This window comes from Meriones unguiculatus, chromosome 5 (assembly GCF_030254825.1).
Source record: "Meriones unguiculatus strain TT.TT164.6M chromosome 5, Bangor_MerUng_6.1, whole genome shotgun sequence".
NCBI classification, from domain to species: Eukaryota; Metazoa; Chordata; class Mammalia; order Rodentia; family Muridae; genus Meriones; species Meriones unguiculatus.
The window spans coordinates 6,197,713-6,341,891 of record NC_083353.1 but is presented as its reverse complement, the minus strand read 5'-3'; positions in this window follow the sequence as shown (position 1 = coordinate 6,341,891).

The window sequence follows — 144,179 nt, the reverse complement described above, 5'->3', positions numbered from 1 at the left end:
AATAAAACAAAATATTATAAAAAGCTGACATGTATGTTTTGCTAATCTGTAACAGTTCTGAATATTAATGTGTTACATATATATTTTACATTTATTTTTTATATTAATTACAGTTTATTCACTTTGTATCTCGGCTGTAGCCCTCTCCTTCATTCCCTCCCAATCCCACCCTCCCTCTCTCATCTCCTCCCTAGACCCTCTAAAAGTCTACTGATAGGGGAGGTCCTCCTCCCCTTCCATCTGACCCTAGCTTATCAGGTCTCTTCAGGACTAGCTGCATTGTCCTACTCTGTGGCCTGGCAACGCTGCTTCTAGCACTTTTCCAGTCTTCCAATAATTCTTAAAAATCTTGAACAGAGACTGGAAACACAGTTCATTTGGTAGAGTGCTAGCCAAGAGTGCACAAAGCTCTGGTTTGAATCCCTAGTACCTCCCAAGCCCAATGCATGTCTGTAGTTGACATTTGAAAAGTAGAGGCAAAGTTTTGACATCATCCTCATTAATATAGCAAAATCCTATCATCAAAACCAAAACCAAGCAAAATATAAAACAAACCTTCAAACAGATCAAGTTACATCAAATTGACTTTTGACATTCTATAGCAAAATTCCTTCTCCACCCATGCCTGCTTATTTTTAAATGTGTAATGCTTAAATATATATTTAATGTTAATAAATAAATAAGCATCCTCTGTATACATACATAAAAGCATATGCTATAGAATAGCTTCCTTACAAGTATTTGTTGAATATTAATTGTTTCCGTGTTTTGATTTGATGTGCTGGATTTATATTCATCACTGATGTAACATGTTACTTATTATATATGTATTTGTAAATACCTATAAGTAAAATGATGGGTTGTAACCTCAGTGGTGAATGGAGCAACTATGTTTTGCTAAATGCTAGTAAGACTAGTCTGCATCTTGTCCTTCACTAAGGACCAAGACTGGCTTTCTTATCTTTGCAAAATCTTACTTTCAAGACAACCCTTCTAAGGCAGGTGACAAATCCTTAAACTTGTCATTTCTCTCACTACCTACACTGAGAAGCCTTCTGCAGCATCCTGAAAACTCACAGAACCAGAAACGCCTTATTGCAGTTTCCTCGAATTATTGTTTCATGTTCTTACCTCTAACCTTGCTCCTTGATTTTAAATTCTGATCAGTTCTGGTTTTAGATGTAGTAACATCCAACCTCCTCCTCACCCAAAGATTGTAGCAGTGATCTCTAGACCTTTTATCATGCCAAGTTAAATTTTAAATAAAGGATTCCCTTTAAAAAAAAAATTTCCTAACATTTCTTCATGGACAGCATTCATCAACTAGCTTGCCATAAGAAAACTAAAAGACCTGGTATTATATCGTTACCAAGTTGAATGTTATACCTATTCCAACAATGACCATTTTAATGGTACCATCTTTAACACTCCAAAAATGTGTTTGAGAAAATATATATATTTACCCTTCAGGTATCTTAGCTGAATTAGAACACACACAACAAAAAATATTGAATAATTTTGGACATATACTAAGAGATTGAACAATGGTTCAGATCGCAGCATATGAGGAGGTAGCATTTGTTCTGAGTGTAACTGATGAGCAGGAAGCATTTGAAAATGAAGAAATTAAAAAAAAATGTTCAATCAGGAAGAACAGAGGTCCTGAGATGGGAACCAGTGACATAAATTCAAATGATAGGAAGGAAACCATAGAGTCTTCTGTATGATAAATGATATGTCAATAAGGAAATACAAGTCTTAAAGGTAAGTTGGGACTTTGCAATTAATGAGTTATAATTTTTTTTCTTGCTATGGTCAAAGACTATTAGAAGATTTACAGCTAGAGACTAATCTAATTTGGGACACATTTAAAAAGCTATGTAGGAAAGGAACAGAAAGGGTAAAAGCAAACTCCTAGAGACCCACACAAACCAAGTCAGCTTAAGCTCTAAATGTGGAATAGAAATAATCACATCTATAGATCACCAGATGCAGTTTTCAACCAATTAAAAGTTTCCTATGGATGTGGGTAGCCTCTGCCAGAGGCCACCAAACAAGCAAAAGGAGATCCAGAAAGAACGTTTTTTTTTTGTTTTGTTTTGTTTTTTGTTTGTTTGTTTTTTTGGTTGGTTGGGTTTTTTGTTTGTTTGTTTGTTTCTTGTTTTTTGCCTCTTTTCCTTCACTTCTTATTTGTGAATTCTTATACAGGGTTGCTGTGATTCAGGTACTGCAGTGATTGATGCTGATATCTTTTGCTGGCATCAGAACCCAGATTCACTAGCTTTCTATTTTGAAAAGCAATTGACTTTCAAAAATTCTTCCAGGCCTTGGCTACCAGATCCAGACTGCTGAAACACCCAACCTTCTGGCATGAGGAATTATCAGGTTCTTATCCCATCCAATACTGGGACAACAATAGAATTTTGGCTTTCGCAGACCAGGTAGGCTCAGACATTTCTTTTTACTAGCATGAGTAATTCTACAAATGAGCAAGAGCCACCTCCCTACTTCCTGTTATTCCTAAAGACTTTGAACTTTTTGGGGGCATTCCAGGATCTGGCCTTAGCTTTGTGGAAGACCAGAGGGAGAGTGTAGTGCATTTCATATGCTTTAATTTTACAAATGTTCCAGGTAACTTAGAATATTTGACTTTTATTTATTGTTCTCAATATGAATATACATAAGAATCGACTTGCAACTCTTTTGAAGTATATTTCTTTACTGGAGTGTCTTTGACCTCATTAAGTCTCAATGATACAGCTGCAATATTTTTCTACTTTTTTTAATCTCCAAATTGTCATTATTTGTCTTTACTTTGTTTGAGATAATAGTGGTTTTTGTGCTTTTTAAATTTTTGCCAAGTTTTATAATTATTATAGAAAATAAGATAAAACTAAGTAAAGAAAATAAAAAAGCATAATAATCCCATAATGTGGCTATCTATCTTTCTATTCATCTATCTATTGTATTCAAAATTTCCACTTTTACACCCTGTATACAAGACAGTTATCAACCTCTATTTCAATATATATTGAGAACTTTTAAAATGTTATGCTTATCGTATATTCTTAAACATATACTTGTTGAGTGAAAGACTTGAGAATATTCAGTCTTTCAATTTTTAGTGTCAAATTCTTTCCAAGAATCTGTGCCAAGTTTTCAAACAATCCATACAGTGTTGAGATCCCAGAACATGTTTTGTTTTTCATATTTATGATAATTTATTCTTATCGATTAAATATTGAATCACAGTGCACCTCACATATAGGTACAGTTTTTGTTACCTTTTTGAAGTTATGAAATTAAGTCTTTATTTTAATATGAGATATCTCTATAAGGAAAATATAAAATACAGAGATCCTTTTTGAGATCCAAAATATATTTCTTCTCTTTATAGTGTGATACTCAGCTCCACCTCATTTGTTTTTTTTTTTTTGTCTCTTTCCTGTATTTATTTATTTTTTACAATTTTTTTCCACTTTGTATCCCAGCTGTAGCCGTCCCTTGTCCCCTCCCACTCCCACCAACCCTTCCTCTTCTCTGCCATGCTCCTTTTTAAGTGTGGTTCCTAGTAAGGGGAGCAAGGGGTGTCTCTGACATGAACCCAGCTGCTGGCTCTTTGATCACCTTCCCCTGAAGGGTGCAGCCTTACCAGGCCACAGAGGAAGATGATGCAGACAGACTTGATGAAACTTGATAGACTAGGGACAGATAGAAGGAAGGCATTCCTCCCTTATCAGTACCAGAATGTGGTTTATTCTTGTTCACTTGGTCCATACTCTCTTTATAATAAATTGTAATGATAGAAGATTTTTATTTCAACTATTTTATCAGTTAAGATATTATAATTTAAGTATTATGTCATTTTTAAATTTAGTGCTTTGCTCTTAAAGTTATAAGTTGCTTTAGTTAAAACTTTTTTCTACTATAAATTCTAGAATTTTGAAAGTTGAATGAGACAATTGACAGAGGAACAACACTAAATAGTAAGATTTAATATCACAGATACATACAGTGAAAAGTCTAAAATTGATAAAGTTGTAATAACACATCATGCATGTCCTCTGCTTTATAAGTTAAAATTAATACATTAGAATATTTATATTAGTGCATTTATATAAGAAAGGACAAATAATAGCATCATGTAATTTGCTTAGTAGTTTTCAAAACATCACAGGTATTTAATCAGACCAAAGTTAAGGTTAATTCTTTATTACTTTTGCTGTCCTAAAATTCATTTATGTAGTTTGAAGAGTGAGGGCACAGAAACCTTGATTGGAGGAATTGTGCATTAGGTAGCTGTAATCAACTTCTATTGGCATTGGTGTTCAGAGACTGAAGCAATCGATAAATGTCTGTTTATTGTTTCTGTAATTACTGGAACTAAACGTCTTTGGTTACAAATGACTTGTCCTGAAAATCATATGTACAAGATTAAATACCAACAAAATCTAAACTTATTAATTTCTCACTGGATCTTATCTTTTTACAGTAAATACTTTATCACACAATTAAATTATTTTTGATGTTTTATCACCTAAAATTTAATTGCGGTAGCTAAAATATTTATATAAGGCACAAACTGTAGCAATCCCACTTAGAAATAATGGAACCAGGTTCTACTGGTTATTTATTTAGCTTTTATAAGATAATTAATAACCTTTCAGTATTTGTCTTCTCAGTTATTAAACATTTCCATTTTTACTTCTTTGTGAAGGCATTTTCTTTCTTTTCTTTAATATTAGATGAACTACTAGGTGGAAAAGAGAAATATAAAATCTTAGGTATAAGTTCGGTTCTAAATGAATGCTTTATGAACTCTCCCATATGCATAGCAATGTCTTACTATCTTCATTGTTTGATAAGACTTAGAAGATGTAAAGGTGTTCTCATTACATAGGAGTCTCAGAAAGTCCCTGACACTCATCAGATGCACATGACCATTCCCTCATGAAGGTTGTATAAGCAGTAACTGCTGTGGATGAGGCAGACAAGTGAAGCTCCCTGGAAAACTCTCTGACTTGCCCAGCTGCATAAATTCATGCAGTGAGCTCCAGAGTGCCAGCCTTTGTGAGATGCCACCTATGATTAGGTGACTTTTTGATGATAGAGTTGTCATTGAATCATTTCTGCATCTGTAATAACCATTATCCATACTCCTGTGATAGTCTCAAACAACCGCATTACTTGGCCAAGTTATACTTTGTTAAGTTACTTTGATTTGTCATAGGTTTCTTATCTGTAGAGAGTAAACCTTTCTCTATACATTCTCAAGAATAATATCATACAAAATATTAGATCTTTATTAAGGCAAAGTATAATACGGTCCATTTTATATTCATGGAGATAACCTAGAACCACTGCACAAATGTAGCCCATGGCAGGTGCCTTCTCTGGCATGAACTCAGGGATAGGCTCTCTGATCACCTCCCCCTGGGGAGAGGGTCAATGCAGCCTTGCCAGGCCACAGAGGAAGACAATACAACCATTCCTGATGAGACTTGATTGGCTAGGGTCAAATAGAAGGGGATGAGTACTAGGGGAGGGGGAGAAGCGGAGAAGGGAGAGGGAGAGTGGGATTCAGATGAGACGAGGGAGGCGGTCAAAGCAGGGATACAGATTGAATAAAATTGTAATAAATTATAATAAAAAAAAATAAACAAAAAAGATAGGAGGTTCTTTATAGAAATGACAATACTATTTATCAAGACACAGAAATCAGCATCTGAATACACAGTGCAAAAGACCATCCACCAACATATCATATGCTTTTGCCTATAAACCTTTTGTTTTCATATTCTGAGCCATCTTGACTATAATAACTGTGCTTTTTGAAACATTATTTTCATGATAGTATGTAAGTTAAGGCCTCTTCTAGTTTCAGAAATACCTCTGTCCAAAGTGAGGTACCTATGATCAAAGTCTTAGATATAGTCTCTGTAGTACTTACAGGTTTTAAATTTTATTTATTTTATTAATTATAATTTATTCAGTTTGGATCCCAGATATAGCCTCCTCCCTCATTCCCTCCCTCCCTTCCAAGTATTGCACTTTGATACTGAGTCTATGGGCTGCACCTGAGCTGGTGTTTTAGGTCCTCTCCATGCATTGTCTTTGGTTGGGTTATCAGTCTCTGCAGTAGAGTCTTTCAGAGGCTCTCTGTCGTAGGCTCCTATCCTGTTCCCTGTCTTTTCCTGCTTCAAAAGTTGATAGCTTTTGTCCTTCTGAATGAGGTTTGGTCATCTTTCCTAGAGTCTTCCTTTTTGTTTAGCTTCTTTAGTAGTATAGATTTTAGTATGTTTATCCTATATTCTATGGCTAATATCCACTTATGAGTGATTATATACTATGTGTGTCTTTCTGCTTCCGGGTTACCTCACTCAGAATGATATTTTCTAGTTCCCACTATTTGCCTGTAAATTTCATGATTTCTTTGTTTTTAATTGCTGAGTAGTATTCCATTGTTTAAATGTACCACAATTTCTGTATCCATTCCTCTGTTGAGGGACATCTAGTTTGTTTTAAGCTTCTGGAGCTATTACTAATAGAGCTGCTATGAACACGGTTGAGCAAATGTCCTTGTTATACAGTTGAGCACATTTTGGATATATGCCTACCAGTGGTATACTGGATCTTGAGATATCACTATTCCTAATTGTCTGAGAAAGCACCAGATTGATTTCCAAAGTAATTGTACAAGTTTACATTCCCACCAGCAATGGAGGATGGTTCCCCATTTTCTACATCCTCTCCACCATGTGTTGTCACTGGTTCTTAATCTTAGCAATTCTGATGGGTGTATGGTAAAATCTCAAGGAAGAGAAGGCGGGGAAGAGCCTTGAACTCATTGGCACCTGAGACAACTTCCTTAACAGAATACCAACAGCACAGTCTCTAAGATCAACAATCAATAAATGGGACCTCATGAAACTGGAAGGTTTCTGTAAAGCAAAGGACACTGTCATCAGAACAAAATGACAGCCTACAGATTTGGAAAGGATATTAACCCTATTTCTGACATAGGGGTAATATCCAGAATATATAAAGATCACAGAAAGTTAGAAAACAACAAATCAAGTAATCCAATTAAAAGAGTGTACAGAGCCAAACAGAGAATTCTCAATAGAGTAATATCAAATGACAGAGAAACACAAAGAAATGCTCAACTTCCTTAGTCATCAGGGAGAATCTCCTATGCTAATGTTCTATAGAAATTATTCCACAATTATCTCTGATAGATTAGTAAAGAAGGTGGACAGCCAATGACTGGGCAGAGGAAACAGGAAGGCTGGACTTCCATTTCCAGTGAGAAAGGAAGAAAAACAGAAGTATAAAGAAGATGAGGAGAAGTTTGCCATGTGGACAGCAGAAGGCTAACAAAAGACTGAAATGTTAAGTAAAATGGTATGTGACTGGGAGGTAGCCACACTACCATAATTGGGCTAAAATAGATGAATATATGCTGAGTTATAGAGCTTAAACCTTTTTGAATAAATAAAATAGATTTCTGTGTCATTTATACATGAGTTAAAGTAGGTGTAGGAAAATTTTAAAAAAAATTTCTACAATAACCTGAGTTTGATGCCTAAACCCTCATGGTGGAAGGAGAGAAACAATTCTGGAAAGTTAGTTTCTGATAACAGGCAGGTACCAGTACCATGGTACACCTGTGCCTGACTGTATGCACAGAAACACATCATACATTATATGGACACTCACAGTGATAAAATTAAAAGAAAATACAGTTAAACCATGTTAAGAAGCTAAAGAGCATTTCACCCTACTAGTTTGATTCTTCCGGACAGTCTCCATCTCATGCAAGATAAAATATAAACCACCTAATCTTTACCAACAAGGCCCTTCTTTGCTTATTCATCTTTACACCCTAATATTGAACACTTCACATTTAACCATTAGAGCAGAATTATGTTCAACTCTCTGACTGTATATGCCAATTCCAAATCTCCTTTGTCACTCATTGCTTGCTGTAAGAATTCATATTTCAGGAGTAGATGGTGACTCAGCAGTTCAATCTCCTTCAGCAGGGGCTGTGAGCTTTTTGTCCATCATCTGTAGTCGAGAGTTCTCAGTTGCCTGTAACCATGTCCAGTGCCTCTCTCCTCTGCAAGCATCTGGACTGCATTCACATTCCTACATCCACACACCCACATAAGCATACATATAATAGAAAGAAAATATTTTTTTAATTTTAATTTTTTTAACTTTTATTAATTTCACTTTCTTCACTTTGTATCCCCCCATAAACCCCTTCCTCCTCCCATCCTAATCCCATCTTCATCCCCCTTCTTCACATATGCCCCTCCCCAAGTCCACTGATAGGGGAGGTCCTCCTCTCCTTCCTTCTGATCTTAGTCTATCAGATCTCATCAGAAGTGGCTGCTTTGTCATCTTCTGTGGCCTGGTAAAGCTGCTCCCCCATCAGGGGGAGGTGATCAAAGAGCAGGCCAAATAGATTATGTCAGAGGCAGTCCCTCTTCCCATTACTATGTAACCCACTTGGACACTGAACTGCCATGGGCTACATCTGTGCAGGGGTTCTAGGTTATTTCCATGCATGGTACTTGGTTGGAGAATGAGTCTCAGGAAAGACTCCTGTGCTCAATTTTTTTGGTTCTGTTGCTCTCCTTGTGGAGTTCCTACCCTCTCCAGTTCTTACTATTTCCCACTTCTTTCATAAGATTCCATGTGCTCTGCCCAACAGTTGGCCATAAGTCTCAGCGTCTGCTTTGATAGTCTGCAGGGCATTCAACTTGTGTTTGCTGAATGAATAAAAGGCATGAATGAGTTAAAAACAAATGAGAAAATAACTTCCCTTAATGACCTTGGGGGAATTAAATGGCTTTTGAAGTAATACAAGTTACTTGAGTAATACACACAATTTGGTTTTGAGTGTTGCTTCACCACAAAATTTGATTTAATGTCAAGTGAGGAGAGAAGCTACAGAGTTTATTTCATTGACTAAGCAGTTTATGGGCCAAAAGAAATCAGATGTGACCATTTAGAAGAGTATTTATCTTGCAAAGGGCATGAGGTGGTGGAGAGACACTGTGAAATCAGTCTTTTCAAAGGATACAGAAAGGGTTTAGTAAGTGGCAATTTTGTAGCTGGCTGTGTTTCCCTAGTTTGTCATTGTCACCAGAGAAGTTGCCAAACCACAGCTCTATCCCAGGATGAAATTAAACAGAATTTGGTTAACTGAAAACACTCAGTATTCTCATTGCTTACAGACAAATCTATCCATAGCTCACATTAAAACAAGTCATTTATGTCCAAACCATAAATGAACAAATACTATTAGTTGTTTCTGTAAAATAAAATATACATTATGCTGCATATTCAGCAGTAAAAAATGCACACAAAACTACTTCATGCAGCCAGTATTATTAGCAAAGATTTAGAAAAAGACTAATACAAATAAACTTTAAAAATAATAGTTGTAGTATCAAATCCAAACATAGATTATATGAAAGAATTGTTAGTAATAGAAAGAGGATGACATTGATGGAAAAGTAGAAGGCTTTTCAGTCTGGTCTTTCTCCTTTTATGGATCCTTTTACATTTTCCTTTTTAAAAAATGACATCAATGTCTTTTATAAAACATTATCAAATCAACCCCATCCTCCTGTTCTGCCACTAAGCCCCTTCCAATTGACTACCCAGCTCTAGGTGCTGCCCTCTTCTCTAATCCAAAGCCTACTCAGTGGTTCCTGTATTGCATGAGTAAAGGACCATCTACATGTCATGGGTTTTCTCCTAGAGACCTCATTACTGAGGAAAACTGAGTCTCCTTTCCACGTCAGCCATCAATCGCCAATAGCTTCTCAAGGGTAGACTTTCATTATCATGGTGGAATTTCCCTATTCATTCCTCTGCTTTGTCTGGCTTGATCTTGTGCAGCCTGTATATTCAGTCACAAGTGATGTGAGTTATTTTTTGCAATAACCCTCTCATGTTCTAAAGTCACACTGTTTCTCTGCACTTATTCACTAGTTCTGGTTCTTACAGTTTTTCTGCTTTTTATTTTTAGACAATTTCTAAGCTTTGGGAAGAAAGGTTATGGTAAAGCTATCACACTGAACACTCCTCAGACTCTTACATTTTGTACGTTGATTAGATGCAGGGCTCTTTCTGATTAACCACCTACTGCAAAGAGGTGAGTTCTTACAATAATTGAGAGACACATTAATCTATGAGTATAAAGATATACACTTGGGGGAAAGTTTAATAGTTTCTTTAGCAAACAGCAATGGTTCTCTCCTAGGGCCTAAGATTTACCTAGCCCAAGTTCTTAGCACAGTTAATGGTACTAAACACGAGGCTGTAATAATCATTCTTTATGAATACTATTCTTTGCTGTTGTTGTTTTGTTTTGAGATACGGGCTCTTTACATAGCTCTGACTATTCTAGAATTTACTATGTAGACCAGGCTATTCTTGAATTCAGAGATTCACCTAACTCTGCCTTCCATGTTCTAGGTTTAAACACATGCATCACCACTTCTGGCTTAAACTAGACTAGTTAACTAGGATAAGTGAGAACTACAATCTACTAAATACTATATTTCTGGGCTTATAATATTTTGTCTGTTTCTCACAATTAAAAGTTTCATAATGGAGGGAAAGTCCCAGGAAGCAATTTCTGCTCCCTTTCTGTGTTTCTTAAAAAGAATGGTGTACTCCAACCAAGTACCATGCATGGAGATAACCTAGAACTCCTGCAAAGATATAGTCCATGGCAGTTCAGTGTCCAAGTGGGTTACATAGTAAGGGGAAGAGGGACTGCCTCTGACATAATCTGATAGGCCTGTTCTTTGATCACCTCCCCTGATGGGGGAGCAGCCTTACCAGGCCACAGAAGATGACAATGCAGCCACTCCTGATGTGATCTGATAGACTAAGATCAGAGGAAGGAGAGGAGAACCTCCCCTATCAGTGGACTTGGGGAGGGGCATGTATGAAAAAGGGGGAGGGAGGGTGGGACCTGGAGGGTAGAAGGGAGGGGCTTATGGGGGATACAAAGTGAATAAACTGTAATTAATAAAAAAATAAAAATAAAAAAATAAATTAAAAAAAAATGGTGTTTTTTGGATGGTGTGTTTCTCAGAAAGGGTGCAGAATGCCTTTTATATGTCCTATAAGTCAAACTACAAAGCGGAAAGATTATTTACAGAAATATTAGTGATTTTTTCCCCTAAGTTTCCCTTTCTGCCGTAGTGTTGGTCTGATGGCCCAAGGCAGCATCATTGCTGGGGAGATTATGTGCAGCACAGAAATGAAGGTGGCTCAGTTTTGTGTTTAAGGAGACCTGATGGGAGGACATTTACCTAGAAGTTCCAAAATAGCTGCATAGTGCACATCGTAGGGATATTGGCGTTTCTGTTCAAGCTCCTCATAGTGGCATGCTTGACAAGAGTGACATGCTTTCTTAAAGGAGGAGTTTGCTTTTCACAGTGTCATTTATAAAATAGATTGCTAGCCACATGTAGAGCTTGGGACATAGTGTTATCTCAAAGAAGAATGAGATGCCTTAAACACAAGTGAGTTTTTAATACCCCATTGTTTCACTTAGATGAAAACTTATGGTTGAATTTGATTTTATTCAAATGTATTAATATATTTTTCTTTGGTACTTCCAAGTTTGTGGAGTGAAATATATCCAGAAGAATGAATTTCTTAAGCCCATTCAAACCTTTGACAAAGAGATATTGGCTCTGTGAAGACGTGTGAGAGATTTTGTAGTAGTATGATACTTCAAAAGTTCAAGGCTGAGAAATTTGTTTCCATGTTTGTGCTAAAGATGGTAGAAAGCCAAGGATGCTTCTGCCTCAGAGCATTGTTCTGCTTCTGCTCCTTATTTATTTTCTTTTCTCCAGATTTCCGTGTTTCTTTTTATCCTCACCAATTCCTGAATTCAAGAACTTTTCCTCCCACTCAGTCAGTGGTAACTCTGGGAACAAATAACTTTGTCAGATTTCAAGGACATTATAAGGAAACTGCCAAAAAAATGCAGTCAGATAAGCACCTAAGAACTCTCTCAAGGAAGTGTTCTACTGTCATATCTAATGCTGGTCTTAGACAGTAGTGAGCAGAACTACTCAGTCTGAGAATTCATGGTAAACACATGAATGGATAAAACCATGCTTAAGTAAGTGGAAAGAGTCGCCAATAAAAGCACCCTATTGTTCATCTGTTATCACATGTCTTAAAACAAATAAATGGATAATAAATTAGTCTAAAAATCTATGAGTAGTTTTGTTATTTTTTATTATATATTTTAAGTGATTCCTGACACACTGAAGTGGTGTAAGGAAACTTAAAATATGCCATGCACTGCCATTTATATCTTTAATCTTAACAGTTGGAAAGCTAAAACAAGGGGTTGTTGGAATTTTGAGACTAGATGGGGTACATAGTGAGTTATATGTCTTCCCTGAGCTACAGAATCAGATGGTCAAAAGAGAAAAAAATGAAATAATAAAAGATGTAAAGAATGAAAGGAAGGAAGAAAGGGCAAAGTAGAACACTGAGTTTCAGTGTGTGTGTGTGTGTGTGTGTGTGTGTGTGTGTGTGTGTATAAAACACAGATTTTTTTGATTCTGTCAAAATATTATCTTATGTTACTTCCTTATTTATGCTTCTTTGGAGTATTAGAACAGCAGAACCAAACTGAAGAGATAGGTTTTGAATATGTTAGCATGGCAATGTTTTCTAAATATCTATTAATGACTTAAGAGAATTAAAATAATTGCATAGTGATGATAGTTCTGTTCATGTTATTTATTCCACTTATATCTCTGTATAAAATACTTTTTTAGGATGGGGGATTTCACAGTTAAAGCTGTAGATTCACAGCAGGGAGTTGGAAATTAACAAGAACTATAAATGTAACTATAATCATAAATTTAATCATAATTATAAATATATGGCAATTATGACTGAGTATAATTATGGCTATAAATATACTTATAATTATAGCATTTACTATTCAAAATTATTTACAACTCCCAATAAAGAATATACAGAAGATTTTGGTTCCTATTATTCTTCACCGGGGATCAGTCATCAGTGTTACTAAGTTAAAAGAGGAAACTCTTTTTAGGAAATAAAACTGTTTGGAGATGGAGTACTTCTCTAAGCAGTAAGAGACACAGGCCTTAGAGACTTGAGGAACATGCTCCTACAACTGTTCGATTTTCACTTCCTTCATCTCTGAGACACACCTACTTACAAGCACATCTTTGCTGGCTTGAATAGGCCCCCACAGACTCAGGTGTTTGAATACTTGGCCTATAGGGAGTGGCAGTGTTAAGAGGTGTGACTTCTTTAGAGGAAGTGTGTTACTGTAGAGTCAGACTATGAGGTCTCCTAGGTTCAAATTCTACCAGTGGGATGTAGGGGTTCCTTAATGCCTGTAGACTAAGATGCAAAACTCTCAGCACTGACTTCAGCATCATGTCTCCCTGCACTCTGCTCTGTTTCCCCCCATTCTGATAATGGACTAAACCCCCGAAACTGTAGGCCAGCTTTAATTACCTGTTTTCTCTTATAAAAGTTGTCATAGTCATGGTGTCTCTTCCCAGCAATAAAGCCCTAACTAAGACAAGGTCAATGCTATGGGAAATTGAAATTCTGAATATTAGTGGTTGATGGCTTCTACTTGAAGACCCCTCACAGTTAGATTAGGATGACACAGCATTTCCAAAAGTTATCTTAAAAAACATAGTACCAGAATGCTATTATCCCAGGAAACAGGAGAAAGTGAAAACAGTAGTCAGCTTGCTCATGGGTATCTACAGTAGACATAGGAGAAAAAGATGAGTACCACAGAGGATGACCAGACAGAGGTATTCATAAGGCATAGGAAGTAGGTGTGAAAGAAGATGCTGGTTGATCAGAAGATTTCCAGGCTTGAGGTTTAGAAGACAATGGTGTGAATTTTACAGATGTTTGGGTTTAATTTTAAGTATTTTAATAGCTTTGATGTGTGTATGACAAGTCCACGTAAAACTATGTTTAAAAATAAAAGACTGCTAGATAGGTGGTTCAGTGGTTTAGAGTCCTCTCCAAATAGGAGAGTTCAATTTCCAGTGTCAGGCAACTTAACAACAATAGTCCTGTTGAGACCTGATAAGCTAGGGTCAGATGGAAGGGGAGGAGGACCTCCCCTATCAGTGGACTTAGAGAGGAGCAGGAAGGAGAGGAGGGAAGGAGGGTGGGATTGGGAGGGAATGAGGGAGGCGGATACAGCTGGGATACAAAGTAAATAAACTGTAATTTATATAAAGAAATAAAAATTAAAAAAAAAAACCAAACCTCTAACTCCAGCTCCAGAGCCAGAGTATCTGGATCCTGCAGGCACCTAAACATAGAAACACATACATACTCATACACACACTTAAAAACAAACCTAAGAAATAAAAATATGGTATGAGACTTCTCAAGATACTGCTGGAGACACAATTCTCAAACATCTCTATTTCAGGAATGACATTGAGTGACCTTAAATGGGTCTTGTAATAAAAGTTCTATGATTTACATTTTCAATATATTTGTATTACCTAATTCATAACTTCACACATACTTTCCTTGCTAAACTGTTCCAATCATATATTTGAGCATAAAAAGAATGAGTTTTAATTTAGTGCTTGGAATGAACAAGGCGCATTGGCCATTGAAGTCTATCTAAAAGGAGCCATAAGGACCGAGAAATTGCATGCTTTGTAGATACTAGAGAAAATTGATTTCTTACTTGTTACCTGAAGTACATAGTTTTTTGTTGAAAACACCCAACACTTAAGCTGCGAAGTGATAGCAAATGCCTTACTTGAGCTGTGCACAGGGTAGCATCCATCAGCCCTAGACAGCAAAGTTTTAGAAATTTCCTAAGTCCTTGCTGATTTAGCTCTTCACTTTGATCGCCTATTTCTTCTTTTCTCCACTTGATAATTCAGGATTCTTGACTTATTAGTGCTTTGTCTTAGACAGATGTGTTTTAAGTGAGAAATTTCACATGGAGGCTAATGATTTGATAGCCTGATTCCCAGTTGGTGGTGCTCTTTGGAAAGATTAGAGTTCCTTTAGAAAGTGAGCCTTGTTGGATAAAGTATTTCACTAGAGACAAGCTTTGCGGTCTATTAGTATAACCCTGTTTCCTGTTCTCTGGCTCTGCTTCCTGTGTATGGATGAAAATTTGATAAGTCAGCTCCCTTACTCTGCTGCCAAAGCAGTCCCTTTCTCATGATTTTCCTGCCATGATGGGGTCTTTCCCTCTGGAATGATAAACTAAAATGAATCATTCTTTAATAAGATTCTTTAATTTGTGGTATGTTACCATAGCAACAGAAAACCAGTAAAAGTGCTGATGGATATTCTTTGCTATCGTTTACCTGTATACTCATACTTCTTTACATTCATCATGGATATCTTATGGTTTTTAGCTAACATTCTTTGTCCACCCGAAGCACAAAATTGGAGCATAGTAAAGTTGTTGTTAATTTACTTATTTTAATTGCCTAAGTATTTACTGATTTTTATGGTAAGCATTTGGCTTATAAAGTCCTTATAGTGATGATTTTTTAATACCACATCATTATAAACTGGGGTTAATAAGTTTAAATAAAACCAGAGATAGCACTCTATTTCTTTTTTGTTTCTTTCAATGCCTCAGCCAGGTAAGCACCTTTGAGAATGGCCTTGAAATATCTACCACCTACCCTGGAGTAATAATCCTTGAATGTTTGTGATGAGGTACATGAGATGTTTAAAGATTCCTAGCTATTGTGGACAGCTCTATATACAGAAGAATCTGTAAAGGCATATACATGGGCAGTTTGTTGCATTGGGTGACATTAGCTTTCCACATACATTCCTAACGTTCTCAATTTTCCATCTCATCTGGATAATCCAAAAACATTAATAGTACTCTAGCCCATGGGCAAAAAAAATTCACAACACTTCTGGTATACACAAAGAAATATCAGATTAATATTGAGAGTGGTTAAGCTGAATGGAAAACACATAAGCTAAACCTAAGTTATTTGAAAAAATAATAATGATAATTATTATTATTATTATATGTCATTTACCATCCATCAATTATGCCACATGGCACTACCTTTAAGTCTTAATCATTGGGAAGTTGAAGCAGATGGAAGCCAGACATATATATATATATATATATATATATATATATATATATATATATCAGCCATTTCATTCCTCTTTGGAAACATAATCTTAATAAATGTAACGGTGGGGATTATTATTAAATCCCACACTATTTACCTAGTGCTTAATAAATATCAAGGATTAAGATAAACAATTTAAAGACATTATTGTCTTTAATTTCACACTGATTTTATGAGATTAAGTCATTTTACACATAAGGTGCCCCAAACTTAATTTTATTTTCAAAGTTATGGGAATAGACACTTCCTCTGATAAAATAAACAGAATAAAATAAAAAATTAATTAACATCCATACTTTGTTCTCTATCTCTGAGCTTATATTTTTGGTATTGTACCTCATAAGCTCCAAGTTTTCAGTGATAAGTGTACAAACTCTAATTCAATACTTCATTACATTCTATCTGCTGGAATGAGGGCTGTAACTCACTCCCCAGACCAACTAATAGACATTATTATCCAAAGCACAATGGCTGCTCACTCTGTCACAGACTTCCATAGCACCGATAACAGAAATAAATAAGATAATCTTGCTTAGATCTGTCTGACTTGTGCTTGAGTTAACAGATGAAGAGTGTAGAATATGTTATGGTTAGTCCTCACTTCACCACATGTGTCCTAATTCTGTCTAGCAAAATGTGCTGAAATACCTTTCCTTTACTTGCTAAAGTAGGGTGTGACTCGTAATTAGGTGAGCCACAAGTATGTGGAAATATTCAAAACAATATGAAGGAGACTTTATTATCTTACTCTATCTACATCTAATTAGGGAGGAAAACACAGAAGTTATCTGGACCCCTACTGCCAACAACAAAAATGTTGCAATAAAATGAAAGTATTGAAGACATTTTATGCTCCAAGTTCTGTTGGGAAAACACTGGGGAGTTATTTGCAACTGACTGATTTGCAAATTTAACACAGTGAATCATAAACTGGTTACCCTATTACAGATTCACCAAATCATGGATGTTTTTAACTTGGTAACACCATTATTTATATCTTGGAGACATTTCACAAAACCAAATTCTTTCAAAGCAGCAATATGTTCTGGCAATGTTAAGTGACTTCCAAGTTTCTGTAGGGCATTGTAAGGAAATTTCAAGGTTAAGGCTTCAGTCAGCCAAGTATTTTTATTTTATTTTTTATAAGAATTCATAGATCAGACCTCTACTCTTGCCTGATGCATCTAAAACAAAAAGGGGGAACTGTAGAGGGCTGCGTAATGCCGTGCCTTAAAGAAGGAGCTGGTTTCCACCTTCCACCTTCCCGATGGTGAGTGCTCTCTGTCACGAACAACTCCACATTTGGCTAAGGCCAAGGATCTGGCTTGCTTCCATGTATGTGTACCTATCTGCATTGCCCATGTGGCACGCTGGGGTTGGCTACCCAGAGGCTATATAAGCTGTGGGCTGGCTTTCCCCAGGGTCAGATGATTGTTCAAGGTTCCTAAATAAACTGCATTGAAAAAAAAAAAAGAATTCATAGCATCTATTGATGGGTTTTTAGCTTATGAAAATATAAGTGCAAGGAGTTAGGCCAGGGAAACATGGACCATTGTTCAATAAAACATGGGTATGATGTAAGATGAGAGCGTATCCATACGCAAAACAGTTAGTTAGCACTACCTTAGGATCCAGCTGTACTATCCAGCATATATCCAAAAGATGCTCCTTCAATCAATAAGGACATTTGGACAACTATGCTCATCGTAGCTCTATTTGTAATATCTAGAATCTGGAAAAAACCTAGATATCCCTCAATGGAGAAATGAATACAAAAATTGAGGTACATCTACATAATGGAATACTATTTAGCTATTAAAAGCAAGGAAATCACGAAGTTCGCAGGCAAATAGATGCAACTAGAAGAGATCATTCTCAGTGAGGTAACCCAGAAACAGAAAGACAGGCATGGTATACACTCACTTAAAAGCTGACATTAGCTGTAAAATATAGGATAGCCATCTACAGTCCTAAAGAAGCTAAACACTAAAGAGGACCGTAGGGAAGATCCTTAAATCTCATTCAGAATGGCAAATGGGATAGACTCCAGAATTGGTGGAAGAGAGGAAAAAGGATGGAAGCCTACTATAAAGGGTCTTCTGAAAGGATTCACCCAACAGGGGATAGAAGCAAATTCTGAGACTCAGGGCCAGTCTTTGGGCAGAGCACAGGGAGTCTTATGGAAGAATAGAGGAGTGGGAATAGAGGGGCAAGGACCTCACAAGGAGACCAACAAAGCTAAAGTAGCTGAACCCAGGGGGTCCTTCAGAGACTGATGCACCAAGGGAGAACCATGCATGGAGAGGACCTAGACCACCTGCTCAGATGTGGCTGATTGACAGTTCAGTCTCCATGTGGATCTCTGAGTGAGGGGAGCAGGGGATGCCTCTATCATGAACTTGGTTGACTACTCTTTGATCACTTGCCCTCCATGCTGCTGCTTAAGAAGCCACAGAGGAAGAGGATCCAGGCAGTCCTGGTGAGACTTAACAAGCTATAGGCGAATGGTTATAGTGGAGAACTCCCCCTTTCAGTGAACTAGGGGAAGGGGGTGGAGAAGAAGAGGGATGGGGGTTGGACTGGAGGAAGTTGAGGGAGGAGGCTTAAATAGGGATATATAATGAATAAATTGTGAAAAAAAATAAATTTAAATAAAAATAAAGATGGGTGGAAGATGACAGCATATCCAAAAGCAAAGCGCTTAGTTACTGCCAATTTTTAATATAAGTACTACTTTCTGCTCTAACAACGGGAAATTAGGAAGTGATCATACATATGCAATGGGCACTATCCTCATCACATTCTAGTTGCCAGGACATGGGGTGGGTAGACATGATGATGTATGTAACTGTGTAAAATTTTGTTTTTATTCTCAATAATATAAGCCTCTCTTTCATCTGTCTTATGTTATAGTCTTTCCTTCTCCTCCTTTTTGGCGGTACTTTTTAAATTATTGTTAGTGTGTCTGATGTGAAACACAGCACATTAGTTTCTCCTGCTACACCTTTCAAAAATGCCAATAATCTCTAAATTTTTTCTTCATATAACATATATTCACAAACACATACATCATCCGAAGCTCAGAATAGGATGGTTGTGGTTATATTTTTTTGACTTTTTAATTTTTTTTATTTTTATTATTAGTTACATTTTATTAACTTTGTATCCCAGCTGTATCCCACTCCTTCATCCCCTCCCAATCCCACCCTCCTTCCCTCATTTCCTCCCTGCCCCTTTCCAAGTCCACTGATAGGGGAGGACCTCCTTCCCTTGTGGTTATATTTTGCTTATTTCAAAATATATCTATGAATTCTTTGATACTCTTTAATTTTTAAGTAGATTTTTGTCTCATTTCAATGTAGGATCTAATTACTGACATCTTTCTCTATGTTTGGGGCAATATTGGGTATGATTTCTTATGTAGCAAAGTTTTTACCTTTGTATAACTGAGGCTGACAGTGTGTTTTTGACGTTCCTGTCATCACATTCCAAGTGCTAAATTAAAGCCATGCACAATCACACCTGATTTTATCTACCCATTCTTAGTGATATATACATATATCACAGAAGAAAGTTCAAGCTGTTCAATGTTAAAACAATAATCACATATATACCTCCTGGGTTTTTCTCACAGATCATCTATAGTAATGACACTCTGAGAATTCTAGAAGAGGCTCACTAAACCTTGTAGCCAGGTACAGAGCAAAGACAGAGCTTGATGTCAAGATCCATGTTGAGTTAGCAGCCTTGGAAACACATAGTGTATAAGCTGCCAATCGTTTTGAAGGCAGTACCTTTCCCAAACTCCAGAAGGAAACTTCACGTTTTTCGTTTTTTAAAATAAACTCCCTAATGAGACTCTCACCTTATGTGATTTTAGATTGTGTCAAGTTAACAGTTCAAACTAACTAGCCGAACAAGGAAGGACTTGAGATCAAGATATACCCTTCAAGGAAAAACTCTCCCTTATCTACTTGCATTAAGCAGTCTCAAGTTCCAAGGTGCTCATCGCCTCCTAATCATTGTTAAATTAGAATTCCATAAATTTGGTGATGAATTGATAGATCAGAACTCTTATGATCAGAGCTTATGAGCATGGCCTTCAAAACAGGATGACTGCACAGACACTAAGGTCCATATCTTACACTCTATCGCAGTACATCTATAACCATGTTTGCAGGTTAAGTGAAGTGACACACGCTTTTGACAGAGTGTAACAGCATAATTCTGACTTCAACTCTAAAACTTTAGTCTTAAATCATTAATGTTTCTGAATAATAATTATGATATCAGTCATGTGTCCTACTAACATGCTGAATCCAAGGTTTTCTATTTACTTTAAAGTACAGGTTTAGCTTCTCATAACTCTCTCTGTTTTGATGAACCTCTTTTGCTTGCTTCCTGTATGCATATCGTCTAGCTTTTCCGTTTTTCATATAATTTATTTTTGTTTTATTTGTATATGTATATGTTTATTGGTGAGTATGGGCATATTCACATAGGTGCTAGTAGAGACCAGAAGAGGACATCAGATACCATGAAGTTAGAGATATACGCAATTGTGGCCTGCCTGACATGGGGACTGAAATTTGATCATTTGCACGCAGCAGACGATGTTAATCACTGTGCCACCTCTCCAGTTCCTGTCTTTTCATTTTTATTGAATTGTGACATAGTTCTCCTCTTTTTCCTTTCTCTTCACTTCTAGTAAGAATCCATTGAATGAAAAAATTAACTGCATTGGACAGATAGGTACTCTCAGTGACCTCATACAAAAACATGAAAAATATATTGACATTAACTACTAATTGGATTTCTGATCTTTAGTTTTCTGTCTCTAGTATAGGGATCTGTTCTCATGCATCAATCAATATCTACAAACTCAAATATGAATGTGAGCTGTGTTTGCTTGTAGCTTTGTACTTGGTTTGCTTTTAAAGAAAACTCTGTGTAGGATGTGCTGTTCATTCCTATGTATAAAATGTGATGCTGCTAATGACTGTCATCTTCATATACTTGCTCTTCAAAACTATTCTCAAATATGCATTTCAGTTTTTAATACATATATGCACATAGATACATTTGTCTATTTCTATATAAATACTCTGACTAAAAGTACTCAAGGGAAAATGGGTTTAGTTGATTTATACTAAGGTCACAATCTATCATTGAGCAGAGTTAGGGCAGGAACTCATGCTCAGCTACTTTCCTTAGATAGCCCATAACCAGCACTGTAGTCTGGTCTCTCCTAAATCAAACAGCAATCAAGGTAATGTCCCACGAACGTGTCCACAGGTCATCTGATTAAGTTAACTTTTCAATTATGTTCCTTACTTCCAAGAGACTTGTGTCAGCTTGATAATAAAAACTAATTTGTACGTATTTTCATAGCTCCTGTTATTAAATAGAATAAGATGCTTTATATCTTTCATCCATTTCACCTGATGCCATATTTTTCTTAATTAATTTTTAGACATTTTACTTCCAAGTCTAAGTCTAGTGACTCTCTTGTCAAGAATGAACAACCAAGTATTGAAATGTGGTGAATTAAAACAACTTGCCAATAAAGAATCTGAATGGCTCCAAAAAAAAAAAAAAAAAACAACTAACAAAACAGAAATAACACAGTTGTATGCTTTTTCTATAAAAAATAGTATCTAGAGAAGCATATGCCATGTCCTTTTAGACATGGTAGTTAAGATGGAAAAAGGGAGACTTCAGTTCAAGTTACTGGATTGTCCTTTCATAGAGGTAAAGATTGCCTGAGTCCTCATGCACATGGGTAGCAACCGGTAGGTTTTAAAAATTTAACGCACAGGGCATGACTAACAGGTGCTATTCTGTTAGATTTTAAGGTAATAAACTCATTCCCCTGACCGAATTGCTTTCCCTCAGGGGGTGGATTAGGATTTCTGTTGTCTTACATTTGTGGTATAAACATTTACAGTAGAGTTAAATTCTAGTACTTTCAGTATCTGTATACTGTCTTCAACTCCCATTAATCATACAACACAAAAGAGTGGTTTTAATGCTCCATCTTTTCTCCAACTGCAAAGAAGCAGGACACTGAAGGAGCTGCTGGAAAGAACAACAACACCCCCCCAAAAATGAAAATAAAAATAAATTAAAAGGTACCAGGAAGCACACGGCTTGGAACTTTTTGTGTTAAAAGTTATAATACATTACTATGTAATTCAGAGCATGCATATTGAATTTTTAATTTTTATTGTGAAAAAAAAAGAAAGCGATCTTATGTATTTCTATCACTGGCAATATTGTCAGCAACTTAAAAATAACAACAATAATACTAAATCCAGGAAAATGCCGCAGTCACCAAGAAGTGTCTGTCTCCCTGAGATTGAATGTGTTCACCACCATACCAATACTTTAAGAAATATTTAAAAAATTTTAGCAGTCTTTCATTTTCTTTTTTTTTTTTTATTTTATATATTACATTCTGACCACAGTTTCTTCTCCTGCCAATCCTCCCAGTCTTCTGTCCTGCTCTTGTGCTTGCATGCAAGTGCGCACGCACACACACACACACGTACACACACCAGAGCCCTTACCTCTCACACAGATCTATGTTTCCTCCATTTTACTTCGGAAAAGAGCAGATTTCCCAAGCAACCACAGCATAACAAGTCACAATAAAACTAGACACACACTCTCTTATTAAGGTTGGACAAAGCAACCCAGTAGGAGAAAGGGCTTGCAAGGGCAGGCAGAAGACTGAGATATATCTCCATTCCCAGTTAGGAGTCCCAATGAACACCAAGCTACACACCCATAACATATGCTGAGGACCTATCTCAGACCCGTACCAGCTCTGAGATTGCCATCTCAGTCTCTGTAAGTCCCTATGAGCCCTGCTTGATTGCTCTGTGGGCCATGTTCTCATGATATCCCTGACTCTTCAGGCTCCTCCACTTCTTCCCTGTCTTCCATTGGGTTCCTAAAATTAACATAAAGAATAAAATGAGGAACAGGAGAGATATTCAGAGGTTTTATATATGTATACACATGTCAGCAGTCATATACACTGTTGTTACTAGACTCTTGTCTTGATCTTTCTGGGGAAGAGCCCCTAATTACGCAGCCAATACCACATGGTCAGAACGGTGAGCCCTGAAAGTATGTAGGTGCAACCAACAATTACTGGACTCATCAATGCACAAATGCAGTATTCTGTGAGTATGTGTGGAGGTGTACAAAACAGGTACAGAATAGGGGGTCCATGATTTAAGATGTAGAAAATGGGGTTGAGGTGGGAGGTGTTGGAGGAAGAGAAGGTAATAGAGGAAATGGGAAATGACATGTTAATTTTTAGAGTATGGCTTAAATTTAAGACCTGCTTCTTATGCAGGCACCCTGCCACTGAGCTGTAGCACAGGTCCTCTTTATAGAGTTTCAAATACTTTAGAGCTAGACGCTCACTCTCTTGCCCAGACGGGCAGTGAATTCACTCTGTAGCTCACACAGGCTCTGATTTCAATGATTCCCTCTCTGAGCAGCTGTAATCTACATCTCATTCACCAGACCTGTCACTATTGTTTTAAAAGACAATTATTTGGGGTACTTTTCTATGCAGCAATAGATGACAAGAACACTGCGCATAAATGAGGAAAATGGACTTGGTTTTTATATTGAAAATCATAGGAACATTTCAGGTACCAGATAGGATACTGTCTGACACAAGAAGAATTTTTCTAACATTTAAAAAATCTACACAGAAAACACATTGCATGAATATCCCATCCTCCCTATGCAATACACAGGAAATCCCTACAGCCCAATTTGATTTGTTTTAATCAATAAAAAAAAAAAAATCTCTCCCCAGTGATGAACTCTGAGAGTAGCAGAGTATCTTGGTATGGCTCCACTTTCTTCTTGTGTGTAGTCCCAGAACAATAGAGAGGTCATTTCTCTAACAAGAGTCTATTTCCTCATTCAGAGAAGTCCCTGGCCTTCCTCTCCTAGCTACAACACATGGCATCTCCTTATTTGCTTGACATCCTGAATGCACTCATGTGAAGTGGTATTCCATGTGACAAGGCTCTGGAATTTAGGTCTCAGAATTGTTCATCAGGTGCTTCCAGAGGCACTGATGTAGGACCACAGCCTCTACTCCCTTCTCTTCCTGGTTCTGGAGACTGAACTCACAAACTTGTTCCTGCAAGGAATATCACTGAGCTACATCTCAGCATTTAATCTCCTATTTAAAGTACTAAATACATCATTCTTTGTTCCTACTTTTGTTTCTGAAGACTCATTTGGAAAGCCAATGGCCAACTTTCCAGTTGCTCATTTGGGCTGCTTCAGTGAGCTACGTCACACTAGAAACAATAGCACAGTGCTATGTCACTTAGTGACATCTTTATAGTTTCATAATTATAATTTATTGTTTAATCATACTAAAATATTTAAGTTTTACATTTCAACGTACATTTTTTATTTTTTTTTTATTTTTTTATTTTTTTTATCAGTTACATTTTATTAACTCTGTATCCCAGCCGTGTCCCGATCCCTCATTCCCTCCCAGTCCCTCCCTCCCTCCCTCATCTCCACCGTGCCCCTTTCCAAGTCCACTGATAGGGGGGACCTCCTCCCCATTCATCTGATCCTGTTTTACCAGGTATCTTCAGGACTGGCTGCAAAGCCCTCCTCTGTGGCCTAACAGGACTGCTCCTCCCTTCGGAGGTGGGGATACCAAAGAGCCAGTCATTGAGTTCCTGTTAGAAATAGTCCCTGTTCCCCTCACTTTGGGAAACCAATTGGTTACTGAGCTACCACAGGCTACATCTGAGTGGAGGTTTTAGGTTTTATCCATACATGGTCCTTGGTTGAATGTCAGTCTCAGAAAAGACCCTGTGCCCAGATATATTTGGTCCTTGTGGAGCTCCTATCCTTTCCCCCTCAGACTAACTCCCCTTCTTTCTTATGATTCCCTGTACTCTGCCAAAGGTTTGGTCATGAGTCTTTGCTTTGAAAACACTGCTAGTTAGAGTCTTTCAGATGCGCTCAGTAGACTCCTGTCATATTTGTTTTAATCAATTATATAATACATTTTGGGGCATATTTTGTTGAAAATTAAATAGAAAAATATGAATATAAATATGAATATAAATATAAAAAGATTTGCTTTTTTGTTAGATAAAATTAATTAATAATATTTATTTTTAATGTTCCACATAAATATATATGTTAGGACCCAAGTATATTAATAAGTATTCATATGATATTTATTTATCTGTTTATATACAAATTTGGCTTCTGGTATGTTAGACTAAATTATGAGTTACCTGAAAATAAAAAAATAATGAATATAAGACAATAATAATAAGAATAAAAACAAGAATAGTATATTTCAATCCATATTTGTTGAGTTTGAGGACCAAATTATTTGCATTCCACTGTTGGACCCTGCAAAAATTTTACTGTTGAACAGCTTTTAACAGCGAATTAACCAATCATCTGTCTGAAGATTTGATAAACTGATTTATTAAGAAATAATACAGTTGATTATTTCCCAAAAGAATTATAAAATTTTAACAGCCAGTTATGATTTGTTGTTCATAAGATGATTTCTTTTATTATCCATGTTAGCCTTGGGGGAAATGTGTAACTGGTTTACTCTTCTCATTTTGGCTGATCTGTGTTTCGATGTAGTTTCATGCATATAGCATAAAATGTAAAAAGAATGATTCTCATCTAAATAGTCCCTTTGGAAACTAAACATTCATAGAAAAATATCTGTTCCGCACTAAATAAAAGATATTTTTTCTTGAAATTCCACATTAAGCATAAAACACTTACTCAAGAGTTACAGAATTTTGGATGAAACTATGAGAAGACTGTGTCCCTTGCTAGTGCTTTACATAGCCATCTCACTGATATGCAGTGTTGATATTCACCATGGCTCTAAAATGATTTATTTCCAATTAAACAAGAGAGAATAGAATATGTCTGAAGCATGCTTCCTTTGTGCTAGCATTTTATGTTTGCCCTGGATCTTCTCACAATTATACCGTCTTTGGATAGATAAACTTATAATCATAGGGAGATGACTCATTCTTTGATTTACTACTTTTTTCAATGATGTCTAGTATGAATTTCCATCTCTTTTTCTGGGTAATGTTTATAGCAGTCAAGCCTATAGATATTGATAGGACTGGCAGTAGCTGTCTCACTGAATCAAAAAGTCAAAGACATGGTGCACCTTAGATTTTACTTCACCTAGTGGAATGAAATATTCCATAATATAGCAAGTAAAATGGCTAAGCTGCTAACTAAGGGAGAGTCACTACTATTTCAATGAGAAAAAAAAAATATTGTCAACATTTAATGAAGAAACAAAACAAACCAAAAATGGGCTATTCTCTTTCTCAGAGGAGGAACCGCAATTACTGGGTTTGTTTCTCCTGAGCATATTTTAACTGTTATTTTCAAGCACATTTCTATTACTCCGCTTACCCTTGCATCATTCCATTTCAGAGTTATTCTGATTTCCTACTAGCGGATGAACTCTGACATGTTTTCATCAAAGGCTTTGGCAGGACCTGTTTTTCCCTGCTGGGAGTTGGTTCACACCGACATTTCAGTCATAGACCGACCCTACCGGTGTGACTATGCCTTTTACCACAAGGATCACTCTGCTGCTCATCTTTTTTTTTTTTTTTTTTTCAATGCAGTTTATTCAGGAACCTTGAACAATCATCTGACCCTGGGGAAAGCCAGCCCACAGCATAAATAGCCTCTGGGTAGCCAACCCAGGCGTGCCACGTGGGCAATGCAGATAGGTCCACATACATGGAAGCAAGCCAGATCCTCGGCCTTAGTCAAATGTGGAATTGTTCGTGACAGAGAGCACTCACCATCGGGAAGGTGGAAGGCAGAAACCAGCTCCATCTTTAAGGCATAGCATTCCGCAGCTCTCTACAGTTCCCCCTTTTTGTTTTAGACGCATCAGGCAAGAGTAGAGGTCTGATCTCTGATATTAGAAATAAATTGGGACTTTGTACCGATGTTCATTTAGGTGTCATCCACCCAAAGAGCATCAGACCCGTCCCTATACCTTTTTCTCAGAGGCGGGACCTGGGGCATCAACCCGCATGTAACCAGACATGCTCATCTCTGGGTCCAAAGCAGCTGACCCTGAGTGCAGTGCTTAGCCTCACATCCTGAGCGTAACATTTTTGCTTTTTATGGTATCCAACCATGCTTGGGGAGAATGTCCTGCTTCAATGGCTGTAAAGGCCTGAATGATCATGGCTGCATTACACTGTTGTGAGACTCTAATCTTGCATATATACCACAGGCAAACCAAGGAGACCAACACCAGAAGGCCTGCTAACTTAACTCGCTGCAATGGTTGGCTGTAATTCACTCCACTGCATTCACCTGAGAAGAGCATTGTCGCAGGCATGTCCATGGTCCTTGTTTTAAGTTAATTGGTGTGGGAAGACTCTCCAGCCTGTAGGACTAGAATTCCCTGGGATCTGTGAAATGTCTAAGCTGGGAAATAGAGCTAATCGCAATAAAGCAAGTAAGCAAGGATGCACGCATTCCTTTCTCTCTGCTCTTACCCTGGGTGTGGTGTCCTCGCTGAAGTTCCTGCCTCCTTGATTTCCTGCTTTAATAAACTGTTACCCAGAATTATTGCCTGTTGTAGGGATATTTATCACAGCAACAGAGATGAAACTAGACTACACGCCAATGCCCAAGCTGCCTCAGAATCACCACATTTTCGTTTTTATGTGGCCGGTATTTTGGAACATTTGGATATTTCTAATCCTACTGGATAGGACTGCATATTCTTCATGTCTATCTTCAGAACGTAAAATATGTGGGCATTGGTTCAGCAGTGAGCTCAGTTCTTGTTTCTAATGAATGGATCACTGAACTTACTCTTCTTGTGTCCAGATGCCTTTCCAAATTCTGTGATCTTTGTGACTGTGAGATATTTTCCCTACTTGGAACACCGAACACATTTTTATTTGTTGAGGACAGAAGTCTTTGCTGTACTTGTTACCCTATGACACCATGTTTAATTTTCCCTGTGGGGACTTCATACTTTATACCAGGTAAAGTCTATTGCTAGCCAGTGTGGTGGAGCATGCCTGTAACTGTAGTACTCACAGAGACCGAGGCAGGCCATCTCTGTGAGTTTGAGGCTAGCCTAGTCTACCAAGAGAGTCCAGGAAAGCCAAGGCTACACAGAGAAACCCTGTCTCAAACAAACAAAGTTTATTGCTACAGCCTGAGATATATTTGTTTGTTTGTTTGTTTTTGAATCTGTCTAAAGGAATAATACAAATGCAAAAGAAGAATGAACAAACCGTATATAATAATCAGAAATCAGGCCCAAAAGACAATGTGCTGTGTCCATGCAACCGTTCAAGAAAGGCAAATGATAACATCACGGCAATTGCTTCAAAGTGATCAGAACTGGGTTAATAACTCCCAGCCTCTTCCATATTGCTTCTTTTCCTAACTTTAGTACAAATATGTGTTTTGCAGTAATCACTGCCACCTAATAACATTCTTGTAATTAGAATCTTGCCTTTACTTCTGAACTTCTCTATCCTTATGATCTCCTTCAGAGAAGGAAGCATATAAATAAAATAGAGATTATTTCAGAGTAAAGGGGGCCAATATTATGAGCTAAGACTAGATAGCACCATTCATTACTGGTGCTTTAAAATTATTAGTGAATCATATGCACTACTTATTTAATCTCTTATAAAATTACTGAAACTTACTAAAAGTAATTTTTTGAGATTTTCAGATTATTTGGATATTTTGATGTTTGATGTTTTGATGTTTCTACATGTATAAGTATATACATACTTACATATAAAACATATGCTCAAATTCTAGGCATTTTCAATGTCAATTAAATATATAAAATATTATATAATAAGAAGAAATAAGTTTTTGCTCTTGAAAACTATAATTTATAAACACTGACTAAGATTTTTGGATGAAAATATTCAAAATAAGCCAGTAGCATTTAATTTTTCTTTTCTTTTTTTTTTTACTAGCAGGGAATGCAAGAATTTCTTTTGTGTGTTGTTAATTCACTAATTAAAAAATTATTAATGATTTTACTTAATAAACATTATTGGAAACATACCTTTCAGGAAGAATGTATTCACAATCTAATAAATTTTATTTCCTTCTGTAGTACAAAAACAATATGATTCAACTTAAAAAAAACCTGAAGACAATGAAGAAAATGAAAGTGGTGTGTGAAATTCTAGTCTCTTGAATATATCCTACAGGTGTAGAGTAATTTGAAATGCCATTTAAGTAGTCACCTAGATAATCTTTCTTTTTTTTTTCTTTAATGTTTTTGAATTTCTTAAATAAATTATAAAGTAGTAAGATACTTCTGAGTTCTACAAATCTTTATGGATATTAGGTTTATCTAATTTAATTAAGATAATCTAAAGTACATTATTTTTTTAATGTCTAAATTTTTATTACATGTATTTATTGTGTGGATATGTGTGCCATACTATAGGTGCCGAGGTCAGAGGATATGTGGCACGAGTTGGTTTTCTCCTTTTGCTTTCTGCGTATTAGAGATGGAATTCAGGTCATCTGACTTGGTAGCAATCACCTTTACCTGCTGAACATTTGCAGAATCAAAGATGCATTATTTTAACAGGAGCTTTAGTCAGTACTTCTGGAGACATTTAAAAGTTCAAAACTAGTACTACATAGAATAGTATAGACTAAAATATTTATTGCATTTTCCAGCTAACAATGTGTCCACAGACTATTACAAAATTCTTGCCAATTTGTGTTTCCTCTTCCCCCTCCAGTAGGCATTGATACTCATGCTTGGCAGAGTCTCTAGGCAGATTCCTTCCTTCCATCTTTGCTTGGCAACCACGTGTTCGTGTTCTTTCCACTTCTTGCCTTACAATGGCCTGGAGACTGTGATTTGAATTCACAGTGATCACTTGCATTCTGCAAAAATGAGAGCAGAGACGTCTCCACTCACTTCTTTAGAGAGAATGTGTTTAAGGACTCTTATTTCTTGGTAGCACACAAGTAGTATACGTTGGTCAGCATTAAAAAAAAAAAATCTGTATTTCTAAACTAACAAAAGACTCTCCACCAGCAAATTTGCTGCTAGAAAAATGCAGCTTCAACTAATAGATTCCAAGTCTTAAAAGTGGCCTAAATGAAAATTTGGTAGTACTTTCCCTTCTATACGGTATGACTACATTCTAAAACAGAAATTGTAAAAAGTAGCAAAGTCTCAAAGTCCTCAATTCAGGAATGCCTCAAGTCAAATGCATGACGAATATCAACACAAGTGGACACATAAATTGTAATTTTAAGGCAAGGTTTATACATTACTTATCATTTAAAAACTGCTACATACTAGTTATCAACAATGCTAAAGCTATAAATATTTGATAATGATCTGGTAAAGTCTCACATCATGGCTAATCTTGGTTGTCAGCTTGACTACATTTGAAATCAACTAAAACTAAACAGCTGGACACACAATTGAAATGTTTCTTGACTAAATTATAGGAGTTCGGAAGACATCTTAAGACTAGACCACACCTCCTAGTGGCAGATTTCATAAAACACAAGGGAAAAAAAAGAGAGTTTTGTCTTTTGCTTTCTTACCTTCACTCTCACTGGCAAGTTCATTTACCCTGCTCCTAAGGCACTCTTACTGGCATTAGAACTTATGGGATTTCAAGATAGATTGACTATCAGCTTAGATATCTAGTCTTATGGATTGAACAACTATCAGAATCAGGAGACAACCATTATTGGACTACCCGGACCACAGCCTGTAAGCAAGCCACTTTAAAGATATATATATTTGCAAATACATGTATTTGTGTATATATTTACACACACACACATATACGTTCTACCAGTTATTTTCTTCAAGAAAACCCTAAAACACATGGTAAAGAGTAAAGTTTTAAATTTAAAATTAGAATACTACAATAACCAATGAAATAATTAAATAATATAATAACCATAACAATCTCAAGGCTTGTGGAGGTAATTGAGTTGATGAAATGTTGGTGAGCTAAGTGTGAAGACTTGAGTTCCAATTCCTATAATACACGTGAAAACCCTGGCATGGATTTGTGTACTTATATACTAGTGCTAAGGAAATAGATGCAGATGGATCCCCATGGTGCACTAGCTGTTAATCAAACTAAATAAAGGAGAAAATGTTCAGTGTAAGACTTCATCACACACAAAAAAATAAGTTTGAGGGTAATTAAAAGTGACAGCCAGTGTTCATTTCTAACCACCACAGGCGAACATTTGCATGTGTTTATGCACTCTTTTACATGCATACATGTAAAATCACACACACAACAGTTAACAATTAATATATAAATATCTTATAGGCTACACTCAAACAAAATGAGAATGGCAAAGGGCTTAATCAACAAACATGAAGACATTAATATCAATTGTGTATATGAACAATAAAGAGGAAGCTGTTTGGAAAATTGTATAGATTCTTGAAGGACTTTGGAGAGATAATAGAGCAAATAAGCTCTATGTCCTCAGACATTCTGAAGAGGAAATGGAGGGATGCTCAGCGGCTGAGAGCACTTCCTGCTCTTCTAGAAGACCAGAGTTTACTTCACAGCTCCCATATCAGGTGGCTTACAACTACCTAAAACTCTAGCTCCACAGAAAAGGACATTCCCTTCACATACAAACGCACATACACATACAAACACAAGTTAAAAAAATAAATCTTTAAAGAGAAATTTTAGAAAGAACAGAAAAACACAGAAAGAATAGAAAACACTGCAAAAGAAATGGATCAAAATCCCAAACATGACCAAAAAAAAGCCACAAACTTATTGATTCAATCCAAATAGACACATTCAGACAAATTCCTGCCCAGGGACAACTGCTGAAAATGAAGAAAAACTGTCATAAAAGCAGCCATCAAGACTTGATTCCATACCTATCACTACATCTGAACAATTCAAGTGACAGCTGTCTTCTCATTAGACACCGTGTGGTCCAGAGGGAAGTGACATACAAATTTTCCAGAGATAAAGGAAAAGAATGTCAACATAGCAAACCCTTTCAGGAAAATGTACTTCAGAAGCCAAGGTGAAATGAAGCCCTGCACACATACAGAAAAAAAAAAAAGAAGAAGAAGAATTCTTCACAAGCAAAATGTCTTCAGAACACAAAGTACATAATCTGAGAAGGAAATGATGAAAGAGTGAAGCCAGATGATAAGGCCTCAAGGCCTCAGTCAAGAGCAATAGATACAGTCAATACAGGCTTTTCTATTCAGAGTAGTTTTAAATCATTTTTGATGCTAGAACACTAAACGTCATAGTTACTCCCTGCTATTGTAATAAAATGCTCTGAAACAAAGCAACTAAAGGGGGAAGGGTGGGTTGGTGTTACAGCTCCGGGAGGCTACAGTTCAGCATAATGAGATAAACAAGGCTGCAGGCAGGGGAGCAAGCTTCAGCGTGGAGGGTTAGCTGCTCATACTGCATCCAAGGCCAGGAAGGAAAAATGAACAGAAATTGCAGATAGCACATTATACTCTTTGCCCGCCACCATGACACACTACCTCTTTTGATGCCCTTACAAGTGCTACTACAATCTTCCTAAATAGCGATACTAGTTGGGGAACAAACATTCAAGCATGAGCCTATTATGGCCATTTCAAATTCAAACTACAGAAAGAGCCAGAAGTATCTGATAAATTCTTGCTGTTGGTAGAGGCAACTTTTAAGCAAAGTATAAGTAAGGATGTAAATGTCCTGAGGGTGATAAAATTCAACATAAAATGGTAAATAATATAATGTGTTGAGTTTATAATTCATTTTTATCAATTCATTTTAAGCATCTAAACACTGCTTTTTCAACCCAAGTTCTTTAACTTTTTGCTGGCTCATTTTTGTCACCTTGACACAAGCATAGGTCTATCTGAGAAAAGGAAACTTTTAAATAAAAAATAAAAAAAGCTGCTATGGACATGGTTGAGCAAATGTCCTTGTTGTATACATGAGCATATTTTCAATATATTCCTAGGAATGGTGTAGCTGTCTTGAGGAAACACTATTCATTATTGTCTGAGAAAGCTCCAGATTGATTTCCAAAGTGTATGTACAAGTTCACATTCCCACCAGCAACGGAGAAGGGTTCCCCTTTCTCCACATCCTTTATAGCATGTTTTGTCATCTGAGTTTTTCATTTTAGCCATTCTGGTGGATGTAAGGTAAAAACTCAGGGTCGTTTTGATTTGCAATTCCCTGGTGAATAAAGATTTTGAACATTTAAATGTTTCTCTGCCATTTGATATTGCCTAACTGAGAAATATGTTTAGCTCTGTACCCAATTTTTTAATTGGATTACTTGATTTGTTGCCTTTTATTTCTTAAGTTCTTCAGCCCTCTGTCAGATATAGGGTTGGTGAAGATCCTTTCCCAGTCTGTAGTCAGTTTTTTTTTTTTCCTGACAGTGTCCTTTGCTTTACAGAAGCTTTTCAGTTTCATGAGGTCCCATTTATTGATTGTTGATTTTAGATCCTATGTTGTAGATATTCTGTTCAGGAAGTTGTCTCCTGTGCCAATGAGCTCAAGGCCCTTCCCCACTTTTTCTTCTAATAGCTTTATTGTGTCTGGTTTTATGTTAAAGTCATTGATCCACTTGGACTTTAGTTTTGTGGAGGGTGATAAGTATAGATATATTTGCATTTTTCTACATGTAGACCTCCAGTTATACCAACACCATTTGTTGTAGATGCAGTCTTTTTTTTTTCTCACTCTGTGGTTTTGGTTTCTTTGGAAAAAATCAAGTATCCATATGTGTATGGGTTTATGAATGCCAGAATCTGGAAATAACCCAGATGTCCCTGAGCTGAGGAATGAATACATAAATTGTTGTACATTTACACAGTGAAATACTACTCAGCAATTAAAAACAAGGAAATTATGAAATTTTCAGGCAAATGGTAGGAACTAGAAAAGATCATCTTGAGTGAGGTATCCCAGAAACAGAAAGACACACACAGTATATACTCATTTATAAGCAGATATTAGCCATATAATATAAGGTGAACATACTAAAATTTGAACACCTAGAGAAGCTAAACAAGAAGGAGGACCCTGGGTAAGATGATCAATCCTCACTCAGAAAGGCAAACGGGAGAGACATAGGAAGTGGGAGAAAACAGGGAACAGGACAGTAGCCTACCACAGAGGGACTCTGAAAGACTCTACCCAGAAGGGTATCAAAGCAGATGCTGAAACTCATAGCCAAATATTGGACAGAGTGCAGGGAATCTTATGAAAGAAGGGGAAGATAGAAAGACCTGGAGAGGACAGGAAAGAGAGCAACAGAACCAAAAAAAATCTTATTTATGAGGTCTTTCTGAGACTGATACTCCAACCAAGGACCATGCATGGAGATGACCTAGAACCCCTGCACAGATGTAACCAATTACAGCTCAGTCTTCAAGTGGGTACCCTAAAAATGGGAACAGGGACTGTCTCTGACATGAACTCAGAGGCTAGCTTTTTGATCACCTCTCCCTGATGGAGCTAGCAGAGGAAGACAATGCAGCCGGTCCTGATTTAGACTGGATAGGCTAGGGTCAATGGGAAGGGAATGAGGACCACCATATCAGTAGACTCAGGGAGAGGCAAGGGAAGAGAAGAAGGCTGAAGGGTGAGATTGGGAAGAGCAGCGAGAGGGAGATACAGCTGGGATAGAAGTAAATAAACTGTAATTAATAAAAATAAATTAATTAAAAATTTTAAAACAAAACTTCCAGAAAAGAGCCAGTACACAAGTCAATAGGACATTTTCTTGATTAATGATTGATTTCGGAAAGCCCCACTAAGTGAAGGCAAAGGCTCAAATGGGCATGTAATTTTCAAAGATATAAGATAACAGGCTGAGTAAGCCCTGACAAAGAATCTTGTAAGCAGTACTTCTCCATGCCCTCCACCTTAATGTTTGCATTTAGAGTTCCGCCTTAAGGTCCTTTCCTATCCTTCCTCAGCGATCTACTACAACAGCAAACTGAAATAAACTCTTTCCTCCCCAAGTGGCTTTTGATCATAGTGTTTTATCACAGCAATAGAAACCCATGCCTGATGTCAAGCTGTACTACAGAGCAATAATAATGAAAACTGCATGGTACTGGCATAGAAACTGAATGGTGGCTCAATGGACTCAAACAGAAGGCCCAGACATAAATCCACACACTTATGGATACTTCATTTTTTTTTTTTTTTTTTTACAAAGAAGCCAAAACCGTTCAATAGAAAAAAAGACAGCATCTTCAACAAATGGTGGTGGTCCAACTGGATGTCTACATGAAGAAAAATAAAAATAGATCCATATTTATCACCCTGCAAAAAACTAAAGTCCTAGTGGATCAAATACCACAACATAAAACCAGACACACTATATCGGTTAGAAGAAAAAGTTGGGATGAGCCTTGAATTCATTGGCACAGGATACAACTTCCTGAACAGAACACCAAACAGCAAAGGCTTTAAGAGCAACAATCAATAAATGGGACCTCATGAAATTGAAAAGCTTCTGTAAAGCAAAAGACACTGTTGTCAGAACAAAACGAAAGCCTACAGACTGGGAAAGAATCTTCACCTATATCTGACAGAGGGTTGATATCTAGAATATATAAAGAACTAAAGAAGTTAAAAAGCAACAAAACAAGTAATCCAATTAAAAAATCAGTTATGGAGCTAAACAGAGAATTTGCTGTAGAGGAATATCGAATGGCAGAGAAACACTGAAAGAAATGCTCAACCTCCTTAGTCATCAGGAAGATGCAAATCAAAACAACCCTGAGATTTCACCTTACACCCATAAGAATGGCTAAGATTAAAAATTCCAGTGACAACACATACTGAAGAGGTTGTGAAGAAAGGGGAACCCTCCTCCATTGCCAGTGGGAATATAAACTCGTACAACCATTCTGAAAATCAATCTGGCTATCTCTCAGACAATTAGGAATAATGCTACCTCAAGGTCCATCTATACCACCTCTAGGCATATATCCAAAACATGCTAAAGTACACAACAAGTACATTTGCTCAACCATGTTCAAGGCAGCTTTATTTGTAATAGATAGAACCTGGAAACAACCCATATGTCCCTCAAAGGAGGAATGGATACAGAAATTGTGGTACACTTACACAATGGAATACTACACAGCAATTAAAAAACAAGGAAATCCTTCTTCTGATTTCAAGCCTTGGTTGGAATATCAGTCTCAGGAAAGACCCCAGTGTTCAGATTTGCCTTTCTGGATAGGAATTGAGCATTTTAGCAAGAGTCCTCCCTCTTCTTTAGGTGTACAGATTTTAGTAGGTTTATCAAATATTATATGTCTATATGAGTGAGTACATACTGTGTGCATCTTTCTGCTTCTGGGACAGCTCACTCAGGATGATCTTTTCCAGATCCCACCATTTACCTGCAAATTTCATGATTTCCTTGTTTTTTTTTTTATTGCTGAGTAATATTCTATTGTGTAGATAAACCACAATTTGTGCATCCATTCCTCCACTGAGGGGCATCTGGGCTGTTTCCATCTTTTGGCTATTACAAATAAAGCTGCTACAAACATGGTTGAGCAAATGTCCTTATTGTGTACTTGAGAATCTTTTGGATATATGCCTAGGAGTGGTATAGCTGGATCTTGAGGAAGCGCTATTTCTAGTTGTCTGAGAAAGAACCAGATTGCTTTCCAGAGTGTTTGTACAAGTTTACATTCAGAGGACCTCTGAAATCTCTGCCCTGCAGAATATCAATGTAGATGCTGAGACTTATGGGCAACCTTTGGGCAGAGCACAGGGAATCTTAGGAAAGAAGTGGGAAACAGTACGATCTGGAAAGGACAGGAACTCCACAAGGAGAGCAACCAAACCAAAAAATCTGAACACTGGGGTCTTTCCTGAGACTGATATTCCAACCAAGGACTATGCATAGAGATAACCTAAGACCCCTGTACAGATGTAGCCCATGGCAGTTCTGTATCCAAGTGGGTTCCATTGTAATAGGAACAGGGACTGTCTCTGACATGAACTGATTGGCCTGCTCTTTAATTACCTCCCCCTGAGGGGGAAGCAGCATTACCAGGCCACAGAAGAAGACAACGCAGCTACTCCTGATGAGACCTAATTGACTAGGATCAGAAGGAAGGAAAAGAAGTCTTCCCCTATCAGTGGACTTGGGGAGGGGCATGCATGCAGAGGGTGGAGGAAGGGAGGGATTGGGACTGGAGGAGGGAGAGAACCACAGGGGGAATACAAAATGAATAAAGTGTAATTAATAAAGAAAAAAAAAACAAGGAAATCATGAAATTAGCAGGCAAATGTTGGGATCTATCAAAGGTCATCCTGATTGAGGTATCTCAGAAGCAGAAAGATTCACATGGTATATACTCACTTATAAGTGGATACAAGACCTAAAGATATGATAAACATACTAAAATCTATACACTTAAAGAAGCTAAACAAGAAAGAGGACCAAAGGTAAGATGATCAATCAATCCTCATTTAGAAAGACAAATGGGAGGCCATTGGAAGTAGGAAAAAAACAAGAAGCAGGACAGGAGCCTATCCTAGAGGGCCTCTGAAAGACTCCACCTAGCAGTGTATCAAAGCAGATACTGAGACTCATACAAAACTTTGGGCAGAGTGTAGGGAAACATATGAAAGAAGGGGGAGTTAGTAAGGCCTGGAGAGGACAGGAGCCTCACAAGAGCCAAATATATCTGGGCACAGGGGTCTTTCTGAGACTGATTCTCCAACCAAAGACCATACATAGATATAATCTAGAATCCTTGCTCAGACGTAGCCCATGGCAGTTCAGTATCCAAGTGGGTACCCTAGTAAAGGGAACAAGGACTGTCTGTGACATGAACTCAGTGGCTGGCTTTTTTACCCTCCCCTCACTTCCACCAAAGGAGGCACAGTCTTGCTAAACCAAAGTGGAAGACATTACAGCCAGTCCTGTTGAGATAGAAAGGTGAGATGGAAGGGGAGGAGGACCCCCCCCATCAATGGACTTAGAAAGGGGCAGGAAGGAGTGAGGGTGGAATTGGTAGGGAATGAGAGAGGGGGCTACAGCTGGGATAGAAATTAAATGAACTGTAATTAATATAAAAAAACTAGAAAATTAATTTAAAAAAGAAGCACAATGACAAACTTCATAAGTGCCAACATGTACCAAGTGTAGTTTATTTATCCAAAATGCACTTATTTATTTATTTATTTATCTATCTATCTATCTATCTATCTATTTATCCATTCATTCATTCATTCATTCATTTATTCATTTTTGGAGTCCTGGGCATAGAACCCACTGAACTGTATTCCACCTTCTCTGAACTTGATATTTATGCTGCTAATCTAGAAAAACATTAAGCTGAATGTTGCTTTTTCCTTTCTCCCCTTAATCTTTTCTATTTATTCAGGAATGTAAATGTAGACATTATCTGGGTGATTTGGAATTCTAAAGATATTAAGTATTCTGATAAGTTTTAAAAATAATCCCATTTACATTGTTGATCTGAATCATCTGTTACACTATGAAGACTGTGATAGCCTGAGGTTTTGACAATAACAAAAGGAATAAAAGAACCTCTGTTCTTCAAGAGTTATTTGGATCACTTTCTTCACTCTCTAGACTGACTCACTTTTAAGTGTCCTATAGATTTTAAATAATAAATAAACTTACGACTAAGAAAAAAGGTCCACTTTAATGACTTCTATTCTTAAACTAAAATCCTTTAAGAATAAATTTCTCTCATTCTCTGAAATCATAATCTGTAAAAATCCAATTCTTGTGAAAATGATTGAAAACAGTTATTTTAGAGACTAACTCGAAGTATGTCACCACTTTTTCAAGTAATAGAAAAAGTATACTTTGCTTATTAACACACACCGGGGCCTAGGAAGGAGGCTCAGTAGTAAAAGACAGAGGCTGCTCTTGCAGAGGTCCTGGGTTTGGTACTGAGCACCCACATGATTGCTCACAACCTTTTGTTCCTCCAGTTCCTGGGGGACTGATTCCTCTCTTGACATCTGTGGGCACTGGATGCACATGGAAAACATATATACACCTAGGCACACATAAACTAAAATAAATAGGTATCAACATGCACTGGCATTTGCCATAAAGAGTTTTGCTTGTGAATATTTACTTTTCTGAAATAAAAAATATTAGTTTAACAAAATACGTCCCATGTTTTTCATGAGGGAACTTGCCCTATGAGTGATTCTGGTTTTTCCTATTAGGACACTTTCAGAGGATGCCAGTGAATCAGAGAGTAAGTAATGCCTTGACATACAACAGATTATGGCACTCAATGATTTTGTGTTGGAATTAAAATATCTACTTGGCAATGCAAACCAATAGTACATCAAAGCTATCTATGGTGAAAATTTATATCTAATATCTACAGATGAAACAACCTAGTTTCAAACCCTTCAGACAGAAAACTGATTTGATTGGATCAGATTTGAATTTTGAGAAAATACAATATGTGATGCTAGCAGTTCTGTTGAGCAATCAAAAGACGTTAGATTAATTAATGACAAAATTGTGTGAATATAATCATATCTTTGGTGGCCTGCCCAAATAAACCTTACATTTGGTTTAATTTGATAAAGTCACACAGAGATGTCACTTACTGCTTACCAGATGTCTGATTGACTTTTGCAAAATGGAATTATCAGCCAATTATAGAGAAGTTTACTATTCAACCTTCAAAAAAGAACAGAGATGACTGATTCAAAATATTCCTAAAATGAATGAAGATTTCAATGAGCTCAAATCCTCAGGTAGCAGACGCTCTATATACTTGTTTTTATTGCTTTGCCTACAAAATGTTGGTCATTAAAGAGAGGGAATCCATTTACTTTTTACTAAACATGAAAACAACCATGACCAAAAACAGACCCAAAGAAAAGATGGTATTACAGGAAGTAATTTAAATACAAGCAATAAAGAAACTCTCATCATTCATTCAAAGTGACAGCTTATTCAATTAAATTGCTCAAATAATGAATGCACATGCCCATGACTGGTTTACAATTTCTCCTAATTTTGAAGCAATGCATATTAGTTGTTATGGATATATTTGTGCTTCCTATCTGTTTGCTTAGTTACTTTCTACCCACTTGAACTATACAGTTGACTTGAGTGGTGTTATTGTGATGTTTTTCTAAAATTTTATATTTTATTTTAATTGTCATAAATTTTTTTATTGATTTTTTAACAAAACAAAAATACAGGTTTAAAAATACGATGGCACTGTTGGTTACCTATGAGGTTAAAAAAAATTAATAAGTTTGTAACATTCTTATGAACCACGTTCTCAATTTCACAAAACATTCACAGCCCTGTCACCAACATCTAGATTAATAACTGGAAATACTGCCAATTGCACTACACCAAGAGTACCTGCCCCTCACATGACAGATCTTCCTTTTCAAACTAACTGCTATCCAGAAGTTTGCTGCTAAATAATACTTTTCATATTTTTGTTTGTTTCAATGAAATTAAATTTTAATGGTTCTGAGACTTGCCTGACTCTTGTTTCATATGCAGGTATGTTTCTCTTGTACCTGTTTTACAGCTTTATGGATACAGTATATGTATGCATACTGTGTTTATCTTTACTTTATTACTTTATAAGTGTATGTGTGTCCTTTATGTGTGATGGATATGCAGATGTGGAGGACAAATGAAGGTGTCAAATCCTCTCAGCTGGAGTTACAAGTGGCTTTGAACTGATCTAGTTGAATTCTGGTAGAGAAAAAATTGCCTAACTGGGGAATCTCCCTGAATGATGTTACATTCCTGTGAGGCACAGCCTGGATAGAATTAAAAGTGGGGAATGGAAAAAGAATATCACGATAAATATTCAGTCTCTCTGCTTGCTAGTTATCATAACAGGCACTTCTGTTCTACCACAGCTTACTCAACGCAGTAGACCAAAGCGTCTGAAAACAAGAGTCAAAATCAGTTGGTACTTTTGTCATAGTGGTTAAAGTCTAAATATATGTAACTTCTCAGCCAGCTCCTAAGCCTTCAAGTTATTCTACTTGTTTTTGTTTGCTTGTTTTGTTTTTTTCAGGTAAGCTTTCTCTAACCAACCTCATTAAATACCTTATTATTTCACTCTAAAATGTGGCTTTAACCTCTCTCACATATCTCAAAATGTTTGTAATATGTGCTTATATGCTTTCCTCGTTTGTACATGCTACCTATGTTTCTTTTTTCTTTGAATTTTTATTTTATTTTACATTAATTATAGTTTATTCACACCTTATCCCAGATATAGCTACCTCCCTCATTACCTCCCAACCCCACCGCCCCTCCCTCATTTCCTTTCATGCCCTTCTCCAAGTCCACTGATAAGGGAGGATGTCCTCCCACTCCATTTGACCTTAGTCTATCAGGTCTCAGTCTCATCAGGACTGGCTGCATTGTCCTCATCTCTGGCCTAATAAGGCTGCTTTCCACTCAGGGGAAGGTGATCAAAGAGCCAACCACTGAGTTCATGTCAGAGACAGTCTCTGTTCCCATTACTAGGAGACCCACTTGGAGACTGAGTTACCATGGGCTACATCTATGCATGGGTTCTAGGTTATCTCCACGCATGGTACTTAGTTGGAGTATTAGTCTCAGAAAAGACACCTGGGCCCAGATTTCTTGGTTCTGTTGCTCTCCTTGTGGAGGTCATGTCCCCTCCAGGTCTTTCTATCTTCACATGTTTTCATAAGATTCCATGCACTTTGCCCAAAGTTGGGCTATGAGTCTCAGCATCTGCTTTGATACCCTGCTGGTTAGAGTCTTTCAGAGGCTATCTGTGGTACGCTCCTGTCCTGTTCCTTGTTTTCTTCCTTTTCCTATGTCTGTCCTGTTTGCTTTTCTAAGTGAGGATTGAACATCTTACCCAAGGTCCTCCTTCTTGCTTAGCTTCTTTAGGTGTACAAATTTTAGTATGTTTACCCTATGTTATATGTCTACTATCCACTTACAAGTGAACATATACTGTGTGTGTCTTTCTGCTTCTGGGATACCTCACTTGGGATGATCTTTTCTGATTCCCACCATTTGCCTGCAAATTTCATGATATTCTTGTTTTTAATTGCTGAGTAGTATTCCATTGTGTAAATGTACACAATTTCTGTATCCATTCCTCAGTTGAAGGACATCTGGGTTGGTTCCAGGTTCTGGCTATTATGAATAAAGCTGCTATGGACATGGTTGAACAAATGATCTTGTTGTATACTTTAGCATATTTTGGATATATGCCTAGGAGTGCTATAGCTGGATGTTCAGGAAGCACTGTTCCTGATTGTCTGATAAAGCACAAGATTGATTTCCCCACAGATACAAAACGGTATAAATTATCCCTTATATCCTATCATACCATCATGGCTTAAACAAGAACTCAATGACAATAAAAATAGCAAAAAGCCTACATACACATGGAAACTAAACAACTCTTTACTCAATGACAGCTTGGTCATGGAAGAAATTAGAGTCTTTGTAAAATTCAATGAAAATGAAGACATAGCTTATCCAAAGTTATGGGACACAATGAAAGCAGTGGGAATAGAAAAGTTCATAGCACTAAGCACCTCCTGAAAGAAGTTGTACACATCTCATATAAGCAACTTAATGGCACACCTAAAAGCCTTAGGAAGAAAAAAAGAAGCAGACACATCCAAGAAGAGTAGAAAATTGGAAATTGTCTTAGAGCTGAAATCAATCAATTAGAAAAAAATAAAACTATTCAAAGAATCAATGAGACCAAGAGCTGGTTCTTTGAGAAAAATGAACAAGATAGAGAAACAGTTAGCCAAACTAACTAAAAGACAGAGAGAAATTATCCAAGTCAGCAAAATCAGAAATAAAAAGGGGGACATAACTATAGACACTAAGGAAATCCAAACAATCATTAGGTCTTACTACAAAAGCCTATACACACAATTTGAAAATCTAAATGAAATGGACAATTTTCTTGATAGATTCATTTACCAAAATTAAATCAAGATCAGGTAAATAGACTGAATAGTCTTATATCCCCCAAGGAAATATAAGCAGTCATCAAAATCTCCCTTCTAACGAAAGCTCAGGGCCAGATGGTTTCAGCACAGAATTCTACCAGACCTTCAGAGAAGAGCTAACTCCAATTTTCTTCAAACTATGTCACAAAGTAGAAACAGAAGGAACTTCACTAGACTCATTCTATGAAGCCACAGTCACCTTGATATCTAAACCACACAAAGACCCCCAAAAAATAGAACTTCAGATCTGTCTCTCTTATGAATATTAATGCAAAAATACTCAATAAAAATACTTGCAAACCAAATCAAAGACCACATAAAAGATATCATCCACCGTGACCAAGCAGGCCTCATCCCATTCATGGAAGGGTGATTCAGTATAATCAATGTAATCCACCATATAAACAAACTGAAGGAGCAAAACCATATGATCCTCTCCATAGACACTGAAAAGGCAATTGACAAAAATCTAACACCATTCACATTTAAAGTCTTGGAGATTAGAGGTACAAGGCACATGCTTAAACATAGTAAAGACAATATACAGCAAGCCTGTAGCCAACACTAAACTAAACAGAGAGAAATTTAAATCTTTCCCACTGAAATCAGGGGCAAGGCAAGGCTGCCCACTCTCTCCATATCTCTTCAACATAGTACTTGATGTCCTAGCTAGAACAATAAGACAACTAAAGGAGATCAAGATGATACAAATTGGAAAGGAATAAGTCAAATATCACTTTTTGCAGATAATATGATAGTATATCTGAATGGCCCCAAAGTTTCAACCAGAGAATTTCTTCAGCTGATAAACATCTTAGCAATGTGGATGGATACAAAATTACCTAAAAAAATTAGTAGCCCTCTTTTATATGAAAGAGAAATGGCTGAGAAAGAAATTAGGGAATAGCACCCTTCACAATAACCACAAATAACCTAAAGTACCATGGTGTGACTCTAACCAAGCAAGTGAAAGACCTGTTTGAAAAAAAAAAAAAAAAAAAAAAACATCAAGTCTCTGAAGAAAGAAATTGAAGAAGAGATCAGAAGATGGAAAGATCTCCCATACTCATGGATCAGTAGAATTAACATAGTGAAAATGACCATCCTGCCAAAAGCAATCTACAGATTCAGTGCAATACCCATCAACATACCAATACAATTCTGTACTTGAAAGAACTATTTTCAACTTCATTTGGAAAAACAAAAGACCCAGAATTGTCAAAACGATCCTATACAACAACAGATCATCTGGAGGTGTCTCCATCCTAGATCTCAAGCTGTACTACAGATTAATAGTAATTAAAAAAAAAAACTTCATGGTACTGACATAGAAACAGAATATTGGATCAATGGAATTGAAGACCCAGGAATGAACACACATACCTACAGATACTTGATTTTTGACAAAGAAGAAAAAACATACAATGGAAGAAAGACAGCATCTTCAACAAATTGTCTTGGTCTCACTGGATGTCTTCATGTAGAAAAATGCAAATAGATCCATATTTATCACCCTGCACAAAATTAAAGCCCAAGTGGATCAAAGACCTAAACATAAAACCAGACACACTAAACCTGTTAGAAGAAAACATGGGGAAGAACCTTGAAAGAATTGGCACAGGAGAAAATTTCCTGCAAAGAACACCAACAGCACAGGCTCTAAGAGCAACAATCAATAAATGGGATCTCATGAAACTGAAAACCTTCTGTAAAGCAATGGACACTGTCATCACAACAAAACGACAGCCTACAGACTGGGAAAGGATCTTCACCAACCTGATATCTAACATAGGGATAATATCCAGAATATATAAAGAACTCAAGAAGTTAATCAGCAACAAATCAAGTAATCCAATTAAAAATGGGATACAGAGCTAAACAGAGAGTCCTGGTAAAGGAATATATAATGGCAGAGAAACACTTAAAGAAATACTCAACCTCCTTAGTCATCAGGGAAATGCAAATCAAAAGGACCCTGAGATTTCACCTTACATCCATCAGAACGGATAAGATCAAAAACTCAAGTGACAATACATGCTGGAGAGGATGTGGAGAAAGGGAACCCCTACCCCATTACCTGTTTTTCCCTTTGAATATTCAAGAGCATTTTCTCTTTTTAAATTAATTTTGAAAAGATTTGTTTCATTTCTAAATCGTGTGTGTGTATGTATGTGTGTGTTTGTGAGTGTTCTGTATGTATGTGTGTATGTGTTCTTGTGTGGGTTTTGGAATCTGAGTACCTGTGGGGGTCAGAGGTATTGGATCTCCTGGAGTGGGAGTTACACAGTGCGTGCTGTGTTCACAGGGTGCTGGGAACTGATGTCATGTCACCTGTAAAAGCAGAAGAGCTCTTGTTCACTATACCATCTCACCAGTATTTCCATTCACCTGCCTAAGATATTCATCAATGAGATCTAAGCTGACGTAACATACTGAATTTCTAAAGTCCATGTTATCCAACTTTTTCTATAATCTATATTATTTTACTCAAAATTAGTTCTAATCCTATTGGAAAATATTTCATGTGTTCTCTTGGATATATTTCTTTTTTTGTTGCGAAGTAGCCAAGCGTATTACATACAATTTTGTGTTATTACTGGAGTCTACAAAATGACTCATTAATAAATTATGACTGCTTCCATTGCTCTAATGAAGTATTCAAGTAATGTATATTATAGGACATTTTCTGGTAGCGGAGAAAGTTGGTATTGGGGATTTGGGGTAATTATTTATAAACTTTTGAAGTGAGGTGAAGTATTGAACATAAAAATAATTTAATAGATTTCTAAGTGCATGAAAGTGAATGTTCACTTACTTGTCTTTTTTTTTTCTTCACAAAATGATGATTTGCTGACATGCACACAGAGCTAGTGAAAACCTTTCTAGTTGTAATTAGAATAAATTCCTTTTATGGGCCTTATATCTTACTCTGGTGATTATACTATGTCAATTTTTGATCTTGTAGTTCTGAAGGTCATTTGGAACTAATATTCATTTAGTGAGAATAAATATGACTTAGGCATTAACCAGAAAAAAAGCATTGACCTTGAGTCCAGCTGGAAATCAAGTCATGTGCAATGTCAAGGGTAAATGTTTGTAGTTGTAAAATAAGGACAATAACAAAAAAAAATTCAGCTTCTGGGTGTAGATTAATTTGACTGTTCATTATTTAAAAAACAAGAAAACCCTTTTGTTGCATTTAGCATTTATTTATTTATTGTGTGCAGGTGTATGTACACAGAGGAATACATGCATGAGTCATGAGTCTCTTTCAATACATGATTACAAGGGTCTCAGGTGGTCAGTCTCAGTGGCAAGAGACTTTACCAAGTAAGCACATCTTTTATCCAAGAAAATTCTTTGAATTGTATAGTTAATCACCTGTATAGAAACATGTAAGGGTCATTTTAAGACATGTAGTATCAGGTTAAGTTATCATTAAGAAATTGTCATAGTTTATCAGGTATCTTCAGGACTGGCTTCAAAGATGAAAGAGGAGGAGGTCCTCCCCTATCAGTGGACTTGGAAAGGGGCAGGGAGGAGATGAGGAAGGGAGGGTGGGATTGGGAGGGAATGAGGGAGCAGGATACAGCTGGGATACAAAGTAAATAAACTGTAATTAATATCAAAAAATAAAAAAAGTAAAAAAATAAAAAAGTAAAAAGTAAGAATAATAATTAAAAAAAGAAATTGTTCTAAATGTCAGAGTCAGGCCCTGGTCCCCTTACTAGTGAATGCACTTGGAAACTAGCTACTTCTTCTGAGTAGGGGGCTAGGTCCTCTCTATGCATAGTCCTTGGTTGGGGTTTCAGTCTTGCAGGCCAACCTGCATCCAGTTTTTTTGGCTCTGTTGGTATCCTTGTGGGAGTTCCTCTCCCCTCCAGGTCTCTCTTTCTCCCACTTCTTCGATAAGGTTTCCTGACCTCTGCCCACATTGAGAATCTGGCTATGATTCTCAGCATCTGCTTCCATACCCTGATGGGTAGAGTCTTTCAGAGGTCCCCCGTGCAAGGCTCCTTTTTTGTTCCTTGTCTTCTACTCCAGATATCTATCTTGTTTGCCTTTCTGAATGAAGATTTACCATCTTCACTAAGGTCCTCTTTGTTATTTAGCTTTCTTAGGAATATACATTTTAGTATGTTTAACTTATATTATAAGGCTAAGGTACACTTATAAGAGAGTATATACCATATTGTCTTTCTGCTTCTGGGATACCTCACTTAGTTTGATCTTTTCTAGTCCCCACCATTTGCCTGCAATTTTCATGATTTCCTTGTTTTTAATTGCTGAGTAGTATTTCATTGTGTAAATGTACCACAATTTCTGAATCCATTCCTCCATTGAGGGACATCTAGGTTGTTTCCAGATTCTGGTTATTATGAATAAAGCTGATATGAACATAGTTGAGCAAATGTCCTTATTGAATGGTAGAGCCTCTTTAGGGTATATGCCCAGGAGTGGTACAGCTGGATCATTAGGTAGCACTATTCCTAATTTTCTGAGAAATTGCCAGATTGATTGTACAAGTTTACATTCCTACCAGCAATGGAGGAGGGTTTCCCTTTCTCTACAAACTCTCCAGCATGTGTTATCACTTAAGTTTTTGATCTCACGCCTATTCTGATGGGTGTTAGGTGGAATCTCATGGTGCTTTGGATTTGCATTTTTCCGAAGGAAATGACTAAGGACATTGGTCTAAAAATTTCATTATTTCCTTCTTTTTAATTGCTAAGTAGAATTCCATTGTGTAATTGCACCATACTTTCTATAATTGGCCAGCTCTTTGATTGCCTCCTCCTCGAGGTGCAGCCTTGCCAGGCCACAAGGAAGATGATGCAGCCAGTCCTGATGAGACCAGATAGGCTAGGGTCAGATAGAAGGGGAGGAAGACCACCCCTATTAAGGGAGTAGGGAAGAGCAGAGGGGGAGCAGAGGGAGGGGTGGTGGGAATTGGAGGATATGAGGGAGGTAGCTACAGCAGGGATTCAAAGTGAATAAACTGTGATAAATATAATATATATTATACATATATATATATTTTACATATATATTATATTTTTTAAAGAAGTTGTTCTAAAGCCCACATTCCAAAGTGTATTGGAATGTAAACTCCATTGTGAGGATGGAAATGACAGGCAGACTTCTCATTTTATTTATTTATTTATTTATTTATTTATTTATTTATTTATTTTTAATTTTATTTTTCTTTTTAGTTACATTTTGTTAACTCTGTGTCCCAGCTGTATCCCGCTCCCACATTCCCTCCCCAACCCCACACTCCCTCCCTGGTCTCCTCCCTGCCCCTTTCCAAGTCCACTGATAGGAGAAGACCTCCTCCCCTTTCATTTGACCCTGTTTTATCAGGTATCTTCAGGGCTGGCTGCAAAGCCCTCTCTGTGGCCTAACAGGACTGCTCCTCCCCTGGGGGGTGGAGGGTCAAAGAGCCAGTCATTGAGTTCCTGTTAGAAATAGTCCCTGTTCCCCTTACTTTGGAAAACTACTTGGTTACTGAGCTACCACAGGCCACATCCGAGCAGAAGTTCTAGGTTATATCCATAGATGGTCGTTGGTTGAGTGTCAGTCTCAGAAAAGACCCTGTGCCCAGATATATTTGGTCCTTGTAGAGCTCCTATCCTTTCCATATCATACTAACTCCCCTTCTTTCATATGATTCCCTGCACTCTGCCGAGGGTTTGGTTATGAGTCTTAGTATCTGCTTTGAAAACACTGCTAGGTAGAGTCTTTCAGATGCCTTTTGCAGTAGACTCCTGTCATACGTTCAATGCACATCCCATTTGTCTTTCTAAATGAGGATTGATCATCTTCGCCTGTGTCCACTTTCTTGATTATCTTCTTTAGGTGTGTAGATTTCATTATGTTTATCATATCTTGTAGGTCTATATAAGCGAGTATATACCATGTGTGTCTTTCTCCTTCTGGGATACTTCACTCAGAATGATCTTTTCTAGATCCCACCACTTGCCTGCAAATTTCATGATTTCCTCCTTTTTGATTGCTGAGTAGTATTCCATTGTGTAAAAATACCACGATTTCTGTATCCATTCCTCCGTTGATGGACATCTGGGTTGTTTCCAAGTTCTGGCTATTACAAATAAAGTTGCTACAAACATGGTTGAACAAATGTCCTTGTTGTGTACTTGAGAAAATTTTGGGTATATGCCTAGGAGTGGTATAGCTGGGTCTTGAGGTAGCACTACTCCTAGTTGTCCAGACTTCTCTTTTATTACTTTCCCTATTTATCTTTTTCCTTCCTATGGCAAAACATCTAATAAAACTTAACAAAGAAAGTTTGCTTCTGTTGTCACCACCAAGGAGGAGTAGCCCTTGTTGCTTGTTCATTATATGACATTCACAAGTGCAAAGCATAAAGAGATGGGTCTGGTGAGTCGCTCACTTTATCCCTTGCCATTTTCATTCAGTTTGATTTCCCAGGCCAGGACATGGTATGGTCTACATCAATTGCTCAACTTGTCTGGAACACAGTCACTGACATTCCACGGACATGCCCCTGGGAATTTTAAGTCCAGTCTATCTGGGAATGATGATTCCGCCATCACAGGTGGTGTCTCTGGTCTTTTAATATTTTTAGAAGTATTTCTCTGTTCTTATGAAACAGTTTAAAGGAAACAAAGTTATATTTTCATTCTTTTAGTTACTCGCCTGACTCACTGTATTTTTCACCACCTACATTATTTTTTGTCACCCAATATTACCCTATCTTTGTCTCCTTTCTAGATTTATAGACTTTATGCACACTTATATCTGTTTATATGCATCCATGTACATGTACATTAAACGTTAACCTCCACATATGGAAAATTACATTTTTTGTTTATTTCTGATTTTAAATCAGTTCATTTAATTTTACTGTTGAATTCCATTGTTGATTTCCATTTTATACGCTTGAATATTATAAAAAGCAGAAGAGATCAATACTATTTATTCATGAAAATGAATTTATATTCAGTTGATATAAATTTTTAAACACTATTTAATTGTTGCTCCTTAAATACTTTCATATATTTTACTTATATTTAACCTTTTCTGTGGGGTACTTGATACAAAAATTTAAGAGAGAATAAAAATTGAACACAATCAAATATGTCTTTTAAAATACTTTCAACACATTGTCAGAAAACTTCAAGATTTTACTTTGTTTTCCTGTTATTGCTTTTCTGTAGAGAATGGGAGAGATATGGATGAGAAGGAAAATTGGTATTTCTATTAAATTCTTCATCAATATAAGGAAAATGTTTCCAAGTTTTAAAATACCAATGAAAAAGCCAATTTCGTAATTGTACACAAATTTTTGTATATCCGTTTTCAGTATAGTATTCATGATATTTGTCATATTATGTCTATGAAATCATCTTTCTTCACTGTCCAATTGAATATTCATCATTATGTAATCCTGTGAAATAGGACACAGTTGTAACAGACTATTTTCTTTACATTATGCAGTGCCTATTTTTAATGCAAGCACAAGAGAAATTGATGCACATACAAACTCATTATACAGTTTACAGTTGCCACATGCATATGTATTTTTACCAGAACTGAAGAAATAGATCATAAATTAACTGACAATTTTTAGTCCAATTATTGATGCATAGACTTATATAGTCTCTAACATTGATTTTCTAATGACTAATAAAGAACCGAAGAGGTAAGAAAAGCATAGTTCTATAGATGTTACTTTACTTTCTGGTTTTATTTTCAGCATAAACCTTTGGATATTTTGGAGTACCAAGATGTAAACATTGTAAACATAGATTATGTGATACAGTCTTGGTCATTCCTATTTTGTAGAGTATTGTTGTTCTCTTTCTGTTTCAGTAAGAAGTAAGCTGAAGGTCAGATACAAAGCCTGGTTGTCCTTTGTTCACAATGTTTCTGCTTATTCATAGATGGAATGGGCTTTCCTCATCTTTCTGTCATGATTTACTAAATCTCTCACTTTCTGGGGTCACTGAAGCTTTGTACAAATGGAGCATTATAAATACTGTTAACAGGGACCAGACATTTGTATAGCATATACATCTCACATAAGCATTCAACCATTCCACCAGACTTCTCTTACAAATTCTAAGTCCAGAGTAATTGTTAAATTTCCACATGGTCAGGCTAGAAAGATGTTTCAGTGGTTACACCTATCACTGCTCTTCCAGAGAACGACTTTTGATTTCTGACATTGAGGGGCCCACAGGCACTGTAACTGCAGATCTTGGGACCTGATGGTCTCCTCTGGTCTCTATGAACATGCACTCACATTCATGAGGCAAACAGAGAGAAGGACCCACATATAATAATAACATACAATAAATAATAATGAAGATTTAAAATTATAATTCTATAATAATATCATTCCGATTTTTCTTTAGAACCCTGGAATTTCTCTATACTGACATTCAGGACATGCCCCCACTTCTTCAGTGGCCTCCAAAAAACATTCTTTGTGGCAACTTTTCCAAAAGCATTTTTACTTGCAATTTATCATTCACATTCTACACTGTAATTATACATTCTAAATTGATATTTCTACAAAGTGCCAGTTGACATCCCTTCTCCATCAGCACCTTCAATTGTCCTGTCATTCCCATTCTCTAAGTATGCACTAAATATTAGCTGTTTTTTACTGTGTTTTCTTAATCATTTCGCTATTGAGATTTCTCATCACTCTCTGTATGCTATAAGACTGTCAGTATTGGATTCTGTTATTACTTGTTTTAGACCCTCACTATTTAATGTAGGGAGGCCTAGCAAATCCTATTTATCCCAATCTAGCCTTGAATTCATGACCACTCTTCCTTGGTTTTTAATATTTGGATGACAGGCTGTATATTGTTTAAGTACTCCTTAGTTTAAAGCCAGGTGTGTTTCTTTGTTATGATACCCATGTTAATGCTAGACTTAATAGAAAAGCATATAATGATCTCTACACTGTGATTCACTGTGTTGAATCACCCAGCACAGTGTCTGATACATTAAAATTGTTCAATATTTTTATGAGACAGGTATTCATAATATGCCAAGCTTAGTCTCAAATTAAAGATCATCCTTCCCAAACCAGAAGTAACTGAGACTAAAGGAATGTGTCATCACCTATAGTTCAATAAAATGTTATTAGCAAGTAACTGAAATGCTTAAATTTTAAATAAAGATCTGAAGGGGGTATTTTAGATGTAATTACAAAGATAAATATATGAGTACAACTTAACTCATTTATGCACCAGCCTCAAAGTCATCTGTGATTATTGATACATCAAATTACAAGTGTAGCATAAGCCTTCTTCTTCTTCTTCTTCTTCTTCTTCTTCTTCTTCTTCTTCTTCTTCTTCTTCTTCTTCTTCTTCTTTTTCTTCTTCTTCTTCTTCTTCTTCTTCTTCTTCTTCTTCTATTTTACAATTTATTCACTTTATATCCCAGTTGTAGTTGCCTCCCTCATTTCCTTCCAGTTCCACCCTCCTACCCTCTTTTTCTCCTGTCTCTCTCTCCTAGTTCACTAAGAGAGGAAGTCCTCCTCCCTTACAATCTGACCTTAGCCTATCAGGGCTCATCAGGACTGCCTGGATCCTCTTCACCTGTGGCTGGCTAGATCACTCTACTAGGAAGAAGTGATCAAGAAGCAGGGAACCCAGTTCATAACAGACTCTCTATTCTCCCATAACTAGGGACCCACATGGAGACTGTGTTGTCATGGGCTAAGTCCACACATGTTTTTTTTTGTTTTTTGTTTTTTGTTTTTTTTTTTTTTGGTTGATGCATCAGTCTCTGCAGAGCCCTCTGGACCTGGCTTTTTTTTTCAAGTCTTCTTGTAGGGTTCCTGTCCCCTCTGGGTCCTAATACATCCCCTCCCTTCTTCCATAAGACTCCATGAAATCTGTCCAAAATTTAGCTACGTCTCTGAGTATACTCTGACCCCTTGCTGGGTAGAAGCTTTTAGAGGACATATGTGTTAGGTTCCCATCATGACTCCTCTCTTCTATCCTTCCGATGTCTATCCTGTTTTCTTTTCTGAACTAGAACAGAGGATCTTCCCTAGGGTCCTACTTGTTTAGCTTTCTTAGGCCTGTAGATTTTAATATGTTTATTCTATATTATATGGCTAATATCCACTTATAAGTGAGTGTGTACCACACATGTCTATTTGCTTCTGATACACCTCACTCAGGATGATCTTTTCTAGTTCTATCCAATTGCCTGCAAATTTCATGATTTCCTTGTTTTTAATAGCTGAGTAGTACTCCATTGTGTAAACGTACAACTATTTCTGTATTCATTCTTTGATTGAGGGACATCTAGGTTGTTTCCAAATTCCAGCTCTTGTGAATAAAGCTATGTAAATAGTTGAACAAATGTCCTTGCATGATATAGCACCTTTTGGATATATGCCCAGGAGTGGTGTAGCTGGATCTTGAGGTAGCACTATTCACAGTTTTCTGAGAAAGGACCACATTGATTTCCAATGTGGTTGTACAAGTTTAAAATCCTACCATCAATGGAGAAGGGTTCCCCTTTCTCCCCATCCTCTCCAACACATTTTGTCACGTGAGTTTTTGATCTTAGCCATTCTGAAAGCTGTGAGGTGGAATCTAGGGGTCATTTTGATTTGCATTTCTGTGGTAACTAAGGACACTGATCATTTCTTAAGTGTTTCTCTATCATTCGATATTCCTGTTGAGAATTCTTTGTTTAGTTCTGTACCACATTTTTAACAGTATTGTTTCATTTGTTGGTGTTTAATTTCTTATATTCTTTATATATTCTGGATATTATCCCTCTGTCAAATGTAGAGTTAGTGAAGATTTTTTTCCCAGTCTTTAAGCTCGCTCTCCTTTTGTTCTGTTGACCACCATGTGTTTCTTCTGTTTTAGAGAAGATTTTCAGTTTCACGATGTTCCATTTTTTGATTGTTGATCATAGAGCCTGTGCTGTTGGTGCTCTGTCCAGCGAGCTCCTGTGGCAATGAGGTCAAGGCTCTTCCCCATGTTTTCTTCTAACATATTTAGTATGTCTGATTTTATGCTGAGATATTTGATCTACTTGGACTTTAATTTAGTGCAGGTTGGTAAATATGTGTCTATTTGCATTTTTATATATGTAAACATCCAATTAGACCAGCACCATTTGTTGAAGATGCTGTCTTTTTTTCTATTGTGTGGTTTTGGCTTTTTTGTCAAAGATCAGGTGTCTGTAGGTGTGTGGTTTTATTTCTGGGTAATCAGTTCAATACTATTGATCTTCAAGTCTGTTTTTATATCAGTACCATGCTGATATAGTACAATTATGATCTATAGTACAATTTGAGATCAGGGATGGAGATACTGCCAGAACTTCTTTTACAGTACAGGATGGTTTTAGATGTTCTGGATTTTTGTTTGGTTTGGTTTGGTTTTTCTGGTTTGTTTGTTTGTTTGTTTGTTTATGAAGTTGGGAATTATACTTTCAAGGTCTATAAAAAACTGAGAATTGTGTTGGTACCTTGATGGACTTGAATTGATCCTGTAGATGCTTTTGACAAGATGGTCATTTTTACTATGCTAATCCTTACAATCCATGAGAGATCTTTCCATCTTCTGATTATCAATTTCTTTCTTCACAGACTTGAGGTTTTTTTTTTTTTTTTTTTTTTTCATACAAGTCTTTAACTTGCTTGGTTAGAATTACACCAAGGTACTTTATCTTTTTTTTTTTAGATGCATTGTTTTATTTTTATTTCATTTTTAATTACACTTTATTTACTTTGCATCCCCTTCTAGTTCCCTCCCTTCTCCCCTCCCAATTCCTCCCTTCTTTGCCTTTCTCCATGCATGCTCCTCACCTATACAATGGAATATTACTCAGAAATGAAAAGGAAATAATGAAATTTGCAGGTAAATGGTGGGAACTGGAAAGGATCATCCTGAGTGAACTATCCCAGAAGCAGAAAGACACACATGGTATATACTCACTCGTATAGACATGTAATATAGGATAAACCTACTAAAATCTATACACCTAAAGAAACTAATCAAGAGGGAGGACTCTGACTAAAATGCTCAATCCCCATCCCAAAAGGCAAAGAGGATGGACATCAGAAGAAGAAGAAAACAGGAAACAACCTAGGAACCTGTCACAGAGGACCTCCGAAAGGCTCTGCCCTGCAGACCATCAAAATAGTTGCTGAGACTTATGGCCAACTGTTAGGCAGAGTGCATGGAATCTTATGTAAGAAGTGGGAAATAGTAAGATCTGGAGAGGACAGGAACCTGACAAGGAGAGCAACAGAACCAGAAAATTTGAACACAGGGGTCTTTCCTGAGACTCATTCTCCAACCAAGTACCATGCATGGAGATAACCTAGAACCCCTGCACAGATGTAGTCCATGGCAGTTCAGTGTCCAAGTGGTTTCCATAGTAATGGGAAGAGGGACTATCTCTGACATTCTGACATGAACTGATTGGCCTGCTCTTTGATCACCTCCCCCTGAGGGGGGAGCAGCCTTACCAGGCCACAGAGGAAGACAATGCAGCCATTCCTGATGAGACCTAACAGACTAGGATCAGAAGGAATAAAAAGAAACCCTCCCTTACCAAAGGTACTTTATCTTATTTGTGGCTATTGTATGGGTGTTGTTTCCCCAATTTCCTTTTCAATACATTTGTCATTTGCATGTAGAAGGGCTACTGAATTCTTTTTTTTTTTTTCAATGCAGTTTATTCAGGAATCTTGAACAATCCTTGGACCCTGGGGAAAGCCAGCCCACAGCTTAAATAGCCTCTGGGTAGCCAACCCAGGCGTGCCACGTGGGCAATGCAGATAAGTCCACATACATGGAAGCAAGCCAGATCCTCAGCCTTAGCCAAATGACACCTAAATGAACATAGCTACTGAATTCTTTAAGTTAATTTTGAATCCAGTCACTTTGCTGAAGGTGTTTATCCGCTGAAGGAGTTCTCTGGTACAATTTTTGTTGTCACTCGTGCATACTATCATATCATCTGCGAATAGTGATTCCATCACTTCTTTTTCAATTTGTATCCCCTTGATTTCCCTTAGTCATCTTACTTCTCTAGCTAGGACTACGTTGAAGAGCTATGAAGAAAGTGGCCAGCTTTGTCTGTGATTTCAGTGGGTTTCATCTAAAAGTCTCTCCATTTAGTTTGATGTTGGCTTCAGACTTGCTGTTTATTGCCTTTACTATGTTTAGGTATGTGCCTTGTATCCTCGGTCACTCTAAAACTTTAAGCCTGAATGGGTGTTGGATTTTGTCAGATGCCTTTTCAGCACCTATGGAGATGATCATGTGGTTTTTACTTTCAGTTTGCTTATATGGTGGATTGAATTGATGGATTTCAGTATATTGAACCACCCTTTCATGCCTGCGATGAAGCCTATTTGATCATGGTGGATGATATCTTTTATGTGTTCTTGAATTTGGTTTGTGAGTATTTTATTGAGTATTTTTTCATCACTATTCATAAGACAGATTGGTCTGAGATACTCTCTCTTTGCTTGGCTTTGTGTGCTTTATGTATCAAGAAGACTGTAACCTCATAGAATAAGTTTGATAATGTTCCTTCTTTTTCTACTGTGTGAAATATTTTGAATAGTATTTGAATTATCTCTTTTTCGAAGTTCTGGTAGAAATCTGCTGTGAAACCATCTGGCCTAGGCTTTTTTTTTTGGATGGGAAACTTTTGATGAAAGCTTCTATTTCCTTAAGGGATATAAGTCTCTTTAATTTGTTTACCTGATCTTGATTCAATGTTGTAATTTAAATTTTTCAAGAAAAATATCCATTTTATCTATTTTTATTATTTACAAAGTGCCTTGGTGTTTTATCTTCTAGACTATGATGTAACTTTGTCCAAACAATACATTATTTCCCATATTAAAAAAAATTAGAAAGATCTATGTTTTCAAGACAAATAAGAACATACACCTGGACTCATAGAAAATGTGACAGCGCGCACAATTTCATGCAAGAAAAAAAAAAATCCAGCATGGGAAGGTGAGGTAAGCCTGAGGACCTGTCAGAATCAGGAGGAGATCCTGGTACCTGAAAGCATCAGGGAAAGGGAAATTTGATTTTCTTTAAAGGTGTGTTCCTTCTGTCAGCCACAGACCAAAAGAAGGTCACACATCCAAGACTCTATAGTCAGCACTAATTGAATTGGATTTTTTTAAAAGATGGTATAAAATTGGGTAACTTTTTAATGAAAATTGATGTGTGATGAATTGAGGGGGAAGAATTTAATTGAATATATTGTTTGAATATAATTAAATAGATATAATTATTTACAATTAAATATAATGTTTGAGACACTATGTGGTCCTGAAAGTGTTCTTAAGCACTGAGCCATCTCTCCTTTAAAGATCATTTTACACGTGGCAATCCAGATCCAGAAAGACACAAATAAGAGATCAGCATAGCTGTCTTCTGAGAGGCTCCACCCAATAACAGATCAAAACAGATGCTGAGCCTCACAGCCAAACACTGGGCAGAGTGCAGTGAGTCTTGCAGAAAAATGGGGGAATTTTAGAAGGACCAAGGAGAAAGAAACTCCATAAGAAGATTAACAGAGCCAACCAAGTCCAGGTGGGCTTATGGAACACTAGGCAAGGGCCATGGATAGAATAGACTTAGGCCCCTACACACATATAGATGATAGATAACTAGGACAACATGGGGGTCCCCTAGAAAGGGGAGCAGCGACTCTCTCTGACATGGAGTCTGTTGCCTGCTTTTCCATCACTTTCCCCTGGTAGGGCTGCCTAGCCAGGCCACAGGGGAAGAAGAAGCGCTCATACCTGATGGAACTTGATGTAGTGGGATGGGTAGATGGGGGGCACCTCTTCTAAAGGGGAAAGGTATAGAAGAAAAAAGACGGAGGGTGAGATTGGGAGGAGAGTAGGGGTTTTTTGATTGGAATGTAAAACAAACGAACAAAAAATAAATAAGCAAATTGTTATAATAATACCTAAAATATATATAATGCTTGAAATTTCAAAATAATAAAATACAAAGTGACTAAAGTGTAATTAATAAAATAAAATTAAATAAAGAAAAGAAAAAGGAAGAGGAAGAGGAGAAGGAAAAGGAGGAGGGAGGAGTGGAGGAGGGGAAGGAGGACACTAGTGAAGAGGACTAGAGGAGGGGTAAAATCTGAGAAGATATAGGAAGATGGGTCAATAGTAAATATGGCCATATGACATTATATAAATATTAAAATGGTTAATAAAATTATCATTTAAAAAATAAAATATATATATTTTTAAATCTCTGTTTCTAATAAAAAACATTTTCAAAAATTGCATTGGCAACATTTACTTCTATGTGTTGAACATATTTTCAAAGGAAAAAAACAAAGACTTTTAATAACATTGAACTGTACAATGGGAAAATTGGCAGTCGTCAGTGTTGACATTGGCATAGTGAAAACTTTTAGCTAAAAACTTTATGTACATATATATATGTATATATATATACATATTTATATAGAAGTTATGTAAACGTGTGCTTGAATTTGAGCCTGCCAGTTTCTCTATTCTAAAACCAAAGTTTCCAACTTAATGATGTTTAAAAAATATAGTGTGTGGGTGAGGAATACACATTTGTAAAGTCACGGAGATAAAGATACTTATGATGTTCAATTCAATGTAAATCTTTAAAATTTAATTAAATGTGCTAAGAAAGATAACTTATTTAAGCATAAGTATATGGCTAACAATATCCTATCACACTTTTGCTTTTGAAAAATTGTGTGTGTGTGTGTGTGTGTGTGTGTGAGTGAGTGTGACTGACTGTGGATCTGTGCAAGTGTGTGTAGGTGTCTTTGGAACAGGGAAGAGGGCACCGGATCTCATGATCCTTTAGTCAGGAAATGTGTGTACTAGGGACCAAATGCCAGTCCCCTGAAAGAACAGCAGGTTTACTTAAACAAGAAGCTACCCTTCCAGCTTCCATCTTGTTACTTAAAACTGAGGCACACTTTGCAATTAGCGTCAAGCAAAATTTCAGGATTCTTCAGGTTTGGAAACTCATAATTTATCTAAATCTTATTAAAGAAATATCTTGATGTGTGAAACTGCTATTGTTTAAGCATCTTACAGGAATACTTTTATGTCCCAATATGAAATATTACCTAAAATCTACATGTATTTCAAAATGCATATTACATAATATGCTTAATTTTTATTTGTGCATTTGTTCCAGGAGGCAAAACATTCGCTGTGTTTGATTTTGTTAAGATAAATGGTTGGTAAATGAGTTTTGACTGTGATTTTTTTTTTTATCAATCATTAAGAAGACTATCTTAGGTAAAAAAAAGGAATATGCCTAAGTAAGATCTCTGCCAAGCACTGAGATGCTATGCTGTGTCCTGGCTCCTCTTTTTTCCTCTTTCTTTTCCCTGTACAAGAGCTATCTGCTTTCTTCATTCCAAGAAAGTGGTAGTTTCTCATGCTGATTTGTTTTTGCATAGATACAGGTACCGCATGCCAGTGGAGGGCAGCTGACAACTTACACAAGTTTCTTCTCTCTTCTATCCTGGTGGGCCCTGGAATTTAATTCAGGGCACTGGAGGGTTGTTTTTGTTTGTTTGTTTGTTTGTTTTCCTCTGAAACACCTCAATGGATCTAAGATACTAATTTTATAAAAGTTATTTTACTAAAACAATTTTATAAATATTTTTATTTATTAAGTCAAAGAAGGAAAATACTAAAGTGACCAATTTTCTCCATTACCTATTTCTCGGCAAAATATAATAATGCAACCAAGGACCATTCTTCCTAGAACTCCTGCTCTAGAGGACCTCTCCTAACTGTGGACTTGGAGAGGGGCATTGGAGGGCATGAGAGAGGGAGGGTGGGATTGAACGGGAAGGAAGGAGGTGGCTACAGCTGATATACAATAAGCGAATAAGCTGTAATTAATATAAAAATAGAAATTTAATTAAAAAATAATGCATATATAATATAAGATAGTAAATATATGTATTACGCAATATGTCTCAGTTATGGAAACAAACGTTTTTAAAAGCAGAGGCTTTTGATTACCAGGGTAATTTAAAGATCTATTTTGAGTGTCACCAGTCTATACTTGTAAAGTTACTTCTGAAAAGACATTTTTATGGGAGGATAGTTATATTCATTTACTTATGGCCTATTGGTGTGTTCATTGCTCAGAAGCACCAGTGAAGAGTTTAGGCAAGGCCCATATAGCTCATGATAGACCTATATTCTCCATCAAGCCTTTTACATGGAATTTCTCCTGTTCCACATTCTATTCTGTATGTTTTATTATTTTGAAGGTGGGTAATGCTCTTAAAAGACTGATTTTCAAATCACTTCATTTTTGAACACAATGTACAGTATAAGGCATCTGTATGTGCATTTCTGAGCACAGCCTCTGAGAGTAACTGGATTTTTGTGACAAGTAGACAACTTGATCTTTGATTCACAGTACATGTCCCTTTCAGTCTCAGCTTCGATAAAGACAGACATGTTTTACCACTTCTGGAAACGTTTTCAGCAGAAAACCTTTGTTCTTCAGACTTAAAAGCTTAAGCGAAGAGTGTGGTCCTGGGTAAGATCATGTGTGTTTCTCAAGAGGCCAGTGTCCAGTGAGGAAGGAAACAGCCTAGGCTCCACTCCCAGAAGGAATTCCCTGTGGGGAGCTTCTCAGGGACAGTTGCTTGAGGGTCTTCCTTCACAGCTCAGCTTTTCTAGGGGCACCTTCTTTCTCTATTCTTCTTTACAATAGGTTTCCATTCCTAGACCACTTTCCAGTGAACCTCATGGTGGTCTATTGTACATGAGGCACCTTAAGGAAATACATGAAGAACATTTCCAAACCAGTGTCTAAACACCAGGCCTTGGATCATTAATTTCTACAGTATGTCTTTAGAAAGGAGAAGCCGCACGTCTCTCAATAGCAGAGGCGTTGTCTGCAGCAGCATTGCTTGGCTCAGTTAGGTGAGTTGATCGAGATCCTTTCTGATGTGAGCTAATGGTGTAATTATTGGAGCTCACGCTTTTGAAAGGTGAATTCTAGGATGCTGCAAATTGTTAACAATCTCATGGTAAACAAGGACATCTTTCCCCCTTTTTCCCCAGCATGCAGCTGACAACACCGATTAATGGAAACTGAGAAAAGATCACTGTAATGATGGGGGAAAAGAGTTCAGAGCATCCCACTGCCCATCAGCAAGCAGCTCCCGCTTTGTGCCTTCTTTGTCTTTTCTATTTTAAACTTCAACCATATGGAAAAAAGAAGTAGATGATTAGTTTAAATTTGGTTTAAATTATGGTTTTACAAACATATTGATGACTACTGCATTCAACTTAACTGGGAATTAAAGGGCTTGAACTACTGAAGTGTGTGATAAAAATAGGAAGACTGCTTCAGGGAGAGAAAAGGTTATAATTTTTATTTCTGCTACCTTCTGACATTTTTACTGGCTTATGCCAACTGAATAGCTTTACAGAGTAAAACAAAACAAATAAAAGCAAATGAGGATAAAAAGGAAAACGGTTTTACTGGATCTGTCAAAGATACAATCACAAAGTATTATAAATATTTGACATGCTCTATAAATATGAGGCAGTCAATCAAAAGCCATTTAAATGTTGAAAGAACCAACAGCACGATAAAGTTGAGTTGTGATCTTTCAGTGGTACTTGTTCTCTTAGCATGTCTGATCGTCTGTATTTGTCAATCAGATATGGAATTTTAACTTGTAGTTTTGTATCTAAATATTAGCTTTTGAATATAACATCAAAATACCTGCTACTAATGTATCCAGGAAGGGAATTAATACGTGATATTTAGATTTCTGACTTGGCTGGTTCAATTTATTCTGGGAACATTATGGCAAGTTATTGCATGTGTCTGCATGCTGTCGTAAGTGGACATTCAACAAAATGTATATGAGCAATGATAGAAGACAACTAACACCACTATGCAATGCATAGAGTTTTGGCTCTATGTGATTGTGTTTATTTATATATATATATTTTTTTTTCAATGCAGTTTATTCAGGAACATTGAACAATCCTCAGACCCCGGGGAAAGCCAGCCCACAGCTTAAATAGCCTCTGGGTAGCCAACCCAGGCGTGCCACGGGGGCAATGCAGATAGGTCCACATACATGGAAGCAAGCCAGATCCTCGGCCTTAGCCAAATGTGGAGTTGTTCGTGACAGAAAGCACTCACCATCGGGAAGGTGGAAGGCGGAAACCAGCTCCATCTTTAAGGCACAGCATTCCGCAGCTCTCTACAGTTCCCCCTTTTTGTTTTAGACGCATCAGGCAAGAGTAGAGGTCTGATCTCTGATAATATTTTAAAGAAGCCTAACTAACATACATCCTCCCCAAAATAGAAAGGCAAACTGAGGAGGAAACAGCTGAGAAAAAAGTAAAGCTGCTTGAAGATTGTGCTGCTAGTTTAATTGATGGGTGCACATGTGTGTTTGAGTATGTGAACCTGTGCTTGAGCGTGTACATGCATGTGTGTGAATACATGCAAGAGTGGGAGTGTGTCCATGTTTGTGTGAACATGTCTGTGCAAGTGTGAACAGTGTGTGCATTTTGTTGTACATACGTGTGTGTGGTGTGACGGTTCAATTATTGCGATGCCACAGAATAGAGGTAAAGGTAGGAGGACATTTTCGGGAGTCTGTTTCCTATTTTACACCTTGTCTTGAGGTCAGGTTTCTCCTGTTCCTGCTGCTTCAGTGTTTATTCGAGTCTAGATAGCCTGCAAGCTTTCTGTACGATTCTCTTGTCTCTGCATTATTTCTCACAGTTCTTGCATATTCTTGCTGCTATATCAACTTTTGTAGGGGTCCAAAAACCCCCAATCAATTTTTCAAGGTTGAGAAAGAAGCACTTTTACCCATTGTGTTTCCCAGATCTGTAATCTTTCTTTCTGAGACACTGTCCCATGCAGATCAGGCTGCCATCAATTTAGGTCCAAATGACCTTAAACTTCTGATCCTCCTGGCTTTCCCTTCTTAAGGATGGGAATACAATTGTGCGCCAATATTCCAGGCTTTAGATGGTACTAAGACTCAAATATAAGTCATGCATAACCAAACATTGTCATGCATGCTAGACAATCTACCAGTTGATTTGGTATTCTTGTTTATTTACCTGAGTGGCTATGATAGCAGTCATCAGATAATATAATAAAGCCAGAAGAAGTAAGTGGAACAAATCAGGCATTAGTGATTGACAAAAAGAAGCATAACCTCTGCTGAGCACTCATGCATTTTATGAAAACCATAATTGTATTTATTTGTTGATTTTGTCTCAATTTATAGTCTTGTAGACCATTTGTTACCAAATACAGCTTTTTAGCTTCTCTTAAGCAGAAATATCAGGATGGGAAATGCTTCAATAATACACTTAGTTTTAAAGTACTTGCAGAGCCACATGGTCAAAAAGTCATCATTATTTTATCATTTGTTAAAGTATGAATTTAAGTTACAGATGTTATTACTATGGCATTATTTTATGTAGCAACTCAACCAGTATTTCAAAAACTGATAACTTAATAAATAAGAAAGTATGTAGGTGACCCTTGACCTTCACATATTTGGTATTCCTTAACCAAAGTGATGAAGATTTTTCTACATCTCAAATATTAATAAAAATAAAAATAATTATAGTTTTAACCCTAATTTTCCCAAGAACAATGATGCTTTTCTACAATAGATTTTTTTTTCTAGTTAGTGAAGAAAGTCACTTAAGAGACAAGATTCCCAGTGTACCTCTGGGGAACTGTCCATGTTAAATTAGTTGAAGAAGGAAGACTCATCTGAATATGTGCCGCACCATTGTACAGGCTAAATTTCCAGACTGTACCAGCATTCCTTTCTGCTTCTCCTCTGCAAGTGAAATGTATCCAGCCATGGTGGCTTCTCTGCCAGGATGAACCAAGCCCTTTAATTGTGAGCCCAAACAAATCTTTCTCCCTTAAGTTGTCTTATGGACAAGAGATAGAGAATATGATGGGTGGTCAATGCTAGCAAAAGGTAATAAACAATAGGTAGGCAAGTGTCAAAATGATGTCCATCACTTTCCATACTAAGAATGTAATAAAGCAGGATAGGCAGAATGGCCCTAAGTGGGTTCCAATGTCTCCAGTCTAGAAAACTCTCCCACCACAAAAGCATTTCAAGTTAAATAAAAGTGTAAAAGTGAAGCCTACCAGAAACAACATCTTCATTTTATTATAACTTCATAAACCTTTAATGCAGTTCTTTATTCCAGTGTTAAACAAGTGGCAAACTCAATAGTCCTTGGGGTAAAAAAAGTTCAGTAATTGAGTTCATGAGAAAGCCATTTACAGATATGTGCTGCTCAGTGCAGGCTTGAAATGGGTTGGAAAATTCTGAGGATAGCTTACCGTGTCAAACATTTATGCCCCTTATTAAATTCAAAGTAGGTTCTGGAAGTTAATGCTTCATCAAGATTGTGAGTTGATTTTAAAGGAAAGTATTAAACAAAGTCTAAAGATGCATTCAATTCTTATTGCTCCTTAAGAATTAATCCCTCAAATCATTAATTGCCTGAAGTTCTTCATCTAGGGGTAAGGCCTGTGATATTTTTTCCCTATCCACATTGTTTTTTTTATTCAATACTAAGTGATTAATCAGAGAAACATGTCCATACAAGCAATAATAAGTAGGCTCAACACACGCACAGACACACACACACACACACACACACACACACACACACCAGTAACAATCCAAGAAAAGAAAAAGACCATAAAGAATAAGGAGAACACAGGGCATATACTCACTTATATAGACATATAATATAGGATAAACCTACTAAAATCTGTACACCTAAAGAAACTAATCGAGAGAGAGGACTAAATGATTAGGATTAAAATGCTCAATCCCCATTCCGAAAGGCAAAGAGGATGGACATCAGAAGAAGAAGAAAACAGGAAACAAGTTAGGAGCCTGCCACAGAGGGCCTCTGAAAGTCTCTGCCCTGCAGACTATCAAAGCAGATGCTGAGACTTATGGCCAACTGTTGGGCAGAGTGCATGGAATCTTGTGAAAGAAGTAGGAAATTGTAAGATATGGAGGGGACAGGCACTCCACAAGGAGAGCAACAGAACCAAAAATTTTGAACACAGGGGTCTTCCCAGAGACTCATACTCCACCCAAGTACCATGCATGGATATAAACTAGAACCCCTTCCCAGATGTAGCCCATGGCAGTTCAGTGTCCAAGTGGGTTCCATAGTAGTGGGAAGAGGAACTGCCTCTGACATGAACTGATTGGCCTGCTCTTTGATCACCTCCCCCTGAGGGGGGAACAGCCTTACCAGGCCACAGAAGATGACAATGCAGCTACTCCTGATGACATCTCGTAGACTAAGATCAGAAGGAAGAAGAGGAGGACCTCCCCTATCAGTGGACTTGGGGAAGGGCAAGCGTGAAGAAGGGGGAAGGATGGTGGGATTATGAGGGGAGGATACAAAATGAATAAAGTGTAATTAATAAAAGTGAAAAAAAAGAATAAGGAGCAGGGTGAACATTGTAGGAGTAAATGATTTAAATACATTTTAATTGAAAATAAGATAATAAAAAATAAGTTTATTTCATTGTCATATTTATTGGTAAATAAACATTGGTTTCCTTTTGACTATTATGTGCACATTATCCTATTTTCATTTTGATTCTGTGATAATCATCCTGAACAAAAGTAACCTGGAAGGAAATGATTTATTTGGCTTGCACTGCATGTCTCAGTCTATTACTAAAGGAAACCAGGGGAAAAAAATCAAAGAAAAAAAAAAACTGAAGGCAGGAATTGACACAGAGGACATAGAGAAATATTGCTTACTGGGCTGCTCATCATGGCTTGTTCAGCCTGCTCACTTTTACAACCCGTGACCACATGGCTAAGGTTGGTATCATTCATAGTTGACTGGGCCATCCCCTATCAGTCATTAGTCAAGGAAATATCTACCAGCATGTCCAAGGCTTATCTGATGTAGGCAATTCCTCAACTGAGGTTCCCTCTCCCAAATGACTCTAGTTTTTTGTCAAGGTGACAGAAACTAACCAGCACAGGCATGCAAACTTTATGTGAGATGACCTCAGCTGCGCTCGGGTTTCTACCTTGCAAGCAGGACCTTGAGCAGCAAGCACAGCGACTGCTACCGACCTTCTTGACTCATGAAAGCTGCCAAACAGTGAGTATTGTTTAGACACAAAAGTTTGTAGCAACTTGTTATGTAGCATTTGAGAAAAAATACATGGAGATTTTGTAATAAGTGTGAATGTAATAAGCAATTTATGACTTTGTGCAATTTCTGAAATATAAATAAATATACAAACTAACTTTTAATTGAAGAAGAAGATAAAAAGAGAAAAAAAAATCACCCAACAAAGGGCTTATTGTAATTGTTTCCTAAACCAATTATGTAAATATTGCTAACAAAATATATAGTTTTATGTTATTGTTTCAGAAAGATAAATTGTTTTGTTATATGGAACTAGCATCACTATGGAGACCTTAGTCCTTTACAAGGGTCAAACATGCCAAGAACTAATTTGCAGGTATAATAAAGAATGTTTACCAACATTTAGCTATTTTCTTATGAATTTATTGTTTAGGTCATTTTGAGAAAGGAAGATGTAAGAGTGGCCTATGGGTTATGTTTATGAGCTTAATATAGGAGAGGGAATGATCAACATGTCTATTCTCATAGTTAAATTTTAAAAGATTTACTGAGAATCGAAGAGCAGTAAAATAGATGACAGTTGGGGTTGAGAAATGTTGAACTAAGCTCCACTTTTTAGATTGTGTAGACTTGTGTGGATGTAAAATGCTCCAGTATAGCACTAAATTATCTCATATCATTTGAATAGTCTTTCTCTGGAAGGAAAATGCAGCCAAATAGTCAATCAACATCATGATTTCTATCAACTTGTTTAATTTCTTATTCTGGTCATCTTTTTATTTAAATGTCAAAGAAATAAAAATTGTAAAGAAACACTCTATAATATTGTCATTTATGCCTTGTGAAAGCTAGCATCTATCAGAGATACAAATTTCGTGGCATAATACCTGAGAATGTGTGGATGTTTTAAAGAGGATCAAGTCACAATTACACTATATTGGAGTGAATAAAATAATGTTTAATTTACTTGATTACTGATGACTGAAAATAAATATCATGGAGGTATGTAAGAATGATTTCTAAAATATCCTTATTATCGGATAATCTAAAATGTTAATTGAGATGGTTTCTCTGGGACCAGAAAAGATAGAACAAATTTCAAAACTAAAAATGATTTTATGAAGTAAAATGCAAAGCTATTTTTGGCTATTCTTTAAGCCTTAGTTTGAAACAGTTTTGTAAGTAAAATATCCTTTCTACCACATAGCAGACAATACTGACGACTGCAGAAAGGGGAATATTTACAGAGACATGGGCATTCCCAACTAAGAGAAAAGTATTCATACTACAATAGTAAAGATTTTGGCTATAAAACCACTAATGAAATAAACAAAATGTTAGCAAGGAAGATTGGTTGTGATGATGCAAGCCTGTGACTCCAGCACTTAGCAGGTGGAGGCAGGAGGATGAGATGTTCAGTCATCTTTCACCACAAAGAGAACTCAAAGCCAACCTAAGATACATAAGATGCTGTCTTAAAACGAAACAAGAAAAAGATGATAACAACTGTATTTTAGTAATCCAGTAAAGAGACATGATGATCAATTAAGTCTAGTTACAGGGGTGCACTAATATTTCTTAATTGTAAATACCAAGCAACGCTGACTTTAGCAATTGCACGATTTTAATGGAAAACTGAGGGTGCATACCAACAGCAGCTTTGGCACACAACTTCAAGGCTTGACTTCTAAAGTAACGTCAAAACTTCAGAGAGAAGCACCTGCCAAAACTAACATGGTAACTAACTAAAGACTCTCGGCATGTCTTTAGAATGAATAGGAATATGCATATGATATTTATTTTGTGGTTATATGAAGATTCCATAGTTCTTGCAAAAGGACCCCGAGTCCCTCAAAGGCTGAGCACACTTATATCTGATGATGGGTCTTTGAAAATACTTGATAACATCTTGGTCTATGTCTTCTTGTTCTCTGACAACTTTTAAAACCTGTTAAACAAATCAAAAGAGAACAAAGGTCTGGAGAAATTCCTCCAGGTTTAAGAGCACTGGCTGGTCTTCTAGTGGATCCAGGCTTATTTCTAGCACCCACATGGCAGCTCAAAACTGTCTATAACTTGGATTCTAGAGGACTGAATGTCCTCTTCTGGCCTCTTAGGGTATTGCCTGCTTGTGTTACACACATACACATGTAGATGAAAAAAATGCAGTTAAAACACAAAATAATAATTAAAAAATTTAAAGCAGCTGAAATTGTAAGGAGGTGTTGGAAATCCCCAGAAAGCCTCTGATCCCTGTACACCATTACCTGCTGTGCCTTTAAGACAAAAGGCAAGTGTCCATGTTCAATATTTGAATAGCAGCTGCTCGAGTATCATAACTACAAGTTGCCCAAACTTAGATATTATTAATTCACCTTAGATGTGACCAGACAAGAAGGAGCTAAGATCTCCAATCCCCTATAATGTCCATTAAGGCCACAAAAGACAGTGGCTTCATAAGAATATTGGATGTTTCTCTGCTGTTTGGAAGTCAAAATTTTGTAAGAGAAGATGTGTGGATCCAAGTTCCCTCCCATCCCCTCTGTGTGTGTGTGTGTGTGTGTGTGTGTGTGTGTGTGGATATGCACATGTGTAAATGTATATGAGTGTTGCAGATGCATATTAATGTTTGTGGATGTGTCCATTTCACACCTATGCCCATTTGCACATGTGTACATATGTGTGTATGTGGAGCCCAGAGGTCAACATCAAATGTCTCCAATAGCTAATTTTTTTCTCTTTTCTTTTAGAATTTTTTCCTAAAGCGGAGCTCAACATTTGGCTGGTTTGGCTGGCTGATGGGCTCAGGAATGTCCTCCCGTGTCCAGCTCCTCTCTCCTATTTTAGATTAGAGCTGCAGCTGTACCTAGCCTTTCCCACCATTTTATGTGGGTGTGTCAAAGATTTGACAAGGTACTTTCTGAGGCATGCCCCAGTAATGGCTTTCTTAATGCATGGGTGCCTCCATTATGGATCACTTGGATATTTACAGGAGCCTCCTTGTCCCACCACTCTTGGAACCTTGAAATAAAGACTGGATCCTGACTTACTAATACTGCTACTCTCCACCCGAGAGAGGAGGGCAGACTCCAGTGTTTTGGTGAGGCATGAAAAATCAATCAATCCCCATGGGACTCTCTATTAAGAGCTCCCAATAGCAAGCTCTTACTACTTCTTTTCTCATGAGTCCATCATGGGGACATGCTTAGAAACATCACCTAGCTGTGTCTGACCCTCTACACTTCTTTGTACATAATCTAAAGTCTCCCATCTCTTGATGATGCCGTTTATGGAACAAAAAGACTGTGACATTCCTCATGCCTTTTGCCAGAGCTCAGGACCTTTTCTCTCTCTTACCAGTAATATTCTCTATCCATGTCAGCCAGGACTGCCTCTTTTTGTGATAAAGGTCAGAATAATGGATTTCTGAAAGTCCCTTTTCTCTGCACTGCTCTGTACTAAAGAGGTCATGAAAGTCAGCTTGAAGACTCAGGGCTGATCAATAGCTTTTTGCTTCTAGAAAATCTGTGAGAACTGCAGAATATATAGATTTTCTGAGAAGATTAAATGTTATAAAGTGAGCCAAGGCCTCCACGCGGTGCTCACCACAGGACTATCATTCACTTTGTGGAGCTGTACGATCCTTGTGGTAATTCCTCCATCATCAGGGGAGAGATTCCTACTCATTTCTTAAAAGTCAATTTCTCTGTACAAAGAATGCTTTTGAGTGTTAAGCTGGCTGGAGACTTCCTCTGAAAAGCCTGCTTCAATCTTCCTGTCAAATCATCTTTTTGTCTCCTCTGCCTACTACTCTTGAGATTTGTTTCATTGAATCCATTTGCTTATCCTTCTGCATCTTCTGCCTTCATATCTCCTTATGATATCACCTCTGGATCTTCTCTGGAAACAAAGCTTCCACCTCCATATTCTTCTTTGCAACTGCCCTACCAATGCAAATATTTTAGCAAATTAAATCCCTGTCTGTTTTGGAATGATTTCTAGTTTTTTTATGAGCAATAACATTTCTCCTAATAAAAACATCAAGTTCTTCATGTCCTGTTGTATTTCTAAATGTGCTTTTTGTCTCCTTTTAAGCTAAAATAATTTTCTTTTTAATTTTCTTTTTACATAAAATATCCAACAGCCTCTCAAGTAGCTTTTCACTGGGTTTCTGTTTACTATTTCCCACTGGTTCTGGATGGTAGACATTTTTAAAAAAATTTTTATTTAGCTATTATTAATTACACTTTATTCCTTTGTATCCCCCATAAGCCCCTGCCTCCTCCCCTCCCGATCCCACTTTCCCTCCCCTTTCTGCATGCATGCCCCTCCCCAAGTCCACTGATAGGGGAGGTTCTCCTCTCCTTATTTCTGATCTTAGTCTGTCAGTTCTCATCAGAAGTGGGTGCATTGTCCTCTTCTGTGGCCTGGTAAGGCTGCTCCCCTCTCAGGGGGAGGTGATCAAAGAGCAGGCCAATCAGTTCATGTCAGAGGCAGTCCCTCAACTGTCATGGGCTACATCTGTGCAGGGGTTCTAGGTTATCTCCATGAATAGTCCTTGGTTGGAGTATGATTCTCTGGGAAGTTCCCTGTGTTCAAATTTTCTTGTTCTGTTGCTCTCCTTGTGTGTGTGTGTGTGTGTGTGTGTGTGTGTGTGTGTGTGTGTGATGCTTCTGCTTTACAAATTAGTTTTTTATATGGCAAAAAAGAGGAGGTAATACCCTGCCTGTTGGAGTTTAGGGCTTCAACCTCCTCTTAACAGACAGTGTTGGTAGTCTATTATGGAACTACTTCTTGAGGTGCCAGTACATTACCATTGGAGCCATCACAAAATTTTAAGCTAGCCATGACCTCTGTCTTTTCACTTGTTCTATGACCTCTGTCTGTTCACTTGTTTTCCTTCAGAGAGTCATCAGGCTCATAAACAGGAACATCAATAAAGGACTTTCAAAATTTGGTTCTCAATGATAGTACCTCTCTACCAGATTTTTTTTGGACTTGCAGCAGATTCAGAGCAGCTTCAGGAGGATGACATGTAGTTTTCATGCCAAATCAAAGAAGTTCTACCATTCATATTAGGGTATAGGGAACAGAAGGAAGACTTGTGTCCAGCTTAAAGCAGAACTCAATGATATTGATCTTAAGGGAGATCAGAACCAAGCAAGGGGCATGCCCTTGGGATGCACCTGCAATGTCTGTGCAAATTGGAGATGGATTCTTTTGAGAATGCTACAAAAAGAAATGATGATGACTAAGTCAATTTAGACACAAGTATTGAAATGTTCTTTCCTCTGGTGACATACCACAGCAGGGGAGGAAGCCGCTCTCAGAGCCTTTATTGCTCAGCAGTAATTCTGAGTAATACGTGTATAATGATGTGGATTATATAGTGCATTTCTCTTTTTGCATTTTATTTTGGTGCTTGGATTTCTTTCAAAATTTTTACCAGGATTATTCAAGGATCCTCCATGCTGCATGAGTGTATGCAAATAATTGCATTATACTTTTATGCTTTAGTTTGACATGAAGAAGCACGAATGAGTCTCAAATATCCATTGTGTTCTAAAAGCCTAATGTCTGATACGATAACTCAAAAGGATGCAAACAGACTATTGGATATCTGGGTTTGAATTTAATAATTACAGTAGATGATTATATTAGAAATCTGTGGTGTTTTATTTTTATTGGGTCAGTGCCACAGGTGACCACTGAATCTTTTACCTTTCAGAAAATGTCAGACTGCTTCTTTTCAAATCCAGTGTTTTCTAAAGACATAAATTATGAAAAATGACAATGATCACTTCCTAAAGAGACCTAGACAACACTAATGAATTATTCATAGCAAATTAGTCTGCTCACCACTGTTTCGGTATGTCTACAACTGAGTTATTATCATGAGAGAGCTGCCTGTTAGAGAGGAGTTTTTCTTCATTCAAGGAGTAAACATTAGCTGTGATAAATGATTTCACTAGATAGCACAGACATTAATTTGCTTCTAACACAGAGCAGCAATTCTCCTGAGTGCCTCTGTCAGAATTTACCTAAGGTAGGTGTGTGAAGCCAGAAAAAAAAGAAAGTGTCCCAGGTAATTGTTTTGTAAATTAGATAAAATTCTTTTTTCAAGATAAGAAAAAAGATTGTTGTATTGATGTAAACAAACAAAAAAACCTCATGATTTTTATGGTAAAATTAAAAATACTAAATTATATTTTATTTGTTATTTTCATATATGCATGGTGTTTTATTTCCCTTTGAGAGCCTTGAGCCTTTACTGTCTGTGGCTGAGAGGGTTATAGTCTCTGTCTTCCCTGTTAATTTAATTAAGTGTGCTCAGCAGAGAAAGAATATGTTTTGCATGGTTGGCTGTACTTATCAGGTGGTCATGATTATAGCTTAGAGCACAGGGACCAGAAATGTGGCTTAGTGCTTAATTTCTTGTATAGCCCTTCAGCAGGACCAGACTTTGATTCCTGGAACATAAGTTCAGTTCCCAGCACCCAAGTAAGGGGCACACAACTTCCTGTAACTCCAGCCCCAGGAGATCTGTGAACCCCATAGATACTGCACCCATGTGCTCAAACCCATACATGTAATTGAAAATAATTATATTCATATAATATTGCTTAAATTATAAAATATTGCTTAAATTTCTACCTGGCTTATGTGAAAAAGCTCCTGTAAGACAATATCAAGGACCATTTCTGCTGCCCTTTTGATGAAAACCAGCATAAGGATTCTAAGTCGTGAGGAACAGACAACTTTTTTTATTTATCTTCTCTCACAGAAAATCAGTGAAGACCCAACTCCTTTGCTATGACTCTCATGTGATCATCATTGTTCTTTACTCTGAGAGTCAGTTACCCCATTGTTATTCTTTGACACTCATCACTCTAAATATGATGACTTCTTAGGATGGGGATCTGAAATGGATCAAGTTTCTATTAATAATTTTTGTATATGGTGAAATCAAGCCATCATGTGATTGGAAGATGTAAACACTGGTATCTGTGACACTGGAAGTCCTATGACTTGCAAATATTCATGTATTCTCAGGTTGTGCGGAGTCTGAAAGTCTTTTTGTTCTAAAGTAAATGCCACCACCTCATGTTAGTTAGGGTTTCTTCTGCTGTGATAAGCACCATGACCGAAAGCAACTGGAGGAATCTATTATCCAGGGATGACAGTGTAAGAACTCAAGGCAGAAACAAAGCAGAGACCAGGAGGGATTGCTTCACACTACTTTGCTCTTCACAGCTTTCTCAGCCTGCTTTCAGATATGACTCAGGACTGCAGGCCCATGGGTGGTCTCAGCCACTGAGAGTATGCACTCCCTCATCCATCATTCATCAAAGAAATGCTCCCATGATTTACTGGTAGGTTAATCTGATGAAAGCTCTTTCTCAATTGAGACTCTTCTTCCACAATAACCCCATTTTTACAAATAAACTAACCAGGACACTTAGTGATGTAGCCACCTCAAGGATGTAGGGTTAGAATCACAGGAAGCCAATGGATTTCCCGTGTGCTTTGTTTTCACTCTGCTATGCATGAGAATATGAGGTGACTGACTACCTTGGTGGGAGTGGTAACAACAGGAGGATGAATGTCCGAGGGTGTAGTACGACCAACAGCGTAGCTGTTTTGTTTTGTTCTGCTCTGTTGTGTTTTGTTTGTTTTGCCTATGTTTTGAGGTACAGAGCTTCTGGCCTTTGGGAGTTACTGGGTGAGAAAACTTTCTCTGAGGACATGCTGCATTAGGTCAGGATATAGCAGAAGACATAAACACTACAAATCCCAAGGGTTTCATCTAAGGACTGATACCTTGCAGGTGCCAGACAGATTGGGAAAAGAGAAGGAAGGAAGCTTAGTTCAATCATATGGTCAATAATTCAACCTTTTTGGGCTACATGAGAAACTGAGAGACAAACTCAGCGCTTGCCAGTTGGTGAAATGTTGTGCCTGGAGAATGATGTCTCAGTTTACACAGGAAGGTGGCTTATAACCTTAGTATTTGTGATCCTTTATGATCTCATTCTAAATTACTGTAGGGAAGCAGACTGACACACACACTTTCTTGTATTTGTGAGAAAATAGAGTCTCACCACTTGGTTCAAATTATAAAGAAATTCATGTGCTTATGTCATTGTATCCTAGGATATTATGTGTAAGACTGTAATGAACATGAAGTGCGTGCTGAGAGACCAGGGCCAGGTGTTTGATCCCTGCATCCTCCGGGCGTTGCTTCTCAATTACTTTTGAACAAACTCCACAGTAGTTTTCATATACTATTGTTTTTTTATGCTCTTGTGCATGATTTCTAGCTTATCTACATCCGTACCAAGTAGTCTGTCTCTTTGTCTTCCTCTGTTTCTCTTTCTCTCTGCCCCTTCTTCCCTCAAGAAACAATTAAGAGGTACAGAGTAACATTACAATTCAGTTTAGATGTTATTTCCCCACAATCACTAGCTTTGGACATCTTTTCCCTTGCCTAGTACATTTCTGTGTCTTCTTTGGAGGAATTCTCGGTCCAGTCCTTAGGCTACTATCTAATTATTTATCTTATCGTAAATTCAACTGAGTTGTTTACATTTCTAACATATTTCGAATATATTAATCTTTCCTATACATGAGGTTTAAAAATGTTCTCTCCAAAGCCATTTGTTTTAAACCTTATTTATACTTCTTTTGCTAAACAGATTTCACAGATTTCTTTAATTCCAGTTGTTTATCCTCACCTTTGCTTATGGAAATTCTTGGTGTCTTACCTAAGAATTATATTTTGAATCTTTTATTATTTCTAATAAAAGTTTCCTATTTAAATGATAATATTTAAGTTGATCTTTCCATGTAGCATAAGGCATACATTTGATTTCAGTGTTTGCATGCAGATATTTAGGTTTTTCCATACCATTTACTAAAGAGAAAGACTGTTATTTCTCCATAGTGTAGTGTTGGCACCCTTATATACAGGTATTTGTGGATGTGCATGCACATGTGAGCATTTATATGTGTATATGGTGGGGAAGAGAGAAAGAGAGAGAGTGTGTGTTTAGTTAAGCCCTCTGTTCTATTATTTTGATGTATATGCCTGTTTTGGTATTTACTGTGACGCTGTGAGTTTGTGATTAATTTGAAATAGGAAATGTGAAGCCTTCAACAAAATTTATCTTTCTGCTCAAAAAATTGCAGTATTTTCTCTATTAATTTTTCAGTTACATATGAATTTCAGATGTTTGTGTTTCTGCAAAAAAACAAACACACACACACACACACACAAAAAAAAACCCTGCCATTAAGTTTACCTGTGTGACAACACTGTGAACACGGGGGACATTCTACTGATAGGGATAAATGAGTCTCTGTGGCAAATACTGCCTAAGCTAATGACATGCATCATCTGAAATAATTGAATGGAATAGAAACAATAGAATGATGGAACCATGTGGAAGTAGGAAATGCAGAGTTTGTCTAGGTCTTTAAAATTTCAGTTGTGTGAGATGAAATAAGTTCTGCAGCTGGGCTGTACAATGAACTCCCTCCTATTGTCCGTAGCTTAGTAAACAGATTCCCCTTCATTCAGCTAGTAGGGGATTGTGACCTGACATCTATCAAAAGGACCTTCCTAGATGGCCATAAATAAGTGAATGGATAAAGAAAATGTGGGAAATTGGGGGATCTGGGGGACTTGGGGAGGAGAAACTATAATTAAAGTATATTATATGAAAAAGTCTATATTCAATAAAAAAGAAAGAAAATGACATTTTGTTAATTTACACCAAAGAACATTATCTTTCTGTTTAAAAAAAAATGAAATCACAAATAAATGGATGGAATTAGAAAAAAAAAACATTCTAAATGAAGTAAATTAGATTGCAAAAAGAAAACTATGATATGTATTTGTTAATATGTGATTGTTAACTGTTAAGTCCTTGGTAGTCAGAATACAATTATATAGCCACAGAGGACAAGTAGAGAGTAAGGGGCTAAGGAGGAGGGAAGGCTTTCTTTAGAAAAATGAAAAAGAAAAAAAAATAAATGGGAGGGGAGACTAGAATGGGAGATCAAATTGGGAGGGGTGTTATGGAGAGTATAAAAGAGGGAATACAGGAGAAAAGGCTAAATAGATTTTGTTCATATAATATTCTTTAATTTGGTTTCTTCTCCAGAACTTCTGCCAGATCTACAGCACTTCTACACACACCTAATTCTTTCTGTCTCTCACTAGAGGGGGAAATGAAGGGTTGTATAGAAAACTAATACACTAGAAACTTTTTAAAATATATACATATATGAAAGAAATCTAAATTTGAATCACCAAATAATGGTGGAGACAAATTTCCAACTAGACATCTCTTGCCACCAAATGAAACATCCATTTCCAGGAATGTATTATATCTAATCAAGTTGTTGGCCAAGGAAACCCCATAGAAACCCCCAAACAACCTAGGCAACCGCCAAGGCAGTTGGTATCTCTCCACAAACTGATGATAAGTTGCTGTTGCTGAAGACATTTATATGACTCATTGAGCATGGAGAAGTTGAGCTGGTGAATGTTCGGTTGTTTTTGTTTTATTTTTTTCTGTTTTATTTTATTTTAAACATCTGTTTCTACTCTACTGAAAGACAGAAATAATTTTGCATGTGAAGAAATATTGGGGAATCTGGGGGACTTGGGGAGGAGAAACTATAATTAAAGTATATTATATGAAAAAGTCTATATTCAATAAAAAAGAAAGAAAATGACACAACCCACAACTTCTTCGTCCACAACCCACATCTGACCATCTGACATGTGCTATCTTTTCATCTCAGCTCTTTATATGAAAAAAAAAGTGCTCTTACCGTTCAGTGCTTCTCTTCTTAAAAGATGCCTGTAATTCCTACTTTGAATGTGGCTTCCTGTTTCTCTATGATGGCCTCTATTTTTTGTTTGTTTGTTTCTTCTCTATATGCCACTAATTGTGTCTCTACTTGTGCCTCTATTTGTTTGGCTATATTTGTCTGTCTTTCTTTGAGAGCTTTGTTCATTTCCTTTTTATTTGCCTCCACTTGTGTAGCCAATGCTTTGGGAGATTTGTTTGTTACCTCTTTATGTGCCTCTAATAACTGGATAAGCATATATTTAAAGTCATTTTTCTGTGTTTCTGATGAATTGGAGTATCCATTGATTTTGGGGGTTGCTGGTGAAGCCATTATGTCCTGATTTTTTTTTTTTTTTTTGGATGTGTTCTTTCGCTGATCTCTGGCCATATGCTTCTCTGAAACCTTCACTCTTTGTTCCTGGATTCTGCAGTTCAGACTGGTACTGTCTTTCTCTGGTGTCTGGAGAATTCTTTAGGAAGATGAGAGAGGTCATGTGGTTTCAGTGTGTGCGTTGGTGTTTCAGCTATACTTGTGGGAGTAAAATCCGAGGGAGAAGGAGGTGCAGAAGGACAAACAGGGGGCAAGCGTGTGTGTGTGCGTGCAAGTGTGCCTTGAGAGACAGGGTGCTAAAGAATGTAGAAGACTTGAGTGTATGGGAGGGGCCCTGCCTTACAGGCACTGAAGAGGTTGCATGAGCTGAAGGTGTAGCAGGTGCTGGTGATAATCTCGATAATCTTGGGAGCAATTTTCTTATGCAAATTCCCTGAATACCTCAGTGGCCTATAGGCTACTAGTATTAGTCTCTGACTGAGCTCCAGACATTATTTGGCTGAACTCCACTGGTGGACGTGCAGAGCAGGGGCTTCAATGTCCCAAGAAGCTCTCTATTTCTCTCTGGATGTGTGGGTGGAAGGGATCTGATGTCTGGCTGCTAGCTTAGCCCTCAATCTAGGGCTCTGCAGGCACTTGAGGACCCACTCACTCTCTAGCAGGTCACATTGGCAAGCACGGGGGTACCTCTGCTCTCTTTTCTCAGGTTTGGACCTGCTGAGTCAAATGCTAGCGGATGGATGAGCTCTGCCAACTCAGTGGTGCTGCAACTGGGGAACTAGAGAGTCTAGCTGCAGCCGTGGACTGGGAGGCCAGTCCAGGTGCCTGCTGGGAAGTCCTGGGGAGCCACACTGTGGTCCACAGACCTAGGTGGCATGTGCCTGGTGTACCTGTTTTTTGTTTTGTTTTGTTTTGTTTTGTTTTTTGGCGGGTCTGCTGGACTTTGGTGGCTGTATACCCGTATACCCGGCTGCCTGTGGAGCCCCACCTCTGCTGTCTCAGTGCCCAGGCAGTGAGTTCTATGCAGAGAATCTCTGGTGCTGTGAGCAGGCTCCTCAGAGGAGGGAGGTCCAAAAAAGGGAAATGCATGGGGTTCAAAAGTTTGCTTCTCTCTGTCCCTAGAGAAGTCCGTGGGAGATCTGAATCTGAAGGTCTCAACTCATGTGATGTTCCCTCTACTTTAGGAAGCCTCAATGTCAATTTTATGGCTTTAGCTGCCCCTCTACTCACCAATTTAGGAGTTTCAGATCCGCTGCCTCTCAGATACTGTGCGTGCTGGTCGCTGCCATCTTGGATCCCCAATGTTAATTATTTTTATTTTATGTCTTTATGCATTTTTCTCTTCATGTATGTCTGTGCACCATTGCTCGAAATACCATGCTGGCTAAAAAGAGATGCCTACCATTCTTGAACTAAAATTACAGAATTGTGAGCATCAGGTCGGTGCTGGTAACTGAACCCCTGTCCTCTGTAAGGGCAGCCAGTGCTCTTAACCACTGAACCATTGATCTAGCCCAGAGGTGTGTTCATATTAAAGCCGGTTTCATTTTGAGTAACTTGTTCTTGGATGAAATCTCTGGTGCTATATCTATTTTATGTCTGCTCCACCAATTTTGAATGACATTTTAAAATATCAATAAGATTCAGGCTCCAGGCAAGTTTTATTGTAATCTATAGTTCAATTTAGAAAAAAAAAAAAAAAAAAAAACATTTAGTATACTAAGCTGTTATTTTTAAGTTATTGTTTTCTTAAATGAGCAATAAATGATTTACAAAATAATATGCCACAAATTATCCACTGTATTTATAAGGAGGAAAGGGTTAATTTAGTTCATAGATATAATATGCCACATATCATAAGTTTCATAGATATGATATGTTACATATCATAAGTCTGTATGTAATTATCTCTTTAAATAATAATGGTAATAACCATAATGCCAAAATAAGAGCATTTATGAAAACAAACACATTCAAAATAAAGCCTTTGTTTTGCACACAGGAAAACACACACACACATACACATACACACACACACAGACACACACACACACTCCAAGTTTATATTCATAATAGACCCAAGAACGTTTCTTTTTTTAATTTACACGAAAGAGTTTTTTACATTTATTGATTAATGGCATGTATTCACCACACTTATGGATAGGTGTATGCATGCACATGTGTGTACAAGCAAATATGCCATAGAATGCATGTGGTTAGAGGACATCTTTCAGGAAATAGTTTCTTTCTTCCACTCTGGTTACCTCTTCCCAACTTCTCTGTGGCCAGGCTTGGTGGCAACTTCCCTTAACCAGTGGAGCTGTCTCTTCAACCACTTATAAGATCCTTTTGGAGAGACCTGTAAACGGGAGTAGACTGAGAAGAGAGCAGGCCAAGCAGAGGTTAAAAGAACAAAAGAGGAGCATCCTCTCTGACGTTCAAAAGGTACTCTGGAAAACATTCAAACTTCTTTATCCTGTAGATGCTTTTTAAGATATTTTATTAATTATTTAAGGATTTTATGTAATATGTTTTGATCACAAGACCCAAACCCCAGGGTTCCTCATACCTGTCCTCTTGACCTTATCTTTCCTACCCATAAAATTTTACATTTGCTTCTCTATTTTTTTTCTCAGTACATCTAATTTCCGTTACTCAACTACTTTTTGGAGTGGGGTCTGTGCTGAAGCATGGTTGACATGGCATGGGTCATATGATTTAAAAAAAATGGTCCTTTCTCTTTCAGCAGCTATCAGTTGCCTATAACTTCTCAGGGAGGGGTGAGATCTTTGTGCCCTCAGTTCAATGCTAGGATTTTGTCTAATATGAGCTCATGCAGGTTTTGCTTTTGTTGTTCCAATCCATATGAATTCATATGTGCTACTGACCTGTTGCATCCAGAAAACACTGTTTCCTTGAAGCTATCTACCATCTCTATCTATTGTGATCTTTATTCCCCTTCTTTCAAGAATTTCTTTGAGCCTTGGAAAGGGTATGATATATTCCTTCCAAATAGAGCTGAACACTTAACACTCTTAATTCTCTGTGCATTGAACACTTGAGGGTCTCTTCATTAATTGTTATCTACTGTAAGGGGATCTGCTCTAATTGGTTTTGGGATGCTCTGATTTCTACCTGTTGCACTAAATCTTGAGAGTGTAATGGTATGCGACAGACATCTCCTTCTTTGAGGAAGTAGCTGCCGGTAGGTGTCTTCTGTTCCATCGCATAGCCTCACACTCATACCCATATCGGCAACACTTAATGGGTTTAATGGGTTACCATGCAGTAAAACACAATGAGAAGGCCATGTGGTAGAGGATGGAGTGAAATTTGGAGAAGGTAAATCATGCGTAAATAGGATTCTATTTCCTGAATACGTGTATGAAAATCTCAAAGATAAAGAATGAGCTGAAATGATGAATTTCAAAGTTATATTTCATTGTCATTTCTCTTCTGAAGTCAAAGCACAGAATTTGTGATTCTAACTACTTCTTTTCTTAGTACTCAGTTTAGCTATGGAGTGGTTTAGTTCCTTTCAAATCATACTATCTGATTTAAGATTTAAGTGTTTAAGCTTCTATGGTGCAGGCAGTTTGACTGGAGTGACATTTTGAAATGAATGATGCATTTAAACTAGTAAAAATGATTTTATGAGATATTATGATTTTTAGAAGTTGTCTCTCAATTGTTGGGTTTTATTTAACTGTACCTAGACCCTTTCTTTCTTTTTTCTCACTGTACAAGTGAATGCAGCGTTAACTTTTCCATATGATGCAGTCACAGGATGACAGGCCATTATGAAAAATAATTCTTTCTGTGTGTTAATTTGATAACTTTTGGAAATCAATACTTTAAAATTGTCCCAATCAGTAATGTATAGTGTTAATCCGGTGTCACTGTAAACCCTATTGGCTTGTGGTATTCCCAGTAGGAAAAATCTTCCTTCAACTGTCTTTGCAGTGTGTTCTGTAAAATCTCTGCTAGAAGATGTAGGGAGCCATTTTCACATTGTCTTTTATCAGCCATATCAATGAGAGGAAAAGATAGGTTTGATGACTTTGATGATGAGTCCATGCTGGGAGACTATGCCTGCTCAGAGTTTTCAGGTGCTGCAGCACTGGTTTGGCCTTCTCTGATTCTCTTTTGCTATAATAAAAAAAGTTTGACCAAAAGCATAATTGGGGGAAAGGAAGGATTTTCTTACCATTGCACAGTCTATAACTGAAGAAAGTCAGAAAATAGAGCAGGTACACAGGGGCAGAAAAGGCGTGGAGACCACAGAGGGATGCTAGTCACTGCTTTCTTTTCATGACTTACTCAGCTTGCTTTCTTAAACCACCAGACCACCTTCCCAGAGGCAGTACTGCTCACATGACTGATTGATAATAATAATAATAATAATAATAATAATAATAATAATAATAAAACACTGAAGACCAGTATGATGAAGAGAGTTCCTCTGGCAGTTCTTTCTTCCAAAGTGACTCCATACACACATGTAGTGCAAAAACACACATGAAAGAAAACATCCAAAAAAAAAAGAAAACACCCATGTTTATAAAAATAATCACAAATTTTAAAGAGAGAAAAGTGAGTACATGAGAGATTTTTCAAGGAAGAAAGGGGTGAAAATATGAAATTATATTTTAATCTCAAAGATAAATTATTTTTAAAATTCTTAAAATGTTCATTGCACTTGGGAAAATGGACAAAGTATGTTTGAGTCAAAGTTACATCTTTCTTCTTCACCTTGTAGATGATCCTTACAATGCATACTTTGGATGCGCTGACATCAGCCGATTAAACAGACCTCCTGAAACTCAGAAACACAGAAGGTGTGAGATAAAGAGTTTAACAAATGTTTTCATAGTTGTTACATCTGAGGTAAGAAGCGGCAGTAGATGATATTTCCTATGGGCAGAAAGTCTAAGCTGATAAGAATTGAAGAATGAGTGTTTCTGTGTTTTCAGTGATGCCTGTGATGTGGTCTTTAGCTGAAAAATACAGAGATAAGTGCAAAGAAGTAGTCTGCTTATTGGATGTGGGGAATTGCATGATAAAACACCCAGTGAATGCTATTATCAAAGTAGCATTCATGCAATCTGTTGAGATAGTAGCCAGCAAGCAGAATAACTAGAAATAAGTATAAAATAAAATAACTTACACCTATTTTCTACAGCTGTAGGGATGTGGGGAAGGCTGGTACATGCAAGTAAAGCCTCCATGCTCCATCAGCAGGAGAGGAGATGCCAGCATCTCCATGATAAAAACAGTTCTGAGTAGCATACATAATTGCATCTTATCAACTCTAAATTATCACTTAACATGAGGTGATCTGTGTATACATTAACAATACTGAAAAGCTGCTTTTAATGAAATGCTTACAGAATATATTTTCATAGAGAGTTTTGTTTTATATCTAATGAAAGGCCTTTAGATGGACCTTGATTTCCATGTTCCTTTTATTGTTCCCAAGTTGAAAATGTAAGCAAAGTAAATTGAAGATACCATTAAAATGATTTTATGCTCATGACCTGATCTACCAAGTCACTTTTCCACTACAAGTAATTTGTGAAAATAGCACCCTTTATCTCATTAGGAAAGGAGATGAGAACAGCATTAGGTTGAAAAAAAATCATAAAATGTGTTTTCTTTTATGATTCATCCAAGACAGTGAAAGGTGTGTGGAGTTGTGCTGTCTCTGATATTTACCCATGCTATAAGGAGAATAAGATAGATGGATTAATGTTGACTGTGGCCAACATCCTGGATACATATAACTGTCTTCTGTTTCACTGGCCATGGATTCCTCTATCCTTTATTTATTATGTTTTTATCCTTTTTCCTTTTAGCACTAAGCCAGGAAAGATGGCTCAGCAGATAAAGGCACTTTATTTTGCCTTTCCTTAGGTATAAACAAAACTCTCTATGAAATTAATATATTTTAAGCATATCATTAACAGCAGCTTTTTAATATTGTTAATGTAAATACTTCACCTCATGATAAGTGATAATTGAGAGCTGATAAGATGCAATCTCATTTTGGACCTGAAGAACTTTTTCAAGCTTCAGAATTCATGTAAAAGGAAAGGGAATCAAAGAATCAACTCTACAAATTGTCCTCTGATATCCACATGCCTGAACATGTGCACACATACTATTACACACACCTGAATGCAAATGCAAATGCATACAAACATTCACAGACATCTGCACGTGCGCCTTCACACACATACATGCTAATTAAAAAAAAAAATCTGAAGTAAAACCAAATGATTCTTTGGCTTTCCTTAGCGTCTCTTGTTATGTTCCCCTTTTCATTTCTAATTTTGATAATTTGGATACACTCAATCTGCCTTTTCATTAATTTGGCTAAGGGTTTGTCTGTCTTGTTGGTTTTCTCAAAGAACCTGGTTTTCTCAAAGAACCTGGTTTTCTCAAAGAAAACCTCCATTTTCTTGCTTCTTTGTATTGTTCTCTTTGTTTCTAACTCGTTGATTTCAGTCCTGAGTTTGGGTATTTCCAAACATTTGCTCCTCTATGGTGTGTTTGTTTCTTTTTGTTCTAGAGCTTTCAGATAAGCACTTAAGTTGCTAGTATGTGATTTTTTTTCCAATTTCCTTATACAGGTACTTAGTGCTATGACTTTTTCTCTTATAACTGCTTTCCTTGTGTCCCATAAGTTTGGGTATGTTGTGTCTTCATTTTTATTGAATTCTAGGAAGACTATAATTTCTTTCCTTTATTCCATCCTTGACCCAGTGGTCATTGAGTAAAGAGTTGCTCAGTTTCCATGAGTTTGTAGGCTTTCTGTTACTTCTGTTGTTGTTGAGTTCCAGCTTTAATCCATGGTGATCTGATAATAACCAAGTGGTTATTCCAATATTCTTTGTCTTTGAGGCTTGCTTTGTGATCAAGTACATGGCCTCTTGTGGAGAAGAATCCATGTGATGCTGAGAAGGTATTTTTTTTTTTTTTAGTTTGGTTGAAATGTTCTGTAGATATCTGTTAGGTCCATTTGATTTATGACATCAGTTAGTTTCATTGTTCTTCTGTTTAGTGTCTGTCTCATTGCCCTATTCATTGGTGAGAGTCAAAGTCTCCCATCATTGATGTGTGGGATTCAATGTGTGATTAAAGCTTTCGTAATGTTTTTTTTTTTTTGTTTTGTTTTTGTTTTTGTTTTTTTTTACAAATATGGGTTCCATTACATTTAGGACATAGATGTTCAGAATTAAGATGTCATTTTGGTGGATTTTCCCTTTGATGAGCATGTAGTGCCTTTCTGCATCTCTCTTGATTACTTTTGTGTAAAAGTCTATTTTACTAGATGTTAGAATAGCTAGTCCTGCTTGTTTGGTGGGTCTGTTTGCTTGGAAAATTTTTTCCAGCCCTTTACTCTGTAGTAATATCTATTTTTGTTGCTGAGATGTGTTTCTATGCAATAGAATGATGAATCTTTTTTTCACATCCACTCTGCTAACCTTTGTATTTTTACTGGGGAATTGAGCCCACTGACATTGGGAAATATTAATGACTAATGGTTATTGGTTTCTATAATTTCGATATAGGTGGTGGTAGTTTGAGTTTGTATTCTTTCTTCTTTTGTTTTTGCTGGTGTGGTATATTTATTTTCTGTGTTCTCTTGGGGTAGTTACCCTTTTTGTGTTGAAGTTTTCTTTCTAGTATCCTCTATTGTTGTACTTAAAAAAAACTCTTTTATTTACATTTATCTTTTCCCCCCTACACAACCACAGTTCCTTTCATCATCCCATTATCAGGTAGGAAAGAGAAAGGGTTAGTTGGAGAGGGGACACAGTTCTTTCTTATATGCTTTCTGCTTGTTACACTCTGTGGGTTCCTTGGAGCCAATCCAGTTCTCATTTGAATACATCTCCAACATCTTGTCTCACAACAGCACCCAGGAGCAAGAGGGAAGCAACCTTCTTTCCTCAGAAGGTTCCCTAGTAAGGGAAGAAGAGACAGACTCTGACATGAACTCAGTCCTGCTCCTTGATTACTTCTCCTTGGTGGGGGGCACAGCCATCCCACAGAAGAAGAGGATCTAGGTGGTCCTGATGGGACCTGAGAGGCTAGGGTTAGACAATAGGGGAGGAGGACTTCCTCAATCAGTGGACTAGAAGAGAGAGATAGGGGAGGAAAAGAAAGGGAGGGTGGGACAGTGAGGAGATGAGCGAGGGGCCTATAACCAGGATACACAATGATTAAATTGTAAATAATAATAACAAGAAGAAGATGAAGAAGAAGAAAATTTAAGTAGACCTCTAACCCCTAAGGAAATAAAAGTAGACACTGAAAGTCTCCCAACCAAATGAAGCCCACAGTCAAATGGCTTCTGTGCAGAATTCTACCAGACTTTCAAAGAAGAGCTGATACCAATACTCTTTAAACTATTCCATGAAGTAGAAAAGAAGGAACATTGCCAAACTCATTCTATGAGACCACAGTTACCCTGATACTGAAGTGACACAAAAATCCAACAGCAAAAAGAATTTCAGACCAATTTTTCTGATGAGCATCATCACAAAAATACTCAATAAAATACACATGAACCAAATACAGGAACAGATAAAAAATACCATCCAACATGATCCAGTTGGCTTCATCCCAGGGATGTTAGGATGTTTCAATATACAGAATTCCATCAGTGAAATCCACCATATAAACAATCTGAAAGACAAACAACACATGATCATCGCATTAAACTCTGAAAAAGCTTTTGACAAAATCCCATACCCCTTCATGTTTAAAGTCTTGGAGAGATCAGGGATATAAGGCACATACCTAAACACACAAAAAAAGACAATATACAGCAAGCCAATAGCCAACCCCAAGTTAAATGGAGAGAAATGTAAAATAATCCCACTGAAATCAAGAACAAGATATGGTTGTCCACTCTCTCCATGTCTCTTCAACATAGTAGTTGAAGCCCTAGCTAGAGCACTAAGATAACTAAAGGAGATAAAAGGAGATACCAACTGAAAAGGAAGAATTTGAAATATCATTATTCATAGATAATATAATAGTATATGTAAGTACTCCCAAAAATTTTACCAGGGAACTACCGAAACTGATAAAGGCCTTCAACAAAGTAGCTGAAGAAAGAAAATTAACCAAAAAAAAAAAAAATGTCAGTAGCCCTTCTTTATACAAATAATAATTGAGCTGAGAAAAAAATTAGGGAAACAACACTCTTCATAATAGCCACTAATAATATAATATATCTTGGTATAACCTAACCAAGTAAGATAAAGACTTGTATGACAAGAACATCAAGTCTCAGAAGAAAAAACCTGAAGAAGAAATAAGAAGGTGGATAGATCTCCCATGTTATGGATCAGTAAGATTAACATAGTAAAAATAGCCATCTTACAAAAAGCAACTCACAAATTCAATTCAGTTCACATCAAAATACCAATAAAATTCTTTACAGACCTTGAAAAAACAATTTTCAACTTTATATGGAAAAAAAAAAGAAAAAACACAACAACTCAGAATAGGTAAAACAAATCTGTACCATAGAAACAAAACAAAACAAAAACCCAACTGGAAGTCCATTGATAGGGGAGGTCCTCCTCACCTTCCATCTAACCCTAGCTTATCAGGTCTCATGAGGACTGGCTGCATTGTCCTTCTTTGTGGTTTGCCAAAACTGCTCTCCCCTCAGGGGGTGAGGGTCAAAGAGCTAGCCACTGAGTTCATGTCTGAGACAGTCCCTGCTCCCATTACTAGAGTTTCCACTTAGAAACTGATATGCCGTGGGCTACACTGAGCAGAGGTTCTAGGTTATATCCATGAATGTACCTTGCTTGGAGTATCAGTCTCAGAAAATATACCTTTGCCCAGATATTTTGGTTCTTTTGCTGTCGTTGTGGAGCTCCTGTCCACTCTGGGTCTTATTAGCTTCCCCTTCTATTATAAGATTCCCTGCTCTCTCCCCAAATTTTGATTATGAGTCTCAGCATCTACTTTTATACACTATTGGGTAGAGTTTTTCAGAGGCCCTCTGTGATAAACTCCTATCCTATTTCCTGTTTTGGAGAGGGGCATGGAAGGAGATGAGGAAGGGAGGGAATGAGGGAGAGGGAGGGAATGAGGGAAAGGGCTATAGCTAGGATATAAAGTGAATAAATTATAAATAATAAAAAAGTAAAATTTAATTAAAAAATAAATAAAATTCTGGAGGTATCTCCAGCCCTGATTTCAAGCTGTACTACAGAGCAACAGTAGTAAAAATTTTGCGGTAGTGGCATAAAAACAGACTGGTGGATCAAAGGAATGAAATTGAAGACCAAGAAATAAATCCGCATATCTATGGACACTTGATTTTTGACAAAGAAGCCAAAGCTATACAGTGAGAAAAAGACAGTATCTTCAACAAATGCTGCTACGTTTAGAAAAAAAAAATGCAAGTATATCCATATTAATCACTCTGCACAAAACTCAAATCCACATGGTTCAAGGACTTTAACATAAAACCAGAGATACTAAACTTATTATAAGAGAAAGAAGGAAAGAGCCTTGAATTCATTAGCACAGGAGATGGCATCCCAAACATAACACCAATAGCCCAATAAGATCAACAATTAAGAAATGGGAATTCTTGAAAATGAAATGGTTTTGTAAAGCAAAGGACACTGTCAATAGAACAAAATGGCAGCCTATGGGAAAAGATCTTCACCAACCCTCCATCTGACAAAGGGCTAATATCCAAAATATATAAAGAACTCAAGAAATTAAACAGTAATAAACAAATAATCTATTAAAAAATTGGGTACATAGCTAAACAGACAATTCTCTTCAGAGTAATCTCGAATGGCCAACATGGAATGAAATAAATGATCCACATCATTACTTATCAGAGAAATGCAAATCAAAATGACTCTGAAATTCCATCTCACACCATTCAGAACGGATAAGATCAAAAATTCAAGTAACAGCACATGCTGGCTGAAATGTGAAGGAGAACACTCCTCCATTCTTGCAAGGAGTACAAAGTTGAACAACCACTTTGATAATCATTCCGGAGTTTTCTCAGAAAATTGGGAATTGCTCTACCTTAAGACCCAGTTTTAGCACTCCTGGCCTTATACCCAAAAGATTCTCTATCATAAAAAAGACATTTGCTCATCTATGTTCAAAGCAGCTTTATTCATAATAGCTAGAAACTGGAAAAAAAGTCAGATGTCCCTCAGCAGAAGAATGGATAAAGAAATTGTAGCACATTTTCACAATGGAATACTACTCTGCAATTAAAAACAAGGAAATAAAAAAATTTGTAGGCAATTAGATGGAACTGGAAAATGATCATCTTGAGTGAGGTATCCCAGACCCAGAAAGGCACACAAGGTATGTACTCATGTATAAGTGGATGTTAGCCATATAGTATAGGATAGCCTTCCTACAATTCACAGGTTGGTCTTCATGTGGGTCCCCAGTGGGGTTGTTTCTGACAAGTAATATCTTGCCTGTTTTCCAGTCACTTCTCCCTGGTGGGGCTACCACTCTCCTCACCCTCAGAAAAGGGGAGCCCTCCCACATCTACTCCTCCCAGCACTTCAAGTCATATGAGGACTAAGCGCATCCTCTACCACAGTGGGGGTAGAGAAGAAAAATGGCAAATAAAACTTGTATACACAAAATGACTGAATTTCTTTGATCTCAAATTCTATATAAATACTAATAATTAAGTGTTTTACTGTCATAATCGAAGTGTCTGAGTTACTTGATACTATTCATTAACTAGCTCAAGGTGCCCTCTTAATTTTTATAGGAAAAAGTAACACATGCACCATACCTCTGCTATAGTAATTAATAAATGTATGTTTTCAGATTCTTCATCTGCATTCAGAAGGGCAAACAGGACAGACATCAGAAGTAAGAAAGAGAGGGAACAGAACAGGAGCCTTCCACAGAGGGCATCTGAAAGACTTTACCCCCAGGGTATCGAAGGAGATACTGAAACTCATAGCCAAACTTTGGGCAGAGTGCCAGAATCCTTGTGGAAGAAGAGGGAGATAGAAAGAACTGGAAGAGACAGAAACTCTCCACAAGGAGAACAACAACAACAAAAACAAACCTGGGCCCAGGGTGGCCTGCAGAGACCAAAAGTCCAACAAAAGACCATATATGGAGAGGACCTAGAGTCCCGTTCAAAGGAAGCCCATTGATTGCTGCTCAGTTTCCAAGTGGTTTCCCTAGTAAGGGGTACAGGAGATGTCTCTGACATGAACTCAGTGGCTGGCTCATTGATCACCTCCCCTTGGGGGATGCAGCCTTGCCAGGCCACAGAGGAAGATGTTGAACCAGCCTTGATGAGACCTAATAGATGAGGTTCAGATAGAAGGGAAAGACCTTGCCTATCAAGGCACTAAGGAAAGGGCATAGATGGAGAGGAGGGAGGGCACTGCAGCAGGGATACAAAGTGAATAAATAGTAATATATATATATATATATATATATATATATATATATATGTATGTAATTAAATTTAAAAGAGACAAAAAGTTTTTAATTACAGTTTATTCTCTTTGTATCACAGCTGTAGACCCTCCCCCATCCCTTCCCAATCCAACCCTCTCTCCCCCTTCCTCTTCTATTCTCCTCTCCCAGTCAACTGATAGGGGAGGTCCTCCTCTCCTTCCATCTGACCCTAGTCTATCAGTTCTCTTCAGGACTGGCTTCTTTGTCTTATTCTGTGGACTGGTAAGGCTGCTCCCCCATCAGGGGGAGATGACCAAAGGGCCAGCCCATGAGTTCATGTCAAAGACAGTCCCTGTTTCTATTATTGGGAAATCTTCTTGAACAATGAGCTGCCATGGGCTACTTCTGTGCAGGGGTTCTAAGTTATCTCCATGCGTGATCCTTGTTTGGAGTATCAGTCTCAAAAGAACCATGTACCCAGTTTTTTTTTTTTTTTTTTTTTTTTTTTTTTTTTTTTTTTTTTTAGTTCTGTTACTCTCCTTGTAGAGCTCATGTTCCCTCTAGGTCTTTCTATCTCCCCCTTCTTTCATGAGATTCCCTGCACTCTGCAAAAAGTTTGGCTATGAGTCTCAGCATCTGCTTTGATACCCTGCTGGGCAGTCTTTCAGAAGCCCTCTGTGGTATGCTCCTGTCTTGGTTCCTGTTTTCTCCCTTTTCTGATGTCCTTCTCGTTTGCCTTTCTGAATGAAGATTGGGATTCTTACCAGGGTCTTTCTTCTTGATTAGCTTCCTTAGGTGTACAGGTTTTAGTATGATTATCCTATATTATATATCTAATATCTACCTATAAGTGAGTATGTACCTTATGTGTCTTTCTGCTTCTGGGATACCTCACTCAGGATAATCATTTCTAGATCCCAACATTTGCCTACAAATTTCATGATTTTTGTTTTGTTTTGTTTTCAATTGCTGAGTAGTATTCCATAGCGTAAATGTATCACAATTTCTGTATCCATTCCTCAACTGAGGGACATCAAACTTCTGTAAATCAAAGGACATTGTCATCAGAACAAAACGACAGCTTACAGATTGGGAAAGGATCTTCACCAATCCTATATCTTCAGAATATATGAAGAACTTAAGAAGTTAAACAACAACAAATCAAGTAATTCAATTAACAAATGGGGTACAGAGCTAAACAGAGAATTCTCAATAGAGGAACATCGAATAGCAGAGAAACACTTAAAGAAAGAAATGCTCAACATCCTTAGTCATCAGGGAAATGCAAATCAAAACAACCCTGCGATTTCACACACTCACACACTCAAGTGACAACACATGTTGGAGAGGATGTGGAGAAAGAGAAACCCTACCCCATTGCTGGTGGGAATGTAAACTTGTACAACCATTTTGGAAATCTATCTGGTGATATCTCAGACAAATAGGAATGGTGATACCTCAAGATCCAGCTATACCACTCCTAGGCTTATATCCAAATGATGCTGAATTATACAGCAAGGACATTTGCACAACCATGTTCAAAGCAGCTTTATTTGTAATTGCCAGAAGCTGGAATTTTTTTTTTTTAATTTGTATTGTCTACATTTGAGTGTTCCCCTGCATGCCTGCTTGTACCTCATGTGTGCAGTTCCAGTGGAGGCTAGAAAAAAAGGGTACTAGAAACCTTGGAACTGGAGTTAGAGAATCTTTGGAGTCAACATGTGGGTAATGGGAATTGAACCTAGTTCTTTTGAAAAAGCAGTAAATACTCCTAACTTTAAAGCCATCTCTTCGACATCAATAACTATATTTAATGTTCACTTATTTAAAAAAACATTTAATTTTCAAATCAAGTAGATAATATTAATTATATTAAAGTGTATTTAAAGAACATAAACAATATAAATGACTAAATCATATATGTGTTTGAATTTTTATTTGCTGACTCAAAATATTACATTTGAGAATAGATAAAATATTTAAAAGGAATTTCAGTGACCTTTATCCCTAAGCCTGCTTGAAGGAGGCACACAGAAGAATGCAAGCCTGAAAAGTGTTCTGAGTAAAAATGGATCCAATAAGAGTATGCAATTTTTATACAGATGTTTTAAAACTAAAATAATTTTTACTCAAAATAATATACATTTGGGGGATTTATTTTATTTTTGCTAACGTCATAGTGTGTCTATGTGTGTATGCATAGGCATGCAGATGCTAACAGAGGCCAGAGAAGGGTGCCTGAGACCCTGCAATTTGAATTATAGGTGTTATGAGGGGCAGGAGGTAGTTGTAGAAACTGAATTCAGTTCCTCTGAAAGAACATCAAGAGTTCATGATGAATAAGCCACCTCTCCAGAACTCAAACTCCACACATTATTAGAGTAGTAGTTTGTTAATCATATGTGGGACTCTCAAAGAATAAAGGGGAGAGACTTCGTTTTAAAGCAACCTACCTATTTGACTTGTAATTTAAATCACCTATAAAAAGAATAAGCCTCCTTTTCAAACTATTGATATTTCAGAAAAACATAACATAATACATTCATCAGAAATGTTCAGTTTATAATGAGATCTGGCTGTTCGTAATCTCCTCTCCCAGGTTATTGGTGATAGCTTGAGAATGTTTTTCTCACTGTGTGACTAGTAATTGACACTTAGGATTCTATGGAGGCAATTAAGTGTCCTCCCATGCTTCCCATTTAAAAATCTTTACAACATCTCTATTGAGACACTAATGGGTTACTACCTTCTCTTTGCAAACCACTTATGAGTGGTTTAACTTTGGCAGTGTCATTTTAGTCCTCTGGCAGGAAAATAATCAACCAATTATTTGTGGTTCTCTCTCTTCCTCTCTCTCTGTCTCTCTCTCTCTGTGTGTCTCTCTCTCTCTCTCTCTCATTTCCCACATCCACCTCTTTATCTGAATTTTCCATTTGCAATGTCCTCGTATGGACTGAAAGGACAATCTTCTTTAAATCTGAAGACGTTCTCAAAATTGATTCATTTTGCCGTTCCAGCCTTTATTATTGCTTCTATTCCCACAAGTTCAAGAATTCATTATAAATATTTCCATTTTAAGTGCTGTAAGAAACCAGGGGTAAGGTGGGACTTTTGAGACAAGAAACAGCTCTTTTAGATATCTAAATTTCACTGTGAAATAACTCGATATTTTTTTTTTTAAAAAAGAATATTCTCCACTGGAAATTAGAAAAGCTTCCACTACCTGTGAAATTTAAAAGGAATGTTATCATGAAAAAAATCAGGGGAAAATGAAGTAAAACTAACTGTATTTCCTTAGATACTGAAGGGGAGTCTACTGAGATGGTTAATTAATATATCTAGTCTTCTGTCAGGGCCCCATTAACATGTGTGATCTGTGGCAGTCTGTATTGGAAATGAGGACAGCACTGTGTCTTGTTCTCAGTAGAGGATGGACAGATCTCACCTCACTTAGAACTAGATGCCCATTTATCTTGACAGTCGGGTATCCCTGAGAAATGTGTCCAGCTTTTTTCTTTTCTCTGCCACATGGCTCTTAGTGTTATCCTTCCTTGATATTGTTTCATGTCTAGCCAGGAAACAGCTTTTCTTCCTGGTTACCCAAAGCATCTACTTTGCATTTTATGTCTGCTTTTTTTTGTCACAGAGAATAGTGCACTTTTCCTTTACAGAAATATTGAGAAACCTTTTTCCTGCATGCAAGCTGTGGCCAGAGGCACATGGTGGTGCTTCCGCTCAGCATTTAAGAGCCTGCTGGATATCAGTTGTGCATAGATGGCAAATATATGCACGCAGGTAGGAAAGGGTTGTGGTTATGATAGCTTTGGAAGAGAAGAATGTGATATCACCTGGGTGGATACATGAATTTGAGCATATGGATGGTCACCCTTAAGTTTATTGACAATTCTCTGCCACATACATCATTCTCATTAAATACATCTTTCCTAGACTCCAGCTTCTCTAGTTGTAGTCACTTCCATCTCTATTCAACTTTATTTTTCTTTTGGTGTACTAATTTGTTTTCCCGTGGCTGTGGCAAAACACCGACCAACTACAAGTTGGGGAGAGAAGTTTTTGTTCCATCTGACAGGTTCCAGCCCGTTAGTGAATGAAGCAAATAGAGGAACTCAAGCATATGTGTGGAGACAGGAGATGAAGCAGAGACCATGAAGAAACCTTAATGTTGTGAATCCCTCAGATTGTCCAAATTGCTTGGACAACCTGAGCCCACCTGACCTGATGTGGCAATGTGCTTTGCAGTCTACTTCCTCCTTCATCAATCACAAAAAATAAAATCCCTACAGAAATGCCCACAGGGCAACATGAAGACAGCATGTACTCAGTGCAAAGACCCTCTTTCCAGGTATGTGTAGGTTTATCTCAAGTTGAGAGCTGGAGCTGTGATCGTTACTGTTCTTGCTGTTTGTTTGTTTATTATGACAGTGTCACATTATTTATTTCCAAAAATTCACCAAGAAATCCAGCCACTCTAGCATGTTGCAGTCTTGGAACTATAATCATGAGCTACAAGGCTGACTTCTAGTCATTCTTTGCATGTATAAAGAACTAATTTATTATTTCATTTTTCTTTTATCTTATGAGATGGTTGTTAGCTGAATGATGTTTCTAATTTCTTAAATTTTTGTATATGACAGATCTATTTCCTAAAAGATATTTTATAGTCTGATATACATGAGAGAAAACTTTGTCAAACCAGAATAACACTTGTTACACAGAAATTTTCACATTGTTTAGTCCATGTATATTTATGTATCACATTAAATGTATTCTTAGGTTGAATATAAGACCAGTGATTACTTGTGAGTAGTGAATATTTGATTATCACAGAAATGTGATGATTCTAAAGTTTACACAGTGTGATACTTCTGTAATAATAACAAGTTATGGGTCAGCAAAATGGCTAGCAGGGTAAAGGTGCTTGTCAAGAAACCCGAAGACTTGAGTGTAATCCTCAGAATCCACATAATGAATAGAAAAGAATTAATGAGTGCAAGTATTGTCCTCTGGCCTCCACATGTGTTCTACATGCGAGTTAATGCACACACACACACAGACAAACATATGAAATGTAAATATTAAAATAAAAATACTTTCCCTTAAAAAACAAGGTTTAGAATACTAAATTGTTGTTTATCCTCTTTTCTAGGTTTCCACAAAATAAACTGATTTTTTTTTATTTTATTTCACTCAGATCTCTAAATGTGGCATCAAATTCTATCAGTTTTGAAACATGAATAACTTGGCTTATCTTGAAAATTAACTCACACTATTAAATTATCCTGCTTAAAGCACAGTGGGACTTATATTATTTCTGTGTTCTCCCACCCAGATCCAATTTAATATCTTGGGCACTGTGCATATAATTAGGATAAACAAGGCTCTGGAGTCCACAAGGGTATACAGTCACCTCACAAGAATAAAACTCAAAGGACAGAAAAATGTCTTTCCATGTTCAAGTAGTATTACCTGTACCCCACTAAATAAGTCCTTCCATTTAAGAAAGTGTACTTTTTTAATAGTTCTGCACAGCTCAGTTTCTAGTTAGTTAGCCCTGCAAATAAACTAAAGTGCTTCCTTTCTGTAGCAGTGTGTGGTGGTAATTCTACTTGAGAGTTGAAATTCAGCTTGATTTATACAGGAGATTCTAAGCCAGCATGGACTACAGAGTAACATACTACATGAAAAAACAAAGAAACAAACAACTGAAGAAAAATTAAAAGAGAGAGAGATAAGTCTGTAAAGCCTGGGTATCATACTAAGCAATGAATAAAAATGTGTTTGTAGGCTGTTGGCTAATTTGCAGCCAATTAATTCTCCATACTTCTGGAAAATAGTCTTTTTGGACTATGACAGGAATGAGGGAGGGTGAGAGGAAAAGTGAAAAATGATAGGTTTGTGTTTGTTTCTATTTATTTGAAAGGTAGATTGCAATGAATAAAAACATTAAAGAATGGCAAAGCATTTTTTCTAACACTTAGGAAGGCTCACGGGGCAAAGTGCTTCTGCCCAACATGGGGCCCTGAGATTGGATGTCCAGTACCTATGTTCATAGCAGAGGAAATGGTGCAAGCTTGTGGCCCGAGTGCTGCTGCTATGGGACTATGAAGAGGTGAGTTCCCCAGGTCATGTCTGACCTAGCAGTCCAACTGAAATTTGAGCATTAAGTTCAGTGAGAAATCCTGTCTTGGGTAACAGAAGACACTGAAATCAGCCTCTATATGTGGCATCTACACACACACACACACACACACACACACACACACACACACACACACAGAGAGAGAGAGAGAGAGAGAGAGAGAGAGAGAGAGAGAGAGAGAGACTTTTAATAAAAATATGACTTTTTATAGTATGCATTAGACACATATTTTCTACCTAAATTATGTAAAATTTCTATGGTTTAGGAAAGTGAGAAAAATTGGAGGCTAAGACACAGGGGTAAGAAAAACTAGTTCCAAATCATATGATGATAACAGTGCTAACTCTAGGAATTCAAAGCTTACATTTTAACGTTTTTAAGACAGATGAACAAGGTACAGTGGCGTGCACTTTCAGTCCCGGAGCTCAGGAAACAGAGGCAGCCAAGTTTCTGGAAGTCAAAAACCAGTCTGTTCTACACAGTATGCTCAAAGCCAGCTAAAGCTATGCGATGAGACCCTGTCTTAATATGGTGGCATTTTAGGCCTACACATTTAGGATTATACATTGAAGCTCATTATTTTTCTTTTTTTAAATTTTTTTATGTAGAGAGAAAGCTGTGAATTGTCACACTTATGCCACATTGGAGGGTCAGTCCCTGAGCTGTACATACATTCAGCTTCAATGTGGATGATAAATATTGATGTTTGGTAAGCTTCAAACTTCAACCTCCAGAGCCTTAGGCTGAATGAGGAAGAAAATATGTTTTCTAGAGGTAAACAGAAGGTGACAAGGCTTGACAGCGTTATTTCTCAAGGAACACTTACTATATTGTTAGAAATGTTTAACATAGCTAAAATGTATTTTTGATAAGTGTGTTTTAAGAAAACATCTAATAAAGTCAGAATTGAGAGAGTATTTTGTCTTCAGGTAAGATTTCAATGATTAAAAATGTAAGTTGGTTAAATGATGAGTGAAAACTAAAGGTCATCTTTGTACTGTATGAACCAATCACAGATTTTTTTTCCATCTTTCCATTCATTTTGCATTAATGTATTTAGCTACATGCTGCGTGACTACAAAGAAAATTGTATGCACATGGTATAGAATGTGGGTGACAGATTCCTGTGGCCTGGTACAGAATTTCACCCTTCTCAACCTGAGACCTCTTTTTAAAATTTGGTTTTATTTATATATTTATTGCAATTTATTCACTTTGTATCCTTGTTGCAGCCTCCTCCCTTGTCTCCTTCCAGTCCCACCCACCAACCCTCTTCTCCCCCTATTCCCTTTCTCTAGTTCCCTGATAGGGGAGGACCTCCTCCCTTTCTATCTGACCCTAGCTTATTGGGTCTCATTAAGGCTGGCTGTATCATCTTCCTCTGTGGCCTGGCAAGGCTGTACCCCCTTCCCCTGCCCCAGGGCTAGTTGATCAAAGAGCTTGCCACTGAGTTCAAGAGACAGCCCCTGTACCCCTTACTAGGGAACCCACTTGGGCTTCCTTTGAACAGGGGATCTAGGTCCTCTCCATTCATGGTCTTAGTTGGGACTATCAGTCTCTGTAGGCCACCATGGGCCCAGTTTTTTCAGCTATGTTGTTCTCTTTGTGGAGTTCCTGTCCCCTGCTGGTCTTTTTATCTCGCTCTTCTTCCATAAGGTTTTTGACACTCTGCCCAAAGTTTGGCTGAGTCTCAGTATCTCCTTCGATACCCTGGTGGGTAGTATCTTTCAGAGGTCCTCTGTGGAAGGCTCCTGTCCTGTCCCCCATCTTCTAATTCTAATATTTGTCCTGTTTGCCCTTATGAATGTGAGGATTAAGCATCTTCCCTATGGTCTTTCTTGTTCTTTAGTGTCTCTAGAGCTATAGATTTTAGGAACCTGTGACCTCATTTTTTGTTTACTTTCTGTTGTTAACTTATTTTTGTTTTTATTTTAATGGTGAAAATAAAACAGCCAGAACATTAGCTTCTATTAGAACCATTTGTCTTTGTAAATCTTGTGTCTTTCCTGATTTTCAGAACTGCATCTCTAAAGACACATGCTGAAAGCAAATTTGTCCATAAAGCTCAAATCTCTTTGTGAGTAAAGTGATTGGGGTTAAAATTTTTAAAAACCATTTGATCTTTAATCTTTCAGTGTTTTTGTTTGTTTGTATTTTCTTGCTCATATAGTTACAAGCAGGAAGAGAGGTTCATACTAGCTACCAGAGCATGGCTGTAGAGGCAGTCTGAGGTGTCATCACCCAAGTTTTCCCTGATGGCTTTTTGCCCTCAGTTGCATCCAATGAAGATAAGAACCATTTTCCTGAGTTTCAGGATCCACCCCCATTTTGACAGCCCACATCAGGCACACAGAAAGAAAGACAGAAACAGACAGCCTTCTGCTCGTCCATAATCTCTTTCATCCATAATAATTACATGAGCCAGGTATGCACATAAGCAAAGCAGTCATATAACAAACATGTTCTAATGAAAATTATAAGTAAATCAGTTTCAAAACCATTCTTTTGAAAACTTTTCATTCACTAAGTACAAAACAATGTGCATACTAATGACATGGATGCTTTCATAAATTTACTTAGTTTTTAAAAAATTGTTTATTCGTGTGGGTGTTTGAGTGCTGGCAAAGCAGAGGCCAGAGGAGCGTGATGGATTCTCTGGTGCTGAAGTTGTGCTCGGTTTTGATCACCCATTGTGAGTGTGAGGAACTGAATTTTGATCTTCTGCAACTGCTAAATAATTAACTTTATCTCCAGCAGACATGTGTTTGTTTTACATTAAAAAAATAAATTTTGGCTGAATATTTGATAGTTTATCCTGTAAAGCATGTTCAGTTATTCATTTGTGTTTTCTTTTAATTTTATAACCATCAAATGCTGTGGATTGCTTTGCTGCTTTTCATGTATCTGTAGCATAAAATGAAAGGCAAGTATTAGCTCAGTTATGGAACTTTGTGGAAATTCTTTTCTCCTTCCAAAAGTTGAGCCTGAAACTCAAATAAAAATTCTATATCACTCCAACACAATATAGTTCAAATATAAAGATATGCTAACTTGACATGTGAAGAATGGTAATAGGAAAACATTGAAAGCCTGTATTTTTTCTATTATTATTTTTATTGATGTATTATTTATTACAATTTAATAACTTTGTATCCTTGCTGTAGCACCTTCCATCCTTCCCTCCCAATCCCACCCTTGCTCCCTCTTCTCCCCTTATGCGCCTCCCCTAGTCCACTGATAGAGGAGGTCTTCCTCCCCTTCCACTCACCTAGAAAATCTGTACTTTTTATTATTGACCCCTTTGTTTCTACAAGGACAGAAACCACTACACATACAATACAAGCAATCCAATTCACAGCACAAAGTACTTTTTCAAGGAGAGTAACGTGTTGGGATTCTGTGTGAGGTTCACATGGGGAAGTGTGCACCCTGTGGATTAAAAACCACAGTGAAGTCTGCAACAAAGGCATGCAATGCAATATGAGTGAGAACCACAAGAAAAACCTTATTCATTAACTGCATAATCTCGAATTCAAGGAGATCTTTGAGTACTTGCCAAATTATTTCAGACTCCCTACCTACAACTGCATGATTCCATATGAGGGGGTCATAAGCCATAGTTTTAGAGGCTAGGGCATTAGAGAATTTGTGGTTATCTCATCATTGTGAGATGTGAAATTCATGTCTGAGTGGTAGAGCTAGAGTAAAAACCCCACTGTGCTTTCATCAGAAAAGGAGAGTACAAACATTTGATGGTGGTGTTAATAGCTTTGTTATTGGTTTTGTATTTAGAATAATATAGTCTGTTATTATTTTACATTCCTTTAATTCATTAGAATAAAATAAATAAATGTGTTTAATAAAATAAAAAGAAATGTGACTCATAATAGTTATATCATCTTAAATACATATGCATACACATTCATATGAATCTATATTACATATGTCACATAAACTAACATTTGATATGTTCAATTATGGGAAAAATGTGCAGACATAATATTCTATGTTATAAGCACAACTTTGCTTCTAAATTGTGACATGAAGAACAAAATTGTTCTTGTTTAAAAACAAACAGACAAAAAAATAAACTATGTCTGATTTTTGCCTGGTGGAGGCCTACAGAATTGAAACGTTTTATTGCTATTTCTCCCTATTGTCTGAAGCTTTGTTCTCAAATTACTTTTCTCATTAAAAGCAAATTAAATCATAATTCCTTCCAGGCAGACACACACCACACACAAACATGAGTGGTGCTTCTTAAAATTAGAACCCGTCCCACGTTTTGTGAAGAATATGAGAGCTGAAGGCATCACACACTTGGGTGATATTTGAAATCATAATTCAAAATATAAATCAATGTACCGAGTGGGTATTAAAAATTCATTTCAAATATCAGCCCAAACTGTCAGGTAATTAAGCTACCATTTTATTGTGTGGTTTGATGATAGAGACCTCTGTTGTTCTGACAGCAATAAAGGGACTTGACAATATGCTTATAGAAAGTAATTGCCAGCAGAAGAAAAATGCCCATTAAAAATAGAAAAATCTGTCAATGTCGCCAATAATCTTGAAAATTTTATAGAGCAAAGTAATGAATTTGTTATAAATGTTGCATTTTATATCTTTGAAAATATTTCCAAAAATATTAACAGTTGAGAAGAATTCATGTTAATAGGAATGCTACTGTTACCTTGGTAGTAGAATATTAGTGAGCAGACATAAGGTAATTTATTAAGTATTTCCTGTTTAGAGACATCAAGAAAAAATGCCATCAATTTAAGCGCAATAATTTCGAGGATCATCAAATTTTCAGTAATTTTAACATTTAATTTTCCTTTCTATTGAAAAAAAACCATTTAGAATACTGTTAGACAGAAAAGGTGCAATGTAATGCTAGATTTGAGTACTGTTTTTACACCTGAAGAAGTAGAAGGACAATTATGCATTATCAGCAGCTTACTAATATCTGCTTTACATTTCAAGTGGCTAAACCTGAAAACTCTCCTCAGTTTTCACATAACTAAGAAGACATGCGGTTGTTTATGTAATGATGGCATGTTAAGAGCAAAGGCATATCAGAACTTGCAAATACACCTGCACTTGACATCAGACGCAGTGGCCACATGTGTGTTGTTTTTCATCTGTCTCGTGGTTTTCCTCCCACAGTAGTCAGTTTTATTCTGAAAAGTTTTCTTGAAATAAAAGTATGGTAACCAATAGCCATTTCTCATTACTGGAGGGAGTACAAACTTGTGCAGCCACTATGGAAATCAATATGGTGGTTCTTATGAAAATTAGGAATTGATCTAGCTCAATTCCCAGCTACCCTGCTCTTGGGCATATATTCAAAGGATGCTCCAAGGAACACTTGCTCACCTATGTTCATAGCAGCTTATTCATAATAAAGCCTGAAAATGGAAACAGCCTGAATGTCCCTCAATTGAAAAATGGATAAAATTGTACATTCTTACAATGTTATATTATTCAATAATTTAAAAATAGCATCATAAAATATTCAGGGAAATGGGTAGAACTAGAAAAAACTCTTATATTTAATCACACCTTCGCTTTTTTCTCTATCTCACATGCTCCCAATTACTTCCTCTCAAAATTATGGCCTATTTTTTAGGTTTCTTTTGTTACACACACACACACACCTAAAGACCTAAATAGAACCTGCTTGGTCAGTTTAGTGTTAAGTGTCTGCCTGCCTGCTGTCTCGGGACTGATCACTGGTATCAGATGGCCAGTTGGTGTGCTCTTGTTGCCCCGGTTTCTTCAACCTTCCTCTTCACTATCCTCCTGCTTGTCTTGTAGATTTGTTTACATTTATTTCTATATATTTAAGCCTATTATGAACAGAGCTTTTCTTTAAGTTCTGTTCTTCAGACGTTTGTTACTGGTGTGCAGAAAGGTGTGGAATGTTTCTTTTCTTAAATGGGTTTTATATTGAAATCTTTTCCTGTTTATTTTTTGGGTTATTTTTAAAAACTGAGAGTTTTCTGGTAGGATTTGAGAATGCTGCCTGAAAATAGAGATAATTTGACTTGCTCATTTCCTATTTATATCCATTTCTTTTCCTTTTAGTGGTATTGATATAGTTATAACTTCAAATAGTGTATTAAATAAAGGCTTAAAGAGTAGAGACCCACTTTTTCTTCTAAAAGATTTAGTGTGTCTGGTTTTATATTGAGGTCTTTGATCCACTCAGACTATAGTTTTGTGCAGGGTGATAAGTATGGATCTATTTGCATTTTCTACATGTAGACATCCAGTTAGACCAGCGCCATTTGTTGAAGATGCTATTTTTTTCCTTCGAAAGGTTTTGACATCTTTGTCAAAAATTAGGTGTGTGGGTTTATTTCAGGGTCTTCTGTTCAATTCCATTGATCCACCAGTCGGTTTCTATGCCAGTACCATGCAGTTTTTAGTATTGTTGCTCTATAGCACAGCTTGAGCTCAAAGATGGAGATACCTCTAGAAGATCTTTTACTGTAGAGGATTGTTTTAGCAATTCTGGGTTTCAGGTTATTCCATATGAAGTTGAAAATTTTTCTTGCAAGGTCTGTAAATTTAGAATTGTGTGGGTAATTTGATGGGAATTGCATTGAATCTGTAGATTGCTTTTGGTAAGATGGCCATTTTTACTATGTTAATCCTGCCAAGCCATGAGCATGGGAGATCTTTCCATCTTCTGATATCTTCTTCTAATTCTTTCTTCAGAGACTGAAAATTTTTTTCATTCAACTCTTTGACTTCCTTGGTTAGGGTTACTCCGAGGCACCTTATGTCATTTGTGGCTATTGTGAAGGGTGTTGTTTCCCTACTTTCTTTCTCAGCATTTTTGTCTTTTGTATACAGGAGGGCTACTGATTTTTGGGGGTTAATTTTGTATCCAGCCACTTTGCTGAAGGAGTTTATCAGCTGTAGGAGTTCCCTGGTAGAATTTTTGGGGTCACTCACGCATACTATCATATCATCTGCCAATAGTGATATTTGTCTTCTTTCTTTCCAATTTGTATCCCTTTGATCTCCTTTAATTGTCTTATTGCTCTAACAAGGACTTCCAGAACTATGTTGAAGAGATATGGAGAGAGTGGGCAGCCTTGTCTTCTCCCTGATTTTAGTGGGATTGCTTTAAGTTTCTCTCCGTTCAGTTTGATGTTGGCTATAGGCTTGCTTTATAATGCCTTTACTATGTTTAGGTATGTGCCTTGAATCTTGATCTCTCCAAGATTTTAAACATGAATGGATGTTGGATTTTTTCAAATGATTTTTCATCATCTAAGGAGATGATCATGTGGTTTATAAAACCAGACCCACTGAATCTGTTAGAACAAAAAGTGGAGAAAGGCCTTGATCTCATTGGCACAGGACACGACTTCCTGAGCAGAACACCAACAGTACAGGCACTAAGATCAACAATCAATAAATGGGACCTCTTGAATACGAAAAGCTTCTGTAAAGCAAAGTACCCTGTTGTCAGAACAAAACGACTGCTTACAGATTGGGAAAGGATCTTCACTAATCCTATATCTGACAGAGGGCTAATATCCAGACTATATAAAGAACTCAAGAAGTTAAAAAGCAACAAATCAATTAAACCAATCAAAAATGGAGTGCAGAGCTAAACAGAGATTTATCAATAGAGTAATATCGAATGGCAGAGAAACACTTAATGAAAATCTCAGCTTCCTTAGTCATCAGGGAAATGCAAATCAAAACAACCCTGAGATTTCACCTTAAACCGATTAGAATGGCTAAGATCAAAAACTCAAGTGATAACACATGCTGGAGAGGATGTGGAGAAATAGGAACCCTACCCCATTGCTGGTGGGAATGTAAACTTGTACAACCACTTTGGAAATCAATCTGTGCTTTCTCAGACAATTAGGAAAAGCTCTTCCTCTATATCCAGCTATACCATTCCTAGGCATATATATAAAATATTCTCAAGTATAGAACAAGGACATTTGCTCAACCATGTTTGTAGCAGCTTTATTTGTAAAAGCCAGAATTTGGAAACACAGATGCCTCTCAGTTGAGTAATGAATACAGAAATTGTGGTACATCTACACAATGGAATATTACTCAGCAATAAAAAACAATGAAATCATGAAATTTGCAGGCAAATGGTAGGAACTGGAAAAGACAATTTTGAGTGAGGTATCCCAGAAGCAAAAAGGCATAGAGTGTATATACTCACTCATAAGTGGATATTAGATATATACTATAGGATAAACCTACTAAAATCTGTACACCTAAAGAAACTAATAAAGAAGGAGGACTCTGGCTAAGATGCTCAATCCCCATTCAGAAAGAGAAAAGGTATGGACATCAGAACAGGGAGAAAACAGGGAACAGGGCAGGAGATTACCACAAAGAGCCTCTGAAAGGCTCTACCCTGCAGGGGTAGAATCAAAGCAGATTCTGAGACTTATGGCCAACCTTTGGGCAGAATGTAGGGAATCTTATGAAAGAAGTGGGAAATTGTAAGACCTGGAGGGGACATGCGCTCCACAAGCAGAGCAACAGAACCAAAAATTCTGGAGACGGGTGTTTCTGAGATTGATACTCCAACCAAGGACCATTTATTGAGATAACCTAGAACCCCTGCAGAGATGTAGCCCATGGCAGTTCAGTGTCTACGTGGATTCCATAGTAATAGGAATAGAGACTGTCTCTGACATGAACTGATTGGCCTGTTCTTTGATCACCTCCTCCTGAGGGGTCAGCAGCCTTACCAGAGAAAGGCCATGGAGGAAGACAATGCAGCCACTCTTGATGAGACTTGATAGACTAGGATCAGAAGGAAGGAGAGGAAGACCTCCCATATCAATGGACCTGGGGAGAGGCATGGGTGCAGAAGGGGGAGGGAGGGTGGGATTAGCAGGGTAGGAGAGAGGAAGCTACAAGGGGCATAAAAGTCAATAAACTAGTTAATAAAAATAAAATAAAACAATACAAAAAAGAGAGTAGACACCCATGTCTCAATTATGATTTTAGAAGAAGTGGTTCCAAGATTTCAATTTCTCTCAGCAGAGTATAATTTTGCATATAGGCACAATGACATAAAGCTTTTATCTTATAGAGGTTTTCATGTATTTCTAAGTTTCTTCAGTGCATTTGTGATTAAGAGATAATGACTTATCGCATGACTTTTACACAATTATTGAGATTATCATGAGATTTCTGTCCTTGAGTCTATTTTTATATGACATTACATGTTTGATTTACACATCTAGTAATATTTTGCATCTTTAGAATAAAACCAATTTGGTTTATAATCATCTCAATTTTTTCTTGATTGTAATTTGCAAGCACTTTTTGCCTGCACTTTTCATTGGGAAAATTAGTCTGCAGATGACTGAATTTTTTGTGTTCTTACCCCGTTTTAATATGAGGGTATTGCAGCCTTAATAGGATGATTTTGGTGGTGATCTATTTGTTTTAATGTATTGAGAAATATTATTGGTGGACTTTGCCTTAAGATTTGGTAAAATTCAGTGGTCATGATCTAGGCTTTTTGTGTGAGGAGATTTTCTGATCTATGAACTTACTGTGTATTTGAGTTTTTTATATCTCCTTCAGATTTAATTTTGAATGCCCTATATGTTTATATTTTATTATTTCTTCTAGGTTCTTCAGGGTTTTTTGTATTATTAATTTTCAAAATATTTGTTATTGATTCTCTGAATTTCATTAGAGTCTACTGAATTATGTTCACTACATGTCTAATTTTATTTATTTATGATTTATTACCCTTTATTTTGATTAGTTTGGCTTCAAATGTTTCCAAAGATCAACACTTCATGTGAGTAATTTCATATGTATTTTTTTCTTTTAGTCTATATTTTGTTATTATTTACACTTACTTTTATTACTCTCTTCTGGCCCTTTCATTTGAACATAGCTTGTTCTCCTGTTCCTTTGCAGTACATCATAGGGTTTTTTTTTTCAGATTAGTTAAGATATCACTGCTCTGTTTTTAAATGTGAGCACATTAGATGCTCACATACCAAAGCTTATACCAATTTTATCTATTATTAATGGGAAGTTGATGGTTATTCACAAGGGAAAAGACAGTGGTTTCAGGATTCAACTAAATTAGCTAAGAAATTAAGTACACATATGTGAACTAAGAGCATCATCTCCAATCCTCACAGTGTGTATATTTGGAGGTACATATAAATGTCTATATAGGTACATAAATGTGAATGTGTGTGGGCCCATAGGCATGTTGGGCCCAGACATTGATATTGGTTGTCTTCCTATATTGATCACACCCTAATTTTTGAGACTTTCTTTACTACGGCTGAAACCCATCAGTTAATTCAGAGTGCTTGAATAATGAGCTGAACTAGTATGCCTGTCTCCTGCTTTCCAGTGATGAGATTATAGTCCCATGCTGCCATGCTCATCTTTCTGCATGGGTTTTGGAAATCCTTATACTTGCATGGCAAATGCTCTACTGACTGACCCACATACTATTGATTATTTGGGATGAAGATGACATTTGTTAAGAACATAGAGCTATTAAAAATTAAATTAAAATTAAATCAAAAATTAAAAATTCACAATAAGATAAAATGAATTCTTCAGTGTTATATTAGAGATGATTCTATACCAGCATTTTATTTTTTATATTTATTATTATTATTATTATTTACAATCTATTCGCTTTGTATCCCAGTTGTAGCCTCCTCCCTCATCTCTTCATGGTCACACACCCCCTTCCTCTTCCTCCCCATCCCTCTTCCTTAGTCCACTGATAGGAAAAGTCCTCCTCCCCTACTGTGTGATCCTAACCTATCAGGGAGTCTTATGGAAAAAGAAATAAAGGGACCCAGAGGGGACAGGAGCCACACAAGGAAAGCAACAGAAACATCCAAATCCTAGAGTCTTTTTTACCAGAATTTCTGTGAACTTATTTCTGTCCAGCTGGGTATGAAATTATCTTCTGGTTTTAGTGTTTGTACAGAGCTAATAAGATATTACATTACTAAAATCTTTGAAAAAATTTAGTCTCTACTTGACTGTATTAACTACATGTAAGAAAGTCCTAGCAAATAAGTACAAGCTTAGAATTTATGGCATTTGATCCTTCAGGTCTCTTTCTGAGGACACTTTCATCAGTGTTGACAATCATAATCAACTGTCTGTTGATTTGATTACAAAATATCTAGGGATTGATTGGTGCATAATTTTCTAGATAAGAAAATGGAAGGGTGACATTAGATGTGGATGATGGCTTGCTAGAAAGTGGTAGAGTGGGCAATTCAATTCTCTGTCCCTTGCCTACTGGACCACCATGATGTGTCCTGTGTCCCTCCACCAATCCTCTGAATCTATTAGTGAAAGTTACAGCTCATTCATTATGTTGCTTCTGTCAGACATTCTGTTACAGGACCAACCAAATTCTACACTTGTGGAAACTCTCAGAAATACTTTTCTCCATCCTGGTTAGCTTGGATCATCCTTCTATACTGCTTATAGGAAGGTGTTTTCTGCTTACATTTGTCAAGACAAAAGACAACAGTTTGAATATATAATCAAATTACCAAGAAAAATATTGTACAAATATATGAATTTAAGTAGGATCATCACCAGTTCTCATTCTCAAAAAGTTTTCCCAGAAGGGAAGTTGTGTTAAAATTGCAACTTCTTATTCTTAGCTAAGATTATCTCACTGTAGCAAAAATAATATTGAATAACCCATATCTTTTCCCTCCTTGGGTACAACTTCTTTAATGTAACCAGACAATAATCTGTGTATTTTTTCATTTTAATTTGATTTTATTTTTATTACACCTATTTACTTTGTGTACCCCCTCTAGATCCCTGCCTCCTCCCCTCCCTATCTCTCCCTTCCTTCCTCTTCTCCACACATGCCCCTCCCCAAGTCCACTGGTAGGGGAGGTCTTCTTTTTCTTCCTTCTGATCCTAGTCTTTTAGGTCTCATCAGGAGTGGCTGCATTGTCTTCCTCTATGGCCTGGTAAGGCTGCTCCCCCCTCAGAGGAAGGTGATCAAAGAGCAGGCCAATCACTTCCTGTCAGAGACAGTCCCTGTCCCCATTACTATGGAGGCCACTTGGATACTGAATTGCCATGGGCTATATCTGTGCAGGGGTTCTAGGTTATCTCCATGCATGGTACTTGGTTGGAGTATGAGTCTCAGGAAAAGACTCCTGTGCTCAAATTTTTTTGGTTCTGTTGCTCTCCTTGTGGAGTTTCTGTCCTCTCCAGGTCTTACAATTTCCCACTTCTTTCATAAGATTCCATGCACTTTGCCCAAAATTTGCCCATAAGTCTCAACATCTGCATTGATAGTCTGCAGGGCAGAGCCTTTAAGAGGCCCTCTATGGGAGGCTCCTAACTTGTTACCTGTTTCCTTCTTCTTCTGATGTCCATCCTCCTTGCCTTTCAGAATGGGGACTGAGCAATTGAGGCAGAGAATTCCCTCTAGATTAGTTGGGAACAGAGCTAAACAGAGAATTCTCTATAGAGGAATATGGAATGGCAGAGAAATGCTCAACCTCCTTAGCCATAAAGGAAATGGAAATCAAAACAACCCTGAGATTTTACCTTACACTGATCAGAATGGCCAAGTGACAACACATGCTAGAGAGGTTGTGGAGAAAGGGGAACCTTCCTCCACTGCTGGTGGGAATGTAAACTTGTACAATCATTCTGGAAAGCAATCCAGCGCTTTCTCAGACAACTAGGAATAGCACTTCCTCAAGATCCAGCTATACCACTCCTGGACATATATCCAAAAGAGGCTCAAGTACACAATAAGAACATTTGCTCAACCATGTTTATAACAGCTTTTTTGTTTTTTTGTAATAGCCAGAAGCTGGAAACAACCCCTCAACTGAAGAATGGATATAGAAATTGTGGTACATCTACACAATGGAATATTACTTCATTGTATAATGAAAAACAATGAAATCATGAAATTTGCAGGTAAATGGTGGGACCTGGAAAGGATCATCTTGAGTGAGTTGTCCCAGAAGCAAAAAGACACACACGGTATATACTCACTCATATAGACATACAGCATAGGGCAAACCCACTAAAATCTGTGCATCTAAAGAACCTAAGCAAGAGAGAGGACCCTAACTAAAATGTCCAATCCCCATCCGGAAAGGCAAAGAGGATGGACATCAGAGGAAGAAGAAAACAGGAAACAACCTAGGGACCTTCTACAGAGGGCTTCTGAAAGCCAGAAGAAGAAAACAGGAAACAAACTGGGAACCTACCACAGAGGACCTCTGTAAGCCTCTGCCCTGCAGATTATCAAAGCAGATGCTGAGCCTGATGGCCAACTGTTGGGCAGAGTGAATGGAATTTTATGTAGGAAGTGGGAAATAATAAGAGCTGGAGAGGACAGGGTCTCCACAAGGAGAGCAACAGAACAAGAAAATTTGAACACAGGGTACTTCCCAGATACTCATACTCCAACCAAGGACTATTCATGGAGATAACCTAGAACCCCTGCACAGATGTAGCCCATGGCAATTCAGTGTCCAAGGGGGTTACATAGTAATGGGAAGAGGGACTGCCTCTGACATAATCTGATTGGCCTGCTCTTTGATCACCTCCCCCTGAAGGGGGAGCAGCCTTACCAGGCCACAGTAGAGTACAATGCAGCCACTTTTGATGAGAACTGATAGACTGAGATTAGAAAGTAGAGGAGAACCTCCCCTATCAGTGGACTTGGGGAGTGGCATGCATGCAGATAGGGGAGGGAGGGTGGGATCGGGAGGGGAGGAGGGAGGGGCTTATGGGGAGATACAAAATGAATAAAGTGTAATTAATAAAAAATTTAAAAAAAAAAGAATAAAAATTACCAAGCAAAAAAAAAAAAAAAAAAAAAAGCTTCCTGATAAAGACAGAAAGACAGGCAGACTAGCTGCATGAAAACAGACATAATTACAAAGCAAAGTATTTGTATTTGATGTGTCTCTTTTCACCAGTGCTAGTGTTACAGAAAGGATTTGGTGCTTGTGTGAGTATGGAGTGTGGGGTGTGTGTGTGTGTGTGTTTGTGTATGTGTCTGTGGTGTGCTCATGTCTATATCTGGGTGAGTATCAGTATGTAAATATGTGGGAGTGTGTTCTACAGATTTCTAGAGAGCCCTCACAAACACAGCCAGAGCAAATATTCTTTTTATTTTTTTAACTTTTTTATATTAAAATATTTTATTTTTATTAATTACAGTTTATTCCCTTTGTATCCCACTTGTAGCTCCTTCAGTCTTCCTCTTTCAATCCCACTCTCCCTCCCTGTTCTCCACCCATGCCCCTCCCCCAGTCCACTGATAGGGGAAAGCCTCTTCCCCTTCAATCTGAACCTAGCCTATCAGGTCTCATTAGGATTGGCTGCATTGTCTTCCTCTGTGGCCTGCTAAGGCTGCACCCCCCTAGGGGGGAGGTGACCAAACAACAGGCCAATCAGTTTATGTCAGACAGAGTCCCTTTTCCCATTACAAGGGAACCCACTTGGACACTGAGCTGCCATGGGCTACATCTGTGCAGGGGTTCTTGGTTATCTCCATGAATGGTACTTGGTTGGAGTATCAGTCTCAGAAAACATCCCTGTGTCCAGATTTTTTTTTTTTATTGCTTTCCTTGTGGAGCTCCTGACCCCTTCAGGTCTTTCTATATAACCCTTCTTTCATAAGATTCCTTGCACTGTGCCCAAAGTTTGGCTATGAGTCTCAGCATCTGCTTTGACACTCTTCAGGGTAGAGACTTTCAGAGGCCCTCTGTTGTGGGCTTCTGTCCTGTTCCCTTTTTTCTCCCTCTTCTGATGACTTCAACAACAACAGAAATAGCAAAAAGCCTGCACACATATGGAAACTGAGGAACTCCTTACTCAGGGAGAGATGGGTCAGGGAAGAAATAGAGAAAGTAATTAAAGTCTTCCTAGAATTCAATGAAAATAAAGGCACAACCTACCAAAACTTACGGAACACAATGAAAGCAGTGCTAAGAGGAAAGGCAAATATTCTTAAGGAGCCTAATAGCAATTATATTTTTTTCTTTCCTGGTGTTTTAATTCATTCCATTGTTCTTCAGTTCTTGAAATTTGCAAGCTACATAAGCACACACAATAGAGCCTCATACAAAATACAATTTTGTATGAGGTTGACTTAGTTTACATCCATGCATGTTAAAAGCAGACAGAGTATTTTATGTAAACACAAAAGCTGACTAAGGTAATGTAAAACAAAAACAATAATTAACATTATTTTAGAATTCAATGCTCATATCATTAGCAAACAACCTAAATAATGAGAACTTTGGAACACAAGCAATGATAGATTTCTGTATAAAGATCTGTTATTTTTTTTATTTTAATTGTATTCATCTTCATGTATGTCATTGCACCATATGCATGCAGTGCCTGCCTACAGAGGTCAGAAGGTGCATCATATCCTATGGAAATGGAGTTGCAAACAAACAATTGTGAGATGCTATGTAGGTATTGGAAGCTAAATCTAGGTCATCCTCAAGATCTGCCAGTGCTCTTAACCACAAAGCCATTGCTTCAGGAACAGCTCTTTAAATATGGTAACAACTAATGCCATTCCCCAATTCAATAAAATGCCTGGATATTACCTGATAGGCTAGGATCAGATAGAAGGGGAGGAGGAACTCCCCTATCAATTGACTAGGGGAAGAACATGGGAAAGGAGAGGCAGGGAAGGTGGGATTGGGAGGGGAAAACGAAGGCCAATTTATACACTTTGAATAAATTATAATAAATGGTAAATAAATTTAATGGGAAAAGTACTACTATTATTCCCAAATTACAAAAAAAAATAAAATAGTTTTGTTTAAAGAAAAAGACAAAGATAAACTTAAGAAGTGATCTTGTCGGTGAACTGTCTGGGGGTCCTTACACACAGGTGGATAAGAGAATGGATCTCTTATAGACTTGCATTTGAGATCTGTATCCTGATTGGACAACCAAGCAAAGGTAAATTGGCATATCAATGGCTAGTTATTAGGAAATGATTCTACCTATAGAATTTTTAGCTGAGTCAACAACTGTCTGAAATTTTTGAGTTCCTGGAGAAATAATTCAAAGTGCAGAGAAAGGTATAAAACGAATAGAAAATGTAAGCCTGTTCTGTACTCACATTTACCCAGGAGACAGGAGTCTGGAAGAAGTTTCATATCAGACTGAAATAAAAAAAAAAAAAACTGCTAAGCTTGGTTTCCCCACTGCACATTGAACCTGCATAGTGTCCCCCTCCAAGTCAACAACTCACACATCTCCAGGGATGCACACTGTAGAGTTTCACATTTGTGATTATCTTTGCTAGAATTATTTAAAAGTTAGAAAAACTTTCCCTGCATAGAGAAAGAAAAGAACGATCTAGCTGGAGAGACACTTTCTAAAGTTTCCAGCTTTTTGATGCTGTCACTGAATTCAAGGCTAATGATTGAAGGGAGTCACTAAAGACATCCTTGACACACAGTAGTGATTACATTTGAGAATCTAAATACTTCACTTCTTTTTCTGCGAGTGTATTTGAACCAGGGCCTTATGCATACTTGGAAAGTACTCTGCCTCTGATCTTTATCTGCAGGCTTCTGGTCTTTTCTTCTTCATTTGCTTGTGTTTTCATTTTTGTCTTAGGTCTCATTAACATTCAGTATGGCCTTTAATTCACTCTGTATCCCAGATATGTCCTGTACTTGTGAAAAGTGGCTAGGATCACGGACCTGTGCCTCTCGGCATTCTGGCCCAGTGTTTGCATCATTGTCGCATCCTAAAACACACAAAATTCCTTGACTTAAGGAAATAGATCTTTATTCATTATCTATATGTATCTATACCTTTTCTCTGGGGGATCTTTTGCAAATTATTTACTGGATCAATAAGTTGAAGCTATGACATTCATTTTTAATGCTATTTCTCTATGTGAATTATTGCACTTTATGAGGTTAATGGGCAGTAAAAAAAATCTCCATTAACTGAAATACTTTGAGGGAAATAAAGAATTCTGTAAAGATGGGAATATTCATTTTCTATACTTGACACAGATATACTTGAAAATATTTCATCAAAGCTCATGCTTTAGTGTATAAGATAAATCAATGTGATAACATATATGTTATGATATATAACATGTTCTGCCTCAAAATTGGAAAACTAAATTTATATTCTGTTTTTCAGGCTTCTGAAAAAGTGCTGAAGGGAATATGATGAAAAACTAAAATGGAATGGATGGCTGAAGACAGAAACATTTAACAATAGTGTTTCATGTGATGTATTTTATGAGATGATAGGTTCAGAGTAAGAGCTGTAACTACCATTTGTAAAAGAGAAACAGTGGTAGAAAAGGATGGATTACTTATGAGGCTCCTTTATAAGTGAAAAAAGAAAATGTGCTAGCTGAAGTATCTGCAGAGACGGCTCAGCAAGTAACAGTGCTTTTTGCTCCTGAAGAGGGATCTGGGTTCAGTTCCCTGTAGCCATATGGAGCAGCACACAACAGTCTGCCTATAACTTCAGTTTCAAGGTATCTGACAGCCTTTGTGCTCTCCTTTTGCAGCCTCATGAACATGATGCATGCATACATGCAGAGACGCACATGGACAATAAAATTAAATAGGTATTAATCTTTTAATAGAACCTGTGGACTGACTAGGTTAATTGATGAACCAACACTATGTAGAATAGGATGCATACATAAACAGCCATTTTTATTGTATATATATATATATATATATATATATATATATATATATATATAGAGAGAGAGAGAGAGAGAGAGAGAGAGAGAGAGAGAGAACAGAGCACAATGACCTTACTGACTGCATGTTGGGAAGATGGCATGTGGAAGATGGCTATTATCAAAGAAGAATTATAATATTTACTTGCCCCGGGTGGGTCGGCCTTGCCAGGCCACAGAGGAAGTGAATGTAGGCAATCCTGAAAAGACTTAATAGTCTGTAGCATTTGGTAATGGAGGAGGACTCTCCCTTTCTGAGGACTAGGGGAGGGGAATATGGGAGACGAGGAAGGGAGGGTAGGACCAGGAGGAGACAAGGGATGGGGCTACAACTGGGATGTAAAGTGAATAAATTTTTAAAAATTTAAAAAGTATATTTTTTAAAAAAGAATTCTATCTAAACACACCACACTGCTAAAATGGTTTAGTTTATATCAGAGGATAACTAGAACCTCTTTAGAATATTTTCTAATTATCAGCATGAATGAATAGGCCTCCAGAACTCAACAGAGTATCATAGTAACTCTTCTAAAAGTTATAAAATGAGCAAGGTATTTTTGATGTCTTACTCCCTTGAACACACTTCATAGCTCTTTTGTAGATCTTCAATATTATACGCTCTTTGTTCTTAAGAACAAACACTGTAACTTTCTTTGTTTTCACATATAAGTTTGACCCATTCTCAAACGCATAGTCAACCTTTCAAATATATGTTATCAGTATATCTTTCCAGTAGCTCCTTTAAAGTTTGATAACTTTTGGTTATGTGATTTTATTCCTAACTACACAGAAGGTGTGCATACTGTGAGAAGGTAATCCTCATCAGAGTCTAAAACTATTAAGTTGTCCTGCAGATATAATATCTCATTCCTCTCTCAACAAATTCAAAATTTCTGAGTAATGTTGATTAAAAATACTCATGTTCCTTAGAATAAGCAATGAAAACATTAATTTAAATGTTTTCTAATAAATAATTTAAAACAAAGGAAATCACTTACCTACCTGAATAATTCATTCTACAAATTAAAGTCTTTTGACAGTACTTAACTTCCCTTTCAGGTATAATAATCATACCATTTCCTATGTTAGTCAGGATTCTTGAGAGAAGCAGGATTGCCAGAATAGATAGATACTGACGGGGGATTTGTTACCTTGTATGATTTGGCTCAGGCAGTCAAACCATATCTATCTTACCTTGGAGTAGATAGAGTAGTAAGTGCTGTATCCCTAAGGATTTCTTAACAATCTAAGCTTGGCACTGAAGACATGAAAAATTCCTGGAAAACCACTGCTCTTCTAAATTGGAAGTCTGAAGAATCTGGATTATGTTGCAGCAGCAGCAGCAGCAGCAGTTAAATGAACTTACTAACAAAATGTCACAGAATGAGTCATGAAATATGACATAATGGGTCAACAAATAAAAATTTTCCCTTAAATATTCTTTTATCTGGGTTCCTACCATAAAGAAAGCAGTACCCACATCTGTGGCAGGCCTTCCTACTTCAGATAACCTGATAAAGAAATTCCTTTAACAGGTGTGCCCAGAAACTTACCTGTTGAATGATTCTATGTCCATTCAAGTGGACAACCAAGATTAGCAGCAACAATGGCAACCCAAGTGTATAACAGTGCAGCAGAGTGATCACCAGAACTGAGGTTATTGAAACTCAAAGAACCTGGCACATTGACTTTTTTTTTTAATTCCAAAATTATATAAAATGGAACAGACAGGGAAAATCATTCTGGGACTAGATATAAAACTGAGTGATAATTACACAAATGGATAGAGCTATAAGAATAGAGTTGACAACATTTAGATTAAAATTAAAAAAAAATGTCAGTAAAGAAAGAAACTCAAAAGACTAAGAGAAAAACTTGATTCTGGTTTTAAAAGGAGGGAAGATAGAGGAATAATTTTCAAACCCATATATTTTAGAAAAATAGTATTATTACATGTACACATATTGATAAAAATTACTTTTTGTGCAGATGAAATGATATAAGCTTGCAGGAATTAAAATTAGTTAGTTGAGCAAGTCCAACAGTGGACATGCAAACCCTACTCAAAGAACTACAGACAACTAAGGAAAACAGTGGAGAAGAGATAGCCTTCTCCAGGGGAGAACACACCAGTTAGATCTACAGTACCAAATAGGCAGCCCTGAAAACAACCATATGAATAACTTTATACAGAGTAAGCATGTTATATTTTGAAATATATATGTATACACATATACTTATATATATGGAAAAATAATCAAAAAGGCCATGCATTTGAACATGAATGGGGGGGGGTGGCTGGAAGGAGAGAAGAGAAGGGTGAAATTATTTAATTACTTTATAGTCTCAAAAATAAACATTAATTTTTAAATAGTAGTTAAACATCTTGCTCTCTTGCTTTCCCAATGGTATAGAGTACAGATTCTTTTGCATAGCAGTTTTTGGACAGTGAGGCTCTCAGTAGGTACTGTTTTAAAATAGAAGCTTGATACGCCCAATACTGAGGGGAAATGTACCTCTTATACAATTCTAGTTTTAAGAAATGGTGCTGCTCTTCAGCACAATCAGTTAAGTAGTCAAAAAAGCATTCCCAACTCATCACTGGTAAGCTGATAGTCTCTACCCATGGAGGAACTAGCAAGTGCACAGCTTCCATAGGACTTTAGATGCCAGCTTGACTGCAGACAATTTTGCCTTTCCTAGAGGATAACAGTATTATTATTTTCATATTTATCTTTTCATTTTCTTTAAAAATTTTATTATTATTATTATTATTTACAATTTATTCAATCTGTACCCTGGCTGTGGCCCCCTTCCTCATCTCTTCCCTATCCCAACCTCCCTCCCTCTTCTCCCCCATGTCCCTCCCCTAGTCCACTGACAGAGAAGATTCTCCTCCCTTCCTATCTGAGGCTAGCCTATCAGGTCTCATCCTGACTGGCTGCATTGTCTTCTTCTGCAACCTGGCAAGGCTGCACCATCCAGGAGGAGGTGATCAGAAATTCACTGAGTTCATATCAGAGACAGCCCCTGTTCCCTTTATTAGGGAACGCACTTGGAGACTGAATCTATGGGCTACATCTGAGCCAGGGTTTTTACAACCTAGATTTATAGCATATATCTGCATTTTAAAATATATATATACACATTTCCCCTTCAAGTGAATGAAAGTGAAGGAAGTATTCTTTAATATCTAAGATGTCTATGTGGGCTTTTTTGTTTTGCTGTAGATTTTTTTGTAATGTACTTGCAGAGACCCATAATTGATCTATTTATATCTCTATGGGTATTTGAATTTCTTTATGGCTATTGTGAATAATATACAGTATCTCTTTTTTTTTCTGATATGCACTAGCACTTTTCATGGCAGGTAGCACATGAAATTGTCAATGTGTGAGATTCAGTGCAGTCATCTCTCCATGTACCCAAGGGTGGCTGGGTCTAATAATCTATAGTGCTGAAGCCCCTATTCAAAATGACATTGTATTTGCATGTAAGGTCTAACTGTATTTGAGACATCCCTAAGGTATAGACAATATCTAAAGAAAAGGGAGTGAAACATAGAAAGTTGTACCATGGTATGTAGAAAATAGTGATATAAAAATCTGAATCTCTTTTTTAGAGCTGCAATTAATTTCTCCAAACATTGTCCATCTCTGATTGTACCAGTCACAGATGTACAAGTCTCTTACAAAGACAGCCCTGTGTTAAATTTTACTTTTTGCTTTCATATCATTTTCCATGATTTGAACACATTTTTAAATATTTTCTGGTCATTTGGATTTATGCAGTTAATGAAGAGAATGATCAAGCTCTTGAGATTTTTGTTTTACTGAATTGCACACATTTTGCATATAAAATACCATCTTTAAAAATGTCCTTCATAATGGCCATAGTTAACATCATATGTGATAAATGTCTGCCTGTGTGCACAGTACATCCACTTTCCTTGTGCATAGAGTGCATGAAAGCTGTAACTTCTCCAACTTTCTGTTATCAAATTGATCAACTTTTACTTCAAAGATAAATGTGGTTTTGTCTTTCCACAATGTGTCTATAATTTATCTGAATGTAGTTTTGTAATATGGTGGATGTCTCCAATTGGATTTGATGTGTATGAGTACATATGTATATACATAGAATCACTCTTTATCTTCCTCTCTCTCTCTCTCTCTCTCTCTCTCTCTCTGTCTCTCACACACACACACACAAACACAAACACCTAGAGAGAAAGGGAGTGAGAGACTCCATTACATAGTAACATTATTATGAAAAAGAACTGATTTATCCCTGTATCTATAAACTCCTTATGAATAGCAATATTTTTGTTACAATTATTTATTGAATCAGGAATAGAGCATATATCCAACTTTAAAATATTTCACTTATTTATTTATTTATTTTTTTACATGCCTTACTCTCACTACACTCTATTTAGTTTGGAGGCTCCCTTGGGCTCTTGAACTGTTTTTTCAAAATACATACTTTATTGTAGTTTATTACAGTATATCACCATCTGTGTTCAGCTGAGTTACTGAAGCCGGGTAACAATTTTCAGTGCATATAGAGATGATTTTGAACTTTGCAAGCATAGTCTCCTCACTTGTGACTGGATGATTAACACATTAGTTACCAGCCTTTCATTTTTTCCTGATTAGAAATTCAGAAAAATAATTTCCTTGTTTTAATTTGCTGAGTAGTATTCCATTGTGTAAGTGTACCACAATTTCTGTATCCATTCTTCAGTTGAGGGACATGTAGGTTGATTCTAGATTCTGAAAACTGCTGCGAACAAAGTTGAGCAAATGTTCTTGTTGTAAGGTTGAGTGCCTTTTGGATTTTATGCCCAGGAGTGCTAAAGCTGGACTTTAAGATAACACTATTCCTAGTTTTCTTAATAAGTGCCAGACTGATTTCCAAAGTGATTGTACAAGTTTCCATTCCCACCAACAATGGAGGAGGCTCCTTCTTTTGCCACATCCTCTCCAGCATGTGTTGCCACTTAGCAATTCTGATTGGTGTAAGATGAAATCTCAAAGTCATTTTGATTTGCATTTCCCTATGATGAAGGATGTTGAGCATTTCTTTAAGTGTTTCTCTGACATTTGATATTCCTGTTGAAAAATATGTTTTTAGCTCTGTACCTCATTTTAAATTAGATTACTTGGTTGTTGGTGCTTAACTTCTTGAGTTCTTTACATATTTTGGATATTAAATTTGCAGACAAATGGATGGAACTAGGAAAGATCATCCTGAGTGAGGTAACCCAGAAGCACAAAGACACACATAGTATATACTCACTTATAAGTGGATATTAGGCATATAACACAGGATAAACATATTAAAATATATAGTCTTAGGGAAACTAAAATGCTTAATCCTCATTCAGATGGGCAAAGAAGACAGACATCGGAAAAGTGAGAGTAGACAGAGAACATGAAAGAAGCCTACCACAGAGACCCTCTGAAAGACACTATCCAGCAGGGCATCAAAGCAGATGCAGAGACTCATAGCCAAACTTTGGGCACAGTGCAGGTAATCTTATGGGAGAAGGAGGAGATAGACCTGGAGGATACAGGAGCTCCACAAGGAGATGAACAGAGCCAAAAATTCTGGGCCAAAGGGGGCCTGCAGAGATGGATGAATCAACCAAGGACCATGCACAGAGAAGACCTAGACCCATTGCTCAGATGTAGCCCACAGACAGCTTAGTATACATGTGGGTTCCATAGTATGGGGAACAGGGACTGTCTCTGGCATGAACTTGGTTGCCTGCTTTTTGATAACCTCCTCCTAGCCCGGTAGCCTTACTAAGTCACGTAGAAAGAGGGCCCGGACAGTCCTGACTAGACCTGAAAGGCTAGGGTCAGATAATAGGGGAGAAAGACCTCCCTATCAGTGGGCTAGGGGAGGCCATGGGGAAGAAGAAGGAGGGAGGGTGGGACCCAGAGGATATGAGGGAGGGAACTAGAGTCAGGGTACAAAGTAAACAAATTGTAATAAATAATAATAGCAATAAACATAAAAGTGCTTTCACTAAAGGATAATACATTCCATTATGCAGATATATTTTAAAAGTAACTACAACGTTAAGTCAGGAAAGCACTCAAGTGTTTATTCTATTTCAGTCTTGATATAAAATAACAATATCTCCCCTTCCCTTTCTTTGCTCCAAGTCTTCCCATATGTCTTTGCTTACTGAGCACTTTTTAAATTGCATGGCTTCCTTATCCTTAATTGTAGTTACATACACATTTGTATGTATATATTCCTAGACCTAAGTACAAAATGCATAAAGATAGCAAGTAAAATGTGGACTCACGTTAGAAATAAATAAGTTTCAAGGTTGGCTTCTAGAATAACTGAATGTAGGAGGTAAAAATGGTATCAAATGATAGGAAAATCTTTACTTAAAACAATAATGAGTATTCAGTATCTGTATCCAAAGAGTTAATTTTCTGAATATGTTATTCTGAATTCATTTCATATGACAGAACTAAAATTATTAATGATTTAAATAGAATTCAGGTTGTATTATAGTTTTCATAATTCCATTATTAATGGCTTAATTGTTTCATGTTTGTTCTCACTTTTCAAGGGTATTACATTATTTGTATTACCTAAGTTCCAGAAGTTCCATTGTCGAGCGTGTCAGAGATTGGGGATTGGAAGTCATACTATGAAATAATGTTTTCTATTTGACATATCGTGAACTCACAGCAATTTTGCCTACCTACCAAGATCAAGTGATCCAAGAACCTGGCATAAATGTGGTAGAATAAATGTGATGGAAGATAGTTGTTGGGGCAGGGAGAATAATTCTTTATTTTGGGTGTGGCTACTAATAAATTTTCCATGGACATATGGGTAGCACTCACTGAATTTAGTGGTTTGTTTATTTATTTATTTATTTAATGCCATGAGGATGGGGACAAGGCCACTATGTTAGCTGGTTTTATATAAACTTGACATGAGCTAAGAAAAATTTTGGAAAAGGGAACCTCAGTTAAGAAACCCCGTTCCTGAATGCTCTGTGAGGAAGACTATATGCATTCTCTTAATTAGTGGATGAGGAGGGCTCAACCCATTGTGGGTGATAGCACCATGGAGCAGGCATTCCTGGATGATATAAGAAAGCAGGCTATGCAAGCCGGGAGAATACTCATGGCCTCCGTTTCTGTTTGAGCCTCCAGGTTTTCTTGACTTGTGTTTGTACACTGACTACCCTAGTGGTAGACTATAAGCTACAATCTTATACTTATAAGTTGTAAATCCTTTCCCTCCCAAATTGCTTCAACACAGCATTAAAAAAATAACTAAGACAGGCGTATAGAAAGAGACAGCCATGAGAGAAGCTGAATAGAGAAATGGGGAGTTGAATGGATCATATTTCATTTTAGATAAATGTATGGAATTCTCAAAAATTACTTTTAATATATATTGACAGTATTGATTTTATAATTATATTTTTCTTTTGTATGTATCTATACTATTATAAAACTATATTTTAGAGTTGTAAAACACTGTAAATTTCTTTTTATATATATGTATATATGAATATATATATATATATATATATATATATATATATATATATATATGATATTGGGTTGGTCAACATCAAATCCCAAGGTCCATTTCTAGTGGCATGATTTCCCCACAGAGATTTTACTTAACAGAGGACCCACAGCCTTCCTGCACAGCACCACCAGCTGAGGACCAAGTGCTCAAACAGAAAAGCCTATGAGGGACTGTCACACCTATTCCGCTTCCATCCTCAAAGCTGGCTCATGGCATCTTTATCACATCTTGTCACTCTGACAGTGCATGCTTGCTTCCTTCCTCCACCTTTAAATATTCATAATCTGGGCAACACCCAGATGAGCCAGGTTCATCTCTCATATTCTCTAACTAGAATTTCATGAATGTGTAATTTTAACTCCTTTAACATTTTATAATGACATTCCCAACCCCCAGGAATTTAAGTGTGAATATTGTTATGGCCCATTACTCTTCCTGATACCACAACAAGTTATCTCAGTGAATAGTGTCAAGAGCAGGATAGGAGAAATAAATAGCTCAACCAATGTCTCTCCACCCAATTCTGGTTTCACGGAACATAAATTCTTTCATTTTGCAAACATGTTTGTCCTTAATTTTAACAAACATGGCAGAAATCTAAAGAACCCCTATATTTTTACATGTGTGTTCTTTCTCTTTAACAAATATATTTATAAAAGCGTGGGTATTTTTAACACCTTTGTAACGGGATTGTTTTCTGGTTATTCAGAAAAGTATTTGTGATAGGAGGATACATTCCTTCAATTTCTGAGTGTTTTATTTATTAATTTATTTAGATTGTTGCAGAATACACATGGAACAGAATAAATCTTTAATATCCATGTGTCTTGGCCAGTAATAGTGTTTTTTTTCTTTATAAGTATCTTGAGAGTCATTTTAAACATGATGCTTTCTAGAAATGAGCTAAATTTTTATTTTTTATTTATCTATTGGTTTTTAATATGCCCATTCATATCACTTTCAAGGACATCAGAAAAGTGAACACACTTTGCCCCAAGTGCATCGTTTCATCTTTGGCTTATTCTCTGTTCCACCCTATTCCACTCTTGTTGCACTCTAAAATTCTTTCTTCATTAAGTTCTGCCATGGCTAACTGTGAAATATACTTTCCTAAAAACATATGTTTGGTTTCAAAGAGGAGAAATGAAAGGAAATAGCTAATTTCTCTCAACTATTTCTCTCTCTCTCTCTTTTGCTATTTAAAATGTATATGCGTGTTTCCTCTCTCTCTCTTTATTTCTCTCTGTGTGTGTCTGTGTGTGTTGCATGTGAATGCAGGTTATTGTAGAGAATAGAAGAAAGTGTCAGACCTATTGTACTTACATATGGTAGTATTGAATATGAGCATATCCACCTGACATGGGTAGTAGCAATCATTAACTTATTTTAAGAATTATTTTTTGATGAGTATAGCCGTTTTTTCATTTTTTTGTTTTGTTATTACAATTCAAACCTGTCTTTCTCACTTCTCAGGTTTATTATGAAAATAGTGTGGTGATTTGGTGAACACATCCATGATGCCTCCTGTCTAAATCTGCTGCCTCTCCATGCGCTCCCTTGTGGCCCACAACCTGAACACAGGTATAGGCCTCCTCTGCTGCTCCCAGGTGTACTTCTTGCTGAGCCCTGGCTGCTGCTGGATGTTGGCTCCCTCAGCAGCCTTCAATGCTAGACCAAGAGCTGCTTGTTGTTATTATTATTATCATCATCAACATCAACATCATATTATTATTATTATTATCATTAATTAAAATTTATTCACTTTTTATCCTGGCTGTAGTTCCCCTTCATCACCTCCTAATCCCACAGTCCACCCTCTTCTTCTCCCATGCCCCTCCCCCAGTCCACTCATGGGGGGGGTCCTCTTCCCCTTCCATCTGACCTTAAACTATCAGGTCTCATCAGAACTGGCTGCATTGTCCTTCACTGTGGCCTGGCAAAGCTGCTATCCCCCACAAGGGGAGGTGATCAAAGAGCCAGCCACTGAGTTCATGTCAGAGACAGTTCCTGTACCCATTACTAGGGAACCCACTTGGACATTGAACTGCCATGGGATGGGTTACATCTATTATTTGTCGTTTATGGTTTGTGTTCTGTTTTGATACTGATTTCTTTTTCTTTTTTCTTTTTTTTTTTTTTTTAGTGTGAACAAAGTATTTTACTTGTACAAAATGTGTGGGTATATTTTCCACATTTGGGGAATCTTATGAGATCAGCACATCTGGGAAGCAATGGATGAGCCTTACCTTGGGTAACACATCTTCATGATCATGGGCTTCACTGTGCCTGGTTACCAATTGCAGTTATTTTTGTTACTAAAATGATTCTTCTAAGCCGGCACATCAACTGACTTTCATTCTCTAACACATGTTCAAATAAAATGTATGTACATGAAAACTATTATTATTCACATTTTACACATGGAGTTTCTAAGATTGAGACAACTGATATATTTACTGTTTTCTGACCAGGTCATCAACATTCCACAGTTAAACTCCATCTGAAGTAATTTTGTTTACTTATGTCCACATTGATAAAAATAAAATTCTTTACATCATCAATTTAGAAAACTCTTTTTGGAACAGGATCTTATGTCTTCAAGGATACCTCTGGCCCCCTATGTAGCCAATGATGACTTTCAGCAAATGGCCTTCCTACCTGTATCTACAGAAGCAGTCTGCAAATAGTTTTCCTGGAATTTTTATTTTTTTATTCATTAGAGACTATTTTTGATAATGTAGCCATTTCTAAAATTTTACTTCTTCTAGCCCGTGATCATGGGGAATCTTTCCATCTTCTGGTATCTCTTTCTTTATTGTTTTATTGCAGAGGTCCCTCACCTCCATGTTTAGATTTATTCTTGAGTACTTAAGTTTTGAATAAACTGTGAATGGGACTTGTTCCCTGATTCCTTTGTCAGTTTCTGATTTATTGGAAAATTGATGATTTCTGTATTCTTATTTTGTATCTGGCTAATGTACTGAAGTATTTATCAGATCAGAGGGATTACTGAGAATCTTTACCAGACGTGTAGTATCATCATACAATTGGACAAAAAAAAAAAATTTGACTTCTTTAGTTTTTCTAGTGTTTTATTCTTTTACCTCATTGTTCTAGGTAAGACTTCAAACAATGTATTCAATAAAAATAGAGATAGTTAACATACTTTCAATGCTATTGATACTGGAGTATACCTTGGATTTTTTATTTTAGTTTAGTTTAGTTTAGTGTGATGTAAACCACACATTTACACATATGTACATACATACATACACAGACACACACATATATATTTACTGAGATGGCTCTTTATCATTCTAGACCCTTAAGTGCTATTATCATGAAAGAAGTCAACTTTTTTTCAAAGCTATTTTCTGATGGTTTTTGAAATGATGCTGTGATTTCTGTCTATACATTCATTTATGTGGCTATTACACTTATTGATTTCTGTCTTTGGAATGAAACCAAGCACTGCATGTAATCCAAAATTTTTTAGGTTTTTCAGCCCTGTGATCGGATACTGGAAATCCAATTTAATTTTTTTGTGATTATTAATTCTCCCATTTTGGCATAAAGTATCAGCATTTCAGATACATTTCCATGAACTTCAGTGAAGAATCAGTATTCTGTAGCTGTTTTTTATTCTATAAATGTTTGCTAGTTTTATTTGACGTGTGGTCCAAGTTAATCCTATATTGGTCTTAATGAGCTACCTACTAACATAAATGGGTTGGTGATGTCCTTGAAGTTCAGTTTTACTGAATGTAAAATCTTCAGCAGGCACATGTAGGAGGCACTTCTCTGGGTTTGTAAATGAGGGCATATGCAGGGAGATTGAACTGTGGGAACATGAGCAGCACATTTTGGCACCTCATATATTAGGAAAAGCATCTTGTAGTTGCCTATCTTTGCTTCTACTTTCTGAGCTAGCACATGAATTTCTCCTGCTGCCATCCTTTTTAGATCTAAGGACACAGAAGCATCCGGAAGCCAAATGAAGGCAATGAAAAGAAAATATGCTAAGAAGAGGAATATAAAGTGGATTTTGGAGGGCTTAGGAAACAATATTTAAAGACAAGCTGAAATGCTACAAAAACGAAACAACAAACAAAAAACAGTGAGAAGAAAGTTGAGATATGTTAAGTTAGGAACATGGTGGACATTGACATCCAGATCAGAGCATCATCAAGAAAGCGTAGGACAGAGTCAGGTTGTTTGTAAAATGGAGATCACTTTTTACAATAAAATTAGGTTTAAATGAGAAGGGTAATGCAAGAGAAATATAGTGTCACAAGATGGTATTATTTTGTTTGTTTTTGAGAAATAGAATTTTCAGGATGAATGTTTTCCAATGAGCTTGGTGGTTTCTGGAGCTTGTCGCTAATTCAATGGTACCTGAAACTGCTAAACACTCCCATGACAGTTTGGGGAGCCCTGATAAGCAATGCAGTGAACTGTACAAAGAAATACACAAAATAAATGGGTTGATACTCCCAAATCACTTGGGATAATCCAAATCCTTGGGAGAGGAAAGGGATTTAGTGACTATATATACTAGTTATTCACATTTCTAAAGTGATAAAAAAAAATTCTAAGTAATTATTTTGGATGCTTGTTTTAGAATCTCTGGATAAAACAATAAAATGTGTGAATTCAGAGATAACAGTATTGCACTTCAAAATTCACACCAACACTCAACAGTCTTCTAAACATGACTTGAAAACGGAATCTTTCCTCTGGTGCTTAGAGTGTTGAGAGAAATAAAGATAGCCAGATGCCCTCATTGTACTATTATTGGTTGACTTACTATGTACATCTAAGTCTCAGCTGGAAAGGGTGTTTGAAGTTCAAATGGGTACCTACTAGAAAAGAGTGGGATCTTGTCACTTGGATTAGAAATTTCTGAGACTGAATGCACTGAACATTGCAATCACAAGACTTCATCTTGCCTGAGGACGTAGCATTCTTCTTAGAGATACATGCTTCTTCACCCCTACTCCTGCAGTATTGTGCTCTCCACCCATGTCTGAATGAATTAAAAATTAATTTTGGTCTTTTAAAAGAAGAGTTGTTTTTTTTTTTGAAAGAGATACAGATAGAGACAATACTGTGGCCCCTCAGAACCCACCTACTAGACTTATAGCCATAGTCAAATCTCAGCATCCATTAGGGCAAGTTACACAGTGTGACCCACAGGGGGATGTGCTACATTCCTGTACAACATGTTGAGTTTTCTAATTTAAATCAGCAGGGGTCTGGGGAATACGTAAGGGGTTGGATTTTTAAGGGATAGTAGAGAAAGAAACATAAAGTAGATGAAGCTGAATTTATTTAAATGGCTCCATCAAACAGAGATTCAAGGTATTGCAGGTCACACAGATAAGAAATGATGCTAAGAGTTTATTTGTGTAGTTGGTTGAAGTAAGTACAAGCAAAAATTGGCTCATATTGAATGAGCTAAAGATATGCATTGGCTTAATATTGATAAAAGAATTCAAAAGCTCAGGAAAATTGAAATGCTGGAGAGGATCTGCCATGTAAAACCCTCCATTCCACAATGGGTGGGTCCAGATGACTTTCATTACAATAACACTGTAGGAAACACTTGTCTGAGGACTACCAGCATTGTGAAAGTGCTCCATCATTTCTTTTGTCTGTATACCAGATTTTGCAGTGGGTGTTGCAGCCACTCAATTGAGTCATGTAATGTCAACGAGTTTAATTAAGTCCCGATATGACACATTGCAATAGGCACTAAGTCATCAAAGGCAAGGGGAAAGTACTTCCTGCACTGGGTTTTCTGGGGGAAAAATTGTCACGGTGGTCTGAGTGATGAACACATTGTGTCAGTTAATTAATCACTGCATTCTATGCAAAATTGCTAATACTGAATAAAGAAATTTCAAAGTCAAAAGATAGCAGTCAAATGTTGGGATCTAGAAAATATCATCGTGAGTGAGGTATCCCAGAAGCAGAAAGACACACATGGTATATACTCACTTATAAGTGGATATTAGACATATAATAAAGTATATTCATGCTAAAATCTGTACACCTAAGGAAGCTAAGCAAGAAGGAGGACCCCGGGTAACAAGTTCAATCTTTGTTCAGAAAGGCAATTGAGGAGGACCTTGGAAGAGGGAGAAAACAGAGAACAGGACAAGAGCTTATCACAGTACGCCTCTGAAAGACTTCACCCAGGAGGATAACAAAACATATGCTGAGATAGCCAAACTTTGAGCAGAGTGCAGGGAATCTTATGAAAGAAGTGGGAGATAGAAAAAAATGGAGGGAACAGGAGCTCCACAAAGGTTGCAACAGAACCTAAAAATCTGGGCACAGGGGTCTTTTCTGAGACAGACACTCCAAACAAGGACCATGCATGGAGATAATTTAGAACCCCTGCACAGAAGTAGCCCAAGGCAGCTCAGTATTCAAAAGGGTTCCCCAATAATAGGACCAGGGACCATCTCTGACATGAACACATGGGCTCTTGGATCACCTCCACCTGAGGGGGGATCAGCCTTGCCAGGCCACAGAGGAAGACAAAGAAGCCAGTCCTGATGAGACCTGATAGACTATGGTCAGATGGAAGGGGAGAAAAACCTCCCCTATAATTGGACTGGGAGAAGGGCATAGGAGAAGAAGGGGGAGGGGCTGCAGCTGGAATACAGGTGAATAAACTGTAATTAATAAGATAAAATTAAAAAAGAAAAAAGATAGCAGCAGTGAGGTCATGCATACACAAGTCACCAATATTTCCATGTATCTACTAGCTTCTTGAAAAAAAAATGACATGCTAGAATGCCCATTTGAAGGCATTACAGACTGAGTGTGGTCCAGAAGACTGTACTGTGAATTAACATCTAATGTCTTGAACTGTTTTTCTCATAGTGAAGGGTTCACGAGTCTACGGATCAAGAGGTATAAGTTACCCATGCTAAGTTATCAGTGCATCTCAAATAGTGACTATTAGAATTTTTTTCTTATTTTTATTATTCCAAAACCTAATAGTCTGCTGAAATTTTGGTTCCTGAGTGAAGAATGCTTTTATCAAAAGGCACATCAACAAATTTTTCTTTGGATTTCACTTTTTTCTACTTTCAGACTATCAATGTTAATCTTGTTGATCATGAAAGTGCAGAAAGCAAGTATACATTTGAGCTGAGGATACACAATTTTTTGTGTAAACAGCATGTGGCTTTATGCTGTGTGTGTGTGTGTGTGTGTGTGTGTGTGCGTGTGTGTGTGTTTGAAAGTATGTATATAACCTGTTGTATTTTCAGGGGACAGAAAAGTCAGAGGACAACTTTTATGATTCGATTCTCTCTACCAGCTAGCCTACCAGTATTGAACTCAGGTTTCCAGGGTTGTACAACAAACCATTTTACTTGCTGGACCATCTTCCTGCCTTTGTCTTCTGTCTTGGTGTTTGCATGGTAAGGTTAAGGCTGTTTACATTCAGAATTATTACTGGGAGAAGTTTGATAGTTCCTTTTTGTTGATGTTGTTATGTTTTGCTTTTGCTTTTGGTTTAGTTTTTTTTTTTGTTTGTTTGTTTTGTTTCTTTGTTTTTTGTTTGCTGTATTGGACGTGATTGGTTCTTTCTTTGATTTCTTTTGATCTTATATTATCATGAAGTTTCTTCTTTTGCATTCTCTTGATTGACTTTTTTCTGTTAAGAGGTTTATTTTTGAATATGTATACATGTGTGCCTGTGTATGGGGTATGTTCACGTGGATCCTGTCTACTGAAGGCAGAGTAGGTTATCTGGTTTTATGTTGAGGTCTTTAATCCAGTTGGACTTGAGGGCTGTGCAACTGATGAATATGGATCCATTTGCATTCTACATGCAGACATCCAGTTAGACCATTGTAAAGACCAGAAGACCAAAGAGAAAACAAACCAAAGAAAAAAACACCCACCTAAAAAGACAAACTTAGAAATCAGACCTACTATCATCACAAACTCAAAAGCATAACTATCAGTATAAGAACACATCAAAAATAGTCCGCACAATATGGTGTCAATAGAGCCCAAGTATCCTATTGTTGGTCTGGAACCAGGATCTGATTTTTCTCTTTGAGGCATCCAGGCACTGATGCTTACAGGTGTTGGCCTCATGGGAAGGCCCAGGGGTTCTGCAGGACCCTGATTCATCAAGGGGAGATTGCTGTGTCCAAAACAGCTCTTCTAGTGTTATAGCCTTTTTAGGGACACAGCTCTCCCAGTGATATAGCAAGACAGATCTTCTAGTGATTCAGCTCTATTTATTGGAGGGGAGTAATAGCTATATAAGCCTTGGGGAAGTTAATAGGGTATTTTGGGTGAGTGAAGATAATTGGACTGGGGCTGTGGTTTGTGGAATACTTCATTTGAATGGAGAGGAATTAGGAATTGCAGTTGCTATTCGACTTAACTACCTTGAGAATTGGAGGGTCAGGGTGACATGTCTAGTCTGTGGACTGGAAGGGAGGTAGAAGGGTTAGAAGTGTTTAGAACCCTAAATAAAGTAAGAATTTGAAAAATGTAAGCCTACTCACAACAGCAAAATAAAACACACACACACACACATACACACACACACACACACACACATTACCACTACCACCACCACCACCAACAACAAAAACAGGAATTAACTGTCATTGGTCATTAATATCTCTCCACTAACATTTGACTCAATTCTCCAATAAAATGGCACCAGCTAACAGTATGGGTATGAAAAATGGATCCATCCTCTGCTTTATATAGGAAACATATCTCAACAGCAAAGGTAGACATTACCTCAGTAAAGGAATAGAAAAAGTATATTCCAAACAAATGGCCTAAGAAGCAAGCTGGTACAGTTATTCTAGTATATAACAGAGAGACTTTAAACAAAACTTAATCAAAAAAGATGGTGAAGGGCATTTCATTTCATCAATGAAAAAAAATTCACCAGCATAACATTTCAATTCTTAACATCTGTGTCCCAAATGAAAGAGTCCCCATGTTTGTGAAAGAAGCATTACCAAACCTTTCATCACACACTGAACCTCATTTATTAATGGTGGAGACTTCAACACTTTACTGTCACCAATGAACAGGTCACCAAGACAAAACTAAACAAAGAAGGAATAAAGCTATTAGATATTATGAATTAAAAGACCCTAACAGATATCTTAAAAACATTTTACCCAAACACAAAATAATATACATTATTCTCAGCACCTGAAAATTGACCACATATTTGTTCACAAAGCAAGTCTCAACAGATAGAAGAAAATTGAAGTAACCCCCTGTATCCTCTCAAACCACCTGGATTAAAGCTGAATATCAAAAACATCAAGAACAACAGAAAGCCTACAAACTTTTGGAAATTGAACAACTCTCATTTGATAAAATTGGGGTCAAGGAAGAGATAAAGAAGTAAGTAAAGAAACTTCCTAAAATTCAATGAAAATGAATGCACAACATACCCTATCTTTTCAGACACAAGAAAACAGTGGTAAGAGGAAATTTCATAGCAATAAATGCTTTCATAAAGATATTGGAGATATTTCATATTAGCAACTTAACAGCACACCCGAACGCCCTAGAACAAAAAGAAGCAAGCACACCCAAAAGGAGTAGATGAAAGGAAATATTCAAACTGAGTTTTAAAATTATTAAAATAGAAACAAAGAGAACAATACAAAGAATCCAAGAAACAAAGAGTTGGTTCTTTGAGAAAAATCAACAAGTTTGACAAACCTTTGCCCAAACTTACTAAAAGACACAAAGAGAATATTCAAATTAACAAAATCAGAAAAAAGGGGGGACATAACAACACATATTCTAAAGAATCATTAAGACATACTTCAAAAATCACAAAATTGAAAAATCTAAACATAAACGGACAATTTTCTTGATAGATACCACTTACCAATGTTAAATCAAGATCAGATAAAGAACTTAATAGATAGTTTGTAAGTGCACTGTGATCAGAGCCTAACTAAACTGTTTTAAAGGAAAGCCAAAATACTTCCTCCAGCAACTGATGAGAACAGATGCAGAGTAACACAGCCAAATACTAGACAGAGCTTGGGGAGTACTGAGAGCAGGGAGAAGAAGGATTAGAGGAACCATTAAACACAACAGGAGAATGAAGCCCACAGATTCAACTCACTGGGAATCACGGGAACTTACTGATCAGGGAGCATGCAGGGGTCTGACCTAGGCACTCTGCATGTATGTTATGTCTGAGTGGCTTGCTGTTTTGGTGAGACACCTAACAATGAGAATGGGGGCTGTCACTGACCCCTTTGTCCACTTCCGGGAACCTTTTTCTCCCACTGGGCTGCCTTTTCCAGCCTTGATGTTTAGTATGTGCTTGGTCATGTAGCTTGTTATGCAACTTTAGGTTGATGCCCCCTGGGAGGCCTTCTCTTTTCTGAGGAGAGGCACGTGGTACAGCATGAACCTGGGGCAGAGGGATAGGAGATTTAGGAAAGAATGTGGGGACAGGGAAGGGAGGGGAAATTGTGGTCAGGATATAATTTATGAGAGAAGATATAAATAAAAAACCATTTTTGAAGTTTATCCTTGTAGTTATATCTTCATTGACACATAGTTTCATACATGATCATGCAATATTTATATTTTTTACATAATAAAAATTATCTCGATGACTGGCTCTTTGGTCTCCCCACCCCCGAAGGGAGGAGCAGTCCTGTTAGGCCACAGAGGAGGGCTTTGCAGCCAGTCCTGAAGATACCTGATAAAACAGGATCAGATGAATGGGGAGGAGGTCCCCCCTATCAGTGGACTTGGAAAGGGGCACGGTGGAGATGAGGGAGGGAGGGAGGGAGGGACTGGGAGGGAATGAGGGATCGGGACATGGCTGGGATACAGAGTTAATAAAATGTAACTGATAAAAAAAATAAAAAAAATTATCTTTATCAATTGATGTGAAATTATTTCCTACTACATATGTGTAGACTGCTCTTCCTATTTTTCTTCATATGTTAGAATATTGACCTGGGAATTTATGAAAACTAGATTGTATGTCTGTTTTCATGAACCCAGAAGATTGAAATTAACAAGTTTTTTTCAGATGCTAAAGCAAAGAGTTACCATTTTAGATATGACAATATTTTATTAGTACTACTCTATTCTGAAGAATGTTTGATGCATTTAATTGAAGGAGAGTTCTTAAAAAATTCATAAGCAACAGGTGATACAAAACAAGTTCTGTTTACAAACTTTCCATAAGTGGAGCTGTCTTCATAACATTACTTGACCTAAATAATTTTACCACATCTTTTTGAGTATTTTCTTTCTTCCCTTTCAACTAGCATTGCGATTTAACAATTATGTACAGGTCAGATAATCTGTTAACTCTCTATTTCTGTCTTTATTTCAGACTTGGAAAAGTGCTTACATTTTTCATTTGCTGGGAACTCTTGCCTTTGAATACCCCCTACACTTAAATGTCCTCCTATTCACAAATTTACTAATTTGTTTCATATTACATTTCAATAAGTTGAGTTGATTTGATGCAAAATGACTTCATGTCTCATCTCTGAAGATTTTGAACCATGACAGGAATTTAAGTGATGATCTTGAATTGTTCTACCTTTTATAATACTAGTATTACATATTTGCAGACAGAATGATCTGAATCTTAAGAACAAAATTAATGGCACTTGTTGGGACATTGATTTTATGATTTATTATATTTCATTTCTTCAAAAATATTAGCAATGAATCACATATTCTGTTTCCTGTTGCTTGTGCATATGTGATTTGCCCTCTTTGGGGCTGAGAACATGAATAATAAGTTTTAGACAGTAATATGTATCTGTTACATTACTTTTCCTCCTAGATTGCACATTCTAGCATTACTGGGTCATTTCCTCTTTGTATTTGCAAACGGAACACTGCAAGTAAAGGTTTCAATATTAAAAGACAGTAGTATAGACAAAATTTTGTATGGCCATGAATATAATTAGAACATTAAAACCAGCCTACTCAATGACACAGATATCAAGAACATGTGCCAGAGAAAACAAAGTCTTTTCAGTAAGGATACTGTGAGAATTGGATATCCAGAGGCAGAAGAATAAAATGAGATCAATTTTTTTTCAGTCAAAGAAATAGAATGTATACTAGAGAATTAAATTCAGTATGGGAAATATGACATTACTATAAAAATCAATACAGGAAAAACATACAGGACATTGAAGCGGCCAGAGGTGTTTTTGACCCTTAAATCTCAGAAAATGCAAGAAAAATTTAAATTGCATAATATTAGCTGAAGACCTCAGATATAAAGCAAATGAGGGTGAAGAGATGGCAGAAACCAGGAGAAAGTTTTCTCAAATCACATCTGACAGGGACTTAACATTAACAACATATAAAAAACAAAAACTATGAACACCATGGGTACTACATTTACACACAATTCTCCAAGGAAAACCTGCAGAATATACAAGTAAAAATGTCAAGTTTTGCCAATTACAAAATGTTTTTCGTTCATTTTTCTTAATATGGTGAAATAATTTTGACAGTAACACATAAAGGAGAGATGAGTGTTGTTCATATTAAAAACTCCATTATTTCAAGGAACAACGAAAAACTGAGACAGATGCTGGTACTTGCAGCCAATCATGGGGCAGAGCTCTGAAGGTCCTGTTGAAGTGTTGGAGGAAAGACAGAAGGATTTGGAGAGGACAGGAACCACACAAGAAGACCAATAGAGACAACTAAATCAGTCTCATGGAGGCTTACAGAGACTGAGACATCAACTAAGCAGCATGCAAGGTCTAGGTGCAGGACCCTTGCACATATGTGACCAGTGGGTGTCTTGGTCTTCATGTGGATTACCTAACAAGTGAAGACAAGGGGCTGTTTCTAACATGAACGCTATTGCCTGCTTTTGGATCACTTCCTCCTGGTAGCACTGCCTTGACTGGCTTCAGGGGAAGAGGTCCAACCCTGATGTGCTGGTGAGAGTTGATACAAGAACATGGGGCTCCCATTTTGGGGTGAAGAGAGAGAGGAAGAGGGAAGGAACTAAATGAAGGGACTTGGAGGAAAGGAGGGAGGGGGCATCCTTGGGATATAAAGCAAAGAAACTGAAATAAAAATGAAAAGAAAATCTCCTTTAGACATACCCACAGGCCAATCCAATGTAAGTAAGTCCTCATTCAAAACCCACAAGGTTTCAATATATCAGGGCACAGGGGTCTTCTATGAGACCGTTTCTCCAACCAAGGACCATATATGGATATAACCTAGAACCCCTGCTCAGATGTAGTCCATGGTAGCTCAGTATTCAAGTGGGTTCTCTAGTAAGGGGAACATGGACTATTTCTGACATGAACTCAATGGTTGGTTCTTTGACACCCGCCCCCCACCCCCGAGGGAGGAACAGCCTTTCTAGGCCACAGAAGAGGACATTGCTACCTGTCCTGATAAGCTAGGGTCAGATGGAAGGTGTGGAGGACCTCCTCTATCAGTGGACTTGGAGAGGGGCAGGGAGAAGATGAGGGAGGGAGAGAGGGATTGGGAGGGAATGAGGTGGAGGGCTACAGCTGGGATACAAAGTAAAGAACCTATGATTAATATAAAATAATAAAAAGTATAAAAAAACTTTTATCAAGTCATTCTAGGTTGACAATTAAAACTACCTATCACTCAATGAAAATGCAAATCAAAATCCTGGTTACAATGTAAAGCTCCAGTAAGAATAATAAATACAAAAAAAGAATAAAAAATATAACAAACTCTGGTAAAATAGGGGACGAAGTTACATTTACACATTGTTGGTAAGGAGTGTCTATTATAGACAATATGAAAAAACCTTATAAGGGATCCCCAAACTAATAGCATTTCTATATGATCTCACTACATATCAACAATGTATTTATCCCAAATATAAACATACACACACAAACATACACACACACACACACACACACACACACACACACACTATGTCATGGATAGGTATGTGCTCTTTCATTTTATTTTTGTAGTAGAATATAGAAGGTTTAATTGAAACAACCTATGTGTCCCAAGCATTTTTTAGTTGATGAATGGACATAGAACCATGCTTAGTGTATACCTTATAATTGTGTTCAGATATTAAAAAATAAAACTGTTGAGCTTGAAGATAAAGAGGGCTGGGTAATATGTTGTTGAGTGAAATACATGAGGCACAGAGGAGGTTAACTAATAATCTCACAGTGTGAAAATAATAAAGTTGCTGTTACAGACATTTAGACCCTTAGGAAAATACGTGGTAGGGATGGGTGTAGGGCAATCAATGGGTATTAAATTATAGTTACACAATAGCAACATTTTGTACCAGAGTATGTACTTCCAAATTAGGAGCTTGTAAGCAAATACACACTGTGTTTTCACATGGCAGAAAGAAACAGTTTAAATGATTCTAAAATCTGCAAGTGATACATTTCTGTAGATACCATAATTTAAATATTGCACAGTAAATATATGTGTTAAAATATGTGTACCACAGGGAACCATATAATATGTTATGGATTTCTTGGGTGTATAGAAATTCTGATTTTTAAGGACTTATGAGGATAAGTGCAAAAAAACGATGTAGTTGTATATACTAGAAGTGAAATTAAGTCCTCATTCAGCTTTTGTGTGTAGAGATTTAAGAGCATCGATAGTGCTGGCTTTAAAAATATCTTCTGGAAAAATGTTTTTGTAAATTATGAAGTAAAAACACATAAGTTTTTAAAATTTTAAAAATAACTTGTTTAAATCGCTCACACAGTGTAAACAAATTGAGTTTTTGGTTTAGAAATATTTTTATACTCAGAAGATCAATCCATTCAGGAGGTACCCCATATCTTCTACCTGATTTGCAGTAGGACGTATCTTCCATTACCATCCTACAATGCATAGTTAGTCTTCCAACTCTGTTTGGAATGGTCACTTTGTGATGCTTTCACAGAATATCCCTCTGACAGTGAACATGCTGTCTGCGCTCCCTTGTGGAAAACAGATTTTTGGTAGCCTCAGCTGGTTGTACACATGGATAAATTAAGAAATTTTCAACACAGATTTGATCTGTTACACGACCCAATTTATGCTTGCACCATTTTATGGTACACCTGTTCCATAACACAAAACTTTAAATATTTTTCCAAGGTTTGTCATATCAGAATGGTTTCTGTGATTGTTTTATTTAAAAACAAAAAAATAAAAGAAACAACCCATCAGAGACCATGGAGCTCACTTGCTCTTATTTTGATTTTTCAGCCATTTAGATTAAATATTTGATACCAATGTTGGCTTCTAGTTGTGATGAACAGAGTTATGCTCTGTTTTGTATAATTTGTAAGATATTTAGTGTTTAGGGACAAACGGCTGTTTTTTTGTTTTGTTTTGTTTTTTTGTTTCTTTGTTTTTTGTAATAGCAGCATAAACATCAGAAGAGCTAAAATCCTGTGTGTTCATATGGGGTTGGGTTGACATCACCACCGTTGAGTCCTATGATCTCTCACTTTAGAAGTGATTCTGCTTTATGTATAAAAAAGATTTTAGTATGTTTATCCTATATGATATGTCTAATATCCACTTATAAGTGAGTGTATACTATGTGTTTCATTCTGCTTCTGGGTTACTTCGCTCAGGATTATCTTTTCTTTATTTTATTTTATTCTTATCAGTTATATTTTATTAACTCTGTATCCCAGCCGTGTCCCGCTCCCTCATTCCTTCCTAGTCCCTCTCTCCCTCCCTCATCTCCACCATGCCCCTTTCCAAGTCCACTGATGGGGGGGGACATCCTCCCCATTCATCTGATCCTGTTTTATCAGGTATCTTCAGGACTGGCTGCAAAGCCCTCCTCTGTGGCCTAACAGGACTGCTCCTCCCTTGGGGGGTGGGGAGGCGATGATCTTTTCTAAGTCCCACCATTCGCCTGCAATTATCATGATTTCCTTGTTTTTAATTGCTTAGTAGTATTCCATTGTGTAAATGTACCACAATTTCTGTATCTATTCCTCTGTTGAAGGACATCTGGGTTGTTTCCAGGTTCTGGCAATTATGAATAATAAGATGATCAATCTTCAATCAGAAAGATAAATGGGACAGACATTGAAAGAAGGAGCTTACAGAAAACAAGACAGGAACCTACCACAGAGGGTCTCTGAAAGACTCAGTCCAGTATTTTATAAAAGCTGGTGCTGAGACTCACTCAACCAAACTCTGGGCAGAGTGCAGGGAATCTTATGAAAGAAGGGAAAATTGTAAGATCTGGAGAGGACAGGAGCTTTACAAGGAGAGCAACAGAACTAAAACATCTAGGCACAGCGTTCTTTTCTGAAACGGATACTGCAACCAAGGACCATAACCTAGAACCCCTGCTCAGATGTAGGCCATGGCAGCTCAGTATCCAAGTGGGATCCCTAGTAAGTGATACAGAGACTGTCTCTGACATGAACTCAGTGGCTGGCTCTTTGATAACCCCCTCCCCAAGAGGGGAGCATCCTTGCCAGTCCACAGGGGAGGACAATGCTGCCAGTCCTGATGTGACCTGATAAGCTAGGGTCAGATGGAAGGGACTTATCATTAGACTTGGAGAAGGACATGGGAAGAGAAGAGAGAGGGAGGGTGGAATTGGGAGGGAATAAGGGGGGAGGCTATAGCTGGGATACAAAGTGAATAAACTGTAATTAATATAAAAATTAATTAAAAGGAAATAAAGGTAGCATTTACATGGTTTGATTTCGAATAAATAATTTCCCTAAATTTAAGGCTAGCACACACCACTTTTTTGTGAGAGAAAGATGGTACAGGATAGGTGTAAAGGTCTGGCAAGTTCAGACGTGAAGAAGAAAACTCAGATTGAGGATGAGATGATGTGGTGAGAATGAATGATCATTGGGAACATCACTGAGTCCAAGTGACTCATCAGCAGGGCTGATGCATTCCTCTGCAAGCAGGGAGGGAAGCTGAATTGTCCTGAAGAACAGGGAAACATTGGTTAGAATTTTGCACTGTGTGGACATACCTGGGTTGAACTGATTGATCAAACGCTGATTATTAGACAGGATTTCCTTGGTATTTTGCTCTTTTGAAAATGAGAATTGCTGAGACTGAGAGATAGTGTCCTTAAGAGTTCCTGTTGCAGGGAACAGGGAGGGAGCCTACCACAGAGGGTCTCTGAAAGGCTCTGCTCTGCAGGATACAGAGGCAGATGCTGAGACTCATGGCCAAACTTTGTGCAGAGTGAAGGGAATCTTATGAAAGAAGTGGGAGAGAGTAGGACCTGGAGAGGACAGAAGCTCCACAAGGAGAGCAACAGAACCAAAAAGTCTGGGCACAGGGATCTTTTCTGAGACTGATACTCCATCCAAGGACCACTCATGGAGATAACCCAGAACCCCTGCACAGATGTAGCCCATGGCAGTTCAGTGTCCAAGTGGGTTCCATAGTAAAGGGGACAGGGACTGTCTCTGACATGAACTAATAAGCCTGTTCTTTGATCATCTCCCCCTGAGTAGGGAGCAGCCTTACCAGGCCACAGAAGAAGACAATGCAATCACTCCTGATGAGACCTGATAGACTAGGATCAGAGGGAAAGGGAGGAGGACCTCCCTTATCAGTGAGCTGTGGGAGAGGCACAGGTGGGGGAGAGGGCAAGAGGGTGTGATTAGGAGGGGAAGAAGGAGGGAGTTACAGGGAGGATACAAAGTGAATAAACTATAATTAATAAAATAAATAAATAAATAAATAAAAATGTGCTTTTTGTGTGGATCTGGCCTGAATTTGCAGCACCTATTTAGTGACTTAAGACTCTCTGGAGCTCATATTCTCCTCACTATTATATCCAGATAGTATGCGTATATACATATGTGCAAAAACTCACACATAAAATAAAAAATAAATCTTTAAAAATTCAAATGGAAATCGAGGCTTTGAGAAACACTAAGCATTCCATAGGCTCACATATATTTATAATATATGTGTTTAAGGTGTTTGAGAGAATGGAATATGCTTAGTAAATGAGCACATAAAACTAATTTTCAAACACAATGAACAATGCACACATTTTTATACTAAGATTTATTTCTTTAAGTTAATGACAAAGCTTTCCTGGAAGGAAGCTGGGGACATGTTCTTAAAATACTTTACCTCAAAGAACTAAATGCACAGCCAGGTTGAGGCAAAAGAATAATCACAGTTAGGAAGTTGAAAAAAGTGTCCAGAGCTTAGTGTGGGAACAAAAAGACATCCTCAGGCTTTGAAATAGAGACATCAGAAACTAGGGAAGATATAGGATCAACTTAAAAACAAAGTTTGATCTTCTAGAAAAGACAATTTTCTAGGGGAGAAAGAGAAAAACGTATCCAACACATTCTTTTAAACTACGTGTGGTCAGACAAGAAAAAGACTAAGGTAAGAAAAGAGATGAAAATTTTTAAATGGAGATCAACTCTCCAGAAGCAGGAAGAACACACTTTGTGTATATTTTTTTGTTGAAGTGACATATTGCAAAAAGTTTTTTTTTTTTTTTTTTTAGGTAGAAAATTTTCTGGAGAAGCTTAGGCTGGACCAAAGCTTCTTACAACCTGGGAGACACACCCACACAATTAACTCATTGATGTTTTCATTGAATCTCAGCCAGATAAAAGTGGAGGATGGAGGTTAAAATTCTTCCTAAGAAATATTTTACAGAACTGGGTTTTTTTATTAATATTTTGTTTGTTTAAATCTAGATAGCAGCATCATAAACAATAAAGACAGCAGCTAGGGAGGAGGCTAAGAGGATGAGGCATTTTGCAGTGAAGAAATCAGGACTTTGGATTTTGGATGCCAAGGTCCCAGGTAAACGCCTGGTCAAACAATCTGCCATCTCTCTGTAGGTGGGGAGTAAAGAAGATGGAGTCATGGGCTCCCCAGAGTACATGGCTATCTAAACTGCCAAATTCATGAGCTCTGAGCACACATGAGGAACTCTGACACAACATATAACATACAGAGTCAATGCTGAACATCTGAAGTTAGGGTATGGCCTCCACAAGGACATACTCTTGTGTGTACATGCACTGAACACACTGCCCATAGACCTGGGAACACACATGTATACACACAAAAACACGATATAAAGGCAAATGAAAACAAAAATCTTCCTGTTTCTTCTATTGTTTAATGATGAAGTTTTCTAAGGACTAAGTATAATATGCAACAAAGTATTTGAATTTGGAGAGTAGATTGTTGGAAATATGTTCAAAAGAGGATGGGCTTGGAGATAGAATGTATAATTGTGGATACTATGCTAAAAAGAAGAGGAGGAGGAAGAAGAGGAGGAGGAGGAGGAGGAGGAGGAGGAGGAAGAAGAAGAAGAAGAAGAAGAAGAAGAAGAAGAAGAAGAAGAAGAAGAAGAAGAAGAAGAAGAAGAAGAAGAAGAAGAAATGTTTTTGCTTTTACACCAAAGGGGAATTTTAATGCTGCCATTTTAGAAGTTAACACATGGTATGAGATATTTAAGAATTACAGGCAAATTTGTTCTTTTAACTTTGTTCTGGATGAGTTAATGACTCAGGATTGAAAACTGGTTCAATCACTAATATCTCATGGGGTGTGATCTTTTTCCTTACCCTTTACACATATCTAAGGAAAATTTACAAATGAAAGCAGGAACTAGAACACATAAAAGGGAATTCATCTGCTAACAATTTCATTTGTTTTTTACAAGACTTTCTTAATATGAACTTATATAAACTTTAGGATTATAATAGAGCAAAAAGGTAATTCTTGTTTTTAGCCTGTGCCATTGTCCCCAACATTTCAAAGGTAAAAAGAATAAAAAAAAATGTAAAGTCAATGCATGCTGTATGTACAGTTATTTGTAAGGCACTTAATGAAGTTGTATCATTACACCTAAAAATGCTTCAACATACAAGCACATTTGTATGCAGCTTTATTCATAATAGCTAGAATCTGCAAACAACCTAGATGACCCTCAAAGAAGAATAGATAAAGAAATTGTGGTACATTTACAGAATGGAATACTATTCAGCTACTGAAAACAAAGAAACCATGAAATTTGCAGACAAATGGATGGAACTAGAGAAGATCATCCTGAGTGAGGTAATCCAGACCCAGAAATACACTCATGGTATATACTTATAAATGGATATTAGCCATACAATACAAGATAGATATACTGCAATGCACAGACCCAAAGAAGCTAAATAACAAGGATGACCCTAGGAAAGATCCCTAATTTTCTTTCAGAAGGGTGACTAGAATAGACACTAAAAGTGGTAGAAAAGAGGGAACAGGAAGGGAGCCTACCATAGATGTTCTATGAAAGATTCCACCCAGCAAGAGATTTAAGCAGATGCTGAGACCGACAGCCAAACTTTAGGGAAAGAACAGGAAGTCTTATGGAAGAGTGTATAGGCAGAAGAACAGGGAAGGAACAGGAGCTCCAGAAGAAGACAACAAAGTCAACAAGTCTGGGCCCAAGAGTGCCTGTAGAGACTGATATACCAATGAAGGACCATGAATGGAGAGAACCTAGATCCCCTGATCAGATATAGCCAATAGACATCTTAGACTCCATGTGGATTCCCTCATAAGGGGAGCAGGGCTGTCTATGAGATGGACTCTGTTACCTGCTCTCTGACTACTTAACCCTTTTGGGATGGTCTTGCCAAGCCATAAAGAAAGAGGATTTTTAAGCAGCCCTAATGAGTCTCGATAGGTTGGGGTCAGATGGTAATGAAGGAGGGCTGCCCCTTTCTGAGGACTAAGGGAGGAGGAAGCAGGGAAGAAGGAGAGAGGGTGAGACCTAGATAAGACAAGGGAGGGACCTAAAGTTGAGATGTAAAGTGAATAAATTATAAAAAATAAATTTAAATTTAAAATATTAGGTCGATTGTTTGTATGTTTGTTAGTGTGCATGTTCTATCATGGGTGTATAGGTAAGAGAATGACCTGAGCATGTCAATTCTCTACTTCCACCATGTATGTGCCAGTGTCCCAACATAGTTCATAAAGTTTGTTAGCAAACACCTTTTCCCACTGATATATCTTGCTGATCCTCTAATATTTTTTTAATGTGATTTTGAAGACTGCACCGTTTGGGTAGTATTGATTGGATTATATTTTGTTTTAAGAAGCTTCCTGATGGATTGTGGAATTTTCTGCTTAATAGAACTGTCCTCCACCCTCAAGAGCCAAGCAATATTTCCCCCATAATGTCATAATTTTAAAATACTCTAGCATTTGCAAACATCTTTAATACAGTGATATTTAAAATACCCTCATTAAAAACATTAGATTTATTGACAATGCACATTGAAAGTCCAAACTCAAAAACTATTTGAAAGAGCACTTGTCATAGTAACCATTGAATAAAGTAAGTGTTAGTTTGGTTAGGATAAAGGAAACTGGAATGTAGGTATTAGACATCTTTCCCTAAAATTCTACTGAAATAGAAATTTAAAAAATGAAAAAAAACTCTAAAAGTGTATTAAAAGTGGAAAAAACCACTATTACTTTCTGAAAGGAGATATATTATTGCTCCTTAGTTAGACATTTTTATCTTTTTGTGCATCCCTTAGTTTTGTTTGATTTCAGTACAGAAGACATCATTATCACAACGATGGACCTAGTACTGTCATTAAAGTTATAGTAAACATGTCTTTGATCAGGTTATGTAACACCTCCCTGACATGACTGGAAAGTGAATTTTGCCTGTAGAATTCTTGCATCATTTGGATTTGGTCATTAGGACATCCCCAGTGCTAACAAGAAACAAACATGGCACACGAATCTCAAGCTTAGCAGAGAGATCTTTGGAGTGGCTAGCTCTCAGTGCATCCTCTGTAAAGAACAAACAAATAAAAGGTAGAGAATGTTTCAGGAAGACATTTGAAGAGGAGAGTGGAACAAGAAGGAGAGGAGGGAGGGAGCTACGATGGTGATGTCAAGCAAATAAATAAAATAATTAAAAATCCTAGGCATTGCTTTAGATGAAAAAAAGAAAAACATTTTCAACTTGGAATTTCTTCTCAATTAAATGTTTTATTAAAGAAATTTGACTATTTTTCTTATAAAAGAATTTATTGAAATTAATTGAATTATGTGTTCTTTAACTTTTTATTCATGAAAATGAGATAATTTCATATGCAAATTAAGGGTTAGGTTAGTTCCTAATGTTATGTTTAATTCCCAATTGCAATTAATTTGCAACATGAAAACACTAAGAAAATCCTTTAACACTTGCATAAATAAGAACCCATATGAGAAATAGACAAAAATATTATTTTTTTGAAATTGGTACCACAATAAAGAGGATTAAAAAAACTAACGTTGTCAGCATATGTGTAATTTCCAGTTATGGGTGTTTCTGTGCTCAGATATAGTCATGTGCAGGGGTGCCCGCTGAGTCCAGAAGAGAGCATTGAATCCCCTACAGATGATTTTAAAGATGATTTACAAGCAGTTTTGAGCCACCAACTACCAGAGCTGGGAATTGAGCTAAGATTCATTCAAGAGC